Source organism: Xyrauchen texanus, chromosome 16 (assembly GCF_025860055.1).
Source record: "Xyrauchen texanus isolate HMW12.3.18 chromosome 16, RBS_HiC_50CHRs, whole genome shotgun sequence".
Classification (NCBI taxonomy): Eukaryota; Metazoa; Chordata; class Actinopteri; order Cypriniformes; family Catostomidae; genus Xyrauchen; species Xyrauchen texanus.
The window spans coordinates 22771857-22897794 of record NC_068291.1 but is presented as its reverse complement, the minus strand read 5'-3'; the positions used below and the strand labels follow the sequence as shown (position 1 = coordinate 22897794).

The 125938-nt window shown below is 38.8% G+C and overlaps 1 protein-coding gene across 4 annotated transcripts; it reads right to left on the bottom strand.

Annotated features, from left to right (window-relative positions):
- Positions 1-11100: 11100 nt before the first annotated feature.
- esrrga (estrogen-related receptor gamma a) lies at positions 11101-103633 on the bottom strand. Of its 4 annotated transcripts, none has more exons than XM_052146071.1 (8): positions 103361-103633; positions 93296-93424; positions 78745-79160; positions 75451-75567; positions 51435-51545; positions 47633-47815; positions 19734-20003; positions 11101-14855 (listed from the first exon to the last, which is right to left on the bottom strand). In XM_052146071.1, exons 2-8 carry the CDS (start codon positions 93421-93423, stop codon positions 14611-14613), a joined length of 1470 nt encoding a protein of 489 aa, XP_052002031.1. In that variant the 5' UTR covers position 93424; positions 103361-103633; the 3' UTR covers positions 11101-14610. The 4 variants fall into 4 exon arrangements, with proteins under 4 accessions (XP_052002031.1, XP_052002029.1, XP_052002030.1 ...); XM_052146069.1 differs by having other exon boundaries at positions 103365-103633; XM_052146070.1 differs by having other exon boundaries at positions 47633-47794; positions 103365-103633.
- Positions 103634-125938: the final 22305 nt, after the last annotated feature.

The window sequence follows — 125938 nt, the reverse complement described above, 5'->3', positions numbered from 1 at the left end:
CTAAGAAATGTGCAGCTCCGCCTCAACCCGGGCCCAGCTCTCAGCCCCTGCGTCAAGCTCCCCGCAGGAAGCGCACGCCCCCCGTCTCGTGGACCCCTTCGATGGCCAGGATTATCAGTACAAGGTCCTCCCCTTCGAAATGTCCCTGTCCCCTCGCTTCTTTACGAAGGTCGCAGAGGCAGCCCTTGCTCCGCTTCGGGAAGCAGGCATCCGCATACTCAACTACCTCGAGATGCTCATTATGGCCCACTCCCGAGAGTTACTATGCACCCACAGGGACCAGGTGCTCAGGCACCTCAGCCATTTAGGGCTTCAGGTCAACTGGGAAAAGAGCATCTCAGAGCATCTCTTTTCTCGGCGTGGAGTAAGACTCATTTTCAATGTCTCCAAACAGAGGCTTTCCCACTGTGTAGTGGATGCCATTACATTGGCCTATCACACCCAGGCCATGCCCACCCCCCCTTGCGGGTCCGAGCACACTCAACAAGAAGTGTTCTGTCCTCATGGGCACTGGCCAGGGGCACCTCCCTAGCAGACCTATGTAGAGTAGTGTGTTGGGCAACACCCAATACCTTTGCCAGATTTTACAATCTCAGGGTTGAGTCGGTTTCGTCCAGTGTTTTCTCAGGTCCGAGCCGGTAGAACTCGGTAAGACCTAGTGCCCTTTCCCTCTGCTGAGGTCAAATCGTGCGCTCTTATCCCAGGAGATCCCACTAACTAGGCTCCCTGGATGACTCCTCCTTAGCCCTCTGGTCCACGAATTCAGCGGAGGAATTCGCCAACCACACCCAATGCGGGTACTCAATCTACCCTGTACTGGAATAGGTGCTCCACCTGTCCCCCTGTGTGTATCTTCCGCGGTACGGTCCCCTTGCGAGCGGACCTGCGTCGCCCTTGGGCAGTTCCCAATGGCCCCTGGTCGCCGTGTGTAGCAACTCCTCCCTGCCAATGAGGTAGGATCTACCACTGCTCCATTCTCCACATGTGACCTAAAAGCCCATGTGACGTATTTCATCACTCTATACCTCCCCCAGTCTGGGCAGGTGTGGTCTCCGCAGGGTCTTTCCTCCTGAAAGAATAGGAAAACTGGGAAAGATCGCCTTCCCCGATGCGTATGATAGCGTTAAGATGGCCCCAGCCACTTTGACTCTATGCGAGAAACATAGAGGGAGAAAAGGCGTGACTGGCACAGCCCATGCTTGGCACGTCGCCTTGTTCCCCCCTGTCTGGGGTAAAGAACCAGAAGGCTTTGACGATTTTATGGGGTATTGGGGAATGGTACGTGCAGCCTGACACAGCCGGTCGCTTTGGCATGTAAAATACCTGCCCTCTCCTGTGTCAGCAGTACACGTACACGGTTCAGTGCATGGCGTGATTTAAATTGGACCCCTAGTGTCGCTTCTTCAACACAACGTCGAAGTGAGCGACAGACGGGAACGTCTAGATTATGGAGGGAACGAGACGTTATGTCCTCCCGGCCACGTCGCTGCACCGAGCCACTGTTGCGGCTGAACCTCATTTTCGGCTCCTCAGAAAAATCCTGAATGAAACAGATGCATTTCCCTCCCTTTATACCCTATGTCTGGGGGCGGGACATGTAAATTCTGTCTCCCAATTTCTCATTGGCCTTTTCTCATAGATCAGAGATGCAAAAGGCACTCAAGAGAGACCCCTAGTGTTGCTTCTTCGACACAACGTCTTGTTCCCTCCATCAGGGAACAGAGGTTACATCCGTAACCTAGACGTTTTATTTTGTTTTGCAATTTGCATTTTTTGTTTTGTTTTGTATTTAGCTTTGTTTTGTGTTTCAGACACTTAATTTTAATGGTTTTTAATGGCAACGCTTTGGTCCTGTGAGAAGTGGGGGGAGCAGAAATTGCGGGAGATGTGCACTTGACTGCAGTATAGTGCTTGGAATCCCTGTTACTGTCAGAGAAAAAGATGGACATAGAGGGTGTTTGCCAGTGCATCATCTCTCAGATTGCTCCTCTCCTGTGTAGCGACATGGCTGTATATTGAGTTGTCAGATGTGACACTCCAGACACCCCATGCTGGCTCGGAGTAGGAACTGAAGATCACTGTGAAGTCAAGTCACAATGGGCTCTGGAGTGTTCTTTTGCCACACGCACACACACACACACACACACACACACACACACACACACACACACACACACACAGTCACTCAGCTCACTGCGCTACAGGGGGGTGAGATTTCAGCAGAGTCAAACACCACCTCTGGTTGAAAACACAGACTGAATTACAGGAAAATAAAGTCCATAGGAGAAAATACAGAACAAAATAAGGAATCAACCAGGATACAATTCTGTATTCATAAATACAAATAATGACCAAAGAAAGCAGCACTGAAGCATCTCCAGTAACTGAAACCTGAAAAGCTGCTGCCTGAAGGCTTAAAGCGATAGTTTACCCAAAAAATTTAATTCAGTCATTATTTACTTACCCTCATGTTGTTCCAAACTTGTATGACTTTCTTTTTTCCCTGAAACCCAAAAGGAGGTTTTAGGCAGAAATTCTCAGTCACCATTCACTTTCATTGTTTTCATTTCCATACAATGAAAGTGAATGGTGACTGAGAAAATTAACATAGGATCGGAACAACACGAGGATCAGTAAATAATTATTTTTCCTTTTGTGTGAACTGATTATTTAAAATAAAATTGTAAATATAAAATGTATTTAAAGATAAAAAATCCATACATTTTACTGTTTCTAATGCCACCAAGTCCTTATAGCATTAGTTATTTATTGGGCTTGCTGTTTTATGAAGGCCTTCACTAAAGAGTTCTCAAGTGCTACTAATTCAAACCCAGATGACACCCCAACTATTTATAAAAGTGCACTAACCGAATTAATGGTTCATCGAATGTAGAGTAAAATATTTAAGTGCAAATAAACGTGCAAGTGTGACCCGCTAATGCTCTCAATGAGCCCAATGCCGTCTGATCCATTTTACCCTGTATATTAAGGAGATGGTGAACTTGCCTTTTACAGGGACGACAATTAATTGCTTTTGAGTGATCTACCAGTTACATTTAGTGTTAAGTAGTTCTAAAATTGAAAAAGGCTTTTCTGCTGGAGATGAGTCATAATCTGCCTCAGTTGAACGGTTGAGGCATGTGGTGCGTGATGAAAGGAGTAAAAGAAGCATTTAGAAGAGAACTATCCCACTTTGCTCAATAGTACTGAGTACTGATATAATCAGATTAATTACTAATGAGATACAATATTGTGCAACATACTTATATTGTAATGCCTAATAATGTCTTATAACAAGAATAAATTATTATATATATATATATATATATATATATATATATATACCTTATATAAAATAAATTTTTTTATTAATAATTACACTAGTGTTGCATATTTGTCTGTGTCTGTTATGCTAACCTGTACATTTGTTAGAAGCAACTAAATATTTGCCTTTTGTCATATACTATCCATCAGTTTACATTTAGGTCATTCTGAATTTGTGTAATACCCATAGACATCCAATGTGCATAATATGGATCTTAGTCAGGGTGAATGCCGTTAAATAATTTGACACAAATGAAAATGAGACTGAGTGATAGTAGTACAGTATGTTGAATGGATTCTATTGTTGTGTACCTTGGTGTCAATTTTTCAGCTGACAAAATATTGAAAGCAACTCTGGAATACATTGGATTTGAAAACTAGATGTGACCTGAAACAAGTGATGTTCAGCTCTACGGCAGTATAATACATTAGGATTGAACAAATCTCCCTCACAGTCTCGTTTTCATTTGCATCAAATTTAATATGGCGTTTACCCTAACAAAGTCCCGTATATTTTAATGATGTATTCTTTTATCCAATAATTCACATATCTGAATGCTACAAAATATGTAAATTGGTCAATGTGGTGATGCTCTTTTTTCTGTTAAGTTATTAAAAAATTCGGTAACACTTTCCAAATTTGAAATGACAAACAATTAACAATATATTTTTACAACATTTATTAACCTTTGTTAATCGTAATAAGAATACTATTGTTAACTGTACTGTTCATCTTAGTTCATAGTGCATTACTAATGTTAACAAACACAACTTTCAAAATGTATAACTATGTTGAAATTAACATTAACTAAGATTAATAAATGCTGAAGAAGTATTGTTCACGGTTAGTTCATGTTAACTTATGTTGGTAACAAATGTTACCTGATTTTTTAAGTTTATATATATATATATATATATATATATATATATATATATATATATATATATATATATATATACTGGATTTTTTTCAGTTAATTAAAAGCTGATTTTTTTGGGTAAGAAATAAATTAATGTTGGCATAAAACAAGCAGTGAAACATTTATTTTGCTTTTAAATAATATTTATATTTGAATTTAGTGACCAAAGTCAATTGGTGCAACCAACCTGCAGGTGGCTATTTTGCTGTCATGTGACAAACAACAACAACAAATATAAACAAAGAGGACCCCTTTAAACCATCATTAGTGTGTGTGATGTTTTGAAAAAATTAAAGGGCTAGATAGTTCAGCCAAAAACAAAAAATATCTCATAATTTACTCACCCTTATGCCATCCCAGATTTGTATTACTTTCTTTCATCAGCAGAACACAAAATAAGTTATTTAGACAAATATTTCATCTCTGTAGGTCCATACAATGCAAGTGAATGGTTGCCAGACCTTTATAGCTAAAAAAACTATATGTGGGTAAGAAACAGAGCAATATTTAAGTAATTTTTACATAAAATTTCAACTTTCACTTTCAGATGTTAAAGTGAAGTGGAAATTTAGAGTATGTTTCTCATCCACACCTATTATATTGCTTCTGTAGATATATAATTAACCACTGAAGTCATATGGATTACTTTTATGTTTCCTTAATGTGATTTTTGGAGCTATAAAGGTCTGTCCACCATTCACTTGCGTTGTATGGACCTAAAGAGCTAATATTCTACAAAAAAAAAAAAAAAAAAAAAAATCTTTGTTTGTGTTCCCTTTAAGATATTTTGATGATATTTTATATATTGTTTTAATGAAAAAGTGTATTTTGTAATCCCAAGAAAACTTCTTATTTTTGTCTATATATATATATATATATATATATATATATATATATATATATATATATATACCTTGAAAAAATATACTTTAAAACTCATTAAACAAAGTGTAAAAAAAAAACATTTTAATAATGTTTAATAATGTACACTTTTAAATTAGCAAAGCAAGGTTTTTGATACCTTTTGCTTGATTGTTAAATGTATGAAACCAACATGTGCACAAACATGACATTTCTACAAACTTAACATGACATCATACATAAAACAGCATTTCTGACACAAGAACAAAGTTGTGATTAACAGCAGACTGCCCATTTGCCAACTTACGGGATGAAGTTATTTATGAAATTAGGTAATACTAAAAATAAAGTCTGAATTCTGTTACTTTGCTGGTAGATTTCTGAGGAGCCTGATATTATTGTTTGCTTAACCGTCTCTTGAACTCTTTCTAAAGTCCCAGGACTCAGAAGAGCAGAGGGTAGGGAGGATAGCAATGCCTTCTGCCTCGGGTAAACAGGGTCTCCAGAGGGTCAAGCCCAGAGTTGCCTTCTTTGCACATTGTCAAGAATGGGATCTACACACTTCCTTCTCTCCTTTGACACACACATATCAGGCCCCGGTGATGTCTCTCGCAGAGACATAACTGGTGTCAGGGGAGCAGGATACCTGTGAAAGGCCATTACCACAGTGTGGCCCAGGCCTTTAGCACACTAAGACCCTGGAGAGTGACCCTGCTCTCACACTGAGAAATAAATTGGGTGGACTCAGTGACAAAAAGCCATCAGGGTCCAACTGCACACATTAGCACTTTACAGATGACGCCAAGCACACACTTGTGCCACCACTCGAACTTTGTTTCCATGGCACATCTGGGACACCACAAAACATCCAGTACCGGTCAAGAGACACAGTATTTTGGTGTATGAGAAGACCAGGAAGTAGACCTCCAATCAGTTGCAAATAGCCCTATACAAGAATACAGAACAAAATAATGTTTTTTTTGCCTTTCTAAAAAAAATGCTTAGTGAAACGGTTGCTCATTGACTTCAGGAGGTCAGACTAAACATATGACCTGTTTTAGTTTATCTAACATGTCTAATCATTTTCACAACCACAGCATGAGATTTGTGCGTTTTTGCATCTATTAGTGCTCCTTTTCCATAGTTTTTCTATGTATACAAGTGCTAGATGGACGTCTTTGACAGTTGCATCCGTCTCACAGTACTCGTGCAGGAGTGCTACGTTTTTTAGATGCTTTGCTTTGTAAAACCTAAAGTTGTCTTTACTGGAAATATAAAGTTGTCAATTAAGTATTACCTAAAATGTCATGTTTTGGGCATATAACTCAAATATTTAAGTTCATTTAACTAATTTGTCTTAAAAGTCCATAGACTTGATAGTTTAATTGTTAATAACTCAAACTTTTGAGCACAAAATCAAGGGTATGGGGAATTCCCATAATGCTATGCCCTTGAATTATTTAATTATGTTTCTTTGGTCAAAGGGAAGTTACGGGGGCATTTAAATAGTTGTAATTAATAAGTTATAGAGGCTTAAACTCTGTTGTAGCGTTATTTATATTGTTTTGTTGCAAACATGTTGTTTCGAGTGATGTCACCATTAGGGTGATCAGTGTCCCATTTGGTCAAGTTGGACCCTGTTGACTCTAATTCTCTTTGTGCATGTGCAGGTACTGTATATATGCATTTCTTTGGAGAATACGTTTATTTAATGACTGACCCAGTTACAATCTTTATTTGAGCTATTGTTTGATCTACAATTGAATCAATTAAATTAAAATGATTAACAACAGAAATAACAATATTTAAATAATAAAACAATCTGAGTTAAGTCTACGTCAATCTACTTAACATTAAATAGTTAAGATCATTCTGTTTAAACATCAAGATAATTGAACTTAATTACCTAAGTTTTGGAGGCACCATTACACAATCAAATGAGTCAACTTATTATAGTTTTCATTGTGTTACATAAAAAAAGCACAAGAGTATGTTTGGTCTTAACGGCCCTAAGTGTTTTTCTTTTAGCACAAGAGCGCATTTGGTCTGAACAGCCACTAAGTGTACCCCATTCATGAAAAGTGCAAAATATTCTGCTTTCAGCTCTTTACAAAACCTGCAGATGAGCAAAATATGATGAGTTCAGTTAGAGGGAGAGCAATATGAGGCCTTCGCCATCCTGATAGACTACTATATGACTTCACCTTTTAATATCAGTTCATATGGGTACCAGAAACCATTAAACAGATGTGAGAAGGACAGAGGTCATTTCAAACAGACTTATCAAGATCAGCAGTATAACTAATATGTCTAGAATAGATCAATTAATCTAAAATGAACTTAACTTTGAACTAAAGCTTTATGGGGAACATCAAAATTCCCAATTGGACTATAAGACACTTTCCCGCTCGGATTCCAAATTGCACCGATGGGATTATCCATAAACTGACATAATGGAGAAATACAAATAGTCCGGCTTGTTCTGGCATATACCTTAGTAGCTTTCTGGGACTCCTCTGAGGGTTCAACCTCAGTGAAAACCCACTTATAGCAGCTCCACATTGCAGCCGTATAAGACGAGAGAGTTGAAAGAGTTAAAAGAGCCATTACAAATGCCATGGAGCACTTTTAGCGTCTCGCAAGGTTAATGATAACGGTACTTGGCAGCTGAAATGCTCAAGTAGCTTTTATTGTATCATAATAATGAATCAATGGCGTAAAGATAAAATAAAATAAATGAACTCCGAAGTCGATGAGTAAAATGTATGTGCCGCAGCACAAATAATAAAAAAAAAGTCGAGGAAAAAATCCTCCGGCAACGGGACCCTATTTAAGTAATATCTTATGATGTCATCTTCTTGAAAAATATTTGCCTGCAGGTCACTGCTCTCTGTTTTAAAGCCTTAAACGTTTTTGCTACAGAACATTAAATGTCTCCCCACATTATATGATACATATTAGCACCAGATGATTTTACACACAATGATATCCTGCTTTTTCTTTTTTTACTCTTTATACAGGACACAACAAGAATAGCAAATGTTATTTTGTCTGCTTTGTCAAAATTATGATTGGTTGTCAAAGGTTTGTTTGCTATTTGGCTATCCTAAGTGCATTCCCCTTGCTGGTGCATCTTCTTCTTATAATTTGGCCCTCTGCATTTTATAGGAGAGACAGAGTGGATGTGGGCAAAGGATGAGGCAGTGCTGATGTTAGGAACATTGTCTTACATCAATGTGTCTGCTCTAAAGCCTCAGGGCATAGCGGCTGATTACCCTCTGAGTGGACATGCCTCAAACGCTGCATCAAGTTGTCAAGAACTTTCTTCTCATCCACCATTTTTCTTCTCCTTTCCGACGCAATAATATTGTAACCACGACAGAATGAAGAGTGGCTGCGTGAACATGCCAGCGCAGGGGGAAAAAATGACAGACTGCTCTTGAGAGAGAGAGAGAGAGAGAGAGAGAGAGAGAGAGAGAGAGAGAGAGAGAGAGAGAGAGTAGTCAAGTAGCCAGGCAGATTGCTACTTAGTATTGCTTGGATACCAGCATCCTACTCATTAAGCGTACAGTTGCAATGTTATGTTTTCTCCACAAGTAGTTATGAATTACAGTATTTATGGTAACAGTTTACAATAAGGTTGCAGGTAATGCATCAGGTATCATGAACCAACAATGAACAATATTTTTTGCAGCATTTATTAATCTTGTTTAATGCTGTTAATTTATGTTAATTTATAAATATTATATCTTTCATTGTGAGTTCATAACGCATTAACCTTGTGCAACCTTGTGCACACATGCGTGGATGTTGTATTTTGGCTTCGCTATAGGCAACGCATGGTTTAAATTCATTTAAACTGACTGATCTCAGTTTAGGAGACTGTGGGGTTAAACCTTTGATGCGTCATGAGTCATGTGACAAAACAACATGGCACCGACCACATCAGAGTTTGTCTTTGGGAGTAACAGCAACATAACTACATCTGGTAAGAATCCTAATTGAGTTTTTACATTGAAACCTGTATGAGTCAAAATATTAGAGACTCTAGTTTCATCCGATATGCCAATTTATTTTTACATTTGAGTGAATTATCGCAAATACCACACTGTGAAACACAATGTACACTAATGTGTACTTTATTGCATTTTCCCTCCAGCATTACCACATTGAGAATCAATAGCTTCACCCAAAAACTGACATTGTTTTTATATGGAGTTAGGATGAAAAAAGGTGCATTTCAAACTGCTCTGAGACCAGTGCAGACAGACAGCACATGAGTCATCCAATAGCTCTCTATGCAGCTAAGTGCATTCAATCCAGACTTCCTCACAAAATTTTAGTTTCTGGCTACATTTGATGTTTGGACCACTCAACCTGTTTGGCAGACATGGGACAATGGTAATCAGTAAAAAGATTCAGAATTTATAATGTATAGTTTTATTTTTAAATGCTTGGCAATGATTGGATGATGCTGTCCATTTCTTTGAATCATCTTTTAATTATGCTAATATCTGATGTAATGTCTGTAATGTCTCAAAAACATGACTAACCAACACTCCTGGAAGCATAAGAAACAATTTGACATTAAAGATCATACTTTCTATATATTGGTATTATTGAAAATGTCACAACTTAGTCCCACTGTTCACATATGTTGATGTCAATTTATTGGAAAACCATTTTCTTAAAAATGTTTTTTTTGTTTTTGTTTTGCATGTTTATTAGGTGCTACTATTTACAAATCAAAAAAGGAAATGGAAAATGCACACAGCAGTCACACTCTGGTCTCAAGAGGTTAACTATGATGACATATGCAACTTTTTATAAAAAAGTTAGTATATTTAGACATTTACTTTAATAATGAATATTAATAATTGCTGTAAAAATACTGTTCATTGTTAGTTCATGTTAACTATTGTAAGTTAACGTACATATATGAAATTAATATATGCCTTCTTTTTCATGATAAAATGCAGAATATACATTATACTTACTGATTAAATTAAATTGCCATTGAAATTTTAATTATGTACCTATTAGAATCAAAAACAATTTTTTATTTCCATCTAATAATGTCAACAAGTAGTACAACCCAGTAAGGAGGGCGATGCCTGGCTTATATTAATGAACAAGTATGGGACCTAAGATACAATTTACATTAAAGTTTCCATTGCTAAAGGTTTATAAAGAGGTTCATTAATGACTAATAATTAATTTACAAATGCATTATAAATAATTGATGTGCATTTGTAAAATTAACAAAAAGGGTAACTGTCATGCAAAAATGACCATATAGTGAGCCATTTAACCTGTCATGTAATAAATACTTACTAAAACTTAACATTAGGAACCTATGGAAATGTATACCTTAATGTAAAGTGGACATATAAAAAGTTGCCAAAACTATATCTCACTATAATAATTACATTTTGCTGCATTGCAGCATAAATCATGAATTAGGGCATTTTATGTTTGTGATATAATTTAATTATGAATAACTGTATTTATTAAGCATTTATAACATGTTAGTTAAATTGCTCACTATTTCCAGGTATTGCAGGTATTGAAAGTTAGTATTTGTATTCATGTTGTTATAAATTACTTATAAATGCTGCATTTCAATTATTTATAATGCATTTGTAAATGACTTATTAGTCAATAATGAACCTTTTTATTAACCTGTTAAAAAAGGGTACATCGTGTTCCTGGATTTGTAATTCCAACCACTCACCAAATAATTAATTTAGACTGGAACTAAGTTAGGCTAACAGGCTACTGTTTCAAAATCAAACAAATAAAAATTATTTGCATGTATTTTGAATAAAACACTGTAAGTGAAACTAATCTAATTAATTTCAAAGGTTTACCATAAGGACAGACTGAGTTGCATGCAGTCTATGCAACACTACAGCAAAATATGCCAAAATCATTAGGCATTAAGACTGAAAACAGGTTCTCACACATGAAAACACAACCCGAGTCAAAACTGGAAGCATGTTTAATATTGCTCTACTATTATCCTGAAAGGCATAATTGGAGTTACACATCTGAACTGATCGTAGTTACAGAATCATAGGTCTCTCTTTTTGCATTGAACAATATATACAATGTAAAATAAATACATTTACACAAATTGACATATTGTTTGGAGCACACAGCAATGATGCACATCACAAAAATATACAGTTAATAGTTTTACCGATGTGGAGCACATCTAAAAACTACAGACATGATTCTCACTACAGGTTGTTTCAGCAACTCCTCGGTTGAAATATATCATATTGATCATAAAAGCTTTTTCAAATGTTCTTTTATTCTTTCCCCTTCCTTTTTCTGGATCTCGTCCTTTCCCTCAGTGGTCTATGTTTCTGTGTTTGACTGCCAGGAAGCCTAAATACATTTGGCAGACTTGTCGATGCATGAATTAATACAAGCAACACCTATAACCTCTTTAACATTGAAAAATAGCAGTTGTTTGTACATTTGATCATCCTTAATCCTATTATGCTATAATTTGCACAACAGTCCAATAGTTACAGCATTTTGATCTAATGAAATCACAATGTACAACAGATGTGTGTTTTACCATCATGTTGCTTGAAATAAGAAAATATCTCTCAAAAGCAATGTTGTATTCGGTACCGTACGGCTAAATTACACTTGGAGTTCTATGCTGAATAGATGAGGAAGGTGTTGAAAGACATAATAAAATTGTCTTTGAATAGTTTGACAGGTCTCCATACAATTTTCTTCAAAATGACATGATACATTTCATAAAAGTATTGTTTTGTTCATCATTATGTGCACTGAAAGCATTGCCAACTTGGAATAACTTAAAAAAAAAAAAAAAATGCATACCTTAAAATAGTGTCTGAATCTAGACCAGGACCACTTGCTATCATTTCCGTGTAACCTTACAAAACTGAAAAGAATTATAAAGCCCATCTGAAGTTGCAGATGAGAGTTTTGTTTCATATACTTGATTTTCATAGTGAGCAGTATTAAAGACAACACTAAAAGAACATGAACGAAAACAAAATCACATAGAAGAAAACAGCACCTCTTTTTCTTGTTCACATGAAAAATTGAAAGTACCAACATCTTATCAAGAGCAAGATCACCCCAACCCAACGTTTTCAACCATCTGATGAGTTGCCATGAGCGATAAGATCTAGAGTCACATTACACTACCCTTTCCAAAGTACAATCTATTTAGAGTTTTGAATAGCTAATGATAGATACAGTGTATTTATAGATCAAGACTGAGGAAAAGCAACTAAAACCCTCATCCCCGTTTCCCTTTAAAAAGTATCTGTCCTTATTTTTTCATCATTTTTATTAAGCACACAGTCAAAGGGATAGCTTTAAAAACTGATCTTACACCAAAACAAACAAAAAACGCATCTTCCCTGTGCAACCAAAAGAGTCAAGATATATATACCAATGGAGTTCAGCATGGAAGGCCTTCTGTACAGCATTTAGTTAAAAAAAGGAAAATAGAGAAAGATTAGAAAAAAAGGGTGAAAAATAATTATTTTGAAATATCCGTAACCTATGATATACAGGTGTTAGTCTATAAGATCAGAGTTACACAGATGATCTCTTGTACATGGTGTACCTCATTTAAATATCTGTATTCACTTATATATCAGCATAGATTATATCGATCGTGATCAGTTAATCTAACAGTAACTAGAAAGAGTCTTTTATTTGAGAACCCATTGCACCTGTCTCTTGAGGATTCATACGTCCAGTATTATCTCGAATTGTACTGTCCCGAAAAAAAAGAAAAGAGAGAAAAAGAAGAGAAAGCATACTGAACAGTGGGAACTGTGATCACTACGGGAAGTACACTACATTTTTGCGTGTGACAGAAGAAAGCGGGGGGAAAAACTGCTTCAGATAAAACACAGCAGACATGAAACACCAAGAAGCTGCACTACATTTTTTTTTTTACCTTTTTGATCTGTTCCAATAAAATGTCTTAGGTTAGATTTATAATCTGTTAATTTACAATATACAATGCTTAAGAATATTCAGAAAATACCCCATACTAATACTGACATATTTCTGATGAAGGCTGTGGATTGCTTGCTTTGATAGTTAGCCTCTCTGTTTAAAATGGCATTTTGAGGAAGATTACATCACGTTATGATATCTCTGACACTATTCTTGTAAAAAATTAGGACCGCCATGAAACTAAACCTACAATGTTTTTCCGTCAACTCGTGGTGATGTGTTCGCTAAGTGCTATTTTGCTTAACAGTTCAAATACTGCTTCAGTATGAAATAATGTCAATAGAATTTAGAGGATGAAGTTAATATATACAGTATGCATATATAATTTGCTTGAGATAATGGTTATGGTCCTTCTGGCCATTGCATGTATGTAATCTATCATCTTATGACAAGCACAGACAGAAAAGCGAAAGTTAAGTGTGGCACTAAACAAAAGAGAATTGCATACATTTACACCTTCACTTTTTAAACATCTATTGCTTAGAGAAGATACCAGGTTTTCGTATTCATGATTCGTATTTTGCGAAACATGGTGGTCGGTAGAAAAACATAACGATCAATTATTAACATTAATTAAGGAAACATCATGTTTGATGACCACATTATATATTTACATCCTTCAGTACAGTACAAATACACTGAAATAAAGCATAATAAAATAAAACGAATAAATAAATTAGTTTGTTCTTTCACCACTGCAGTTCGTCTTTGCTTTGTATTGCATGAAAGACTAAAGCTTAGGCTATTCCCTGAAAAGATAAAAATGAAACCATTAAAAGAGGCTAGAAGTGTTTGGAAGACTTGAAAGAAAACAACAAGGGAGTGAGACACACATGAGCAATCCACATGGCTAAGTAATGGTGAGGAGCAGCTTTTTCAAAGACATAAAAATCTCTGTTTGGCTATCACATGGTTGAACTGCTCCGATGACTTGTAATGTAATACTGCACATAGTCACAATGATGAGGATTTCATGGTAAAGAGGGATAATTCCTAGATTCCTTCAGCAACATGGGAGCTGAACAGTACAGTTCGGGGAAAGTTTAGCTTGCTGGTGTCCACTGGGTGGACCTTTTTCCTTTGGCAGGGCTGGTCTTTCTCGGCTCCAGAGAATTTCTCTTTTGAAAATCAACAAAATGTCTCAATAGCACAAAAAATGTCAGCATCAGATTTTCCAGAAGAACAAGTCAAAAGCTGGTTTAAAGTCCCACTGCTAAATAATGAAAGCAGTAATTTTTTTGTTTTCATTTCACATTTTTCTCAATAATCACAATTTAAATCATTCTTATATTTACGTATCATTGTCAGTAATTAGAAGTACCTTTATGGTTATGTTTTTAGTTATTATTTGATCAAGTTTATAGACAAAGGTTTCACAAACAGTGGCAGAGAATTAGTCAGTGTCTGCTCGGATGAAGGGGTGGAGTCTGTGACGTACCCCTCCAGCTCCTTCAGTATAGCATGGGGCCAGCAAGGGACGGAGTTAGACCTTGGCCTCCAGCAGCTCCAGAAACAGTTTGTGCATGGGCACTTTGCCATCCTGTTTGATGCTGTAGAAGTGCTGCACCGCCTTGGTGGAAGTTTGCCGAAGCAGGGGTAGGGTCATAAGCAACTTGCCGGCCCGGCGCTGGTCCTCTGGGTGCTGGCCTGCCTCGAAGTCCTGCAGGGCCTCGTGCAACACATCCTGGAGTTTCTGTACAGCTTCCATATCCTCTATATGCATGGAATCTGGAAAAAAGATTTGGAGCAGAATGTTGAGTAACTTCAAATAACTTCCATATCTCCATTATTCTAGGGCCTCTAAATAAATAAATGCATGTGATGTGATGTGAAAATATTCACACTATATCAGTAGTGGTCCTAGTTAACTTGGTGCCATTGGTGAGTTTTGTTTTTTTTTTAAGTCAAAGGGGCTGGACCTGGGTAGCTCAGCGTGCTGAGTGACTCCAGTCAGGCATCAAATTGCCAAAAAACATATAAGGGGCTATTCAGACCATAGACTAAGGCTACATCCAGATTAATCTGTATACATTTGAAAATAGCATTTTTGTTTTCGAAATGCTCTCCATCCACACTGCCATTTTCAAGTGCTTTCCAAAAGTTCCTCATCTACATTGAAACATATGAAAAAGCTTAAATCCCCTTACTGCGCATGCGACAAATCGTTATTCCATGTACGGTCTGAAACCTAATTGTCCTCGTGTTACGTTGCCAGACAGCAATTCCGAGTAAATTTCTCGTTGAATTTAAAGGAATGCAATGTGAAGGTTATACAAAGTAATAGTTATTTTTAATTGAGTTGCCAGAATAAATGCATTAACACATGTGATTAATTAAAAGATTTTAACGCATTCATTTTTCTTAATAAACACATTTACTGTTAATACCGCATATTCACACTTGTGTGAAGGGCGGAACCTTTGTAATGCGTCCACCCAGAGTCATTCCACTGACGCACTTGCCACAATCAGGCACAGCGCCAAAGCCCTTCTACCAAGATGAGCCTTCAAGCTTAGCATAAAATAGCATAACGTGGCAGTTCCAAATTTTCGCTGTCAAAAACACCATCTCAATCTGGATGGAAGGCCAAAATGTAGAGAAAAAGATGCGTTTTCAAACAAAAATGTATTAGTTTGGACATGGCCTTACATGCAAGAATGTTAAAAAAGCTACATAAAAACAAAAATGAAATGTTACAAAAAGCTAGTATTGTGTTAAAAAAGGGCAACAAACTTAACAGAATGTGGGCGTTTTTAAACGTTAAAGTGCTTTTAACTTGACACGACATCTTAAAAACACATCACTTTTGCTGAAAAAACAGCAAGATGCCACACAATTTTCAAAAATAGCCATCTAGTTCAGATGTCCATCTGCACAGATGACACAGTAATGCGTTTCATGTGAACAGAACTTACATATATTAGTCTATTGGCAATTTTTTAATAAACCAAGAAAATTATAACCAATAAAAACCAAGAAACAATAAGCATGCAAATTGGAAATATCAAAGACGAATATCTATCTATCTATCTATCTATCTATCTATCTATCTATCTATCTATCTATCTATCTATCTATCTATCTATCTATCTATCTATCTATCTATCTATCTATCTATCTATCTATCCATCCATCCATCCATCCATCCATCCATCCATCCATCCATCCATCCATCCATCCATCCATCTATCTATCTAAAGTTTTACTTTAAATCAACTCTGCTTAAAAGACTTTTCTTTTCCCATTTTTTTTCTTCCCAACAGAAACCTTAGGAGAAAGTCTTGGCAAAAGAAATAGGATTAAAGAATGTGACTCATCCTTTTTTTGCCAACCCTAAGCTCATTCTCCAGTGATTAAAGGCACACTTGAGAGTTAAACACAGAGGCTTTTTTTTGCCACATGTTTACAAGCCACTCTATGGGACTGACGAATGGCACAGACGACAGAAACAGTGTTTGGAGGAGAGCTGATACGGCACTCGTCTGAGAAAGAGAAACAGAGGATCTAGTCAGGCAACAATACCTCAGCCTGACTGGCATTGTCTGCCAGAAATGTCAAACAGGCTGCATTTGCATTTCCACTCGTTAGTACAGCAATCACACCCATTCACCGAAACAGACATGCCTCTGAGAACCCAATTAGTCTCAGACAGTTACTGTTTTTTTTTGTTGCTAAAAAATGCTCCAAAAATAAAAAAGGGTAGCTCATCCATCAATGAAAATTCAGTAATCATTTACTCACAGCCATGTTGTTTCAAACATGTATGACATACTTTCCAATGGGGAACACAAAAGGAGATACAGTAATTAGGCAGAATGACAGCCTCAGTCACCATTCACTTTCAGTGCTTCTTTAATCCATTCAATGAAAGTGAATTGGGACTACAGCTAACACTCTTTTGTGTTCCACAAATAAAGGCATATGGATTTAGAATAACATGAGGGTGAGTAAATGATGACAGAATTTGTATACTTAGATGGTACTATACAGAGCTGGCATAGTTTTATTTAATCACGATGCTAAAGAAAGTGCTTTGTCTGACTTGTTCTTTATAGACTGACTCGACCGACAGTATTGACTCTACTGAAGTGTGTCAATCCAATCCTGTTCCCCTAGGATAAAATGTCCAAATGCACTCTGGCTTTTGTCAAAGATGTCACAATGAATGCATTGCCTCGAATCAATTGATACATACAAGATAAATAATAATAGTGGGGTCAAGTATTGATAAAAGCGAAATGCTGAGAGAGAATTCCTCTAGTGAGATTCCTTTGTTAGTAGAGAGTCTGTCCTTTGGGTTGGCTTGTAGGGTGAATATCCTGCCTATTTCTGGCTAGTTCAATATTCCAGCCCTTCAGTATCTGGAGGCCACTCTTCCCCAATCTAGAATTCAGACAGTGAGGTCTCGTCCATCAGTCATATGGGCTTTGGCCATTTGAAAAGTGACCTGTGATCCGACAGAAATCCCTGGCAGTAAAGTGCTTACCTGCACCTTTTCACACAAGCGGTCACGTCGGTAGCTCTATCAATCTCACCATCACCGCTGGAGGCATTGAAACACTTGGCATTCACAGAAATGTGAACTCAGTATTTGTGCTTCACAAGTGAAGCATTTTCACTATAATATCTATCCAAAATACAATCTCAAATTACAATTTGCTTTGATTTCTCAGATTGACACTTGACATGTAACAGTAAATGGTTGTATTCAATCTACAATGAAGATAAAAGAGGTAATAGGCCACTGAAATATTTGCTTTTTTGTTTTGGTTGTTTCTTTTGCTTGTTTGTGTGTCAGTTTTACTCGAAATGCCCTTTAAAAAGGAGACGTGCACATCATTTAGACCAATCCTTGTAAAGGTTTCAAATAAATAGGACATTTTCCTCACTTTGACAAAAATGTTTCTCTGACACAGATTGCTTAAGCAATACTGTGACCATTAAAAGACTGTAAAACATATGGCTCTCAGCAGAAATGCCCAGCATATCAGGGCTGCAGGAAATGGTGGAGTGTATCATTTTTTAGCAGCTGTCTAAAGCACTCTCCTCTCCACCAAAAAAAGAGGTGAAAAAATGGCTCACCTTTAAAATCAGACATGATGCATGTCCCTCTTGAGAAAAGAAAGCCACAGAAAATAAATTTGCGATAAACACAGATAATGACACGAGAGAGAGAGAGAGAGAGAGAGAGAGAAATAGAGAAAAAAGCAAAAGACTCATTGTAACGGAAGGCTGTCGTGTGCTTCAGTAAAAATGCATCTGAATACATCTACATATCGACCATCTGTATGTGAAAACCCCACCCTATTGCTCTCTGCAAACGTGCACATCAACAAACAGAGATGAACTGCTAATCACCGAATCAATTAAAAAAGAATTTGTCAAAAGAGTCACGCACTTTCGCTCTCTCAGGGGTACACTTTAGGCAGAAGGGCCACCGATGTCTGCGGGCCAGGCCAAACTAGCAAGCCGTCATCCGCAAGCAAGCAAAAGCAATCTGCTTTTTCATTTTTCAGCATGGCCAGGCCCAGCCGGAGATTGATCGTCACATATGGCCCCAGAAAACAAACTGTCAATACCTTGAGCGCTGGAGAATTTGAACAAATAGCCGCCCTCCCATTCAAGCTGCTCATTGCGTCCTATTTAACAGATTTTATTGACAGTTTCCTTCTTGTAATTAAAGGGAAAACTACTGGCCGGCAACCAAGATAAAGTTCAAAGATGGGGTCAACACAAAGGGAGCCTGAGGGCCATGGCGTGACTGTCGATGCTGGACAACATCAGAGCCTGTTATTGACATGCAGGTGCATAGTGATGGGCTCCTTGCTTAAGAGGCATCTGAGGAGAGACTTACGCTAATTTGGAGAGGGGCAGCAGCCTTGCTTTTGAAGGATTTCAAAAGGGGTGGGGAGGGGTGGGAACACTGTATTTTGTGTGTTGTTGTTGTGTGTATGCATAGAAGAGGAGAAAACATGAGAGAAACAGTGAAAAGTATCTGAATAATTCTACCTTTTTACTTGTGTATTTACTCACAGAAGTAAATTAAATCAAATAATTCAAAGAAAATTATTTCTATGCCGACACATTTTTAACAGTCCATCCTCTTTAAGCAAACACGACATATAAACAAACATTGATTTAAATGCACTGATGACAGGAAATTCAAGAGGCCTCAAGTGCACTTCAAACTAAAACATAGCTTATTTCATTTACACTTGAATTGATGTGTGTGTGCGTGTGTGTGTGGGGGTGGGGGGTCTCTTTATTAGAGATAGAGTGAAGTACTGTAAAATTTCATAAGAGAGGTGTGTTTTTCTATGTAAACATGCACTATTTTTTCAGTGTCTCATGCAGGAGTGCCCGTTTTTTTAGATCACATGCCAAGTTCTTCAACTGTAACAATAGCATCTTGAGAAACCTGTGTTCTGTTCTATTCGTTGCACTGCGTCTAGCTTTTTTTAGTGCAAGAATATGTTCGTTCTAAACCCACATGAGCATCATAGCTCCAATGTGTTGAGATCATGTGTGCTAACTGCTGCAACACAGATCTTCTTTGTTTAAGAACCAAAAAGGGCATGAAACAATGTCAATTACATTGTGTTTTACCTGAGTTAGCCAGAGCAATAGCTTTAAGAGTGACAAACTCCTCCTTCTCCAGTTTCATACTCTTGTATTTCTTCACCAGCTGCAGAATGGCATTGTTCAGGTCGAGCAGGCCAGCCAGCTTGGACTGGTCCTCATCCATGATGTAGTCCTCAGCGTACACCAACTTGTCCTCAAAAGACAGTGAGCGATAGACTACACGCAAGATCAGAATCTCCATCCAAGCGCTCTGAAGAAGACTCATCTGGTCAGCCAGTGACAGCGTGGAAAACCCTGAGAAAAGTGAGAGAAAGAGCTTTGTTTAATGCAAACCGAACAATGATGATTTTCCACCCTCAAATCAACATTCAATGGCAGTACATGATATAAGAGCTCTTTTCAGTTCATTGTCAGAGGTTTCTGGTTTGTGTTAGTGGAAAGCATTGACATTCTGGAGGAAAACTCCAGTGGGAGCGAGTAGAGGCACCTAGCACGAGCCTTGGCTCTCATCTCCTGCTGCGCAGCAGGCCAGGGGGCATCCTGAGGGAGGGCACTCCTTATCTCACCCAACATGCAGTATGGATCAATTCTTCCCATCACACCAACTGAAAGACTAATTGCTTGCCTCAAACCCCTTCTTCTCCTGCCTTCCCCCAGCCTGCACGCTCACTTTTTCTTGCCTTTTTTTAAAAGTAAAGGAAAGCGTGAATTTCGTATTCATGAGTGGTGTTTGAAACTTCCTATTAGGTGGATGCCTTTTTTGTCTTATAACACAAGGAGTATTTACCCAAAAATGAAAATTCTGTCATTGCTTACGCTTATATTGTTACAATCTCTACACTGTTATTTTTAAGTGGAACACTAAAGTAGAAGAAGACGGCAAAATTATTAATAATAATGACTTAATTTGGGACTGTTCCACAAATTAAGCTATCATTTAACTTCAGAAGACTTGGAAAATAGAGCACAAATCATATGGACTGTTTTTGTTTTATTTTATTTCTATATTTTTTGACAACCATGGTCATTATGATCACTGTATGGCAAGAATTACATAACAATTCTACAATAGTTACAACTTTTGTTTTTCACAACAAAAAACACAAAAAAAAACATAAAAGTTTAAATAATGATCCAATTTTTTTTAGGCGTCTTAGTGACTTCCTAAGCCAATGTCCTACAAATATTTTTTTCTGTCTAAAAATAAATACATAAAATAAAAATAAATAAAATAATAATAATTTAAAAAATACAAATTAGAGAGAATATTTTTTTTTAGAGAGCAATTATAATTTTTTTGGACAGGAAGAAAAAGGTGAAAGGCTCAGGAAGGCATTAAAACACTTTTTTTTCAACAAAAATTATTCACCCTAGGTCAGGGCTTCCGTACTTCAGCCCTTTTGTTTTGGAGAAAATTGCAAACAGCCGTTTTGGAAAAGGTGCCACCTATATGTCGATGGTGGTACTATACAATACATCCTTAGATTTGAGTAAAACAATATAATTCATAATTAGAAAACTTACAAATTACATCTGTCTCAAACAAATACAGAATCATTGTTTTTATTCAAAAACATTAAACATTTTCATCTAAAATAAAATCCTTTGAAGAGATTGGTGAACTGCTTTAAAGGCCGTCTGTCAGCTCTAAAGGTGAGGGACAGGCACAACAGCACCTGTTGGCACTGGACGCCCAACTGACTGTGCCTCTCGTCTCATCTTACTGCTCTTCCAAGAACAGATGAGGCATCTCTCTTTGTGACAGCAAGGGGGCTAATCTGGGTGGCAGGGGAACGCCAGCAAGGAGAGGCTTACCAACATCTGTTGTGGAGAGATGCCTTCAGAGGAAGTGAGCAATATTTTGCTTATTTTTTTCTTTTCTTTTTAAAATATCTTTCTGTGAGCTGAACACTACTGGCAAGGAGCTCATTAGGTAAAGGTTTCAGGCTATTGTTTATACCAACCGCTAATATATTATCTGAAACTGTTAACATCTCTGATCTCATTAGAGGCTGACTGAGAGCTAGTGAGCAGTTGGTGCCTCCCCTGGCCTGCTGGTGCCAGTGTGCTGAATGCCAGTTGGCAGGGCCATTTTCTACTACTTAATAAAATCATCATAAGGGATTAAGCCAAGAATTTCTTAAGGGGGTCTAATGCAAGACTGCCACATTCTTACAAAGAGAATTGCCTCAATGAAAGGTGGCATGGGCTAAAAATACAATCCTACATTGTCTCTCCATGGAGGTACTTGTAATCCTTTAATATTGCTGAAAGTTTGGAAAAAATCCATCAGCATTCTCTGGAAACAAGCAAACCAGATCACTTTAAATTTTAACGTGTTACAATACACAATATTAAATAATATTTCACAACAGTTAGTTCTGGTCCACTAATCTGATTGGACAAGCAGTGTCTCAAGAGTGCTGGTATTTAATACAGTGTTAGTTTGGAACTGCTTTCATTAGCAGAGCAAAAATAGAACAAATACCTGGCAATATTGTATGTAAAATGCAATTTACTCAATTTTAACTGCCGATTTTCAGTACAACAGCACTCACGCTGGTGTGATATTGCTTGAAATGGAAATTCTCTCATAATTTAATCATCCTCATGCCATCCCAGATGTGTACGACTATCTTTTTTATAGTCAAACAAAGATTTTTAGTAGAATATTTCAGCTCTGTAGGTCCATACAATGCAAGTGAATGTTGGTAAGACCTTTAAAGGTCCAAAAAGCATATAAAGGCAGCATAAAATAATCCATATTACCACTGACGTGCGGTCTGGGTAGGCAAACTAGGCACTGCCTACCCTGCCAAAATTCTAAAATAAAATGTTTATTAAATAATAAACTTGTATTTGTATTTTTATTCTTGTGATTTATATATGCAATATGTGTGTTATTCCAATTGTTTAGACGTTATGATGACAAATGTAGCAGTTACGCATAATCAACTAAAAACAAATGGTAGAATAAGCAGTGCTTTTACGGTCCATTCATTGCAGACGACAAGCGGAAAACCCATGTTGCGCATGCACGCTCGATCCTGTATTCTTTAACATGTACGGCAAAAAGCACAAATCTGCTGTGCCTTTTGACGTAAATATGTTATGCCCGTAATCATCTCCGTTACGTATCAGACATGGACCAATTAAAATCGAGATATTCCTGTACATTTGCGTAGCTAACGTCATCACACCACAGCTAGCGTACATGCCTAATCCCCGCCAAATTCAAAATCAAAATGACAGCACCGGCCGTAATCACGGAATTAAGAAATTTTTCCAAGCTCGATTTTAATTCCAAATATGAGTTAATTGCAAGAGGGAGGTCTACGCCAGCCTTAGATTGACTAGTACAGCAAAAGGGCCCAAAAATTATCCGATCATTTCAAACTGATTAGTATGTAAGAAAAGATTGGCTATGTGGCTGTGCTAACAATCAGCGGCTGTACTGCTATCCCTGCCTGCTTCTTTCAACCAGTCAGACTGTTTGGACTTCAGCGGGATATTGTGATTTGAACAACCTGCCCGCAGCTTTAACCAAGCATGAAAAGTCGTCAGCTCACATCCAGTGTCAAATTACACTGAAAACCTTTGGAAAATCTCGGATCGACCTTGCACTTGACGAGCAAAGGAAGCTGAACATAACCTACCACAATGAAAAGGTAAAGGAAAACCGAGAGGTTTTGAAGGATCTGATAAATGCGTAACATTCACTGTTTACGCACTTGTGTGTGTGCGTGAGAGAGAGAGAGAGTACACGATATACATCCTGATTTGTACATTTCTTGATATGCCGCGCTTGTGCGTAACGTTCACTGTTATTACGTATTATTATCTTAAACAATAAATCAGGTAATCTGGCTTTCATAACTCAGTGCCTAGCCTCTTTAAGACATCACCGCACGTCACTGCATATTACTCCAGTGGTTAAATCCATACCTTAAGAAGTGATATTATAGGTGTGGTTGAGAAACAGATCAATATTAAAATCCTTGTTTACCATAAATTATCCTCCCTGCCTATTAAGTGGCAATAGGCATGAAGAATTCCAATTGTTAAAAACAAAAGGAAGAATGTGGTATTGAAAGTGAAAGTGAAAGTTGAGATTTATAGTACAAAAGGACTTAAATATTGAAGTCATATGGGGATTACTTTTATGCTGCCTTTATATGCATTTTGGAGCTTCAAAGTTCTGTCCATCCTTCACTTGCATTGTGTGGACCTACAGAGCTGAGATATTTGTTTCTGCAAATCTTAATTTCTGTTCATCAGAAGAAAGTCAAAAACATCTGGGATGGCATGAGTAAATGATGAGAGAATTAGCATTTTTGTACTAATTGGTTGCAGTTTTAAAAGGATTATCGGTTATTATCAGTCATTATCTGTTGAGTTTATCATAAAAGTAAATGGAATATAGAAGTCAAAGTAATGATTGGAGGCTGCAAACTCAAATTGGATATTTTCATGATATCCCAGACAGGCTGCCAGTCTTTGGTTGGAACAATTTTCATCAGCAGCGAAAAAATAGACACAATACTTATATTGTATCTAAAATGTAAGTTACTCAATATTGACTGCTGATATTCAGTACAACAGCACACAGTATGATTGGGGACTGAACAATTGATTTGGATATCAAGACAAACACTGATGTGGAGAGAAAGAGATACAGGCACAGGGACAAAGAGAACAAGAGCATGAAGGAAAACAGAGAGTCAAAATAAAGGCAGGGGGTGGGTGGGGGAGAGCCGGTCAGGGAGGGGAGTTGTGGAGTGGAGCGGACTGGAGTGGCAGATGGACAGAGCCATCGCCTTGAGCTCCCCCTGTGCCACTCCCAGCCCTCCCTCCCAGTCACTGCTGTTAGTAAATAATTAGATTTACACATTCCCCAATCTCTACACATCTCTCCGCAGAATAATTAAAAGCCGGATGATTAGTTTATTGAGTGGAAAGAAGAACTTTTCCCCCCCTCTTTATTGAAGTCCATCAATGATTTTATCAGGGGCTCGTGCTTTTACGGTTGTCATGCCAGTGCAGGCATCCAATTTTTCTTATCTCCCTGATTAATACAAATGCTGTTTCAGGACGCATTAATTAACAGATACAAATCTACGTTCTCATGGCCGGATCGATAGAGAGAAGAAAAGAGCCATCAATGTGAATTTACTGCTGATGATGGAAAAGGTTCTCTATTGACATTTACGCGAGGGCAAACTTTAAAGATGCATTTCCCCCCCTTCTTTTCATCTGTTATTTCATTTCACAAAAGAGCTTGGTGGCGACTGTGATCACAGTTCACTTTTGGGAGCTTTTCTGCGTGAGCGAGGATCCAAAGAGTCAATTTAAAGCCTGCCACAGTTATTTCAGCTGTGTTATTTGTGTACAGCCCATTTTCCCTAAAGGAATTCCTGTAACAAAAGGAAGTTTGATGACAAAGTGGAGGAATGACACAGGATAGCAGTTTGAATTTCCCCCCAAAAGAATGGATTTTATAAAAAAGTGTGCATTAAGGTTTTTATGTAAATGTGTATTTATTCCAGAGTTAATGTAAGTCCATATTTTTATTTAATTTTGTATTTTGTAGCTTTAATTGTCATAAACCGTTTTATTTCATTTAAACCCAGTTTACTCTAGTTCATATTAAGTTTCAATATTAGTTTTAGTTTTCATTCTTTACACAGCACTTCAAATGATGATATACATGACAATTTGTCAGAAAATACAGCTTTTTGACAGAATACACAGAAAGTCTAAATTCAGGCTTATAATTTGTTTGGGCATTGGCATTTTAGTGCACACTGCTGGTTTATTTATTTATTTATTTTATTAAATACATTTAGTTTTTTTAATTTTTAGTTACCTAAAATATTTGATATTTTTATCTTCATAATAGTTTTCGTAAATAGCAATAACCTTGGTTTATTATTGCACATATTTATCAGCTTCTCCTTCATATATTTTTGTAAAGAAAAAAAAAAATCTTGTAACTTTGGATAACAGACTTTTATTTGGCAGACACAAAGCAGACTGCCCCATCCACATGACACACAGGCATATCTGATTCACCATTCAATCTCCTGTAACATTCTCTCAATTTAACTCTCCTAGCCCAAAGACTGGCTTCAGAGCTCATTTCTCTCTCTCTCTCTCTCTCTCTCTCTCTCTCTCTCTCTCTCTCACTTTGGCACAAAGGGGGCTTTTGCCACTAGCACAATCTTTTCTTTTCTCAATCTCTCTCTTTTTCTCTCAGTAAACTGATGCACTATGTGGTAGAAGGGGAGGAAAGGCTAAGTAAATGGATCTGTGAAGGTTACACCAGTAGAAGGTATCTGATGGCTGAGGCCTTGTGAAACCTGCAGTGGCTTTTCAGAAGAAATAAGCATTGGAGCAGCGCATAGCACAGGCTGACAGAAAGGGGCTGCGATGCAGCCATGCGAAATTAACCCCTACTGTGCAGGACTGCTCACCACCAGGCCTCACAGCAACCACCGGCCGTTCATCTGCCAAATCTTTTCTGACTGCACGTTTACACCGCTGAGAGGGCTCATCAGCACACACACACACACACACACACACACACACACACACACACACACACACACACACACACACACACACACACACACACACACTCAGTTTTCCTCTTCCCTAGGGCAGACTTCACCTCAGAAGCATTACTTAGCATCATCTGAACACACTACTCCATCTCACTTTCTGCAACACCCCTGCTTATTTTCTCGTGGTTGCAGGGTAAATGAGCACGCCTGAGCAATGAGAATCATCACTATTCTGCATACGGACCATGCTGGATGTTTATTTTAAAGGACCCTGGCTCCCTCCTGAGCTCCTGCGTGAATCTACACACTATTCACTTTCACACTTTGTCAAGACGATGATGACACAGTGACTAATCTACTTGTAAAAATAGTGAGGGGGAAACATAGTAATATTGGTAGTCCAAGTTGTCATATCGCCTTAAGAGAACAGAATCTAATAATACATGTTGAATCCTTAAAAAAACAACTTTGCATCTTATCTTTGCAACACTATTACTCTGAGCATATACACATGATGGCATAGTTTACTCTCCCTCATGTCATGCAAAACCCATATGACTTTCTTAGTTATGGGGAACACAAAAGGAAAAAAAGGAATATCTGTCTTTTCAATACAACTGCAGTCGATAGAGCCCAGTGTGACTGCTGTGTGCATTTTCCATTTCTCTTTTTGATTTGTAACTAGTAACACCTACTGTAATAAACATGCACAATATTTATATACAGTACATATATATTTTTTTTCTACAGAAAATAGTTTTCAAAAAAAATGGATGGCAACAGATGTGGACAGTGGGACTAAGGTGTGAAATATTTAAATAATACAAAGCTATTGAATGTCAGATTTTTTTTTTTTTCTTCAGGAACTCGTTGATTCTCAATGTGATAATGCAGAGTAAATATATGATTTCTAAGGAAACAATGCACAAAAGTACACATTAGTGTACATTCTGTTTAGCGATAAATTGTGTTTCGCGATAAATTGCTCAAATTTAAAAAATGTCAATCGGATGATACTAGAGACTAATCTTTTGACTCAAACAGGTTTCAATTTAAAAACTTAATTAGATTTCTTACCAGATGTAGTTTTGTTGCTGTTTCTTCCAAAGACAAACTCAGCTGTGATCGGAGCCATGTTATTTTGTCACATGACTCCGTATGTCGAAAGTTTAACCCTTTACTGACAGCCCAGAGAGATCAGTTTGTTTAAATTAATTTAAATTATGTGTTGCGTATAATGAAGCCAAAATACAATGTCCACGCAAGTGTGCGTGGGGTCGCACGAGGTTAAAGCTTATAAAGGATCCAAAAGTATAATTAAAAAATGTAATGCGACTTGTGCATCAGAGAGATGTTGAATAGATTTGTGTTTTGTTTTTCTGGATGAACTCATATTCTCCCACAACTACCAAGAACACGTTCAGCATGTTCGGCAGGTCCTAGTGCAGTTGCTGAAGCATAAACTCTTTGTGAAGCTGGAGAAGAGTGAATTTCATGTTCCGGCAGTATCATTCCTCGGCTTCTGTGTGTCCAAGGGCAGTCTCCAGATGGATCCTGGCAAGATTCGGACAGTCTTGTATTGACCCTGTCCAACTTCAGTGAAGCAGGTACAGTGCTTTCTAGGCTTCTAAAATTTTTATAGGATATTCATTAGAAACTTCAGTTCTGTTGCAGAGCCTCTCTCCGCACTCACTAAGAAGTCAACCAGACAGTTTGCGTGGACCAGCAGAGCTAACCAGGCCTTCAATAAATTGAAGCGACTCTTCACATCTGCCCCTATCCTTACTCTCCCTGATCCAGAGATGCCCTTTGTATTGGAGGTGGATGCCTAAGATGTGGGGATAGGAGCTGTCCTGTCACAGAGGAGTAAGAGTGATAATAAGCTTCACCCATGTGCATTCTTCTCTCGTCGGCTTACCCCAACTCAGAGGAATTATGATATTGGGAACTGGGAGCTAAAATGGCATTAGAAGAGTGGAGGCATTGGCTTGAGTGGGCCAAATACCCTTTCCTCATATGGACAGACCACAGGAACCTTACTTATATCCAGGAGGCAGAGAGGTTGAATTCTCAACAAGCCCGTTGGTCATTTAATTTCACTCTTTCCTATTGCCCAGGTTCCAAGAATCTCAAGCCAGATGCACTCTCAAGACAGTTTGAGCCACCACAGGGGGAGTCCTGTCCAGAACTCATTCTCCCCACTTCCAGGGTGGTGGCCCCCATCCAGTGGGATATTGAGATGGCTGTCAAGAGGGCCCAACTGCAGCAGCCAGGACCAGGTAATGGCCCTCTTTGTCCCTAACTGTCTGAGTTCTGAGGTTTTACAGTGGGCTCATGCTTCCCTCCTTTCTGGACACTCGGGAACTACTAGAACTTGCAAGCTTGTCCATAGGAAGTTCTGGTAGCCTAAACTCCAGAGGGATGTCCAGGCCTTCGTCGCTGCTTGCTCCATTTGTGCTCAGAACAAGGAACATAGGACCAATCCCTCAAGGCCTGCTGTACCCACTACCTATTCCGAGACGCCCTTGGTCCCACATTTCCTTGGACTTCATCACAGGCTTACCACAGTCTCAAGGAAATATGGTAATTCTAGAGATGGTGGACAGATTTTCTTAGACTTGTCGTCTCTTACCTTTGCCAAAGATCCCCACAGCAAACCAGACAGCAGAAATGTTAATGAGGCACGTGTTCAGGATCCACGGGTTCCCACAGGTATGGTTTCCGACCGGGGCCCACAGTTCACGTCACGGTTCTGGAAAGCGTTTGGTCAGCTCATTGGCTCTTCCATCAGCCTGTCTTCCAGCTTCCACACCCAGTCCAATGGCCAGATAGAGAGAGTAAACCAAGACATTGAAAGGACACTAAGATGCCTGGTCGCTGACAATCACTCAAACTGGAGCTCTTGATTAATCTGGGCTGAGTTTGCACATAACACCCTTTACCATTCTTCCCTAGGCATGTCTCCTTTTGAATGTCAGCATGGTTTCCCACCCCCCTCTATTTCCCGGACAGGAGCCAGAGGTTGAAGTCCCTGCTGCTACACAGCTGGTCCGCCAGTGCCGATGTTCCTGGCAAAGAGCATGTGTTGCGTCATTGAGAGCCACCCGACAACAACAGAGGCAGGCTGACCGACACTGGAGGGTGGGACCCACACTTCACCCAGGGCAAAGAGTATGGCTGTCAACCTGAGACCTTCCTCTGCGGGTGGAATCCCAAAAGCTGGCCCCACGATACATTGGCCCATTCCCAGTCCTCCGAAAAATTAACCCAGTTTCCTATCGACTCCATCTGCCCAGATCCATGAAGGTTCATCCCACTTTTCATGTTTCACGGTTAAAACCTGTTGGTTGCTCCACTCTGTCTCCAGTTAGTAAGCCTGCCACAGTACCTCGTATCATTGATGGCCAGCCAGCAGACTGCTTGATTCTCACGGGGTCCGTGGGAAGACTCCATATCTGGTGGACTGGGAGGGCTATGGCCTGGAGGAGACTGGGAGGGCTATGGCCCGGAGGAGCGGACCTGGGTTCCTTCTCGTGACATCCTTGATCCTACTCTCATCTCAGAGTTTCACAGAGCCCGGGGGAACTGACAGGAGAACGTCAGGAGCCGTTCCTAGGGGAGGGGCTCCTGTAAAGGATCTCCTCTTTGGGTTGCTGTTCCCCTCCAGACCAGCAGGGGGTGCCTTCCTTGAGCCTTCTATGACATGTTCTCTCCACTCCTGCAGATGGCACCAACGACCCTAACCCTGTTCAACTCCCTGCTCGTTAACCCTCATTCCCTTCACCTGTGTCTAGGCCTTTATAAGTTTGTTTGTTCCCTGCCTTTGTGTTCAGTCTTGAGCCTATACACTCTGTGCCTCCAGTGACAAGTTCTCTAGCTAAGTGTTTTTCTTATTATACCCTTTTTGACCCTTGTGTCTATTTTTGTTTCTCTGTTTTATGGGAGTTAGCTCAGTGGTAAAACACCTACCACTTGAGCACTGCAGACCCAGGTTCAATCCCTGCCTACGGCAGCCTCATTACAGTAACATTAAAAATTTACCTAAAATTTGTAAATTATGACAGAATTTTTGTTTTTGGGTGAACTATTCATGTAAGTCACAAAACATGCCAAAATCAATTTAATGAATGTTGACATGAAAACAAATGTTTCTTTGTCTAATTTTGGCTGATTTGTCATTACTGTAAGCTTACAGATAAGCCTGTGGTGAAGCTAATGATGCCAAAGGCCATGGGGTGAGACAGAACAACCACCATGCCAGTCCCTGTCTCTCTTTTTACTGTCCTAGTGAGGCACTGAAATGCTCTTCCCTCACCAACTAAACTAACTCACTTCAAAGATCCTCTACTAAACAACGCCCACCTAAATAAACTACAAATATTAGCTAACAGAAGTCTTGCACAAATCAAAAACAATATTAAAAGGCAAACAAGTGTGTTCTGTGTGTGTAAACAGTGTGGTCTTTTGTCTCCCTTCCCCCCTCAATGAGGAGGGGGAGACACAGGGGAAGTGATGACAGGAGCTTCATACACACAAACTGCCGCAGCGCTCCGCTTTGCTTTTATCACTGGCCGCCTTTCATCTCCACAAAACAACACCAGTTAGAGAGAGAGAGAAAGAGAGAGAGAGAAAATCACACTTTTTAGGAGGGAAAACACATTAACACCGCCATAGCTGTCCACATCCATTTAGCGGCTGAGCAAATATTCACCTGTCTGTGTGAGGCGTGCTGCCGTACAGTTCTTCCCGTGATCACACGAACACCGCTACGGTGTTAAACAGCTGCTGGCTTCTGCTCTACCATTCAAGTTAAACAGAATTTAGTGCTTTTCCCAAGGTCTTTTCTCTGGGGGAAAATGGAATGGTATTTTCGTCACTTAATGTTTTGTTTCAGTGAGGAATTTTGTGAGGAATTCAAAGATCTGAGATCCAACCAAGACTGTTGCTGAGGAAAGGTGGAGCAATGGGGTCATAAGGTTTCAATTGTATCATCAGACTATGGAAAGTTAACATGAAATTAACATTTACACAATTTACTTTCTTTTTTTTATTTGTTATATTTATCCCCTTTTCTCTCCAATTTGGAATGCCCAATTCCCACTACTTAGTAGGTCCTCGTGGTGGTGCGGTTACTCAAGTCTCAGTTGCTTCCGCTTCTGAGACCGTCAATCCGCATCATATCACGTGGCTCGTTGTGCATGACACCGCAGAGACTTGCAGTATGTGGAGGTTCATGCTACTCTCTGTGATCCATTGATAGTGAGAACCACTAATCATGACCATGAGGAGGTTACCCCATGTGACTCTACCCCGGGCCAAAATGGTTGCTTAGGAGACCTGGCTGGAGTCACTCAGCACACCCTGGATTCAAACTCGTGACTCCAAGGGTGGTAGTCAGTGTCAATACTCGCTGAGATACCCAGGCCCTCCACAATTTACTTTCTTAATAAATATTCCTAGTCCTAGTTATTCCAAATAAGAAAAATATCTTGCAATCTTTCATCAAAATGAATGAACTTGCTCGACCTCTGAAATGATTTTCCTTTTTGACTGACATCACCAATACATCTAATTTGTCAACACCTGCCCTTAAATTGCCTAACTCCATTCTGGTATGTAACACACACTTTTCAAAAACCAATAATTTCACCATGAATAAAATAAAGTTCCGCCCTACACTGAAATATAGCAGATCATGGAAGCAAAAAAATCGCTTGTGAATGGTGTTTTATTTTGAATAAAAACCTTTAATGTCATCATCAAAAAAAAACTAAAAAAGGACAGTAGCACAATACCACATAAATAAACACAAAAGGTAAATTAATTTGAGCCTTGAACTTGTAAATCATTAAATTGAACTTGTTTTCAAATGATTAAGACATTATTTTGCTCATGCGAATACTGAACATTTGTTGTTCCCTTGAAGGATTTGCTCAACACAAAAGCATTTAGATGCTGCATAGGCAAGTTAGCACTGCTTCTTGATTCTAATGCACCTAATTAGCAATCGGCAGACTCTTAATTGCATACATTAAGGGCGATTGGTGGAGGAGATTAATTCTAAATATACCCAGGCAGCTGGTTAAGATAGCATGGATTACTGTTCGGTCTGTACTTTTCCAGTTAATTGCGTATAAAAATGAGGCAGCAACAAGCACATGTGCCCTGGTGGCGGGTGCGGAGAAGGCCGGAAGCTCCCAGGACTGTAATAAAGCAGCTATAGCAGAGGCTCCACAGATGGAGTGACATTAACCACAGAGCCGAAAAGCCATTTCCAACAATGAAATATCAATATTTACATTTTAATTACACCTTTTCCCTATGTCTCCCAAGAGTCTCTTATGGTTGGCTCTTTGGTTGTGAAGTGCTATGAATGTGGAGGTGACGGTTAAGGGTTTCGGGTGGAGCTGGTCAGAGCGCACGATGATATTAATCTCAGATGTCTTTCTGACTTTTGTTGTTGTGAGATTGATGTGGATTTTAAAGGTGAAGTGTGTAATTTCTGTGCCACTTGCATCACCAAATGGAATTGCAAATATAATGACTATTTTCAAACAGGTTTCTTGAACACTGGTTGGTTGGGCAAATAAATTTATTTATATTAAATAAATTTGCCCACCCCAAACTCAAGCCTTGTCTCTGCATATTAAACTGGGATAAGAGAAACTAAAAAGAGCAAATTAGAGTTATACATGCACTAAAGAAAATTGTTTATTCCAGGGTTTTTGCAGAAGGCGCCATTCTGAAACATCATGTAATCGAGCACGCCGATTTCCTTATGCTGTTTAATGTATTAAGATTAAGCAGTTTAACATATCAGGGATTATCCCAGAGAATGAGGCTTAATGTGGCCATGTAAATGGACAAGGCGTTCTGATGGGTGTTTGCGCATGTGTGTGAACACACCAAAAATCAAACGTGATAGGATGGAGCCCAACAAGTTAACACTGTGGACATTTCTCAGAGTACAATTGGAAAAGCACATACACTATTATCTAAACCCAGTTATACACACCAATGTAAATATTGACTGTCCCTCAACATTCCAGTATACGCTCTTTTACATAAGAGGGAAACCCCAATATTGCAGCGCAATGTTACTGCAGGTCACGATGGAAAGTAAAAAAAAACAATACAGCAACAAATTCTGGCATATATGTAAATAAAGCAAAGCAACAGAGAATAAAATAGCAAAGTATTGCTCGAATGTCACTTTTGTTATTTACACAAGCGTTGCGGTGAAATTACACTGCCGTTCAAATGTTTGGGTTCACTTGTTTCTCATGATCTTAAAAAACATTTTGATTTGAAGGCATATGCTTAAATGTTTGAAATTAGGTTTGTAGACAAAAATATAATTGTGACAACATATTAATTTATTTCATTACAAAACAAACATTTTATTTAAAACCATTTTGTTTTTAAATTGATGACTTGGAATAATAAAGAAAAGGAGCTAATAAGTGCCCAGTAATGATGATAACTCCTTCAATACTGTTTAAAAAGCATCCCAGGGTGATACCTCAAAAAGCTGGTTGAGAAAATGTCAAGAGTATGTTTCTGCAAATTCTATGCAAAGGGTGGCTACTTTGAAGATGCTAAAATATAACATAGTTTTGATTTATGTTTAAAAAAATTTAGTCACAATACAATTGCTATCATTCCATTTTTGTTCTTTTATAGTTTTGATGACTTTACTATTATCCTTAAATGTGAAATATAATAATTATGAAGAATGAGTAAGTGGCCCTAAACTTTTTACCGGTAGTATACGTTGCTGTGGAGAAAGCTGCTTACTAACCGATCTACATATATACAGGAGTAAAGAGTATGCAGCTTATACAGAGCATGTAAACTGGAACGCTGCTTGTTGGCAATATGCCGCATTCTCACAATAAACCACTTTCTGGTGTCATGTAAATGTAGTCAGTATTAATCTGGCAAAACACAAAATAAACACATCTTTCCATGCTCACTCCGTTGGCTTGATGCAAATGAAGCCCGATTATGTCAATTTCCTGTTTCTCAGGGGGTTTGGTTTCACCCCATCCATGTACTTTCTGTATTTTTTGTGCCAATGTTTGTAAGAACAACAACAGTTTTGTCCTATTCCTATTAGGATGTATTAGTGTAGTTTACACAGAGCTCTAGAGCTCTCCCCCATGCTCCTGTGTCAGTCGGACGCCTTTGATGTGCACCTCCCCCACGGGGACAACATGACTAGCCTAAACGCACACTCCACAGCTCCTACTGGCAGGGATTCCCACATGTCACCACAGGAGCTTCTGTTCCATCAGACAAACATACATGTTTTAAAAAACCCATGAAACCACTTGATAAATGCAGTTTTCGTGCCTGTGTTGACATATTTTCAATTGAAACAGTAAGTTGGTGCGGAACATATTGAAAGGGTCATCTTAAAAAAAAAAAAAAAAAAACAATAGCCGTCAGTTTATGCCATAGCATGAACCATGAATTTCTACTTGCTATTGGATGCGATTATAGCGCATTTTACTGGACAAAAATGTGGATACACCCTTGAGTGCACGATCAGTGTCATCAACATTTCTATGCAACATCAAATATGGCCTCAAAGCTAACAGACATGACCAAAAACTCCAATTTCTATTTCACTTTACAAATGTGTGTGCAAGATGCCAGGATCATCAGGAGCGTGAGAGTGTGTGTGTTTGTGTTTAAGTATGATTGGGCAGGTTGTGAGGGGTGCAGCACAAATACTTATACGGATTCATTTGTTTTGCCATGCTGATCGATGAAGGCCTTTATGAGGTTTTATTGACAAACCCTACCTCATCTGGACGTCAAGAGAAAAAATCTTTCATGAAACATTTTTCTCCAAAACATGCCCTAACTCAGAACATCTGCAATGAATTTACCACAGCATATTATTTATATGCTTATCATTTGAGATTAAATACAAAAATCTCCTAGATCTTCCTGGTAGAGGCCTGACTGCATCGATTAATTTCATACTTAGGGATTAGTGCCTCTTTCAAACATGATCCAGTCAGACAAACAAAACCGAAGGAATGCCCTGCATTTCCTAAGCACAGCCAGCATCCAGCATTAATGGCACACACAGACAGACAGGGAGCCTTGCGCTTAAAGCATGCCTTAATGCTTCCAAGACAAGACATTACCCCATTCCACGGCAATGAGCACCTTTTAATTTCAACAAAAGCCACGGCTGGAAATCTTAATTAATTGTTCCATACTGCTTCAGGGTCATTATGCAATGTAATAAAGGCCGTGTAATTATGAAATTTTACAGCCATTACTGAGGCTGATAGCTCGTATTTCATCATCAGGCGGGCCGATGGCTTTCCGGGCGCACAGCTTCAAGTGATGGACTGCACACAGATCTATCAGGCCCAAACAATACGCTGGCCAGGCTGGCGTAATAGCTACCCACAGATGAAGCAACAGATAAAGATAAACTATAAATCCGTAGCAGAAACCCAAATGCTTTTTAGCGGCCAGCATGAGTGAGCATTGAAGGCTTTGATTACACAATTGGAAATAAGCAGTGAAGCATGTGTGAAGGAAGTAGTTGGGCTGTGGGAATTAGTTTGTCTGCTTAAATGTGCATGGTGAACGGTGAGTCAGTGAGGAAGAATGGCTGATTTAATTCGTTTTTATTGAGGGGGAACTTTCCATTAATTTCTACTGTTTTTTTGTTTTTTTTACTCAGCTAATGATACTTTCTATCCTGTAACCCTAAACCTAACACTAACAAGACTGATCTCAAAGTGAAATTGTAAACAGTATGTTGACTTTTCCGAAGCTAAAATAAGTCTGTGCTTTCTGATATTCAAAACACTGCCCCCAGTGGCCAAAGCGCTGTTAGGCATATGGGCACGTGTGAGCACCATTTTCTGGGTGTAATCTTCACGGAGGGGCGCCAAATGTGAGTTGTTTTCGGCTGTACATGCTGTAGTACAGTGAAAAGGAATGCACATTTTTTAACTGTACTTCCCAACCCAAACGTTACCATCAATAGAGTAAAAATTGTATGTTACATGAAAAGCTGCAACCTCCAAATCTTGCTTGTCACTGATTATGCAAATTTGATTACCTACGATTACACGGGATCTGAACCTTGGTCTCCCACACTGTTGACACAACGCAATTCCAGTAGCGCCACAGGGGAAGAAAACATATTTCCACAAAATTAATGAAATATGAAGGGTCACATGTGGGGACTTCTGGAACGACACGATTATTGTTTTTACCCATCATTTTTAACAATATTTTACCGTTATGGTAAATATATTCTCTTATTAAACATAATATAAATGTAAATGTTAATTACACAACAAAATCATACTTTTCCAAGACATGTATTGTCTTGTTAAATATATTATAATTTTTTACTGTATGTGTTAACCAATTTGCTTTTTTATAGTACCATTTTAATTAAATTTTTCTAAAAATGTATGTTTTTGTCATAATTTCAGGTTTTTTATCCTTGAGGGGACATTTGGTCCTCACAATATAGACAAAAGCTTTACCCATACACACACACACACACACACACAGACACACAGGAATTAAAATATAGCGAGGGACACAAGAGTACCTACACCATGACGTATAGCTATTTCAGAACAGAGAGAATAATATAACATAGTAATGCATGAAAGCATTGATCATGATAAACACGAGAACTTATTTTAGGAGGGCCACATTTTATGTATAAAATGTGCAGGGGAAAAGAATTAGGCGAAAAGGAATATGCTGATGCCAGTTTTGCGAGACACAATGGCTTCTCAGGCTTAGAAGTACAGAAGAGGATCTTAGGGGGGAAACTCTCTATACCTGAGGTACTGCAACAAAAGAGCCAAAGAGGGAAATTCAGAAAGGGGGGAAAGTACACTTTGGACACACTTATGGAAGCAGACATTTAAATTTGAATTTATATTCAAATACGAAAAATGATGGGGGGTGGCACATTTAGATGTTGAGAATGTCCATATGGACATTACTGTTAGGGAAGTGAGTTAATAAATACTATATTTGAACTAGACTTTTTACTTGGCTTTTGTCCTTTATTATAGGACAGGGAAGAACTGACAGGAAAGTGGAGGGGGAGAAAGAGAGCAATTGAGATCGGGATATGAAGTGTGTCAGGCCGGACTTGAAGTGTGTTATTGAGTTATTATTCTGTTTACCAGTTCTCATAAAATTATGAAACATCATGAAATATCAACTTGATATTTCAATGTTAAGTATATATTTTCGAGGCATCTTCCATGAAACACAATGGGAGATGTAAGGGAGAATGACAGCCTCAGTCACTATTGACTTTCATTGCATCTTTTTTCCATACAATGAAAGTGAATGGTGACTCAGGCTTTCACTCTCCAAAAAATCTCCTTTTTTGTTCCACGGAAGAAAGTTCATTGGATTTGGAACAACATGAGGGTGAGTAAATGTTGACAGAAATTTCATTTTTGGATGAACTATTTTCTTGATTTTAAGTGCATCCAGGATGAGCTGCCTGTTTAACTCACTGCCTCATTCACTGCCTTACTTATATGCACACCGCTGTACACACACAGATATACACAAACCACAGTAAGGTTATAATTCCTCAAAGACAGACGACAGCTCAAATCCAATCCCATTTTCCTGCCTGCTTACACTCTGATGGAGATAATGCCCCCTGAACTGATATTTTGGGGTGGGGTTTCAGGGGCGGGCCGTTACAAGCCTGTCTGTGAACTTTGCATAAACCTCTAGAAAAAACAAAAAACATTGTAATATGATGACAGGCCTGTTCTACCTCCTAGTAAATTTGCTGTTGGAAATGAGAGTTGGGGAAGGGGGATTGAAATAGAGTTTGGTTTGTATAATTACGTCCATCTATCTTTATATTCCACCAGCATATCACAAATTGAAAATACTAAAAATTGACTGTTCATTGTGATGGTTAATGATTGGCGGAGACACAGCGATGATTTATTGGTTACTTACTGATATGACACATTTGCATCTTATTAGATGGAGATTACGTGGAGGCCCTTTCAGATTGCAGGACGCGGCCCTCCACAAACTGCCTGATGGATTGATTTGATTTGCAAATGTAATCAAACTAATAAGAGGGAAAAATGAGCACTAATGCCTTGTTTTTTCAACGGGCAATCACACAGGGCTGCCCCCCACTGGCTGCGGGACAGACAGAGGGCCTGATGGGTTGGTAAGAATGCAGCACTGGTGAAAGGGGCAGAAGGTTACTATCACACATAGTCAGCTCTTTTTCAGCCCTTATAAAGAAAATGTGTTCTTTATGAAGACAGACACATAAAAGGGACAGATCAACAGACACAATGCAAAGTTTTGTCATGTGAAAACAAATGCTAGTGTCTACTGCTGAAGTGCAAAGCATGATGCAAATGTGTCTTCTGTCAGTTGCATTTGCAATAGGCAAAGGCAGATGTGTTTTCATGTGTGGTGTAGGTTAGGGAATGTGAATTGTATCAGATGGACAGTCACTCCATACTCTGTGGTGTATAGTGTTCTAAAAACATCTATATTAATTTCAAGGAGGGAATACATTTGTAACTATGGTGAGTAATGTTCACATGAAGTCCTTCCATCCTTCCTGAATTCTAACAATATAACATTAAGGGGAAAACAAAGCTTAATATACACTACACAGCTATATAATGTATGTATATATATATATATATATATATATATATATGTATATATATATATATATATATATATATATATATACATAAATACATTATTAAATATATGATTATCTGGTAGCTACTCAAATCTCACACACATATGATGATATGAAATTAAAAATCAAGTGAAACTACTTATATCTAAAACTTAATATTGTTATCTATGATAAATCATTATCTAGTCCAGATGTTGTTACAATATTTTATTGAGTTATTTTAAAGGAATATTCCGGGTTCAATACAAGTTAAGCTCAATTGACAGCATTTGTGGCATAATATTGATTAAACCACAATTATCGAAATTATCAAACTGCTAATTAAGAAGCCACAACTTAATCCTGGAGAACTTGCTAATTATAGACCGATTTCAAATCTCCCGTTTATGTCAAAAATACTAGAAAAGGTAGTATCCTCCCAAATATGTTCATTTCTACAGAGAAATAGTATATATGAAGAATTTCAATCAGGATTTAGGCCTCATCACAGTACAGAGACTGCACTTATCAGAGTTACAAATGACTTGCTCTTATCATCTGATCGCGGCTGCATTTCTCTTCTAGTGCTTTTAGATCTTAGTGCTGCATTCGACACGATAGATCACGACATTCTCTTGAATAGGCTAGAGAATTATGTTGGAATTTGTGGAGTGGCATTAGCATGGTTTAGGTCATATTTAGCAGACTGCTACCACTTTGTCTATGTAAATGAGCCATTAAAATATGGTAATGCAATGATGATTAATCGACTTTATAGACATTACAGTTTTATCGTCTGTTAATGCTGATATTCTGTAAAGCTGCTTTGAAACGATGTGTGTTGTGAAAGGCGCATACAAATAAAATTGACTTGACTTGACTTGATTACCACAAACATTTATTTTGACTTGCCTTTTCTTAAAAAAAAAAGCAAAAATCTGGGCTACAGTGAGGCGCTTAGAATGGAAGTGAATGGGGCCAATTCGTAAACAGTAAAATATTCACTGTTTCAAATGTATAGCCACAAGACATTAACGTTATGTGTTTTAACACGATTTTAATGTGATAAAATTGATTACTAACCTTTTCTGTGTAAAAATATAGACAATTTTACAACTTTGTTGTCATGACGAAGCTATGACAACAAATCCTTAAACCCTAAAATTACTGATATTTTTTTTTTATTTTAAACAACATTACATCTCAAAAAATGAAGAATTAATGTAAGTGCTTTTATAAAAATACAAGCTTCACATTTCTGCCTTTAAACCTTCTAAAAGGCACATTGTAACTTCGATTTTTGCGACGGACGACAACGACTGCGACGGCGACGGATGAGTTTAATTACTTTTTTTGGGTCATCAACATTATGCCATAAAGGCTGTCGATTGAGCTTAACTTGTGTTGACCCCAGAATATTCCTTTGCTGCTACAATTTATTATTACAACATTTCGGTCATGCAACCTTCGTCAGGTATTTAATGATCGAAAATGATTGTAATAAATTGTATATTATTTACATGTTGCTTTGGCAAGAAAGCATTTGATATAGTACTAACTGCTAATATAAGGTGTACTAACTGTGCAGGATATTGCAGCAATACTGGACCTGGATCACATTAAGAGGGCTTTGTTTTCCTTGTTGAAGCTTGGTTAGTTAGGTCTTAACCTATTAAAGTACGGTACCTTAGCAATGGGTTTATCAGTAATTTTTACATAGTCTTTACACTACTTTGAATTAATTCTAATGTGAATGGGTGACCCAGTGACATTCTTGCAACAGAACATGTCTGTGTAATTATGCATGTATGCATTTGAGAAAGTGTCTTTCATTCTTAAGGTAATTAATCTGTTTAAATAATGTAGGTTAAGTAGCTGAGAGAGAGAGAGAGAGAGAGAGAGAGAGAGAGAGAGAGAGAGAGAGAGAGCACATGCACACACTGACACATTTTCTCCTATCTTTGCTCTGTCTGTATAGCTGTTCTGTGAGTGTCAGACTTAATTTAGTGTGTCTCACTTTGCTGAATGTATCAGGAGTGAAACCCCTGCTAAAAGTGAAATTTTGATTTGCTAAAAGGAGCTTAGGGCATCTATTAATCAATATTTGCAGTGTGTCAGGCAGAAGGCGGTGACAGACAAGGCCGCATTTAGAGATTGGTTGGAGTGCGGATATTGGTGGGGGGGTGTCATGAATGGGTTTTCTCCTCTCATCCGGGCGAGAGAAGAGGAGGAGGGGGGTCCCAAAAACACATCTGGGAAAAGCACTGGCAGGCACACCAGCATGAGTGAGGAGGAATATGGGGCTTCACTCCAGTTTACACATAATTATGTTTACATATGATTAGCTCTTCCTCCAGTGGGTCACGGAGCTAATGAGACAAAACTAGAAGCACATTCAGTCAAAATTATACTGGGGTGAGAATGAGGGAGGGAAAAAACTCAGAGAAAGAGAATGGAAATGTAGGACAAAATGTGGGATAATTTTTCTCACAGACTGCATGCTTCATATGTAAAAAAACAAAAAAAGAAACTGGGTACTTCAGTACTCGTAAGTGACAGTAATCATGAAAAAATGATTTTTCAAATTTTACACTGATCGAAATTCAATAACAATTTTTCACCTACATGTCAACAAGAGGGCTCATTTTATTTGTTGTGATCATTGTGATCATCACATCAATGATGTGAATCATTTTCAAAACATTGTTGCTCGATTCACTAGCAACACTATATACAAGAGTATGTGAGGGTACATCAACAGTGCTTAACATTTTGGAAGACTGAGAGAGGTAGACAGTGCAACTGAATGGAACAGTATGCAGAGGTCTTATGGTGTGTTTTTAAAATGTTTTGTTTTTTCTGGTTTTCAAAAGAAAAAAATTTCTTAAAAATGTGATTCTCATGGCATAGGATGATAAAAAAAACAGTGAGATTTGGTGAAACAGTCAAAGACATCAATCTGACGCACACACTAACTGAGTACTTTATTAGGAACACCTGTACACCTACATATTCATGCGATTATCTAATCTGTAAATCGTGTGGCAGTAGTGCAATTCATAAAATCATGCAGATACGGGTCAGGAGCTTCAAATTGTGATCTCAGCAATTTTGACCTTGACATGATTGATGGTGCCAGACAGGCTGGTTTGAGTATTTCTGTGTCTGCTGATCTGGGATTTTCACGCACAACAGTCTCTAGAGTTTACTAAGGACGGTGCCAAAAACAAAAAACATCCAGTGAACAGCAGTTCTGCAGACAGAAATACCTTGTTGATGAGAGAGGTCAACATAGAATGGGCAGACTGATTCGAGCTGACAGAGAGGCTACATTAACTCAAATAACCACCATGCACAATTGTAGTGAGCAGAATAGCATCTCATGAATGTACAGCACATTGAGCCTTGAGGCGGATGGGCTACAACAGCAGAGGACCATATCGGGCTCATAAAGTGCTCAGTGAGTGTATGTCAATAAACCGACAACTAAAAAAAAAATCACAAAATACCTTCAAACCCCTCTTGATTGTTTGGTTGATCTATCTGTCGATTGCTCGAGCAGACAGAATGACCAAAATGCCCTTGTAACAATTAAAGGAACATAACCCATGAGAGAGTTCATGATGGCATCACAGGTTAAAGTGCAAACTTTGTGTGAAATGTACATTATTCAGTGTTTTACAACAGCAAGAGTGATCGTAAGACCTTTATCTCAAGTTTGTTTTTCCATTCTGAAGATTAAGGGTTGGGAGAAGGCTCATGGAGAAAGAAAAACTATGCTATAGATAAATCCCTCGCTCAGCTCCTGATTAAGACATCTCCCTGGCCGCCCAATGCCTGAGACTGAGAGAGAATTAGATTAATAAAACATAAAAAAATCTAAAACCACACAAAGAGTCTACATGGCAGCAGCCTTGGGGCAGTAGTGAGTATACTTTGGCCTGGAAACTTTAATTGCTATTGTTCGTATCCAGAACAGGCCACTAAGCCCACATACACAGGTCAGCCAATAATGATAACACCTCAATCACGTCTGCAGATTGCACTGAGTAAGCACCTCCTGTTTTTTGCCTTAACAAGGTTTCTGGGCGAATATGCTAATCCCACACGCAGCTCAACGGCGAGCCTGTCCGGCGAGCACGTAATCGTCTTATTATGCCCTGAGAAACCTCGCAGCAATATTTGAGTAGGAGTCTCGCTTCTATGACTAGGTTCCTCTTGCTCCTTCTCTTGAACCTATTATGAATGCACTGGCCCTGACAATTGAGGCAATGAGAGAGAGGGTAGGCAGAGAGAGAGAGGGACAGGAAGATGTAGAAAGAGCAAGAGAGAGAAAAAGATGGAGGAGGTGGGGGCGGAGGAGGCAGAGGAATGAAGTGGAGTGTGGCAGTACCTCGGTATCTACATAAAAGAGATTAGAGCCGACAGGGTTCCATTTTACAGCTCAATCATATTGTGTTAGCACACGCTTATTCGCGTGCCAGTGAAAATTGAAAGGGAAATAAAGAAAGAGAGAAAGTCCCTGAGATAGGACCAAGAATGGGAGATGCCCAAGCAATTTCAGGCAGCATAAAGGGCCCCTAATAGTGAGGGCCGTGTCATGCTAAAAAGCCACCGGCAGTCCATACACTGGCCATTCTTGGAGCCCGCTCGTCAAGTCAAGTGCGACTGCCCGCCATTGTGCACCACGGAGTTACGATAAGGAATGTCACAACTGCATGACAATACGTTTTCATTTATTTTTATTTCTCTTGGCTAGCATGAATGGGCTCTAATTCTATTTACAGATAAAAGTAATTTTGAATGGGCTTTTTTTCTATCTTTTCTACTTCCACAAACGTAGAAAACATTTGCGCTTTCCTCTCCCCTCATGCAGTGACACGCAGCTTAAATGCAAACATAAAATTACAGACTGAATGCTTTAATCTCGCAAATGAGATTCCTCACCCTTATCCACATTATGTCGTTTGAAGTCGATTCCGCCTTTTCTGCCCTCATATTTGGTTAATATCACATTTCCAAATCATCCCATAATGCCTGGCTTAGAGGAAGCCTGTGAATGGGCAATGCTGGGTTTTGTTTGAACACCATTTTTCGCCGTGTGTTTGTAAACCCCCAGGATGGCATATCAAATGTTTTCACGGCCTACATGAGCATGTAAATGATCAGAGGAGAGAGAAGGGCGAAGTCTCCGCACATTAAAAAAGCAATCAGAAAGGAGCTCCCATTTCTGCGTTTCTGGCGGAGGGAGCTGTGGTCGAGGCGTCTTTAACTCCATTCTGCAAAACACAGACTGCTTCATTATCCGGCAGCTCTCCGCAGCGGCAGCTCCAGTAATACTGAGTGATGTTTAAATTAGTTTACAATTTGCCTGCTCTTCGCCTAGGACAGATCGTAAGCGAAGGCGCTCAGAAATGTCAGCGGCGCTCCTAACCACCGTAACAAATTGTTGCCCGTACGCTGCACACCTAATGACTTCAAATTAGCTTCTGTGCGAGAGGCTGACAGTTTGTTACGTCTGTTAGCAACATAGCTGCCGTATCATGAGCCATAAATTGGCTTGGGCTCTCGGGGAGATTGGAGGCCTTCATCAATTTGATTAAAAAAATTACTGTACCACAGAGACAAACTGGTCTAAAAAGAGAAAAATGCCAAAACACACACACACACACACACACACACACACACACACACACACACACACACACACACACACACACACACACACACACACACACACACACACACACACACACACACACACACACACACACACACACACACACACTTTGGTTTAAATGGAAGGGTTGTGGCTGAGTGGTTAGGGGAGGTTAAAAGGGGGCCGTTTACAGAGCTTGACCGTTGTGTGTGTGTTTGTCTGATTGTGTTCGCTTAAGGTTAAGATTGGTATTCTGTTGAAAAAATATGATTTTGAGAAAAAAACTGTTTGTGTGGGTGAAAAATAGGGCGAAAGAGGATGAAAGGAGTAACATGTAAGATGGCAACTTTGACCGAGGGTCACAAATCCTTTCTTTATACTTTGTCTTGCTATAAGATCACAAAATTTTCATCAGGATGCAGTGGCAATCGGAGGAGGAGATGCACAAGGAGGAGGAGATGAGAGCCGCAGGAATACCTGCTCCGGAGATGAGGGGGCTTCATCCTCTTCAAACACACACAGAATTGCCTGCTGAGGTCTAATCAAACAATCATCTCTCTTCTGCTGAGCAATCGCTCCCATTCTGATGCAGGCACACAGAATGTGAACTCTAGCGCCAAACACACACTGCCGATTGAGAGACCTCTCTGTTTGCTTTCTGAACAGATGGAGTCTATGAAATTAATAAACACATGTGGACATTGCGCAGACTCGCACAAAACAAAACAAAAAAAGCTATGAATGTGCTAATGGGCAAACATATAGCAGCAAAAGTTCATATAAACACTGAGACTAATGCATATACTTACAAGACTGAAAAGGAAAGATATAAAGAAACTATATTAATCCCCATATTTTCATAAACTGTAGTATATGGTGTACTGTTCTGTGATACTTCTATACTTTTTAAATGTGGCACTGCTTTTTTTTTTGGAGGGGGATATCGTTTTTTTTTTTTTGCATTATTATACATTATTGTTAAAATAAATTGAATTAATATTATTTATAATATATATATATATATATATATATATATATATATATATATATATATATATATATATATATAATATCTATGTATTGATATAATATGTATATGATATGTATATAAAGTGTATTTATATAAATTAAACATTCACTACTCCTCATATTCCTCATATTGTCATTTTGGTGGTTTAAACTTGTTATTCCCATACTGATTTACTAATTTTACACATATGTAAATGTGGTTAGAAGACATATCAGTGGCAGAACACATTTTATTTAGTGGATGGTTTGTATGTCTTGGATTTGAATCCAAGAGTAATTTATATTCATGAGTAAAATGATAACTTATTCAGTAATATTCACCAGGAAAGCACTGCCTGATTGGCCAGAGAAACTATAACCCAACCCCTAAATCTAACCCTAACAAATCAGGAAGAGCTGACTTCCATTGCCATCTTACGTTTTGGAAATCCACCACCTGCTGTATTTCCTATAGTGGCGTTTTGTAAATCACGTGAAAAGTGACAAGTTGACTTTAGGATGACAGTGTCAACAACATTAGTTATAGTTAACTAGTCAACTAGTCTATGCAACGCTTATACGATCCTATACTTAATTAAGCTCTAAATACATTTATAAATGTGCTACATCCCAGAAGTTCCAGCAGAGTGGCTTCCTGCACATGGGGAGAATCAAGTTAAATTCACAGGACAAGCCTGGGTCAGTCTGGCATGGAGCAGCAGAAATAACATCCCAATCTCCTTGCATCTCGTGCCTGGGAGGAGATTGGCACTCTGATGAGCTTTAAGCCCATTTCATGGCTTGTGCAGCTCTATTGCTCTGTGTCAGCCTTAGCACATTCATATCTACGGTGCATGGGGAATAAACCATAATGCACTTCCTGTGCAATAACAAAGGTTTAACTATGTTCGGTTTAAGGGGTTTTCCACGTGGTATGTATGAACACACAGTAAGGATCTGGTTGTGTGGGTACAGTATGTTTTCCTTGCAATCTGCTCTCTAATTTGAGAGTTTTCTTACATTCTTTCTCTCTCTCCACAGTCAGTCACCTGCGAGAAGCTCTTTTCAAATATTGAGGACTGAAGTGGGTGCCACTGTCTTTGACCAGGGCCATCTCAGCTTTAATGCAAAAGAAGGGCTTTAAGTAGATTACTGGAAACTCCTCATTTTGTCTTGTGGAGAAGGGCAATAAGCAGCAGTCTTAATCATGGTCAGTCAAGCCATTATCTTTCATGGCTAATGTCAGAAATCCTTTCAATGAAGTTGCTGCTGGTGGGCCAAGGCAGCAGGAGAAAATGCCTGCCCTCCTCTCCTGCAGATATCACGGAATACTGAGAGAGGTATTAAGCTAAAATTAAACAAATTGATCCCTGTCCTCTTTCACACAGGGAGGAAAAATGCTGAGCTAAGGAACATGTCAGTAGTGGCCAGGGTGATGGCAAATGCCCTTGATTGACAGGGCGCAGGTTTGTTTAGAGTTCAGGATAGTGTTTTGCACTTGCTGAAAACAGCAATTACTCCAACAGATACAAACATGGTCTACTGTTAAATATTTGCACATACAGTGGGGTCCAAAATCTGAGACCTCATTGAAAAAAAAATGGGATTCAAAAATGTCATTTTACCTGGGAGATAAACAGAAGTTTAGGGATCTTGATAAAATGTAAAACAAAGCAAGGCATTTGTATGCTGGTAAAATAAATTATATAATATATATATATATATTATAATCTTTTTTATTATAATTTTTTTTAAATTTTTTTTTAATTAAATTAGAAAAATGTGAAATTTTACACTGTATTACTGAGTAGCTTGTTTGTAAATACAATGCACATGTATCATTTAATTGTACATTTGTGAAATTTTCATGTCTAATATAATGTGTTCTTTAGATATTTTATATCCAAATCCTCCTACATCTAAATGCCAGACCATCAATCCATGGCTCATGTTGAGAGTTTGTCTGTATGCATGCGAGTAGTCTGTATATCTGTCCTACCTGGGATATGCTTGGCCCAGCCAATGTTGACCACCAGTTCCCTGTCGGCCAGGTCGCATAGCGTGGTCAGGGCTTTGATGTCGCTGTCGGGCACGGTGGGGTCAGGCATGGCATAGATCTTCTCTGGCTCAGCCACCAGCAAGTGCGACACAATCTTGTTATCTGCAAGGCAGCCAAAGGGGACTGTATTTGAACACCGAGGGGAGAACAAAGAGACAGATTGGGATTATACCAGCAAGGCCATATAGTGTTTGGTTCAGTTGCAAAGAAAGCAATCAGATAACATGTACAATATTGTCAGAATTGTTCTGTATGGGTGGACAAAGTGATGTTGGTTTCCAAATGAATGCTTGGTTTCATGTCAAAATCTTGTTTGGTTTCTTGTGCATAGTCTGGTAGAAAGTGATTCTCAACCTGTTTTGCTGCATGACTTTTACATTAGACATCAAGTGCCGATCAAACAAAGTACGAAAATTATTTATTATATAAAATAAAAATAAATGTCACTTTTTAAACATTGTTATTTATTAATATTACAGTTTTTACCAATAAGAGCATGTCATGAAACCTGTTCATGTTAAATACTGTAGAGTTTGTGATAAAAAAAAAAAAAGAGAGAAAGACATTTTCTCCCCCATTAAAAAGTTGGTTAAAAGTTAATAATACTATTTATTTTGCTTTATGCCCTGCGATGGACTGGCGACCTGTCCAGGGTGTCCCCCGCCTTTCGCCCAATGTTAGCTGGGATAGGCTCCAGCCCCCCGCGACCCTGTACACAGGATAAGCGGTTGACGATGGATGGATGGATGGATGGATTTTGCTATACCAGCTATACATTTTATATGGTTATTTTCATTCAGCATTGTTTTCTCCTTTCGTCTGCAATCCTATCAGAGCAGACTATTTGTTTTTGGGTTGCAACCCACCAAATGAGAAACACTGTTCTACAGAATCAGATTCTTCATCTGAATCTAATTCTGAATCATGCCGTAAATTGTGGGTACGAAGGTTAGTGTTGGGGGTTGTTTTGTCACTCTAATGAGAGAAAAGAAACACATTTCAGATCGGATTGCATCTGCGAGGGAGATTGGAATAGGTAATTAGTGACACTCTTTCTGTTAAATGAAATTAATTTGCTGTTTAATCATCTATGTCAGTGCAATATGATAAGCAGTCAGAACCCAAATACACCAATGGAATTTCTATGTGTGTATGTGTGTTTGCACAGCCCAAATGAATCACTTTGGACCCAGGCCATATGTGTTTGAGGTATGAGGACACACAAAAAAAATGATCACTAAATTAAAAAGCATTAACTTCTGAGGTGTGTGTGTGTATATGTGCGTTGGAGGAGGGTAGGCAATGGATCAATCAGCCCAGCGCCTCTACTCCAGGGAGTGGGGGAGACTGTAAGTGCTATCTCTAGGTAAATCTTATTTAATGTTTCCCTAATTAGAATCAATGCAACCCAGTTTCCAAACCCCATGCCTTTGCTATGTGCAAATAATCAATCAGGTAGGCTAGGACCATGGCTACTCCTCTCTGTTTGTGGAAATAGAAAGAAGAGAAAGAAAAGATAAAGAAAGCTTGAAGATAGACTGACAGAAGCCTCTTTTAATGGGAGACTGCATTCAAACATCCAAATCACCTAAAAATAACCTAAACGTTGAAACACTGGGTGTCCTCTGAATTAGCTGCTGATAAAATGACATCGGAGGTGTGTCATTTAAAAATGAATTTCTTGTCAGAATTAACTAAGCCTCATGTTTTCTATAGTACTTCACATGCTCATTACATATTCTTACCCCCCCATACAATGAAAATGAATGGAGACTGAGGCTGTCATTATGTTTAATATATCCTTTAGTGTTCAGAAGATAAAAAAAGTCATATAGGTTTGGAACAACATAAATGTGAGTGAATGATGACAAACGACAAGGGTGAACTATCCCTTTAAATAAGAGGCTTCAAGCTTTGAACCAAGATGTCATTGTGCATGTCCAGTGGAACCATTGCTACTGTCTCCAGCACGCTGGCACTACCGAAGCAAAGTCACTAACTCAGGCAAGAGTACAAAAGCGAGAAAAAAAAATCAACGTAATGAAACTGGATAGAAGCTGGACAGAGAGAAAAAGCTTTCAAATAAGTTGCTCTGGGTGGATGGAAATAAGCCTGAACCTGGAAGAGGGATCAGCAGGATTAGGAAGAAGGTTATTCAGAGCGCCGCATTCCTAAAATGATTTCTACCACTGTAATAATTAAGATTATTCCCACTGCTATCATGCATAAAAGCATATTGTATTCCAGGAGAATATGCTACCATTAAGTAAAAAGGCTTTAGGGACAAATCTGTTAAGCGCTGCCGTGCTGTCTGTTTGCAGAGCAGTCTGACAGCGCGGAAGCTCCGGTATTGTGGGTTTGATGTCTTTGCCAGATTGGATTTAATCCGGATTAGACCTCTCTCTCTCTCTCTCTCTCTCTCTCTCTCTCTCTCTCCCACTACACACACACACACACATACACACATACATCTCTGTCGATTGGCTCTGTAATATACTACATCTCAGTCTTTCTTGTTTTGCATCCAATTTCCTTGTTAAAGGCAAATCAGAAGGCAGACCACTGTAAGGTGACATTGAGATATTAGTAAAATATTTATAAAAATGTCTTACGGTTTTTATACAGATGTTTAGGGTGCGCCAAAAAGGAAACTTTATTTAGCACAAATCAGAAATGATATTGTGGTTAAAAAGAATACAGGCTACATTTATGGACCGCAATATTGTTTCCACACAAATGCTCTTCATGCAGTGATCTGACCAAGGAGCTCAGTCTGAGGCATCTCCTCCATTCACTTACATTCAAACTGTTTCAAACAGCTCTCCTTGTTGGCCACTCCAAGATGGCACCGCAGCAGATGTATCCAAACCAGCCAAATGATGCATTTTTATATAAATATCTTTGCTCTTCTGTTATAACCAACACTACACTTCCATATATTTTCTTATTTCACGCGTCAGTTCTCGCATGAATTTGCCAAGGCCCTTACGTCACGTGAGAGCCTCGACACCCGTGAATTTTTAGGAAACTAAGTTTTAAATATCAATCTATTCTTTGCACACACCTAGCATTTCACTACAGAAGATATTAATTAATCCACTGGAGTCCTATGGATTACTTTTATGATGGCCATATGTGCTTTTTTGAGATTCAGAAATATGGCTCCCATTCACATTTTATAGACCTACAGAGCTGAGCTCAGTGTTCTGCTGAAAAAAAAAGTCATACACATCTGGGATGGCATGGGGGTAAGAAAATTAGAGATTTTACATATTTGGGTGAACTATTCCTTTACAGTAAGATTGTATTTTTAAGCATTTTTTTGTGTATTTGTGTTGGGCGCATGTCACTGCAACCTGGGAAATAACAAAACATATTTCCTTGGAGCAAAGAGAAACATATGAGATGATTTAATCCCAATATGCAAAACATTCATACTCATACAGAGTATTGTCATCTTGTTTTGGAGTAAAAATATCTATTCATCCTTAAAATAAATTGCAATTGCCTCATAAGCACGTATTTCACTTTTTTTTTCTGAAATCAAGCAAGAAAAATTCTATAAGTGTCACAAGACAAAGTACACTTACAGTAAAGAGTCTTGGTATCATACACCGTTTTGCTTATCAGTTAAACTTATCATGTTTTATGGATTTTTATACTGGAAAATAAGACAAAGATACTCATTAAGTATATAATCTTTGCAGTGTGCAAAAAAAGTGCAGTTCATATGCGGGCTTACATGGTTTTTTGGGCGGCAAAGCCAGCTGAGGGTTCAAGTAGGGACTGTTCTCTGCATCTATCCGGCGTTTATACTTCTGTCTGCCACCACGGACACGGTCCAGTCGAACCCCTGATGCAAAAAGATGAAACAAGGAAAAGAAAACATTTACTTTTCACATAAACAGAAGAAGTCATAACCTGCAAGCAGAGCTCGGCCACTTTAAAAGCACAGACAGAGGAGTGGGCTGCCGTGAGCCCTCAGCCCGTCATAAATTGCACGGCAGCTGTCAGTGGCCATTTCAGGGATGTGGACAGGAGATGACCAGCTGCTGACAGACAGGGGCATGCTAGCTCTCACCATGTGACATCAGGACACGCACCTGCCCATCTCCTGCTCACTGCGTGTGTGTGATTGCCGAATGTATGCGTGACTCTTTAGAGCAGTCAACTCACAACAAAATAACACGTAAACAGCAGATAGACACATCCTCAAAAGTGTTGGTTAACACTAAAGCCTCAATGTGTCTCAAGAGTGTATGGGAGCTCAAGCATTCCAGTCAAGCACATCATTGTTTCTTTAAAGTCAATGTGAATCCCTGTCCGCTACTTATTTTATTTCCGAGTGTATTTCTGACTGAAACAATATATTCAAAGTGAAAAAAATGTGGGTCAGGACATGATTGGAAAGTGGGTGTTACATACTAAAATTGAGCTGGACCAGAATGTGAATTTGCTAAAATTATGATTAAATTGCTATTTGGCTATTTAGCGACATAAATAGAAAAGACAAGTTGTTTTAGAGACAAAGCAAGTTTTTATTACAAATACTTGGAATAACATAAACCAATGAATTGTTCATAATAAGACCAAACACATGCATTCATGTATTCATAGCTTACGTTGATATTTTCAATGCACAAAGAGCACCAATAAAGTGTGATGGGTGGGTAATTTATTGAGGTGCGGCGGTTGTGAAAATATTCTGAATCCATCCATCCCAACCCCCGATTCTGATGAGTGCAGAGCCTTAAAGACCTGTCCCTGCTTTTAATTAATTGACGTACAAAAGAGCCTTAATTTAATTATGCAAAGCTCTCCAGGGGATGGGCGGTTTCCGTGGAAACCATTTAAAGGTGGCCTAGGACCCGTTTCATGTTGCATACGGGAGAGGAGCAGAATGGACATGCAGTCCCATTGGGACACCCCTCGTTTTACAATTAAAACACTGGAATTCTCGTTTATCTGAATGGTGCTCGATTTGCACCTCCGTTGGGCTTTCAGGGCCTGACATTTTTTGAATAATTTAACAATGAGATGCACCTTTCTCATTCTCAGGATCACTCACAGAGATTTTAAAGCGCTTGGTTCAGGGTTTTACCTATTCTGCTTACATTGCATCTCGACTGTTAGAGTGTAACTAAATAGCAGGGCTGTAACCACCATAGATATTTAAGGGGATAAATTCCTGACAATATTCAGGTCAATGTTCGATCAACATTGGTTTTTCAATGGCAGTTTGTAATTTTTTTTTACATCTAGTCCTCCAATGTTATATCAGGGTCAATAATGTACATTTATATTAAGGGTAGAGCTGTCAAAGTTAATGTGATTGGTAGGGTGCGAATGTTGTCCATTCTTTGCGCAGTACTTCAGAGTGATGTCATCTTGAAGCATGTTAGGTTTGAAAAACCATCAGTCAAAAACCGGGAATTAATTTTTTGTTAATTTTTCTTCAACATTTACGCATTTACCATTAATACAGTATAAAGCAGCATAAACACTGGTTGGAAATTCCACTTTTGCACACACCACAAACATATACAGCAGTGATTCAGCATCAGTGATAAAGTGATGGTGAAAGGAGCTCTTGACATTATTTGTTGAACAAAACAAGCCTAGATAGAACTTGCATTTTAATGAACACAGAAGCACCTCAAGTTTTAACTATTACCAAAAATTAGAATGAGACATATTTGTCTGCAATTGCATTTCATGTGAAGTTCAAAGTGTTGCTAGATGCTGGCACTGATGCCCTGGTGCAAATTATGAATGCAGCTTCACAATTGCTTTAACAAAGCGGATAGCCACAGTCTGCCTGCTGATTAATATTGTGGATGATGAGAGTTTAAGAGATGTAATCCTCACTGCAATGATTATGCAACAAATGTGGGGACTAGTTCTTTCAATAAGTCTAACTCCTACTTACACTGGGAAAGGTTTAATGTTACTCGAATTAGTTCTATTTTAGTGCATTTATATCTTTTATATATATATATATATATATATATATATATATATATATATATATATATATATATATTTTAACAATGAAATATGCCATTTACTTGTGATTAAAAATTGTAATCAACAGACTATATGTTCATCTGAATAATTAGAATAATTAACTAAGCCTAGATTTTAAGAAATCCTTTAGATGTTATCAATAAAAAACAGAGGAATTTATTACAGACTTTTTTGCCATCAAATTTAGAATTTTGGTGGAATTTCTGTCACTTGTGGCATTTTTGCCCCTAAGCCCTGGTTAATTCCTCACCCTAGGTTACGTCCATGCTAAAAGTGACCATAGCCAAATTAAAATATCTGTCTGTAGATCAATATTATGCTGTAATTGCCCAACACACAGGCTTATTTTGGAACAGAGTGATAATGGGTATTAATTTAACTTTGCCCTGGCTAGTTGTTGACTATGTGGCATTGTACTGCAGGACAAAATAAGATTAGTGACCCTGTTTGCTCATAGTTCCACGAAGGAACACACACCCCTCAAGTACACACATCCCACAGGCTTCATTTTACATGAGAAGAGACAAAGGTCTTAAAACAATGTCACATTGCTGGCATAGTCTGCTCGATGCCAGCACCCCAAATATGCAACAGCACAAGACACTCACATGTTGACAGCCTCTCAACTTAACAAGGCCCCATTGAAAACCAGTTCCTGCCTCCCAGCCTGGGTGCCTGAACAGCAGGGTTTATTGGGCTAATTCACTGCAACACTGCTGCCACAGACATGCTTGTAATAGCATCACCTGCAGCAGCATCTTGTATCTCTTACATGCAACAAACTGCATTTGCCATGCAGGTTAATACAAGTCAGATATATGGCTCTTTTATTGGATTAATCAGATTTCTCTCACTGAATACAAGGCATGGAGTGCAGATAACACCACATTCCCAGTTTACAGACAATTATATTCTTTGAATTTCTTTTTATTTCATTCCATTTTAATTCTAATTCCTTACATTCAAATGTCGGTTCTGCATCCTATGTGCTTCTGTACCTTAATTCAAAATGAACTCAAATTCTAATTAAATTCAAATTTAAAAAGCATTCTCTAATCAATTCAAAATGGTGCAAAACTCTAATTTACACACACAAATGCACAAAGGTAATGTCCAAGCTCCTCATCAAGGCACTAAATATCGAAGAGCTCATGATGCATATTCGTAGGCCCACAACGTTCTAAAAATAGTTCAAGGAATTAATGCAGCACCAACCCTGATAGATGCCCTCTATGCTGGGTGTATTGCTAAAGGAGGATCGATCAAGGATTTACACATTCCAAAACAAACAACACTGGAATCAGTTACCCTTTGTTACTGATTTGCAGCAAGCTTTGTGTATTCTCTTATATGGTTATGATTAAGATGTGGCTTTGCGATGCCGACCCAGGGGTGATCACTACCCTCCACATTCAGCAAGTGTGGCTTCACATCATCATACATACAGGGTCATAATAGCAATCTGACTGCTGATAGACCTTCTATAGCCACATGACTGTAAAGCAAGCAGGCGCCTAGCTGCACATGGTGCGCCACTGGTTCAGGTTTCACACAGGCGCAGATACAAAGAGCTGCCGATTGTTTGTTTGACGGCGTATCTATGGGCCAGTGTGGAGTGATCTTGATGAATAACATTGCTTCACAGGATGCACACCGCAAAAACCTCTCTGATATTACAGTCTTAACATAGACCAAATCCTTTATACTATCCAGTGTTTGTGGATTTCTTTATAAAGGTAATGGGGAATTAGGAGGAACTTGTCTCTGAACTTAATAATGGAAGAATATAATGCTTGAAAATTATGGAAAAATGTATTTGATTCTATGTGGCAGACGCGTGTAATTACATTTTATGCTAGTTTCCTCTTTTTTAATTGTTTTATAAAAAAAAATCTGACAGCAGTATTGTTATTGCTAAAAGATCACAAATAATATGATTTGCATGGCTTGAAATGTAGCTTTTGATTAGTTTCATACATAATCACTAAGTGGACATGAAATGCTTTTACAGCCCTTCATGCCATGCCAAATGCAACACATTTCATGCAAGCAGACAAAAACAAGAGAAATCGAGAGACCAAAAGATTCATTGCACACTGTTGTAAATCTCCAGTAGATTACAAGATTTTACTGTTTTAATTAAAATTAAAAATGGACTCGTTTTGGTGGGATTTCCCCCCCTTGTTTTAAATTAGCCAAGCATCATCTCCACACCATCCCCCACATTTTTATTAGAACCCACAGATGACCGCAAACTTCTTACAAGGCTTGTTTTGAATTTCATAGGTGACGTGGAATCCTGCAAGGCGTCTGCAGAAATTTACAGGGAAGTGTGAGAGAAACAATCAGCCTAGCAGCAATGTGTGCCACTTTAAAAAGGACTAATTAATCAGATGTGGCCAGAGAAATCTGACGTCAGGGGAACCACTCTCTCAGCTGACACAAGAGTTAATGCAAATATGGAAAGATAGGAAAAAAGTGTGATGGAAAGGCAGACACCAATGTTACGCATGTATAAAATTAGATAAAAACAAAAGCTGTTTCAAAAACATACCTACTACCTGCATACAACTAAAATAATCATAAAAAATAATCATAATTTTTTTTTTTTTTTTTTTGTCTTGGTGTTCAGTAAAAATATCTAAACATAGAAAAATCTGAATAGAATTTCCTTCTCTGTTAAGGTTACATATGATGCTAGGTATATTAGGCAGCATAATTAAGATTTAGAACAGCCTTAGCTTCTGTTGCACAAATGGCAATCCATGATGCCTTTCATTTCTGCCTTCGTAGGCAGCTCACTTGGTTTGGAACAGAGCAAATGTCTCAAACTGACATCATTATATTACACCTATTCTTGTCTAGTAGTCAACAGCATGCGTGCAGACTGTTTAAAGATGCAAGGAGACTCTGTTGTTTTGGCAAAGACTGAAGAGCATTGGAGATAAATATGGCAGCCAAATTTCCTGCAGCTGACACATATAAACACTATTGCATGTCCACTCAACAAAGGCTTAACTGTTCACAGGAATGCCAGGCTTGTGCTGTTAGTTCTGTCTCTTTTTACAGGTGTCATGCATCAAAACAGTATAGCTTACTCTCTGCAATATATATATATATATATATATATATATATATATATATATATATACATGGCAAACGTGAGGAGGAAAGAATGCTGTTTTGATTTATTTACTACAACATTGTAATGTGGTATATAAATACATTCATTTACTGATATAGCGCCTTCAATTTGGTTACTTATCATGGCACTGCACTTAACTGTCTGTCTGTCTGTCTATCTATCTATCTATCTATCTATCTATCTATCTATCTATCTATCTATCTATCTATCTATCTATCTATCTATCTATCTATCTATCTATCTAGGACCAAACATGGGAAGTCTCCTACCAAAATATGCTATGCTGTCAAGCTCCATTTATTGTTCACCTAAAGTCTTTTCTTTCAGAAAGTAGACCTTCTAGGAACAAGGCAATAAAAACATCACAATAGGAGAACTATAACTCAACATTTTTCCCATGTTCTTGCAGGATAATTTCAACAAAATCCAAGAGGACCCAAACTGTTTTTGCCAAACCACCATCGAGCTCCCTTTTTCTGCCAAAGCAAATATCCTCCAGTCTATTCCATTAATGCCGTGAGCTTTTAAGTGAAACAAACTGTGACCTACAGCAGAGGGCAAAACAAAGCATGTCCTGAGTGCTGAGGATGCCCCATTCTGAGAAAAAGAGCAAAGCCCAATCGCCAGAGTTTACACACAGGATGCAAATGGGCCTCGGACAAATGAACATGGGCAAGCAACAGGACTGCTGGTTTCCAGATCCCCTGAGATCTGCAGGAATGAATTATTAAATATTCACTGAGGAAGAGGGGGGAGAGAAAAAGAGTGCAGGCAAAGCAGAGAGGGGGTAAACACACACACTGTCATCTGAATCTCCCTCCTAATCCAATGAGAATTTATTTTCTTTGCCGCTGTAAATGTTGGTCACTAAGCTGTGGGACAATTGCACTCTGTGGTGCCATTCATGCATAAAATGTGAATTTCTATTTGATTTTCTGATGTTTAAGCCTGTTAAATTCCCCCCAACTCCCTCGTGCACAATCACCTCCTCTAGAGTTTCTCCATAACATAATTACAGCTAGGAGCAAATATTGACAGCTTTTGTCTTGCGCTTTGAAATGTTCACATTTTCAAACAAAAAAACAAACAAACTCAGAATTATGTTCTGCATTTTTGATTGGGCGGCTACTGAAACTAAATATTGGAGGTGGCACTTTGAATTCCGGAATATTGGAAGCGGACGCTTTGAATTTTTTAATGTGTTGTGAAAGGTTTTTCACTTATGCTCGGCCTTGATGAGGATTTGCATCCTGTGAAAATGTGCTGACCACCGGCAAGTAAACAGACGTGACCATCTTGATAAACAAGCCAGGTTTAGTGTGTGTCGTTGTGTGTTCGGATAAAGGGTGTTAGCAGTTTTTTTCGATTAGATAGCAGACACGAATCAACGACACATTCTATATAGACTGTCAGGAATCACATGAAGGAAATGAATCAAATGAATGCATGTTTTCTCGCAAGCTGCTAAAGGTTTGTCAAAGGGTTTGATTGTAGGTGAGAGAGGTTACATTTGTATGACTGGAGCACTTGAGGTGCTTGTAAAAATGCCTCTCACCACTTTCATCTTGTTTGATTACTGGAAAAATAGCTTGAATAGCTAAATAATATTCTCATTTACACAGGCCAAATGCATTGATTTTAAATACAAAAACAGGTTAATCTGCCTTTTCGTATTATTAATTCTATTTTGAAAGTACATATTGAATTAATGCAGTCAAAAGTGAGCTTTATTACTTAAAATGCAAAATACTTCTTGTTTTATGGGTTCTTTCATCATTATTTTAGTAACCAATCCCTATATTAACTAAATTTAAATCTGCAATTAAAATACAGTTTTAGTCTCAATATTCCTAAGAACAGTATACACTATGTTTACAATATAACTAAAGGACTCCAGGTTGTATCTATTAATGTATATGCATAATGCACATGGAGTGTAGCAACCTTGATAGTACTAAATCATTTACATACAATATAAAAAGTGAGGTTGGAGATATAGATATACACATGAATATAATCCTATGAACTGCTTTCTAATGTGGTACAGTATATCACTTTCTCGCTCTTTCTCATTTTAGGCCGATAAGTCTCTCCTTCATACCGCCCACCCCTCCACACTCACATCTCACTTTATTAAGAGCTTTCCAAACAAGCTCATATATTTTCCAGAAAATTAACTCACTTCTTGTCCTGATTAATTATTTTAATCTAAATGAATCAAAATAAAAATTGAAAATTATATTTCCAAAGCCCACAAAACAAGAAAAAAAAAATACCATTCCCACTTAACAAATGAGCCTTCAAATATTAAAAGAGTAGCCGTAGTGGGTGATCCTAATGAAATTTGTCCAGTGCTTTGTTGCCTTTCCATTCACAGGCTGTTTTGGAGCCGGAAAAATAGAGAGATGCATAGAGAAAATAAAGAGATAGAGAGGGGGTGCCCAGCTCATTGTCTGCTCCTAAGCTAGGGAGAATTACCGAGCTATCTACATTCTTTAATTATTGTGTCATGCCCTGTCCATTTGCAATACTTCATTTAAAGAGAAAGAGCGAGAGAGGAGGATGGATTCTGGTTCTGAGACCAGGTCTATTGGAATGAAACTGCAGGTAAGGTGGAATAAAATCACCACAGTCTTGAGACTGCAGTGGGTTGAAGCTAGTGAGTGGGCATTGACTGATGTGGACACATTTTGTACAATATTTCGGCACAAAAAGTCGTGGCTGGCTGCGTCTCTTTCAGAGCTTTGTTGTGAACCTGCCAAATGCTCGGCTGACTTAATAGACAAAGTGATGAACGGCGATCATTTTGGGGCAGGACAATATTGCTGACTGTCAATATTGGGATTACTTTGATTGGATCACCATTGGATTTCTCACTTCAAATGATCGTACACATGTTGGAGAGGGAGGGATCGGTGTCTGGAGCAAATTGACATATCTGTGCTTGATTTGTGAGAGGAAAAACAAAACTTATATATATAATCCAAGTAATCCAAGAGTGGAACGGTGGTGTCACTTGTGTAAAGCTGTTATTGGTGATCGAATCATGGGTGTTCAGAGCAGGGCAGCATTTTATTATTATTCCCCATCTTTCATCCAGGATCCCCAGTATAAAGAACACTGAAAGTTTAGGGGGGTGGTGAGCGCTGATGAAATGTCATCCAAATGATTGAAATATTGAAGTTCATAATTGGAAACACACTGCTATCTTCTGGCCCTCTTCCTCATCTTTCTCTCTCTCTCTCTCTCTCTCTCTCTCTCTCTCTCTCTATCTATCCCTCTCTCTCTCACACACACACACACACACACACACACACACACACACACACACACACACTCACTCAGAGTAGAAGAGCAGAGGCATGTGCAGCTGGGCACGGCAGTGGTTTTTATGGTAATTGAGGCAGTTATATAAGGTGGATGTGGACAGCACCTTTCTTCTGCCGAGACTTAAAGAGAAATAAGCGTGTGTTATCTTCCTGCCGGCAGAGCCGCCCTAATGTTGATTCAATAATACAAGACGGCTCTTATCAGGGCTCGGGGTGACTGATTGGCAGGCCGATATGTTTAGACAATGTGCTGTGTTCAAACTGAATTTACCCAGGCCTCCAGTCCACCCAGGAGCAAGCAGAGCAGAGCGAATTAACACCACACAATAGAGTAAGACTCTTTCAACATCTCTACATGCCCCCCTTGGCCCATGTCTTTTTCTAGACTGGGATAGAAAAAAAAAAAAAATCCCACAACGCCTACAACCCTTTAGAAAGATCACGATATTGGTCTTATAATAATAATAATAATAATAATAATAATAATAATAATAATAAATATTATAGCTAGTATTATTATATAATTAAAATAAAATAATACATTATTATTATAAAAAAAAATACTAAAATTCATAAATAAAAAAAAATAATACAAATAATAACAATAATGACATATTATAGCTACTATTATTAAATCATTAATACAACATTTTAATAAATAAAAAGAATACATATAACATGTACTATTATTCTTATTTTCATTACATATCATTATTAATTGGCTATTAGCCTTCAGCTCATCTAGTTGAGCATTGGACTAACAAAGCCAAGGTTATGGGTTCAATTACCACAGAACACACAAACTGATACAATTGCATACCTTGCATGCACTGTGAAGGCGACTTGGGACAAAAGCCTCTGTTAAATGCATAAATATAAATGTATTTCATACATTAGCAGATGATTGATTATTTAAGACAATTGTATCATTGCAAAATTGAGGAACATAATTGTGTTTACATTTGAGGGCCCTGTTTAATCCTAACAGACATCCATTTGTGGGCAAAAGAATGAGCAGAATGAGATGTTACTAACACATGGGTGTGTAGGATTGAGATATTGGCCAGGGGAGGGTGGCCAGCATTGTGGGATCAAAAGAAGGCTTCATCTGGCCTGATGGTGGAGTAAATGAGAACAGATCATCGCTGCGGTCTGTGGGTAGGTAGCTGTCGGCTGTCGTCCGTCTCCCAGCCATTAAATTGCTGGCAAGATGGAGGGCCTACCTTTTCTGTAGCCACACTTACAGATCAAACAGTGACAAATTATATGTAACGGCAGTTGTAAAGCAAGGCTACAGTCTGTCAAAGTACAATATAATTTGTGATCTGCTGTGACAACTGCATTCTATATGCCTGATGTCTCAACACAGCTTTCTTGGATCCACTTACAAATTCTCGGACAGTTTCTCTGATGCTCTCTTTTTCACATTCTTTTAAACATTTTAGGGATACTTCCATTTTTGGTCAGAATAATTGGTGATAATTATCTTTTGTTGTGGTCAATAACTTTTATGGTGGATGATATTACAAATTTGCACTATTTTCTTTGTTTTAAGAAACTGATAAAACTAAACCCTCAGTTTAGAATTTTGCATTCTGCAAATGCCATTATCATAAAAACATGACGTGTTCAAAAGTATTAACTCTTAGTTTAATACTTTTGAAACCTTATCAGGGCCAATAATAATAACACATATATCAACAAGGTTACCAATATATTTGGAATCACTAATACATTCTTTATGTTTTAATAAAATTCCACCAATCATGTACAATCATTCACAAGCTCCTTGTGAATGCATTTCTATGTGTTACTGTGTGATTTGTGTGTGATTATATACAGTATAGTTATGTCACTCCTTAACTACCATTATTTGTAATCTGTTTCTGATGCTAAATTCCCACAAAGCTAACATTACAGCAAAGTCTCTGTGTTTCCAAAGCCATTTTAACATTTCAATTTCAGAGTCTCTCCCTTTCTCTGGAGCCCACTTAATGAAAGCTCTGATTCTTACCAATATGTCAATGTGAACTACATGTTCAAGTGTTGCAATTTAGACCGCACAGGAGACCATATTGACAACATGCTGTAAAAGGCTTGTGCCAAATCCTCAAAGTCTTTTGGGCGAATTCAACTCAGTTCTAAAGGCAGTTTTTCACGGTAACTGTCTCCACTGTAGGTTTTTGTGTGAGGTAGGCTTGGTTATTACCTGAGGAAAATCAGTGCTGGGGAAAAAACTACTTAGTGAGCTGTATGTCTGCATTAACAAGGCCTCTCTCTGCCTGAACAATTCCTCGCCTCTAAATGATCTAATTAAAGTCTCATCAGTCGTGTGTCTTGGGCCGAGCCCTCTGCTGCTGCATTCAGACACTTTCACACGCAATGCTATTCCCTGCTGTGCTAGCACTCCCCTCGGTCTCACTGATCGCATGGAGGGCTTCTGATAGATCATCATAAGAGACAGTGGGTGTCTTGTGAGGGTGGGGGACATGTAGGCGGTTATACGTCGAGTAGGGGTAAATGATGGTGGAAGTGGTTGACAAAATTAACCCTTAGGTGTTGAACAGTAAAATACATGAAAATTAAAAGGTCTTCTAGTCTGTAATGCTAAGTGACTAACTACCTAAACCACAAACTGCTCAGGTACACATTGCTATGACATAAACTGCCTTTCCACCATCAGGCCTTTTACAGAGCACATTGAGGAACAGTTTCAGTAGCATCTCAACTTGAGCACGGTTTGGCGCGATATGATTACAAAACATTCTCTGCCCAGATTTCTCGGCACGGTTAGCTAGCCATGCTTAAACGTGCTCTATCATGCTGGTGGAATGGCATTAGTACATGGCGACTCATGATTGTCAATTTGCCAACGCCAAGGTAACTTATTTGCTTCTAGGTAGCTGGCAAAGTTTGCTGTGGTGGAGTTAATACAATTTTATAAAAATAGTAAAAAAAAAAATATTTGGTGTATCTTCATAATTTTATGATGATACACTCGCTCCAATGTTTACCAATCATGCTGTCACAAAACGACTATACAATGGGCTCCAAATTTCTGGTTTCACATTGAGAATCCTGGATTCAAAATGTAATTTAAAATAAAAAGAGCATTTTAGGATTTTTTAATTTGTATGACATAAAATCAATCAGAAAGGTTTATGATGAAATAAGCAACATTTATTACATCGACTATATTAACTCTATTATATATATATATATATATATATATATATATATATATATATATATATATATATATATAACTATTTTGTACCCAACCTACCATATACTCAACTTTCCAGACAGTGGGCTGAAACTAAAACTTGAAAATTGATTTAAAACTAAAAAATGCACCTTTCCCCTCCAAAAATGTGTAAACATTTATGAGCCTTTAACATGACCGGGAGAGACAAATTTTTGCAGCAGGTCATAGTCTATCAGGAACTGTAAGATTGATATGGTATGTGTCACTGCTGTAAGGCAGAGGGGGTGATGGTGGCCATCTCTGTCTAATGGGGGGTGATTGCATTAGTGGAGAGTTGTGGTGATAGAGCTGGAGCACAGAATGGTGCTGGGGGCTGGACCACACTGGTTAATATGGGGCAGTTGGGAAAACTGATGGTGTTGTAGGAAGGAGGGATGGGCTACAGAAGGCCTGCAGGTTGCTCTAGGTTTGTCAGTGGGAGATGAGTGGGTAATTGCTGCTTCACCGTGCCCAGTGTGTTCATTCAACCCTTTAAATGACAGAACCAGCATCTGATTCTTTTCCCTTTTTTGTGGTTGAACTACATACATTTCATGGTTTGCCATTGGGCAAATATGGGCACTAAAATTAATAGTGTATGTTCACTTTATCAAACACTTTGGCAAGACATTTAGGTGCAGTAAACAGGAACTTTAAGTATTGTGTGGGTTTACAGCTGAGTGACAGGGTTATGACCCACTGAAATACACTCCTCTAAAGAAACTTCATCTGTCAGTCATATCAGTCCTTTACCAGCACTGTACTTGGACAGCCTGGGTTACAAAGGGAGGATAATACTCCCTGTTTGTGTGTTTATATGCGCATGTTTGTAAGTGTGTGTGGGGCAGAGAGCAGCGAGGGATGTGCTTTTCCTTGTTCTAACATGTATGTAGTGTACATACCTTTACCGCACTAAGATCTTGAGAATAGAAATGAACTTTTAGGAGAACTGGCATAATAATAGTTTAGTATCTGATTTAATTGATATTACAAGCTGCTGGTTCGATCCTTTATAATCAATATACTGTAATTCACTTTGGATGAAAATCATCTGCTAAATGACAAATAACAAGCACACAGAAAACAGTATCTACTAAAAATGGTTTGCAACATTAAAAAGTGTAAAACAACAATGGGCAGATCTGTGGGGATATCTTTGATAGATTAATACACAGCATCAAACTAAACAGGTCATTTCTACACTATTTTTGGATGAGAAATTAGCAGATGCATAGTGATGCACCTTCTTGTAGCAAACCTCTGAATAGAAATACATTAATAATACCTTGTTTCAAAGCCTGTGACCTATTTTATTGCAAACTATACAATTGCTTTTGTACATGCTGACACTCTTGCTAATTAGATGCAGCATTATGTTGTTGTGTGCTTAAGATATGTCAGTAAATATGTCATTATTTTGTTAAGGGTTCACATTAGAAGAATTGTGTTGATGGATGAATTGTGCTGATGTGAGTTATGAGTGCAGGTAGCTTAAAATGAAAGACTTATGAATATGTCAGCAGTGTTCATTTTTACACAGTTTTCTGTTTTAGTCAGTTTTAGATTTTTGTCAAACATGTATATTAAAATCAGTCAATATATCATCATGTAATATAAAAAACATTTTGTCAGTTTTATCAACAACAATAATAGCATCTTTTATTTGAGGATAATGTGCAAAATAATAGGAACTGTAACAGACCAAACTTTAATAAAAAAAGTTTTTTTTTTATTTATAAACATTTTCTTAATTTAAACATGAATCAAACATATAAAATATATGGTAAAACATACTGTACAACTGTCCTTTTTTTGAAAACCTGCGCTCCTAAAATTAGAAGTTTAGAAGTTAGCCTTCTGTATTCTGAATTCTTCAAGCTTTAGAGACTCTTATTCATTTTTGGTGTTTAGCCAGTTTAGGATATTGCATTGCGTAGTGTGTTTTTTACTGAAACAGCGTATGCACAATGCTGCAAAATTACGCAGTGCAAATTCTGCATATTAGGACTAGCATGTAACTTTCACCTGTTCGTTAACTTTATTTTCTGTGCAGATGTAAGCAGGGGTGGGGTTATGATTTTCGAGGTTCCGAACAACTGCCCAACAGGTGGCTCCTGGGACAGGAAATATGGCTCAAAAAATTACATCTCGATATTTTTAAAGCTGTTGATGATATTCGAAAAACATATCTTGATAATTATTTATTTGCTCAGAAATGAAGAGATTTAAATAATTAATTTTTCCATCCTAACAGCTATTGTAGATTATAAAGTAGATTACAGTTTTTGATTGAAAGAATGGTATTTAATGTTTAATATAATAAATAAGATTTGTACACTTCAATACAAAAATACAGTAATCAAAAGGCAATTTTTACCTACATATATTTTACCAAACATTTAAGTGAATGAACAGGGTGTGTAAAAACTACTACTTCACTCACTTATATTTTGGAACCTAGCTGAATTTTAATGATTATTTTCCAGTCAAGTTTATTATTATAATTTGATGTTGAATTAGTATTACTAGTTTGAGGGCTTGTTTTAAACAATGTAAGTATATTTGTGTAGTATTGACTTCACCTTAACCTGGAGCTTTAATTTTGACAGAACAAAATTGACAGAACTGTGTCAGTATGCATTTCAAAGTTTAAATGTTCCTCATTACAAATCTAGTAAAACGCTCACATTTCTGTGATACTGAATTGTTTTTTAGATTGCATAATAACTTTAAGCAGCTTCAAATGTTTGGAATTTCATGAATGGGTGAACCTGCAGCACTTTACCTATACAATGCATGTGAAACGCTCTGCAACCGCTGAGAACAGCATATTCGCAAGTGAACACAGAACAGCGCGTCAACCTTTCAGTGTGTTGCAGTTCAACAAGGGTCCCCCGATGTCTGAGGCCCTGTAAGCTGTAATACTACATATGCATATGTTGTGTACATAGTAATCTATCTCATGTGTAAATAGGTTGTGTTTGAGTGAGTTAATAAACCCATTTTAAAGCGATTCATTTTGCTGGTGTTCAGTGCATTCAACTCATGCACCTCAAGCGTGAAAATCCCCCAAATACTGAATTATTCTATATATAAAATCTTCTTCTGTAAACATATGTTTCTCTAGATATTTCATTTCTATATGTTGCACTGTTAATATCTTGCAGTGTTATTTTTTTCTCATCATATTTTTGTCAACAGTATGTTTTAATGAATCATTTTTACTATCATCACAATATGTCTTTTTTTTGTCTTGTATTCCATATAGTTGATGAAAAAAATCTAAAGTTTTCGTCTGTAATTTCATTGACGAGATTAACACTGTATGCCATTGTGTAAGTATTTGCTTGAGCTGAGGTGGATTAGAAAAATCCATATGCTCCTAAAGTCTGCACTGCCTTTAATGGAGGTTTTGGAGTAATAACTATGTACTCAGGATGGTGAAAACTGTTGTGTACTGTATGAGTAAAGAGTCTGCTGAGTGTACTGTAGAAATGCAAGACTTCCTCTCCTTCAGTGTGCCAGCTCCTGTCATTCATAGATTGCTATTATCTACTCTCTCAAAGCTAACGATTCGACATTGCACCAAATTTAGCCTTTCAAGCCCCCCTCAGGGTTCATTCCAGACCGCTCTGCTGCTCAAACCTCTCTCTTTTCTGCCTCTTCTCTTTCCTCCTGCTCAATCACACCAGTCCACACAGATTGACAAAGTGTGATGATACAGACATCACATGCCTGGAGTGTTTGTGTGTGTGTGTGTGTGTGTGTGTGTGTGTGTGTGTGTGTGTGTGTGTGTGTGTATGGAAGGTGTTGGTTCCCAATAAGTGAAGATAATCAGGAGAGAGAGGCTGATGCTTTCTGCCTTGTGAGGGCAAGCGGCTGTGATATGGTTGTAGTGACGCTACTGACCTGCTTCCTGACATAAAGAAATAAGGACATCCTTTGTGCACCAGCTGTGTGGGCATCAGGCCCCTGCCAAATTCCAGACCCTGCCCTACAACCAAATCAGCCTGGCCGGCTGGAAAGGCACAGTCTGTGGGCTCAGCATGCAAAAAAATCTGTCGTCTCCCAGCAGTGGCGCAGAACCGGACAAGCCAAGAAGCCCAATCTGACTGGTGCCATCATGCACAAGTGAATCCCAGTAAGGAAATTGGTCACAAATTACCAAAACAAAGCAGTCAGGGAAAACCAGCGCAGGCAAATCATGGCCTGTGGCCACGGCCCACTGCACCGCACAGAGTGCCGATTGAGCCACATCATTTAAAATGGCACGTTACTGTTGCATTGTTATGACAGCCAGGCAGCTGCTTAAGTGTGCTGCTTTGGTGTGGTTGCAAGAGCCCATATTTAGCCATTAAAATGTCAGAAGGTGTTCTGCACGGGCATCCCAATGGAGGATTCTCTGGGATTGCAGGGGCAGGAAGAAAGCGCTTGTGATGATATAAACACTATATCTGATCTACTCAATCATGGGCTCAGTCGTAGGTCTCTGCTTCAGTAGCGTCTTCCAGGCCCGTGGAAGTACACGTTCACAGCAGCACGCATGAATTTACTGGTCACCACAGGGAGCAGACTATCCCCTCTGATACTACACAACACCACTGTTTACCAGACTGACACCACTGGTGTTCATATGGTGATATGGCCACAAGTATTTTAGTTTGCCTAGAGTGAAGAAAGGAAAATTATGTGTATGTTTGCATGTATGTGTACATCTAATTATGTGTATATCTGCCATCAGTGTGCCAAGCAACTGCCTTCTGGGAGAAATCGTAGTCTATTAAAATGTCAGTAAAGTCTCCCTGGTGCTCTGAATGGAGAACGAAAGACTGCAGCGCTCCAGCTGTCCCCCTGCCCACAAGTGGTTACAGTGGACTGGGAAATTCGAAAGAATGGAGGATGGGAGCAGTCCTACAAAGTCAGCAGCGTGCAAAATCTTCCCCACCTGGCTCAGGTCCAAACACACAGCACTCATTCCGCTTCCAATTCAGCGCAGGGACTTCCACCAATCCTCTCTGGGTTGCTCAAATGCCTAAAGATGTCATTTAGTTTAGAATAGTGAGCACCAGGCAGCAGGGGTAGGGAAGGATTGACAGGGAGGGAAGAGAAGTGGCAAGGGAGAACCAAGGCAAGCCGGGGAAGTACGGAAGAGGGATTTGCACTCCTGTGCCTTCTGCTGCCACTGAAGAGGCAGCGGAGAAGGCACAAAGATGACCTTTCTGTCTCCACATGAAAAAAACAAGAAACCTCTCAGCAATTAAGAGGAGTTAATGCCTTAATTATGTGTGTCGTTTTAGGCAGTGCCAGAGGGGGATCTCCTAAATAGCAACAGAGGGTTGGGGGAGGGAAGTGGAGGGCGAGATGGGGAAGAGGGAAAGGTAACTAACCCAGCTGTTTTATTCCCATACCCAACCTTGAAGGTTTTGGGGGGCGGGGGGTTGGGCTATGGTCAGTGGTTTGGGTTTTTCTGCTGGTGTGGTAGACAGTTTATTGTTGGGCTTCTCCCAAATGATCCAAGAAGGGTTATTTCAGGTGAAACAACCTTATCTTGCACATGCTCTAAAGACCAGAAGCGTGCATTGAGTATGGAAGGAAGGTGTGTGCTGTGATACACATCACTAGCGCTATCAAGCAGGGGCTGCCAGTCAGTTATGACACTATAATGAACCTGTCATGATATTCAAATGGCTCCATTCTAAAGAGTATGACTGTCTCCTGTGTACTCTTTGGTACCACATTTATCCTTCAAGATAAGGATGCAAAAGTATTCATCTGAGAGGCATTACATAGTTATCAGAGCTATCAGCTATCAAAGTTAGCCACATATCTAGTGAGGTTTTACTCTTGGTGGCTTGCAAGAAGATGGGCAATAGATTGTTATTTAATAAGGACCTCAAACTAAAGGTGTGGAGCACAATCTTATGAAGGAAAACAAACCAGCTGTGAGAAAGAGTTGCCATGTTGACATTTAACAGCACAGACAGAGGCACTATCTAGGAACAAAGTAGGCCAAACTACACAGAGGGAGAGACTGCATAATGATATCACCCCCTAGAGATCACTCTTTAAGATGGTGGCTCTCTATTTTGGGGAGGTAAGAGTGGGGAAATGTGGTGTATGGAGGGTGGTCTCAGACGGGTCCTCTCCTAAGGCTCTAAATGAATGGCAGTGTTGCATAATCCAGCGAGCCTCGTCCGCTGACAGCACAATGATTTATGCCCCCCGACAGACGAGGAGAAGGGCGAGTGAGCGAGAGGCAACCAAGAAAGAAAAGGAGTGTGTGAGAATGACTGAGAAGAAAGGAGAAAGAGAGAAAAAAGGGAGAGATATGCTAGATATTAAAGAAAGATATAGGAAAGGAAAGGAAAGTCATAAACAGAGAAAAAAGGGTAAAATGAAGGAATGGTGCAGAAAGCCTACTAAAATGAAGACAGGAGGATGGAGGTGAGACAGATGCACTCGGCGGGGCTCCTGTCAAGCCAAGCAGTTCTCTCTTAGCCTAATTTTTTCATTTTCTTAATTCAGAAAGCTCCAAGTCATCACTAACAGTATAAAATGTACAGTAATCAAACAAATACTTGTAAAATCTATTTAAACTGAGATTAATGCCAAATTAAGACATATAATCAAAAGCATCACCAAACAGATTTTAAAAATATATATTATTTTCAAACAGGTTTGCTTGACACTCCCCCCATCTGACAATGGACAAGAAAAATATTGTCCTGCCCCCCAACTCATGCCATTGGTTGAGCTAAACTTGCTGTACTGGAATACTAAGACAAACAGAGAAATGTATAGTTATTTGTAGTTGTCTCAGTATATAAAGATATGATAGTAGAAAGTGTTTTAACATAAACAAACAAACAAACAAACACTTCATTTTTAAAACGTTGAGAATACTTCAAATGATAAGATGATTTTGGGTTGGGCATGTAGTAGCGTATCTGACCTCTGTGATTATTGGTTGTTGCATGTTCTATGTCAGCAATAACAATATTTTGGCCAGCATGCCTTATGTCACTATACAATGTGCTGCACAGGACCAGAGAGGGAATTTTAAGAGGGATTTGATGTGATGAGGCAGGCTTTTGAGTTTCAAATTGATCTCTTGCTCTGACTAAAAGCAGAAGACTCTATATGAGTATGTATGTCAGTGTGTATGTGTGTGTGACAAAGAGAGAGATGCTTTAGCCTACTCATAGCTACAGGCAGGTCTGGCTTTTTTGCTTCCATGGCTGCTCGTCTCCCCAGAGAGATGCATTGGGGAGAGCCACAGCTCTCAGAATCCAAACTCCAGCCTTCGTTAGGACAGGCACTTTCTATAACACAGCACAATAATTGGGCAAGCTCTAATTGCATTCTGCAGGAATTAGGTGTTACATATTCGAAAGGTGCACCCAATCACTGCCAACCTGCGTCGATCTTATTTTCATCTCTCTAGCTTGCTTTCTCAAAGTAGATGGAAATGTAAACATTTCTCACCAGATGCACAAACATGGGGGTCATTTAGTTTTTATGAACTGCATTAATAACATTCCATATTGTTTATATTATAAATTGGTCTATATAATTAATTGTCACACATTTATACTAATAAAGCACATTTAACTTATTGATGACCGTATTGAAGCTGTCAAGAGTCATGGCCTAGAAGTTAGTGCATGTGATCTGACTGAAGGTGTGCTAACCTACACAAGCCCAACAGGACCTGATCAAATTGTTAATACGTTGAACTATAGTGCTCGTGTAGGCGACACAAGTTTACATTTGATTTGTATAATTTCCACACACTTTCCCACCCTATCATTACCTGTTCTCTGTTTCTCTGTTGCGTATATAATAAAAGTGACAAAAAGTATTCAAAAAAAAGATTACAAAAAGGAAATTGATACGAAAATAAATAAATAAATTGTAGAAAGCATACAAGAGCAACATTCCTACACTGTGGAGTCTCCAAATGTGCATTGCTGAATAAAAACAGAAGTATCACTCCAACAGAGAGAAAAAAGAGGTATGAGGTTTATTAAGTAGCTCTCTCTGTGGAGGGGGTCATCCATCTGTGTGTATGTGGACATGAGGAATGAGTTGCTGGGAATCTAGCAGACACACACACATGTCCACACCTCCTTTAGCTTTAGCGCAGAGAACCTTTGAATGTGCAGGTTTCTGTGAGTGTGTCTCTGTTCATATGTGTAACTCCTGAAAATAGAATAGGGTACTGTACACAGTATAAATGCTTTTCCTTTGAATATGTGTGTGAGTGGGGCTGTATGCACCCCAACGCATGCATCAGCTCACCTGTGAGAGTTATTCTGAGTGTGTGAACTGCATTTCTCTAAGTGTTGTGTAATAAGCACTCTCCTGTCCTGATGTAAGGCTCTCGTTCCCCTCACGCTGCGTACCACTTGGTGCTTTAGCTCAAGCATGTTAGCGCTGATTCCGACTGCAGTCTCAGGCCAGCGCTCTGTCAGGCTCTGTTTCTGTCTTTCTGACTGTCTGTGGATATAATTTTACAGTTGGGTAGCTGGAGGTAGCGACGCGGCAGGCGGCTGGCCCCCAGGGTCAGACAGAGACGTAGCTGGAGGCAGCAATTTCCTTGCAGCTACAGTGTGTGCGTATGGTGAGCATGGTGAGCACCTGCACACAGCTCTTAGTTCAACAGTGAGTGCACGTTTTTACGGAAATCAGTGTTGAGAGGCTTTCCTTGTGCATATGTATATGTGTGAGTGTGTGCAGCGATTGGGGTGTGTGTGTGTGTGTGGGGGAGGTTTGGGCACAAAAATCCCCATAAAATATGATAAAAGTCAGCCATTACGACTCATGCACTATTTTCCAAGTCTTATAAAGCCTTACGATGGCTTTTTGTGAAAAACAGACAACACTTTAAGCTGTTATTCACTGAAAATCTTGACATAACTCTCCTTGGCATATTTATGAGACAATTAGCTATGATTGAATCATTTATTTGAATCTGATCTTTTAAATGAATCAGTTGATCGAGTTCACAAAATCGATCTGAATTATTTTTTCATAACTCAGTTCAGGCCACGTCTACAATAATTCATTTTCACTTGAAAATGCATTGAATTTCTACGTTTACTTCTCTCATCCACACTAAAACATTTCCTCCACCGAAAATGCCGACTTTCGAAAACGTGCCCTATTACCGCATATTTTGAAAAATGATAATGATCTTTTAAATTAATCAGTTGATCAAGTTCAAAAAATTAATCAGAATGACTTATTCCTGATTCGGACTGATCTATTTTTTATGTTCAAATCACTGACTATACACTTCTCCATTTCTGTTGTGAAAATGCATTGATTTGCTAAATTTAGTTCTCTCGTTCACACTAGAACGACATTTCCCCCCCACTGAAAATGGAGACTTTCGCTAACGCTCTCTATTACCAGATACCTTGGAAAATTATGAAAGTATAGAATAGGAAATTGAAAACACTTTTTAAACAAGTGGACGAGGCCTAAATGCTCCAGTTGCAGCAGTTCTCAAAAGTGAATTCTTTGTAATTGCATATTAAAACTGACCAGTATATTCTTCAAAATTTCCTTTTGTGTTCCACTGAAAAAAGAAAGTAATGTGTATGGAACAACATGAGGGTGAGTAAATGTTTCAGCATTTTCATTTTTAGGTTAACTATTCCTTTAAGGTTCAGGTGAGAGCTACGCTGTGATACAGTTGGACAGATATCAAGTTGGGTGGTTCGGCTAGCCCTACAGGGGTTTGGCACTGTCAGTGGAGGGATTTCATCACTTCGGATCCAAAGTATCCAGAACTGCAGGAGTGTATTGTGGATATGTGTGTGTGAAGGATCCTTTCTTTATCTGGATTACTTATCCCATTCCCACCGCCATCTATCCCAGGGGTGACAGGGCTAATTTCAGACAGATCTTCCCCTTAAGCATGCTCCTGGCTATGAGTAACAATCCAACCCCTCCTCCCAAAACCCTCCACCCACCTCCAGTCCAACCAGTGCCTCAGCATGGACACTGACATGTTGGCTTAGCCCGTACCTCACCAAGTTTAGCCAGCCACAATTAACATCGGCTGACAACTACCAAGTACACTCACACATATATATGTCAGATTTGGATATAATCCAATCACAGATGAGTGAGTTTTGCACTATAAAACTGTAAACAACAAACCTGAAAAAATGTGCTAGCATAATATTAAAATGTAGCTTCTAAAGTGACTTAAAACCAACAAACAAAATAAACAATGTTAGCATAACACTTTACCCACAGAAATCCATGAGGGACTTCTGTTGTACAACAAAACCGATTCAAATATTCGAAATGAATAGCCATATGGTTGAATTGTGTTTGTATGTGGGCTTTTTGTGTGTGTGTTTGTGTGTGTGTGTGTGTGTGTGTGTGTGTAAAGCAAATATTTTTTGGAAAAATAAGAAAATTGATGCATCAATTTTCCAAATGACCCTTATTCATATGTAGAGGGGGACCTCTGTATTAAATTCAAGCACTTTACAACAAATGGTTGTGCCACTGGGTGCCATTTTGATATATGTTTGTATGGGTGGCTAGCAGCAAGAACAAAAGGCAGCTATTTGTCTGGATGCTCATGGGAGAAGATGCCATATCAAACATGCAACTACATCCCTCAGACCTTTCTGAAAACAGGCCTCTACTTATCAATTACCTACCTGTCAGCAACACCGGCCGCATAGGCAAATGTCCCTGCACAGCGCAACAATAGCATTGAATGAGATTGCTCTGTGTGTGTTTTGTGTGTGAGAAAAAGATTGAGAACATGAAAATTAGAAATTTCACATGTAAAGCTATACAACATCCCTGCTGAAATGTACCAGCTTAAACCAAACAAGCTGGTTTAATGATTTTAGAGGGATTGTGGCTGGAAGACCATTTTGGCCAGGCTGGGAGACCAGCTTGACCATCTAAAACCAGCTAAGACCACCAAACTAGTTTAGGCTGATGTCAGCTTTTTTCCCACCAGGGATGGAAAATAACATGCATGCAAGTGTGTGTGAGAATGCACACTATCAAAATGAACAAACACACACTCGATGCAAACAAATGTGGACCTGTGGGGCACTTGTGCCTGCTGTTGCTCCACAGCTGAGTTGTTTTGGTATAATTTGAGCTGACCACTCAGGTCTGCAGAAGTTAAGAGCGCTGCAGGCTTTGTGTGTGTGTGTATGTGTGTGCGCGAGTGTATGTCTGGTCTTTTGTCTTTGTGGATAAAGTGCAGTCTACCTGATCATAACTTCAAGGGGGAGGCGTTTGTGTCCATACACACACAGACCCCACTGTAGGTTTGCCTGTGGCTCTACATTTAGCCTATGAGTACTGTCACTGTCACCTGCACACCTGCCTGTCTCCAGAGGTCCTGTACTGTAAGTGACAGAAACAGAGCCTACTTCTCATTCTCTCTCTCATCTCCCTTCGCTTGACTCTCACCCACTTATAAAGGCAATTCTCTCAGAGTCAGACAAAACACTGCCTGTCTTGCTGTGTGTGTGTGTGTGCGCTACACTGTGTTCATGCTACTGAAGATATCAGAAAGGCCTTTTTTTCAGTGTGAAGGTTAAAGGCTAGTTCAGGCAGCTCCTCTGTAAACTTTTAACATCAAAGCCGGGGAAAGCCCAGAGTGCCAGAGCACTGTGTTACCACAGGAGAGCGGTTAGAAAATAACTGCTTGTCCATTTGGCAGACCTCTGAGAACATGCCTCACAGGCCAGCTCTCTAAATAAAAACCAGTCTTGTTAGTTAGAACTGGGCCTGGAGGCCGGGACAAAAGATGGTGTTTGGCTGACCGTGAGTGGCCCACGGGGCAAGGGGCCAACTGGCCCTTCAGTTTCAACCTTGACTCTATTCTACTATTTCTAGATCTTCTTTTTTATTATAAACTTGATTATTTCCTGTGAGTTGTGAATGGAGTGGGGAAAAAGAAAAACAATTTCTATATGTCTTTTTTTCTATGCTTTCTTTGTGATTCAAAGTCTCTCACCTTCTCGCATCATGCCAACGGTCAGACACTTCATGAAGCGGCAGGCTTGGCAAGACTTCCTTCTGCGTTTGGTGATCTCACATTCATTGGTAGCGGGGCAGCTGTACTCAATGTTTCCTGTGGCGAGGCATGTAGAAAGAAGGAACAGAGAGTGTTTAATGACTGCTAACCAAAACCTTACTCCACCACAAAATAAAACAAGATCCAAATATGATAGACACAGCATTATGGATACTAGTCACATTAAAATAATATATATATATTGTGATATATTATTATAATTATAGTGATATCACAGTATAATATCACTATTGAAATAAAATACAATAATTATTAATTAATTTTGATTAAATAATAATAAATTAATTAGGAAGTAAAACGTTAACTTTAAATTTTAAAACTTTTATTAATAGACAAATCTAAACCTAATGCCAGTTAATAATTTTCTGTTTTCAAATAGTTTGGAAGTAATTTTGAGTCAACCGGTTAAAGGAATATGGAAGTGAATGGGGCCAATTTTTGAAGGATTTAAAGGAATACATTTGAAACTTAAAATTTTATAAAAAGCACTTATATTATTTCTTCTGTTAAACCAGAATTATTTGAGATTTAAAGTTGTTTAAGAAAAGGAGGGGCAAGTAAAATTTATTTTTTTCTGGTTATAAATATTATGCAACAAATGTTGTCAATTGAGGTTAACTTGTATAGAACCTGGAATATTTCTTTAAGTTCAAATCTTTGGAAATCCAAATATTGAGCACAAAACTCAAGCTCAAATAGTCAGAGACTGCAATACTGCAATTGCATCCCATCATATTTGCATATGTGTGTGTGACTGAGAGTGCAAGAGGTGAGGCAGGAAATTGCCACTGGTCCTCCACAGAGGTCATGTGTCATGGAGCTGTGAGAAGCTGGAGAGGCAGACGGGCAGGCCAAACTTTACCAAGCCTATACAAAGACCTGCAGGCCGCAATTCACCTCTAATTGAACTCCAAATCTCCTGGTTCCCACTGCGGTATGCCAATCCGCGAAACAAACACACATACAGAGGTATGAGTCTGTTATTGCAAGCAAAAAACCTGTGAGATAGTGTTTATTGAGCATTATCAAACTGACAGTTCTGGCCCTGATTGATTGATACAGTGTTCCAGCCATAATATACACAATATAGTAACAGATCTGATGCGAATCACCTGTTCACCTCTGTATGTACTGTGTGCGTCACTACGTTGCACCCGCAGAGAACGCATTCTTGTATTAATTACATATCAGAGACTATATCTTCAAGTGGAAGGATGGTACTTAAATATTTACAATTTCAATACAATCTTTACTGGCTGCATTAAGCAATTATATACCAGAGGATTGGAAGGGATTATGGAAGTGCTTAAACTCTCAGTCTACATTAAGGTTCTATTTGTCTGTATTAACAAATGCAATAAATATCATGGACTAATAATGAACTATTTTTCTGCAGCCTTTATTAATCTTGGTTAATTTCGATTTATAAAAATACAATTGTTAATTGCTAGTTCATGTTCGTTCATAATGCATTAACTAATGTTGATACATAAAAATGTTAATGTTTTAAGTTTATTGTTACATGTATAAATGAAAATGAACCAAGATTAATAAGCACTAAAAAAGGATTGTTCATTATTAGTTCATGTTAGTTCACACAGACACTTCTTAAAGAGACTCGCACACACGCACTCATACAATTAACATAGGTCCCGTCTGGGACCTCCACACTGATGAAATATTTCAGAGTTAATCAGACTTTGTAAACACTGATTTGTATTGACTTCTCTTCTGTGAACTGATGTTTCCTCATTAAAAAGCAGATTAGCCGCAAGAGCAGGGGGGCTAAATGCTCAAGACTGCTAATTCAACAGGAAACAGTATTTAAAGTATGCATGTCCATTAAACTGAGCTCCAATATTCATTAGTCAGGTAATCTCCACAAGCCATTAGGGTCTTTGGATTGGGAGGACACTGTGTGTGTGGAATGGAGATGTGTGTGGAGATGCTAGGTGATTCTCGTGAGGCCTTAGGGGGTTGAGTGGTCTTACCCAACTGGGAATGCTTAGAGGGGGAAAAATCCTTGGCAATCTAATATAGGTGATTTCCAGCCAGTAGCTGAATGCCAATGGCTTGAGCACTGTGTCCAGGTTGACAACACAGTGAAAAGGAGACTATGTATGTGTGTGTGTGCTCACTGACAGGATAGAGTGACGTGATTTGAGTTTGGTGGCAGTCGATTAGTGCAATGTCCATTGTCTATCACTCAATCACCCGCAGAGAGGTTTCAAACAAGATATAAAATGTTCCAGGCACCTTTTTGTGCAGCCTGTCTTCATACTAATGCTGGACTTCCATCATTCATCAGTTCCAGTCAAATGCCAATGGAGCTCATTACCAGAGCATGGCTTCAACATGACCTTGTGCTGACCTCATGCTACAGGTTTTCTTGTGTTTACGCAGTAGGGAATGAGTGTTTTGGGCTGGGGCTGGCACTCTGTGGATATTTTCTTGGTGGTTGTCTCCTATATTTCACTACTGCATAGCTACGAGTGGTTCAATTGGGAGGTGATAGATGCAGGTTGTCAGGTGGCATTGGAGGAGTGCCATCAGAATGCCAGCTGCCAGTGATTTGACTGGCCACGGCACCCGTGCACCGGGAACCACCGTCCTGACTCCCCTGCACTCTTCTCCTTCCCTCAACAACTAGCCAGCCTGAAAGTCAATAATCGTCCAGCTGGATGGGATGTTTTCAGAAATTACCAAGAGTTTTATTGGGAAATGGGATGAAACATACCAATATGTCAAACTTCCAACCTTTAGAGGCCTTGGATTCTGTTCATGCCAAGCATAATGTCTGACCCATTTGTTTGTGTAGTATTCTTAGTATTTCATTGCCACTTCTAGGAACAAGTGGATACATTATACCCTCTTTCTCTTATAGTATATTCAATTATTACTAATCTTCCCAGATTTCCATTTGAAATAACCAATAAAGCAGGTTAATCTGAAAATCTAAAGTAATAAGATAGGAAGGAAATGTATATCTATTTGCAGAAAATACCAGACTAATAAACCAGAGTTTTAGCACCCATGGGCTTTACTTGTCAACTGAATGGAAAGCTGCTTAGGCGGTGTAAAGCCAGTGGATGTTGGATGTATGGAATTGCTTTGCGCTTATTCTAGGTATTGCACTTTGCACTAAGACCCTCTGTCCTCTTGGCCTAGCACCTGACCTGCAACTGAACCTAGTGAGGTAGGGTAAAAGCCAACCTTGAATGGTCCTCTTGAAAAAGGCCTTGCAGGCCTCGCAGGAGGCAACGCCGTAGTGGTAGCCAGAGGCGATGTCCCCGCACACCAGACACAGGCGTTTGGGCATGGAGTTGAGCATGTACTCGCATTTGATCTGTGAGTCCTCTGTGATGGTGCTGGAGCAGTCCTCATAGCGTTTGGCTCCAGCACCGTTGGGGCCCAGAGCACCAGTGGGGCCGTACAGAGTGGGCGAGTCTAGACCGTTCTGATGGCCGTTCATGGTGGAGCTGTAGCTACCGCTGGCGTCTGAAGATCCGCCGGGGCTGTGGTGGTTTACGCTGTCCGTCAGTGAGGCTGGGCTGGAAGGTTCCGTCTTGATGTAGGAGGGGCAACTCGACTCAATGTGGCGGTCCTTGTTGGACATTCTGCAGAGCAGCCTGCAAGGACAAAAACAATATAGAAGTGTACGTCAGTATCAGGGTGATTCTGTAAAAACTTCTCAACTTCTTTGCATTTAGATAAGTCATAAGTCTTTTTTGGGCCATTAAGAGGTTTTACATTATGACATTTTAATGTCAGTTATGCACATTACACCAATTCTGCAAAAAAAGTGTATTATGAAATTCTCATTACCGCAATATATATATATATATATATATATATATATATATATATATATATATATATATATATATATATAAATAAAAATAAAAAACTATATATATATATATATATATATATATATATATATATATATATATATATATATGTATATATATAGTGTTATAATACTAATTATATAAAAATAATATAAATTATAATGTATTTATATAAACTACTGGTCAAACATTTTGAAACACTTGACTGAAATGTTTCTCATAATCTTAAAAATCTTTTGATCTGAAGGCATATGCTTAAATGTTGGAAATTAGTTTTGTAGACAAAAAAAATATTGTGCCACCATATTAATTTAAATCATAAAAAAAAAAAAAAGTTTATGAAATTGATGAATAAGTGCCCAATGTAGATGGGAACTCCTTCAATACTGTTTTAAAAGCATTACAGGATGATACCTCAAGAAGCTGGTTGAGAAAATGTCAAGAGTACATGTCTGCAAATTCTAGGCAAAGGGTGACTACTTTGAAGATGTTAAAATATAACACAGTTTTGATTTATTTTAGTCACAATAAGTGACCCCAAACTTTTGAATGGCAGCGTATTTGCAAGAAAAACAACATTTTAAATAAGTTATACACAAAAAAGTGAGCAATGCAACAATACAAAAATATTAGGTTGTCATTACTGATATACCAATAGACTGATTTTAAATGTTTCTGATTTTTCAATTGTCATTGCATCCTTGCACACAATCGATAAAAAATACATTGTAAATATTTAATTGACACTTTTGATGATCAGTAAATTGTGAAAGCTGAAATTGTCATCTCGATAATTTTTTGGATTAATTGTGCAACCCTATCACCTGCCTTAAACTTCACAAATTATTATCTTAAAGAGTGTGCAAACCAAGAAAATTATTGCCTGATGTAAGTGAGATCCCTACAGAAAAGACAAGCATGGAAGACTGATTTCCCCAACCAGGGTTTTTGGTCCAGCAGCTTGACTAGCAACTTTTACTATACTGGTCTTTTCAGCAGGGCCAAACTTGTGCCACCAAAATAAAACCAGAGAGAGAGAGAGAGAGAGAGAGAGAGAGAGAGAGAGAGAGAGAGAGAGAGAGATGCTAGGGTTCAGAAACACTTCACCCCAGCCCACTGATATAGCCCCTCATTCTGCACATGGGTCCACCCCAGCCTTAGCCTGGGAGAACAGAAGATTCAGTGGCTAAAAAAAGCCCCTAATTGTGAATTCAGAATTCCAGTTTTTAGCATGTTAATGACTTCTCTGAGGGGAAACATAAGGGGAAAGGCATATAAGAGCCAGTGTGCCACAGTCCCCTGGGTCTCACTAAAGTGTCTGAGTGGTTGTATATCTACACGGCTGTAAGAGCGAGAGCTAACACTGCTACTCTAGTGTAGCGTGCAGCATGCCAATTGAACTCGAAGGAAATGTGGTATAACCAACTCAGCCATGTCATAATAGTTACAGATCTTGTCATAATGTTTTCAGACATTTTGATTTATTTATTTTAATTGTTTTTGTAGAACACTATAAGGACTCAGCTCTGCTACTAAGTACAATTGAGATTCGTGATTATACGACTGGGCAAATCTAGTGTCATTATGTACAAGGAGTTACCCAAATATTAATTACCGGGGGGACCAAATACAAAAGTTTAAGATCAGTCAGTAGAACACAAATTGATCAGCTAATATTCTCAATATTGGGGGGATGTCCCCCTCAGTGTTTATAGTATTATTATGTGAGATATCAAGAATTAAACCAAAGCACAAGAATTCAAAAATGTCCTGAAATGACTACTATCAAACCTTGTCATTTCTCTGCAGCACCAAAATTGACTGTCTCCGCAAAAAAGTGCTTTAGGCTTTTTTGTGAGATTGTGAATCAAGAGGTGGGATCCGGTGATCAAATGCACCATGACAGACGAGCATCTGCAGGGTGGAAGGGAGAGGGACAATGTGGAGAGCCCAGCACCATCACTCACTTTCCCGTCAATATCAACTTGTTCTACATGACTCTAATCAGTACGGAGGCACAAACCAGTTCCATCATCCTCGCCCATGGCCAGTCAACATACACACACACACTCGCACACATCGAGGGACAAAAAATCTGAAATAAAATCATATAGACAGACACAAGCATCCAGTATCAATCCAGTAACACAAACAGACACCCACACAGTAAAAAACAGAGACTCTTCAAAGGCTAAACAAAAGAGCAGGCCAACCAACCCAACCCACATCGCTCAATACCGCCAACCCATTTATCGTCCAGCCTCTTCCATCATCCCTACCCCCATACATTCACATGCAGCACTGAGAGAGGGGCCTATTAATGAGTGCTGTAATTAATAGATATCTCTTCTCTGTCTTTCAGGAGGCTTCAAGGCCTGAAAGAGTGGATTAACCGTTTCCCCTCTCAACAATCCAGAAGACCCTGAGCAGGGTCCTGCAGGGTGTAGTGGGGTGGAGGGCGGCACTTCACTTGAGCTGTGTCAATTAGCTGTGGTTGAATATATACATGTAGCACAATGTAATTGTTAAGGGACTGTTTGTTTCTCTAAAATCCTCAAAGGTTTTGGGGGTTGTGATTTTGGTAACCCTCCACATGCACCCACACACACTGTGAGTGTGAGCTCAAATGCACTCTTTATTTTTCTTGACTGTATTAGCATTAAGGTGTGCTGTAAGTGAGATGACTGCAGAAGAACAAAGTCATATTATAGACAAAGAAAAACCACTGAGGATTTATACAGACAACACATCAGGACCATTTTAAAATGGAGATAAGGGGGGCCAAATAAAATGGGCATTCCAGAGGACCACACAAAGGTCTTTTAATTAAGGAAGCCCACTTCTAAATGAGGGCTCTAAAATCCGGTCAGCTTGTAAAAGATGACTCCTTCTGAGGCCCATAAAGAAAGATAGTGTGTGAGTGAGCGAGTGAGTGAGCGAGTGGGTGAGTGAGTGAGTGAGTGAGTGAGTGAAAAACTGATAGATTTTTTAAAGAACCAGACCACCATATCATTCAAAAGAGGTTTTAGGTGACTAAAGAAAAATGTGTAAAAAAAATTGACATTTTAACCTTTCACAACAGACTCTAAGAAATGAAACATGGTTGACATAATTAATTATTTTATTACTATAAACCACTTTGAACTAAATTTAATTATTGAAATATGTTTTGGGATTTGTCTAATCAAATACTGGTAAATGTAAAAAAAAAATGTAAACAAAAAATACAATAGTAACAAATAAAAAGATGAAGTTATTTAGGGCCCTATGATTTCCACTTTGTGTAAAGAATCAAGTCATAAAAACAAACATTATTCCAAAACTAAATTAAAAAAAATATTCAATGTAGTAGTAGTGGTAATATTAACGATAATAGTAATATATCAATAATAATAACATTATATTTAAGCAATATCTCAAGTTTCAGCTTTATTTTCATTAATATCCACATTATGATCCTACAATGTGCAAAATGAATAGATAGAATGCAATGGTATGTTGAAAAGTAATTATTATGTTTTCATTTGATTTCATTTTGATTACCTTTGTCTCAGCCACAATGTGCTGAGACAAAGCACCTGTTTCCTTGTAAAGTTCCTATTACACTTTTACCAATGCATCACCGACACTCTAACAGACAGGTGTCCTGGAGGCAACAAAGGTTTTCTTGAACATTCCAGTAATGTCAAGTATGCATACTGTGTATTTATAAACAGTGTAAAGCTGTTTAAAAGCAATGAAAACACAAGCACCAAAGACTGTTTACACTCGCAACATATTCTCTCATCATATTTAGGGTAACAGACAAACTGGTTTTTGTGTGGCAGCTGAAAAAGCCACCTCCAACACTGAATGACAGAGAGAGCACAAAGTCAAAAAGGTGGGTAACAAAAGAGGAATGGGCCAGCATTGTAAGGGCCCCTCATGCTTTACAGCAGCACTCTTAAGACTCTCAACAGGAGACACCCTGCTCTATAACTTTGACTGAAAGTTATTAGCGTTCTCTTTCTCTCCCTCTCTTTCTCCTGCTCTTTGAAATTCTATGACTCTATTAATCCAAACCTGCAATATTCACAACTATCTATAAATTCAATTGTCAGACGGTGGATTTTTATTCTAGGCGGCACTTGAATCCAAAATTAGAGGCAGTAAAATTCGCATTAGGTCTAAGAGAAATGGAATTGTAAAGGCTATATTTTAGAAGAAAAGAAAGCCCTTTCCGACAGAGAGAAGACTATTTGAGAGGTAATGATTTTATCTGTTTTTAACATTGCCTGGTGCCGAGCTTCAGTCCCGCAGTGTGCCATTAACAAAAGGAGTTCTTATTCTGAAAAGCAGTGGAATTTAGTTTAAGCTTATGAATGGAAATAATAATCGTTGAGTGAAAGGGTATAAAAAAGGCAGGCGATAGTCCGCCGAGAGACAAGATAAAATAATACAGCAGAAGACAGAATCGGTTGTTCTTTATTGTTAGGAACATTACTGTTATTCTACATTATAAATAGTTCTTGAGGACATACATTTCTAGTAAATTATTCCAAACGCTTTTATCATATTAAGGTTCTAGTTTTAGTGTGTAATGTCTTTGAAACAATGTAATAGGAAATGTGATGGCTTTTTTAAACTGGGAAATGTCTAGATGATGTCTGCAATATCTGTGGTTAACACATAAGCCTATCTGGTGTCACTGCGGATCAGCAATAAAGAAGATTAGGAAAATCAGATTGTGTAATAAAATCTTAATTTAATTTCACAATAAATAAAAACATGTCAAACTATCATATTCGTCAGTTAGAAATATATCAACTCTATTCATATCTGAGAATCATAATGTTTTAGAAATTATTAAAACCTCAAAGAAAAGTCCAAGAGAGAGTAATACAAAACATCTTGCATGTGTAGTGTATTTGTGATCTTATCCAAACATCACATCTATAATCCTTGCGTTTGCTCACTTTTTGTTGAAAGTTAAAATTCAGAGAGGCTCTCTGACCAAAGAGATGATTGTTTTTGCTTTGTTTTCATCTGGCAGTCTACTCTCTCTTATTTTATGTGCTGAGGCAAGGCATCACAAATCAGCAGGAAAACAATTTTGGAAAACACAGCCACTTGGCAATGACAAGGTGTCATTAGGCTGTTTGATCCAGTGCTCTGACAAATATAGAGACAATCATATAATCATTGCATTAAGGTGCAGCCACTGAGAGTTTCCATGGTCGCTCGCTCGCTCACTCTCTCTTTGCCGGAAGGAGAAAGTCTATCTAAACACGGATAGCTGGAGGCTGCATAGTTAGCTAAGTGCTGGAATAGAGTTGCCCATGAGAGCTACTTGCTGTTTAGAGTTACTGGCTATTTAGATATAGTGGTGGGTGTATGGGAAAATCTTTTAGAAAGGAAATTTTAACTTAATAGTGTATCATATATTTAATTCCTATACAATGGTCCCGGAAAAGTAATTGGACACTTCAGTCACAAATATATAACCAAGTGATATCTGTAAACAGATGACGCTAGCTTTATTCAGAACTACTTCACTTTTCTTAGCTATTTTTGCAACACATTTTAACCCACTCGTCCCAAGGTCATTTAAGTTGATATGAAGTCGATTCCCGTCAAGTTTACACTATCAGAATAACAATGGACATGTTACACTAGCATTTGACACCCAAAAAGTGTCTAAATTCTTCTGACTTCATTTTGAAGAGTATGTCCATTGTTTGATCATTTTAAACAAACATTGTATGTAAAGTTTTGTTTAAATAGTGTGTTTGCACAATCTTTCATTAAAATAAATGCCACTTGGTTTGAAACATTGTTATCCAATGCAACGCCATTCAAACATTCTTTTTCAATTATGGCTTAAATGACCATACTTTTGTGACGACTCTAAATAGTCTTTAAGCAATGCTTTGAATGACATTGACAGGAATAGTTTAAAACAGGGGTGTCGAAAGTCTGGCCCGCGGGCCATCTGCGGCCCTCCGACTGCACCGATGCGGCCCGTGAGAGACTTTAGAAATAGATCAGAATTAGGCCCACTATGGAGAAATTATATGAATATAATAGTGCATTCTGTGTCGTCACCAGCTTCATCCATTGGCAGAGTTCAACAAGAGTTTGGAAAAGTCCTTATTTACAAGGATGAAGCGCCTCACAGAAAGAATGACGCATTTATTAAATGACTGACATCAGGATAGATACTTTAATCATGTACTTGTTCTTTTAAAAATGTTCTGATACCCAGTAGCAGTTCTAGCTTTTATGGCACCCTGCTCAGCTAGCATGTACACATCTACAAAATAAAATGAAGCGTAATAATTTTAATCAAATTTAAATCGTATTTGTAACGCAAGTAACAACAGCACAGAAGTTAGAATTCTATAGCTATAAAAAGTAATACCTTGAACAATAATGAGTAATCCCTTGCATCACTTCATGAAGTGATAAAATTTAATCTGTTTCTGATTATTGTGATGGGTCACACTCATCAGTAGCAGATCTATATGCTCTTTGCAGTGCCACTAAATGGACATTAAAAAGATAAAAATGTGAATAAATGAGTATAATATTTTGAATAAGACTTCCATTATATGAGTTCTTTGTGAGTGAAATACCCTATCCTTTATTTACATGTAGGAACTACACAAGCATACCATATAGCACAAATTATGATTAAAACTTGCAAAATATTAAGTGTACACTAAAGATTATGCATAGTGGCAATCTAGTAGCTTCTAGGCATTCTTTCTTATTTTTAAAGTGATGCAGCTACATTTGGCCCCTTACCGAAAACGTTTGGACACCTCTGGTTTAAAATATACATTAAGCACTTTAATATGCATATGCCTATAACATATGCCTACTAATTTTACTAAGAGTTTTATAAGAGTTAAAAGCACATTATAGCAAAAGAATGCTTTAGGCATTTATTCGATTTTTATATTATGTTATGAAATACGTACAGAACTGCTCTTCTGTCTACATATGAGGGGATAATGATTTCACTTGTTCCAGTATAAGAAATCCAGACATGTGAAACAGGTTGCCTTTTCCGGCTGTATGGGCAGATCAATTGTTATAACATTACTGGGTTGGAAGGTAGTAATTCACTTCATTGTCAATGGACGCCTGCAAAATAACACCTCTGATTACATGCAATCAATGTGATAATGGCAAAAACACATTTGTACAATGGAGCAAGATGCCGTAAAAATGCCAGTGGCGGGAGAGAGGAGATGAGGAGCTAACGTTTGGCTGTGTAATAAATACAACAGAAGGGCCAGCGGTCTCTAGCAAAGCACAAAATACACTATTCTGAAAGCAGAGAGATAAGGATGTATATTTATCAAGATTTGCATATAGTATATTTTTGGTTTAAAAGAATCTTTTAACTCTCTGTGAAAATATATATAGGAGAAAAGGACTAACATAAATCTTTAAAGAAATTGCTTGGTTGTCTTTTTCTTTATAATTTCATTTAAAAACAAAAAGTGTTGTTCTCTCTAGTTCACATCAGTGTACACTGACATCAGTACAGGGTTAAGAAGTCCAAATCTGATAAGAGTCATGTTTGTGTGCATATGTGTGTGCATGTGTGTGTGTGTGTGTGTGTGTGTGTGTGTGTGTGTGTGTGTCTGGTACACTCGTAGATGAAAATCTTGATGATTTAGGTCATTTTCCTGTGCTGGCAGATAAGTGTTCTGCTTTATCAGGTAAGATGGCCCTCTCAATACTACACAGAACACACATACAGTATATACATGTACATACTCTCACATGCATATAAATAAAAATAGAACAAATCTTAAGATTGTTATTTGTAATCTGCAAAAACTGTCGCAATGTTCCACTCAAAATCAGTAAAGCAGTACAAGAGGTCAAACCAGGTGTGTAAAGTTTCATGTGATTATTATTTTGGAAGTCTGTCAAATTGATTTGTGTTATCGCAGGTAGGAGCAAGTGACTTCTTCTTTGGCAGAGACAGGGCTCTAAAGAACAAGGCTGAGCAAATAAGCTTTGGCATTTTTCAATAAGCAATATGACTAAAATCACCGCTTTACTGCTGTCTGAGCGCAACTCCTATCTATTCAGCCGCAACAGGACACAAGAGCAGATAAGAGAGGATGAGCCGCAGTCTCAATGAAATTAAATTGCACATAAATATAATAAAAATTAAAGTAAAAAAAAGGAGATTAAAACACATTCTATTAAGCCGATGGTTAAAGAGGATTTTATTCCAGGAAATATGACAAGGGCGTAAAAGAGGTGCAGAGAATGAAAAAAGAGAGGGAATGAGAGAGAGAGAGAGAGAGAGACAGAGAGAGAGAGAGAGAGAGATGGTGGTTGTTTTTTGGTGCGTGAACCGGTGAAAGCCATGTCTTTAACCAGATCAGATTCTTGAAATTGGCTGTCAAGGCGGGATTGTCCTGAGTTATAGCTGTCTATCACCCCCACTTGCATAGAGATGCGCCAAGCTGCTGTCGCCTTCCCCTGTCGCAAAGCATCTTAAATTTTCAACACCACCATCTGTTACAAAATCTAATTCACATTCTGCCCATAATCGGGTTTACTTCTGTAATACCCATTCTGCCACTCTCCCACAGCACGGGCCCCAGCCCAGCCTGAAAGACAGACCATGTCTGCCCCTCACTCTCTTATTTGCTTTCATTAGGGTGGAAGAGGAGACGTAAAGAGTCCAACCATTTTTCAGCATATTTTTGACATGGTAGGAATCATTGCTCTTTCTTTACTGATACAACTACTACAGCTATACTGTCCCCCCTGTATTTTAACAGTATTTTGTTTATCAATTTATATTTAAACAATTAAATATACTTCAAACATTTGCATAACATTTTTTATTTAAACTAAAATATTAGAAAATCTAAATGCCTATGATAAATTAAGATTTTGTTCCACTTATTAGAAAACTAGAATGAAATTCCATAAATGGAAGATCATCTATTTAAATAAAATTGTTTCCAACAGGTAGCCTCTGCCCATCACATTTGGCCCAAAGACTCCTGGAAGATTTAATGTTTAAAGTTTTTAATAATCCTCCCAGTTATAACACACAATTCAATCCCATCTTCCCTTATGCACACAAAAGCCCTTCATTTCCCATCAGCGTTTAAGGCAATCTAGTTTATAACACAACCTGCTAAATTTACAGTAACAAGCTGTTCCCTTGACAAATTAATAATTTTCCGAGTATTTGATCATATAAATAAAACAGTGCCTCTGGAGGCAGAGGAGCTAAATCAGTTGATTCCGTTTATCTGGGAAATGGTTTGCATCTGGGTAACAGCTCTGTAGCAGATGGAGAGGTTTTCCCTCGACCCCAGGACCAGGCTTCTGTCTCGCTCACTCTGCTTTGAGATGGGAGTTATCAGTGGAAAATGTGCATGTATGTGTGTGAGAAGGTGTTGAAGGTGCATGTTTGCCTTTTTCAGAAAAGGGATTTATTTGTGATCAGAGTGGGAAGAGTGCAAAAGGTTCTACTGGTTCCCAGAGATCTGATGCCCTTATACAGAAGCTTTCTTGTCAGTGTATAAGCGTTATTGCTATATGTTTAAATTAGGGACACAATTACCCTAGCTTTTCAAAATATTTGAACATGCTGGCAGAACTGATTCAACTATAAACAGCATGTGTGTTTGTGTATAGAATATTTCAATGTATGTTTGCATGTGTTACAGTACTGGTTTGATGACCAGCGCCATCCCGGTATAAGTGCATGAATGTGTGTGCTTGCAGGCGTGCATGTGTGTGTATCTATTCGTGACTGACCTCAAATCTTCCAACACAGCTGCTAGAGGAACATCCTGCTCTGCTCGGGGTCTGTTTGAATATGTGTTTGACATGTCTGTCCCTGGCTCTAGTTTGAGCTTGGTGTCGATATTGCAAGGGATGTCCCGATAAATGTTATTTGAGAATGAGTACTGATACTTCCTTTTCATTACTCGTTGATACAATACCTGATTTTTTTATTTTTATTCCATCTCAGATGTTTATTACATTTTAAATAAATGTTAAATGTAATATATATATATATATTAGGGCTGTCAATCGATTACAATTTTTAATCGAATTAATTACACGGTGTCCCGATTAATTAATCGTGATTACTTGCATATACAAATATTTGCTGAGAAAGCCCCTCATATAACAATAATTTAATAAATAAAGATTATACATATTTATATCAATATATAATTATACATAGTTATCTTTAAATATTAAAAATTATATATATATATATATATATATATATATATATATATATATATATATATATATATATATATATATATATATATATCTCGGTGTGTCACATCATAAACATAAAATGTTTAGGTCACTGTTTCAAGTTAAATATAGTTTAATACTCAATCTTTAAACACATCTTGAGATACCTTAGTTCGCATTTGTGCTCCTTCGAGTGTTTTGAACGCAATAATGTAATGCATGTTTGCGTTGTTCTTCCTACTGAAGTGTTTTCTTCACTTTATAAACTGTATGTTGCTCATACAGCTGAAATTTCACTTACTGCCCTCTGGAGTAAACAGGTGGTACTACAAGTTTGCATTTCCCAGGAATCTTCCTTATTATGGTGCGATTAATTGTGTAAATTTTTTTAACACGTTATTTTTTGTCAAATTAATCGCACTGAAATAACGCGTTAAATCGACATCCCAAATATATATATATATATATATATATATATATATATATATATATATATATATATATATATATTATTATTATTATTTTATTTTTATCAAATGAAGTGCTTTTATACAGAAACTCACAGCATAATCCATAATACAACATTGGAGTTGGTTTTGGTAAAATAAAGTGCTGCAAAACAAAGCATCACATATATGATATTGCTTAAATATTATACAATTACTATTAATTTATAATAACTATTATTATTATCATTAGTAGTAGTAGTAGTAGTAGTACAGTAAATATTACATAACTATACAGTAGTGATACACTTCTGTCATAATTTTTTTCAATTTTAATTGAGCTTTTATTTTGGCAGAGCCAAGTGTTTCTGTGTTGTTTTAATGGCAGATTTTTACTTCTGGAAAAGCAGGTCACTACGTGACCCAATGTGATTATTAAACCGCAAAAGGCTGCTATTTAATTTATAAATACATAGTCTGTATGTGCCTTGTGCTAAAAAAATTAATTGGGTCTCTGCTCACTACAAACAAGGCACACAATGCTCGTGATGGTGTTTTCCATGTATGAGCTAAGGAGCTGTAAATGGGATGAACAGCCAGCGTCAGCACAACGGCGACTCCACCCATTCGCAAGTACACACATCTGAAGTGTGCAGCACATGCAAACTATATATATTTATCTCATTAAATCACAGGGTGATTTTAATTTTTGCACTGAGTGTTTAAGGAATGAAATTCATATGTCAGATTGTATAATTTTTTGGTATCTGAGTCTAAGTCTTAAGTCTAAGTACTTGAGCGCACTATCGGACACGATTCCGATACCAGTACCATTATTGGGACATACGTAGATGTTGCGTTTAGCCTTACACAGAGCAATATTTAATATGTGTATTACGTTCTTAGAATGTCATCAAAATAATTCCATTGTCCATTATCAAAATTAATGCCACTGATTTAGTTTCTCATGCAAATTGTTTTGATTGTAATGAGTTAGTATTAGCCTTTATTGGTGTTAGGTGAAAATGGGCTGCTGAAGACTCCAGGGTTCCATTGAACTTCCATTACTTTTTCAAGACTATTTCAGTCATTGGTGATTATAAGAATTTTTGAAAAAACATTTTGATTCAGACCAATTTGCCATTGAGTCATACAAACCAATTTAAAAATTGATTCTTCTGATTCATTAATAGGAAACCAATTCAAAAGAACGATTCATTCACAAATCGAGCAATATCTAGCTTGATAACATATTTTAAACAGACAATACTCACTATGGAAATGTCCATTAAGTACGACTTTTCCACTTGTCTAGAAAACAACATCACAACCAGATATCTCCAATTTTTCCATTAGCATTGGAACTCTGGAACTAAAAGAATTTATGCCATTGACACACTTCTGTCCCTTACCAACACAGCAAATCGTATCTAAAAACTGTTTACACACCCAATGGAGTTCAAACTGTGCTACGACCAATGTGGATGTTCATGGTAAGAGCCATGTCCTCCAGCTCCCAGCATGCTTTGTTTCAGGCCCATGATACTACAGTTCCCAGCAGTCCCTGTACATCAAGAGCCACAAGCTACACCAGTAACATGATCCTGATTGACTCAAAGCATAAAAGACTTCTTGCATGCGAATGGAGCCTAATTGGTATGACCCAGACTAACCTGTCCCAAATACAATCGATGTAATACTTTTGAGGCCCCTCGTCAAAGCACAGTCACCCATTTTAAAAGGTTTCGCTTAAATATCTAAAATATCCTATTGAAATGTTAGTGTGTGTAAATGCGTGTCTATGAAGGTGGGAGCTGGATACACACACACAGCTTAACTCTTTAAAAGTGGATGACGCTGTTCAACAAGAGGAAGCTGAGCGGATATCTAAAGTGCCCAAGATGAGATATGGATGAAATAATGCCTCTATGTATTATTAAAAGCACAAACAAATACATTTCAATCTATGGGCATACTCTCTAGAGTACATTTAGAGATAATTCACTTTCTTCACATTTTTTAAGTCACTACTTTTCCATATTTGCATACGCTGTCACATATTCCAAAGAGGGCCAATACTGTACAAGTGTCTCTGAAAATTAATTTATATATCAAAAGAACATAAAAAAGTTAAGATAAATCATAGAAGTGAAGACAATTTTCACTTTGACCCTTCCATAACCTCTAAAGTAATAACCATAAATGACCTGAAATTACTACAGTCAAACAAAGACATTTTACAGAAGACGGCCTGAGAGAGAAAGATAGAGAGAGAGAGAGAGAGAGAGAGAGAGAGAGAGAGAAAGAGGTGTCCTGGTGAGGACTCTTAACTGGTCACATCTGGCTGTATTTTATACGCAAATCAGCCCCCACTAAATCTAGATAAAACTCACTGACTCGTGATCGGAGCAATGATCTTCATACATCTAAATTTATATGCTAATCGGAATCCTTGAAGCATTTAACACATTCCTCTGCATCTGGAGGGGGCAAGTACCGTCAACCTCGGCAACCTATACCCATAAACTCATCATAAACTTTTCCTATCCTATCTAAATCTACATCTACATTTCATTCAAGCTTATCTATCTATCTATCTATCTATCTATCTATCTATCTATCTATCTATCTATCTATCTATCTATCTATCTATCTATCTAAAAATTCATCTATCTATCTATCTATCTATCTATCTATCTATCTATCTATCTATCTATCTATCTATCTATCTATCTATCTATCTATCTATCTATCTATCTATCTATCTATCGTATATGAAAACAGACATAAAAATGACAAAGGAACAAATATAAAAGCACACATATACGTATGTCTAACAAACACATAGTTGAGTGATGCAGCACAAATGGATATGGCCTGATTGCATTGTATTATACTTAGACACAGCTACAGGGAAAACTCTCCGATTCAGGTACACAGAGCATAATGGCTACAATGTGCGAAACACACACCCACACGCACGCACGCACACAAACACACAGACACAGACACACACACACACACCGCACAAACAGGTGATGTCCAAAGACAAAACACACCAGTGAAGCAAGTATGAATGGTGGGTAGAAAAAGAAGAAAAAAATTAAATGTAATTAAATAACAAATAAAAAAAATACAAAATACAAAACATATTAAAAACAAAACAATCACCAGAATTGATTTTGGCTTTTGATGACACTGTTGGGGTCCTTTTCTTACCTTTGGTTATATAGAGCATGTGCATCACGCATGTGACTGGCCTCGACGTCGTATTGCTGTTGTGTTCTCCAAGAGCCGCATTTGGCGTACTTATCTTCACTATTAACTTGGGCCTTTGATAAATTCATTCTACAACAAAGGGGAGAGCAAGAACAGGAATAAAAACGAGGGTCAGAGAGATTGACTGAGGAATTCTGATAAAGAACCAATGAGCCATTAGCTGCTGAAAGACAGTGACGCAGCCCTGCACACCGTGAGAGAAACTATTACCTTTTTTCCCTAACTAGAACTCTTTAATGCATTGGTTTTAACTGTGCTTCTCTGTAAAGTATAGGTAGTGGTTAAACCTAGGTTCTTTTGTAATTGAAATCTGGCTTGACACTTTTAATGCGTAGAGTCATCATTCTAGCGGCCGCAGTTTTAACAAGTCTGAGGTGTCGTGAGATAAAAGGGGAAAACAGGGAGATCAACGCATGCCCGTGGCCCCTACACATTAGGGCGGGAGAGCCTGTGGCTTTACAGGACCCTCAGAATCAGAGAGGTAAGACCAGGGTTAGAAATGATCATATAAAAACAAATGTGCGGGAAACGGTTTGACGTCACACATGCACAGGAAAAGGGATTGTGGAGTTTATTTGCTAAATGTCTTAGTGATTCAAGGGCAGAAATATATATATATATATATATATATATATATATATATACTATATATATATATATATATATATATATATTTTATCTTGGTTTTAATATATATGGTTATTTCACACATTCTCTCACAGATGCATATAATACTTATGACATCTCAAAGAAAATAACAGTCTCATGACAACTCATAATAATTTGTACGAGATGGCAAAATCGTGACATATTGTACAACTTGGCTCATACAAAAAAGGAACTTTAATTTACTGACATTTCCTTTTAAAAATGAAACGTCAGTAAACAAATTTGGTTGTGTATTTCATATGCAATACTTCCATCGTACACAAAATTATTTTCCTATAAAAAATCATGTTAAGATGAAGGGTTTGGGTAAGGGGTTTATGATTATGTTTAGGTTAGAGAAAATGGCAATAGCAGCATGTTGCTTTGTATATTTTTCTCTATGGGAGTAAAAGTCATATGTTTTTGTGTGAGCCAACTTTCTTACAGTTTCGCCATCTTTACTAATTATTACGACTTGTCATGAGATTGGGCAGCAAGAAAACAAAAAGTAAGAATTCAACAGCGCTCCGATGTTTCAAGAGACTGTCTGTTGTAGACTTACTGTATGTAAATCAAATGGTAATAACCCTCAGCTTTGTGTTAGTACAGCAAAATTTTTACACAAACTTATGGAAATTAATTGAGGCCACTAAAAAGTAGGCTTAGAAAAACTCCTGGGTTCTTCAACATTTGCTTAAGGTTTCAGGCTAAAACAACAGCCTCTCAATCAAAGATGATCACATCCGTTGGCTTTGAAGATTTGAGGGTATAGATTTCATAAATATAAAATAAAAATATAGGTAAAGCACAGGAGAGCAAAGCCTGTCTGTGGAGGAAGTGAAGTGGTACAAGCCACAGGCAGTGTGGGTGAGGATGTGAGTCTACTGTCTCTAATTAACAGAGGAGGCTCCCTAATTTTCCTTCTCTGTTCCAACTCAGCAAACACGTTCAATGTCATTAGAGCCGCACAACCCCCAACCGTCCCCACACTCGGACTGATGAAACTAATCACTCAACTAATGCTGTGCTTTGGCAGCTGTCTGATAGAACGCAGCCATGAAGATATGTCTGTCTTCCTGCCTTTCTCTTTCTCGCCCTCTCTTGTTCCTCATCCTCTTTCTGTCTATCTATCTAACTATTTTATATATGTCTGTCTTTAGCAGGAGATTTTTTAATTTTTTAAAGCATCTCTTGCTTTACATCAGCTTTGTTTTCTGTTTCTTTCTCTAAAACTCCTACACAATGTTTTTTTACATTTTATGTCTGTTCAATATTTAGAAGCTTTGCTTTAAATGCCAATATTTTTGTCTCAGTTTTTTCCATTTTTCAGAATTAGAGGCCACCTAACTTCCATAATTTCCACTTAAATTCCATTTAGAGTGCAAAAGCACACAATATAATGGCTATGATGTCTACAGCAATGTGCACAAACATAAGGCTGCAATTCATTATTTCTGAAATCATTAGTTTGCTGCAAATCAGTGTCAGCAATTCTTTTAATTGTCAAATCACTTTGTTGCAATCATTGCTAATTTTCGAGTTAATTCAGACTGAAAAACTCGAGTGCTGCATTCTAGAGTGTGTGTTTACCTCCAAACAGTGGGCAGAGCTGTGTGTGTGTATGCATTGAGCCTGGTTAGCCAGTCGGGGCTTAGTGGAAAAAAGCAACACACACACACGTACTGTTTTAGTTTTAGTTCTGGGCGAGTGAGCAGCAGAATCAATAAGCCACAACATCACACATGCCACACGGCCTGATACACTCCTGTTCCTCTCAACTCTCTTTAATGTGACTTTACACACAAACACACTATGACACTCCCAATGCCAGCGGCATTAAATATCTGTCATTAACTAGTAGGACAGTTTTCAAAGCATCTCAGATTTGCACATAACAAATGTAGATAATAATTACATCAAAAGCCAATAACTCTCTGACCTTTGTGACACAATATTTACATTTAAAAATGAATAAGAGAATAAAGATAGCATGTAGTATAGAAGATAAACAATACTGTATAACATATATTTTTACACATATTTAAGTACAGTATATACACATTAATTTTAAGTACATAAAATCTCTCTAGAGGAATCATAGATCATTTTAAAGATTTAAATCAAAGAATAAAAAAACAGATCACATAAAACATGCAAAATAATCATGCACAAATACATATACAAACACGAACAGATTTATCTCAGTCATACATTGGATGCTTCTAGATAAAATAAATAGATCTAGTTAATCTAGAATGCATAAGTGGAGTTGATATGTCAGAAAAGCATTTGTGACAGACCTATGTAAATAACATGGTAATCCTGGCCTGTGAGTATGTACAGTAAAATAGTTTATTCAAATATAGGGAAATTAATTAGGGCAGGATTTTGCAGGATTGTTAGGCACAGTCAATATGTGTATGCAATTTAATTCTTCAAAATGTTTACATCAAATTGTATTAAATAGACTCAATTAGATATTTTTAGAGTCAGAGTAATAAACAATTAGTAATAAAAATAAAAGTAAATAATCTATTACAGCTAGCCTGATCATTTCTTCACAAAAACAATCAAAATATTTGGGAACAAATGATTATTATGCTAATACTTAACTGCAAGGTCTTTGTTTAAAATTTACATGGATAAGATATTTCAAAACAGTGAGAGAAATTATTATTATTTTAATATAATTATAATGTAATAATAATGTAATAATAATGTAATAATAATATGGATAATTACAATTTTAATTATTATTAAAAAACATTAATAACTATGAATTAAAATGTCAGTAAAATTGAAAACAATAGTAACAGTGAAAATTAAGTGTCACTTCAGATCAGTGGGAGAAACAGGCGGTTCTAGAGGAGAGAATGAATCCATTTCCCTCTACTGTCGAAATGCCTAAGTACTGCATCCATGCAGACAAGGATTAAAATGCAGGACAATGAGCTGAATTAAGCCAAGTGTGTGTTTGTATGTGTCGCTGTGTTGCGGCCATGCTCTACGACTCACTCATGTGTTGCTATTCCAACTGAGATTAGTGGGGGCCTGATTTATAAGACAGGTGCCATTCTTTCTTATGCAGGAACGGCCGCCCCATGCACAGTAAATGCCATGCCTATGTCTCGCTGTCTCTCTCACTCTCTTCTGACAGCTCACACAGGCTGGTTACTCATACCCTGCTAATTACCCTGTACAGAACATTCCTGCAATCAGCTCACACACAACCACCAAAACCACACATACATATGCACATTTACACATAAGCACATGAACACAAAACTTACAAATAGATGCATAAAATTTGAACATAACTCTTGTTTTGCTAATGAAAGGAAACCTTCCAATAAAATCATGGAACCGACACTGGTGGCGGCTTCAGTTCATGTCATCAAGGTTGCTTGTTATTGTATGTAGCGGCATGTTATTTAACCTTTGGGGGTTGAGGGCTGAAGATCGGGACAGGTGGAATTAAATGCGGGCCTCACAAGCAGGGGCAGCACAGGCAGCGTGGCGGGCCACGCGGCAGATGGACTGTCAGCTTTAATATGACGAAGCGTGTGCGAAACGCTGCAGCCTGGAAGCATGTGGCTCTCTACGGGAATGCAGCCGTTCGGCGGCGCAACAAAGAATGGGGGTGGACGGGAGGAGACGAGAATGGAACTAAGGTGCAAATATACCGGACTGACCTGTAAACACACACACAGTCACACAAACTAGCACACACTTTCAGATCTTGTTATGTCCCACCAAATACGCCACCTCACTGCCACAACACAGATGTTCTTTGATATCCATGCATGTGATGCAACGGCACACCTACAACCATGGCTGAGTTCAAATCTTGCCATAGGCTCTAGTCAGGTACATCCGTGCTCTGTCTGGAAAAATTACAACACATAAGCAGATTTGTTCAAAAGCCTCCGATCAGGCTGGCTTTGATAATCTACAGCAGGATGGAAATATTATTCATTTGAATGAACTGTAAGTCAAGATATTCCGCTTTCTAAATGAAAAGGAAACCTTTAGTTTACCTGATTTTTTTTTTTTTTATTCTTACGTCGTGTTAAGCAAACAAAAGATCTAATGAAAATAGAGGCTCTAACGAAAATGACTTTATGAATTTCTAATGGAGCTAGAATCACTGCACATTTCAGCACAGATCACATCATTGTGGAGAAACTGGAGAAAAAACTGACCTAAAGGTGTGTAAATAGATAAGAATTTATGTTTGTGACCCAAGAGTGGTTCAAAGGTGCTTTAAAAATGACTCAGCGCTATGAACACAAATAACAACAAAAATTATTTGTAATATCTCAACATCATAATTATTATCTGCCAATCACCTTTCCTAAAAATCCAGAATTAAATCATGCCTTAAAATAAATCTGTGTTATATAAAACAAATTAGCGGAATACAGCAATAAAATTAGTGGATTGTCAAAACAGTGATGAAGTCTGGAGATCCAAAAGAACATCCCAGAACTGTATTCAGAAATCTTCTACTCTACAGCTGACAGCAAGTTTAAGGAGTTGGGCTTTACATGGAAGCATCATACTGATCTACTCTCACACACACACACACACACACACACACACAAACACACACTCGCAAACGTACATACACACACAATATATTACAGGAGAAAGCGAGAAGTATTTCACTGTCACCCGTCACCAGCCTGCCGATTAATTTATCTTTCTCTGCAACAAGACCACCCCAATATTACTATTTTATTGAAGACCAATGAAGCTAAAAGAGATTAAAAAATTAGGCCATATCCACACCATTAGAGCTTTATACTTTCTGGAGAAACTTTAAATCTGGGAATTGAGGGAGGGCAGCAAAGATTCACTAATGTAATGTACTTTTACCAATACAGTATATACATGTGTAGATGATGCCTAACATGTCCATCTTTTGTAATAAACATCAATATATTTAAGTTAAAATCTATGAGAATACTTAAGGTAAATGGTATATCTCAGTTCCTTTAACTGGTCACCATTTCAAGTTTTTCGTCATATCATCTTTTTGTCCTAACTAGTTCATTTTAAATGGTACAGTGTGACAAATTAATTTCCACAAGTATAAATATTCAATTTAGTCTCTTTAATTAATATGTGGTCATTAAAGCTGCATGCATAATAATTAGAAAATAATTAGAACATGCTTTTTAAAATAGTGCTAGATATAGTATAGCATCACACACATGCACTTATTTGCAAATATTCTTAATACGAACACTTACGCTAAGCATATGCATATGTATATTTTAGAGAATACATTTTTAGAGTATGTTTGTTTGCACATGTTCATTGCACTCCTAAAAACTGTAACCCCAGCTTATGTTCTAATTATTAGTTACTTTAATTTGATAAGCCATTATTCACACTTTCTCCAAATTTACTTTTATATTTTTAAACCCACTAAACCACCATATAAAAGAACACCTTCATTTCTTCATTAGATGTTTTTGCACAGTAACCCAACCTCTGTTGAGAAATGACTAAATGCATGAACAGGAAGGGAAAATGGAAAGAGAAAAACCATATCCGTATGCATAGAGACAAACTGTGAGTCTGCTGGGAGCCGGTGGAAAACGCAGTGGCTAAAAGCACTATTTTTACACCCTTATCTAGCCCTCGAGGACCCGCCTGCTTCTGGAGTGACCACACTCCCTATTGACCTGCTGTAACTGTATCCTACAAGCTCTGAGCCGCCCTGCACCTGCTCTGCCTCTCTACGGCATGCTGCATGCCAGATCACCCGCAGAATAAAAAGAAGAGCAAAGGGGAAACGAGGGAGGTCTAGAGCTGAGGAGGAGAATTTAATTCCCACTTCTTTTTTGAAATTCTCGGTTAGCCCAATACAATGGTGGTGGGTCATCTTTTGACGCATGTGACTGAGACTAAGCTGGCATGGGCCCTCTTAAAACCCTTATTCAACTTTTCCTATAAATTGCCGCTCTGCCTTAAAAAAAAGTCCTGATGGATTGGTGCGTAAATCACACAAATTGACAATTGCATCATCAGGCACTGGCAGCTACCATGCTTACAGCTGTGTGTGTGTGTTTTCATGTGCACAGCACCTGCATGCAACCGTTCTGTGCAGTTTCACAGGTGTGTGTGTGTGTGTGTGTGTGTGTGTCCGACGGGCCACTTATTGCACTTTTCAACAAAGGGGCAAAAATATAGCTTCCCTTTTTCCTTACAACCCTCATTCTGGCCGCTCTATTCTTCTGAATGGCAGGCGGCTGGAGGGGCCAGTGAGTGTGGTGGGGGGGGTGGGGGTCTCTCTCTTTTAACTGGAGTTAATTACCCTTGGAATGCCTCAGACCCCTTCAAATAAGGGGAAGTGGCAAAGCTCTGTCTCCAATAAGCAGGACAGCGTAAAGACAAAGAGTGTCCAGACAGTAATCGACAAGGGGCCATGGAGAGAGAAAGACATGTAGGACGAGCCACGACACCTTTCACACAGGGGAATGAGACAGAGCCAAATCAAAGCTGAACGGCAACAAAGGCCTACACACACACACACACACACACACACACACACACACGGAACACACACGGAACACATGGCAGAATAAATAAATCTGTGCTGTGCATATTGACATCATTTGACAGATGAATTAAGTAAATGATTTTATAAGGAGATTAAATGGAATTTAATTTACACAATCTCTTTTATTCCTGCTTATCCCAGCCTCTGGAGTTTCACTCGCCTCTCAGACGAGAGAGAGTGAACGGGTGGGAAGAGAACGCAAAATCAAGTTTTCTTCAAGGGCCACAGGGGGTTTCGGTGTTTTAAAATCATCCGCAAAGTGACAAAAGGTGGTACTTGCATGAGTGAGCGCTCAGACACCTCTGTGCCATTCTACATAGAGCGCTTCAGACTATTGCAGTGTCCAGCAGTGATTTTACACACATGACTCCCGCGGTTCTACTGGACATTCACACTCCATTGCCTTTAAAAAGCTGACTGCATGCTTGTGGTTAAATTAAAAATGTCAGACATTAAGCTTTTCTTTAATATTCTTCCTTTCCTTTTTGCTTCATAAATATTTTTTATACATGCATTCTAGAAATGTACTAAAGCATTTATGTAAAACAAATTAATGCGAAATTGTTTTAAAAAGCATGCATACTAAATCAACATTATTTCATGACAATCTTTTGCGAAGCTTCTTCCACATTACCTCAAGTGAAAATGAAAATCTTTAAAGGCGAGTTTGTCCTCATTCATTTGTTTAACAAAATATAAAACACGCCAAACCATCGTGGTTCCAGATGTACAGCACATACTGTTTATGAAAACACTGTTATTTTAAATCTACATTAAAAGGTAAAAACTAATTTGAAAATAATTTTAAAATTCATTTCATCTTTATTTTAAAAGAAATGTTAAATAATTATACATTTAACAATTAATAAAGATTTACACATATTCAAAAACCTAAACAAATAAAATAAAAAGAAAATCATAACACTCAATAAAAAAAAAATAAATCACATTTCTAAACAGTGCATTGCAAAATCTATGAAGCTTCCCATCATAAAAAAACCACAAAAAAACCCCACTTAAAACACATTCAAGCACACTCCATAATAACTCCAAACCGTGGATGTAAATATTAAAACAAGCATGCAGATGTGAATGTACGTGCTGGTGAGAGTCTGTAATTATGATAATAGCTAAAGCAGCACTTGTTGTTATTGCCATCATTATTACTAATTAGAATCTCACTAGTCAATTTGTGTTAAAATAAAGATTAAACAGCGAGAGTCAAATGGGTAAAAAAGCCTGTAAAGAAGCAACACTCTTATCTCCGAATTCCATTTCATGAGTCTAAATAATCCAGTCAATCTAATGATCATTTTCAGGGTGTGCTGCCAACACATCAACACCACTGCAGTCTCCTCAATCCATCCAGCGCTCTGCTCCACATATAATATTTAAATCACAAACTATCAAATGCAAATTAATTTAAATGATCTCAATCACTTTGGCAACTTCCCGAAATCTATTTGTGTATGTTGTTCATGTGATTTTATCATTTGTGTGCAGAAGCTTTTAGAAACAGAAGTTGAGGGATTTTGCACAACAGGGGCTGATGGTTAAGGAGACCGGGCTGGTTACTTGTTTGTGATCTTTCAAATCTTTCACTCTCTTTTTATTTCTCTTTTTTACCACTGGATACTCAGTTTTGCTCTTACATTCTTATAAGTATTTGTATGCTGCACAGGGTAGAGGTTAACAGTTTTGGTCGTTTCTTTAATAAAACTTGTAACAACATACAGTACACTTGTTCTGCTGCACAACATTTATATCACTATATTGTCAAATTTACAAAGCAGAGAAAGACATAACACATTGCTTTACAAAGATAACAAGAACTAACAGTACTTTTAAATAATTACTGCACAAGAAATTATGTAAATTCAAAGATTCAAAGATTTTAAATAGTTATTTTGATCAACAGACTATATGATTCTAAGAAGCCTTTTGAGTATACATGCAATATTGATTGTATTCCTTACTTTATATACTGCATGTTTCATTTGACATGATTTTATATTTACATGACACACAAACTAAATATAATAACTGACATTTAAAACCGAGAGCAAGTCTATATAAATCTGTCAGTGCAATGTCTTCAGCCTTCTTTGATGTCTAAATCAGTATATTAGGGTTTACATTGTGCTGACAGAAGTGAGCGGGACAGAGATAAATATTAAGCTAAGGAGCCATTCTCTGCCTGGCTCTGGATGTCCGCTCACCTAGCGTTTGTGCCTCACACACTCAATCCCTTTCTCTCTCTCCGTGCCGGCACACCATCTTTAATACATTTAGTGTGCCACATGCTGTGCGACCGGTCTGCGATTCAAGCTCTCCTGCCACCTAAAACCATTTTCTCTCCTCTGTCCCTCTCTCCTTCTTCCTATCATCCTCCCCTCCTCCCTCGGCACTCTCTCTTTCATGTCCCTTTCAGCCGGACACTCTCCTAATGATTTATACAAAACACCCTGTACTGTCAAGCGGCTTGTTTGAACACAGATTGCTGTAATTCTGTCAGTGGCTAAGCCTTCAGTTAGGACAGCACCTACCATACCGGCATAACACAAACACACACATGCGCAGCTCCCGATGCTACCTGACATCAGAACAACCTTGACATGCAAGTGGCCAGCTCCACAAATAAGAACCATATGGTGACCACATGCACATATAAACACAAATACACACAAACACACTACCAGCACAGGAACTAATAACAAAAACAATCTAGCTGGATACACACACAGTAAAAACTAAGAGCAGAAGAAGAAAAAGAGATATAAATGTACCTACTGTTGTTCAGAGTGTATGGAGAAACACTCGGGGAGTGAAAGTTCTACCGAATCCATGTGCACTCTGCAATCATCATTTGTGCAAACCTCCTCTATAAATTTAAGTTTTTTTCTCTCTATCTATCTATCTCTCTCTCTCTCCCTCTCTCTCTCTCTCTCTCTCTCTCTCTCTTTCTCTTACTCTGTACCTCCTCCTCCTGTCTCTCCTTGCCGTGACTGAGCAGTGCAATTAACAGGACCGTTCTCCTGGTGACAGCCTATAGGCACAGCCAGTTGGGACCAAAAGCTCTTGCACTCTTCTAATCAAGGACTTAAAGCCACAATTGCTGCTCATTAATATGAAGCAGGGCTTTGCATATGCAGTCCCCCCCCCCCGGCCCTTGCAGATGCCAGATTGGTGGCTTTCCAGCCAATTGGAGTGAGACAGGGCAGTGTCTGTGCCCACAGAGAGACAGGGCAGTGAGAGAGGGGAGGGGAGAGACAAAGAGTGAGCAAGGGAGAAAGAGAGAGAGAGAGAGAGAGAGAGAGGGAGAGAAAGGGAGGGGGAGTGGTGTAATGAGAGGGAAAGTGGGGGTGAGAGAAGGTTTAAAGAAGCAGCCCGCGTCTCTCCCTCAGCAATGCTTATCAGCTCACACTGTAAGTGCACAGATAAAACTGCTCACTTTGTTGATACAAAACATTGTGAATGAAGCTGTGTGCCGTTCATTTTGTGTTTGCTTGCACTCTTGTTTCCCCCTGCCACCTGCACAGGCAACATAGTCCGTTACAAACCTAACAGATCAAATAAAGGCAGCATAAATAATCAAGTTGGAAATGAAATATTGTTTTGTGTGAATAGTGTTAATTGGCTTATATATGTGTCTGTGCATACAGTAGGTATGGAAATGTGGCTGTGTACAACAGCAATTACAAAGAGGGGAACTTGCACCTAAAAATGTACTTCATGTGGCAACATGTAAATTAACTGGTATGTTTTCAGTCCAAACTATTATTTAACATCACTAAAGCAACCTGAAAACATTAGGTTACACCATCAAAACCAATTTTATAGGTTACATAAGCAAGAAGTTGGTCTTTAAGGTAAAAATGGCAGGTGTACACACAATTTACAGTGTAGTTCTCGGTGGCAGATGTTGTTGTACACTTTCAGTAAGTAGACATAGTGGAAATGCTGATGTATTCAAGCCAAAAAGGCAACACAAAGCTAAAAAGAAGAAGCCATCCAGCTCAACATCACAACACCAGCCCATCACAGCAAATGTGGAACTGAGGGAGTGTCCACAGTGGACATATGCACGCTACCGTGACAACATCGCTGACAGATGCAGCGAGAAAAGGCTGGAAAAAGATCAAAGGCACCCCTTTGTTCTTGAATGATTGAGGCACATTTGTGGGGCAACCAGACCCGCTCCATCTATCCTAGTGTGCGCAGTTCGCAAGTATGTGTGTATGCTTACGCGCGTGTCACCAGCGCAACTGCATTTCCAGCAGCAGCAGGGAAGATATTGCTGGCATCTCAGTACACCGCAATTCCCCACTGATAAGAAAATTCACGAGCTGCACAGTCCCACAAACCATTGTGCCTGCCCCTCCACGCCACCACTGAAATTACATCTGACCGTCTTTCATATTCTGAACTTGCAAGGATTTTTGAGGCTGAGGTCTCTTTAAAATATTTTCTTTGGGACTGACAGTCTGTTATACTAAACGAAACGTATTCACTGGACCTAACAAGTAATGAGTTTTCTAAACAACCTTGGAAAACATGTTTTTTTATTAAACATTTTTATTAGCTGCTTCAATGTACTTAATCAAACCAGACATGTTTATGTTTGCATTTTTCAATGATTCAAATTAACAAAGTAAAATTGAACTTAAAAGGAATTATAAATAAATATATACAAAACTTCAGTACTATCAATGTTGCTTTATTACTTTAAAAGCATCTAAAAACATCTGTTTAAAATAACATTAATAATAAAACATGATGTCTTTTGATGTATGATTTTATCAACAATAAATAGCACCTTCTAACAATATGACAGCAGACTTGCAAAATAGTAAAACTGAAAATCAAACTAATTATAAATAAATACATCTAAAACATTTGTATTGTGATCATCGTCTTGTCACTTAAAACAATATTTTTGACATCCACATATAATAATATTTGTATGGGATGATATTAAGGCTCTCTATTTTCAGGTACAGTTAGCAGGCGCAATGTGTAGAGTAAGATATCAGATGAGAGATGCACATCAACAATAAAAGTGCGCAGATCAATGCAATGCACACATCACCGAAAGCTAATAGCTTTCAGAGAAATAAGATCTACTTCCAAACTGCACAAAGAAAGAAAAAGCTTGATAGAGCACATATAGATACAATTGAGTGAAATTCAGCCATTTCTCTTTGAATAACAGATGGGTAGATAAATAAAGGAAATATGTTTGAATGATCAGAATCCATTCACTTTGTTTCTGGAGAAGTGAGCACCGTTCAAGACTGCTCGAAGATTGTTTTTATGGGAATATGTTGCCATTGCTGAAGGACGCACTGGGTCTGACAAAAAGAGTTTTGAAATAACACACTACTGTTTTTCTACTGGCCTAAGACACACGTATTTCGAGTTACATTTCCTTAATTTATTCATCTGTCTGCTTTTAAACAATGTACACTTTCTGCAATCTTTGCATTACAAAAACAAGGCAAATGTTTAAAAAAATACTGAACAAGCAGATTCAAAGCAGCACATGGAAAAGATCGGCAGCTGACTGCCATTTGAAAATGCATTTTAATTGCAGACGAACAGAAATGAAGAGGATGAGGCGAACGGGGAGAGCCGTGCTGTTTTGCTGTTTTCGTGCATACCTGTGCTCACGGAGGTCCCTTGAGACCAACAAGTATTTCTCATATTAAGATCCACGTAGATCAAATGCTGAGTGCGAGAGCTAACAGACAGCACTTACTGTATCTGCTCATACAAGTAGAACTAATAAGCTAAGACAGAAATTGATGAGACTGTATAATTCTATCATCATTTACTCAGCCTCATGTTGTTCCAAACCTGTTTGACTTTCTCCAGTGATACACAAAAGGATATGTTAGACAGAATGTTAGCCACAGTCACCATTCACTTTCATTGCATCTTTTTTGTTTTCCTTCATAAAAATGAAAGTAAATGACTGATGTCAACATTCTGCCTAACATCTCCTTTTGAGTCTGGAACAGCATGAGGCCAAGTAAATGATGACAGAATTTTCAATTCGGGTGAACTATCGCTTTGAGGGAATAGACACACCTCTGAATCAAATTGTTGTCTCAAATCAACAGACTAGTAACAAAGTTTCAGAGATTTCGTTTTTGCAAGGACAACACCTTTTTTCATTTTTTTTTTCAAAGCAGGAGAGTGTTGTTCTGTCCAAATGTATTGATTAAATTACAGTGGCTTGTTCTATTTGACAGACACCCACTGTGACCACGTGGGACCCAAGGCCTCTTCAAATCATCAAAGGGATAGTTCAGCCAAAAAAAAAATACAAATATGTCATGTTGTTCCGAACACCTTTCTTATTTCTTTGGAACACAAGAAAACACATTTTAAAGAATGTTGATGCTTATTTGTTTAAGGGTGACTGAGGTTATTATTCCCTAACATTCTGTATAAAATTTATTTTTGCATTTCATGAAAAGTCACAGAGGTTTAGAACATTAGGAGGGTAAGTACATAACGACAGATTAGTTTTATTTTTGGGTGAACTATCCCTTTAATCTCAAACAATTCAAGTATATCAACTATGTAATAATAACATAAGTTTTTTTTTCAAAACATGTCACATCAAGTTCCAAAACTTGAGTGAGATTTAAGATGATATTTATTTGATGAATATAAAACAGAAAAGTAATGTCTCTCTTTGGCGTAGGCCCCGTCTGGCAGTCCGAAGAAGTTACTCGGAACCGTCATATCCTGCTGGAGATAGGAGGCAGGGGCGAGGAGCCTACCCCCATGCAGGACAGGACTCAACTGGTGGTGGTGGGGTGGTGGAGGTTGCCGTGTTAGCACACTGAAACAGCAATGTGATTGATTGTGAGCAGACTTATAAAGCAACGGCTTACATGTGATTGGCTGGGAATTATCCAGCTAATGGTGCGATGATATACAGCTGCTAGTCTTCCCGCTAGAACTAAGCTGCGCTTACATTTACAATGTAGCAGTGCAATATTGTTGCTCTTGGCAGTTTAATGTTATTCAGAAAAACAGCACAGAGGAAGAATCGAGCCTGGCTTCTCTTCTGCATGCTGTCATTAACAGCCTTTAATCCCTGCTGCCCCGCTGAATACATTTGAACTTATGTATGCACGACTAGTCTGTGCTGATTGCAGCGGCTGTCAAGACATGCCAATAGCTGCCCATCTTTTTCATTAGCAGTTTTTGCACAGCGTTTGTCCTCCATTGCTCTAAGGGTGCACGTTTGACAACGAGTACTGTCTCACTTCTAAACAGAATCTCCTTCTCCCACAAGAGACCGACATGCATTCAGTTCATAAACTGCCAGATTAAAAGACGAGCAATGAGATTAAAAGAGATGTAAAAACAAAACACATTAGGAGCTAGCATGAATGGATATGCAGTCTCAAAATGAGTCTGAAAAGATGCCTTTTTAGTTTTTTCCAGTATGTAAGTGTTTGTGTGTGCATGTATGCAGGTGTGAGGGTCCGTAGAGGGTGTGAGTTTTTTTATTTGTATGTGTGAAATGTTAAAGACAGGGATGACCCTTTTGGTCACTGGCTGTTGACATGTGGCTAAGAATTATCAGGGCTAGCGAGGCAGAGCATCAATCACAGCAGTCAATAGGGGAGGGCAAGTTCACTTAGGTCACATGTCAGCCGGCCAGTCACCGAGCATACAGTCATTGTGCTCACCACTGGAGTTGTTTAAAATCAACTTGTCAAAAATTGGGCTATAATAAATTCAAGAGGCAGCATGCTTATTTGTAGCCACTCAGGTCAGCACGGGGTGGCTCAGCGAGAAAGCTCATGGGCTGAGGGGAGATATTGCTTACAAGGAAAACAAACAAAGAAAAGCTGGACAAATCTGATGCTGTTGTTTCCTAACTCACAGTAGTTTTATAAATCAATTTGATCTGTTATTTAATGTTATCTGTTATTTATTCTGTCAAATATATTGTAAAAGCATTTGGACACTTTAGGGACACTTAAAAAAATATGAATAGCATTGGATAAGAAAACTATATATTAAACCAAGTGGTATGTACTGTATTTATATTAATCTATATACAGTACTGTGTAAACATCTTAGGCACATTAGATTTTCACAAAAATATATGTCTTAAGATAGATATTTATATCTTCAGTTTTAGTGTGCCAGTTAGAAATAAACATGTTAGACTCACAAGCATTCCTTTTGTAAATACAAAAGAAGAGAATAGAAGAACAGGGAGCCCTGCAACAGATGGCATGGCCCCCACAGAGCCCCTCACTAAAAATCGAGTCAAAATTGAGGATAACTGTGGTGAATTATTGGCACATTCTTTCTGCCAACAACCAAGAAACACTGTGTCCATGTGCACCCTTAGAGAATTGGTGCTGTTTTGAAGGCAAAGTTGTTCACACCAAATATTGATTTAGCTTTTTTATGTTTATTGGGATTTTTTATTTTATTTTATTTGACTCTATACTGTATATACTTCTTTTCCTGTCAAGTTTCTTCTTAGAAAAGAAAAGAATATGTAACAAGAATGTATTATTAACATATTTTTAAACAAAGCATTCCACAGTATAAAGATAGAAATGCACTAAAACAGCACCAATTCAAGTAACATTAAAAGCTCCTTAAGTCTAAGCGGGAGGTCACCTATTTGAAATATCTAGTCCCTGTAGTATGCATTTTCAATGCAATGGGCATAAACCCTCTTAAACCATCCTCCTCCAGAATATTAATAGTGGCTACTTACCTTGCTTCAGCAATTGTGAAGCCGCATTTACATGATTTGCCACTTTGAACTTCACATGAATAGTGCTTACAAAGAATGTCTTGTTTTTCTTTAAGCACTGGTACTGTACACACGATGAAACTTTATCCTAATTGTGTGGCACACAACACCAGGTAAAGCTAACTTGTCTGGGTTTGTTTTGTACAAAATAATTATCCTTAAGAGGTCCATTCTCCATCACATGTTCATTGCCAAAGAAATATGTAGTGTAGGACACAGCGCAAAGGTTCTGCTCTATTTCAATCAATGTTCAGCACTCATATATATATATATATATATATATATATATATATATATATATATATATATATATATATATATATATATATATATATATGTGTACATTTTAGTTTTAATTTGTCAATCATACTGTACACTACTGGCCAATGTACAAGCAAAACGTTTCACAAAAGAATAATAATACATATATAATGATATATATATATATGGACACTTTCTGGATATGAATATGGAAAATGCCCTTATTTGTCCATAGAATTGTCCATAAAACGGCACCTGTGGTTAATCTGCTAGGACTTGAGGGGAACTGACTTCTTGCATCCACTAAAACTTAACATGGAAACAGTTTATTTAAAGTCACTGCAAAAAACTGTTTTGTTTGTGGTCTTGCATCATATGATGCCTCTTGGCTTTATATTGTTTTCTATCAAAATCAATGAAATACATACATTTTAGGTGTGGCTTAAGTGTCCAAATACATTTGGGTAAAGAATAAAGATAATATACATTCAAATAATAATATTTTAATTCAAGCAAAACTGACTTACACATACAGCACACATACACTTGTAAAGATACATGTAGACATTCCTACAAATGTGCTGCTATCAAGTAAAGCTTTTAAAAAAATAAAATAAAAAACACTACAAAATGAACAAATCATTCTTCTATTATCTGTTCTGCTTCCTCAAAGCTCAAACTCAGACTTCCAAATCCCTTGCAAGACAGAGTAGACTGAAAGAGTGTCTGTGTCATGTGAGAGTGCTGCAGTGTTCTTGTATTGCTTCTTGACGGGACACAAAGGCAGGTTGGCAGCTGTGTGCAAGGAGAGCCTCCAGTCTGCAGTTCAGCAGTGGTCAACAGAGGGAGCTACTGGCTGTGCAGTGGTCAGTGTGTGTGAGAGTTTGTGCAGTCTGGCTGAGCTGCTCATGAAGACGAGTGGAGAGCTCATCTAAATGTGTGTTTGTCCTCTGTTGTTTTACCCCAGTGCTGTCAGTGAGTGGATATATTTATGCCTGCCATTGTGGTCTGAGTTGCTTAGTCATACATAAAGTACATGAGGAAATATTTTAGAATGCAAACACAAGAAGGGAAAAGAATGATTAGGATACATCTATAGAAAAAAATATAGTGTGTGTGTGTGCATATGTGTGTGCATGTGTCAAATGTTCCTATGGTTTGGTTGATCATTTGCATTAGCAAATTAGTTGGCAAAGTTATGTACTGTATATGTTGGCTTGAGCAAAAAGTACATTTACTACTGAGACAAACCAATCAACCAACACAATTTCAAAATAATTAAATACAGGAATTAATCTGTAGTTAATCTGAGTTCCTGTATTTAGGCAAAGTCCAGCCAGAAAATATAATTATATAATAGTTTACTTACCCTCATGTCATTCTAAACCATATGACCTTCTTTTTTATGTGAAACACAAAAGGTAAACATGTTAATGACTATCCCGGTATGTCTTTTATGATGTGCATCATTTACATTTTTGGGTGAACTATGCCTTAAAGAAAGAAAAGCACTTGCCAACAAATTTGATTAATGCATTCTATATTTATTTATAGAATACAATACAAAATGCAGAGTTATATCAATAACCTGTAATTACCAAATTGTTCAGCTCTACTCCAAAATTATGTAATTTATTCAACCTCATGTCATTCCAAACCTCTTTTTCTATTAATACAAATTTGATGTGAGACCGGGTTGTCAAAACACAGTTATACCGGTTAATTTCAGGGCCCAACAGGGGCTAGAGTACCACATTCAGAACACTTGGATAGGTGAGTAAAACTGCTCTATGAAACCACTGTAATGAAAGGAAAAGATCCACAAGGTTACTATGTTAGCGAATGAGTGAATTGCTAAGTAATCTAATGGTCTATCAGCAGGTACAATTGTCACATGAAGAAAAGTGCCAATTTCAAAGCCCCCCTGCCTGGCAGGGTGATAACAGGCTAGCGGGGGCTCCAGAGACAGCGGCGAGCCTCGTGTGCGGCATTTGGTAACCTCTCTTTGATACGACCACTGCTGTTTCCTGTTTCTCCCCTCCTCTGTCTCGTGCTGAATATCTTTAACAGACTACTTGCAGGACGGCATGAATGAACAGCTCATATCTTCGAGAGAAAACTACTACTGCATTAAATGCTTGGCAATGAATTGGGTACATTATATATTATCTAGATTATATTTTATTACTTTTTCTTAATTTTTCTAAATTGTATACACAATATACCATACAAACTAAAATTAGTATGCAACCTTATCATTTAAATAGGATTATCGAAATGTTCTGTATGTAACTAGGGATTTCAAAAGCACAGGTCCTTTTAATTTAGTATTAAGTCGATATTAAAATAGAAAAATAATAATAATAATAATGATACAACAATGGTAAGACAACTCAATACGTACTCAAGATTCAATTCATTATCCGTGCACTGTATTTTTAACTTTACGTGCATGCTTTGGGAAGAATGATTCATGTTAACATGGTCGGTGATGTGAATTTAAACAGGATGATATAATCTAAATATATTGTCAAAATATCTGATCTGTAGGCCTTGCAGTGTAAATGCAGCCTACCAACAGACCAGCAACAGTGTATTTTGTTGTTAATGTAACTGCCAAAAAAAAGAGAGAGAAAAAACACTTTTCATTTATTTGTTTATTTGTATTACTTTAATTAATTTTATTATAATGCAGTATATTGAATTTGAAGCAATTTTTACGTTTTTTATAATATTTATATACATATTTCACTTTTTAAAATAAAAGGGAGTATGCTCAATAGCATATTCGTTTTTTGCAGTGGTATCAGAATTTGCAATTAGAACATTTACGTTTCACAGGACTTGGTCTCAACTACTTAAATTTTGCATTTGAGACAACCCTATAGGGAACACTTACAGTATTTCTAAAAACTAAACTGGATAGCACTTTGTCACGCACGCATGGATACCCAGAACACACAGAGTAAATGACCACCCCTGATATGTGATACATACCTTTTAGGCGCATGTATTTGCAGATCACAGTGTGTGAAAAATATCGAGACCTGTCTAATCCATATATAAGGTTGCAATTAAGACTTCATGGCTTAGATGGCTACGGCAAACCACACCCCCACCCTCCATCATTCTACAGTTCTACTGGGATTTACTTTCCATCATACCTTGAGCAGATATAGAGAAACACATGAAGCCATTCCTGCACATATTTAATTTTTCAATCAGGTGAGATAAGCTTAAGTAAACATGAGCACAACATACTGCTGTCCCAGAGGGTTATATGTGTAAAATTTAACCCTCGTAGACCACATTGGGTTCCTGCCTCTGACTATATTGAGTTAAGTGGCTTTTAGTCTGTGTGTAAGCTTTGAGGGCATCTATATATATGCTTGTGTAGTCCTAAACATTCACAAAATTCCCTTTTAGCAGGTTTACACATTCTGACCCCCTGATGGAGGGAATGAGATTTTGTGTTGAAGAAGCGACACTAGGGGTCTCTCTTGAGTGCCGAATATGCCTCTGATCTATGAAAAAAGGCCAATGGGAATTAGGCAGACAGTATTTGCATACCCTGCCCCGGACATACGGGTATAAAAGCAGGCAAATACATCGAGTTCATTCAGGAATTTTCTGAGGAGCCGGAATGGTCTGGCGACTACAGTGGCTCAGCGATGTGGCCGGGAGGACACAACGTCTCGTTCCCTCCATCCGTAACCTAGACGTTCCCCGTCTGTCGCTCACTTCAACGTTGTGTCGAAGAAGCGACATTAGGGGTCCAATTCAAATCACGCCATGCGTGTTTCTCGCATAGAGCAAAGCGGCTGGTGCCTTTACATGCATCGTGGGAAGGGGGTCTTACCCAGTTTCCTATTCTTTCAGGGGGAAAAGACCCTGCGGAGACCACACCTGCCCAGCAACATGGAGGTAAGTGGTGAGATACATCACATGGGCCCCTCAGGTAGCATGTGGAAAAAATGGCGTGGTGGTAGATCCAGCCTCAAGGAGGGGGGAGTTGCTACAGCACGGTGACCGGAGGGCAGCTGGCACTGCCTAAGGGAGATGCAGGTCCACTCGCAAGGGGACCATACCATGGAAAATACACACAGGAGGAGTCCACGCAGGAGTCCGGACCAGTGGAGCACCTATACCAGTACGGGTAGATTAAGTACCCGTAGTGGATTGGGTCAACAAATTCCTCCGCTGAATTGCGGACCCATAGGGCTAGGAAGGAATCATCCAGGGATCCGAATATATTGAATCTCCTGGGAGAGAAAGCGCACAATTTTACCTCGACCGAGGGAAAGGGTTCTAGGTGCAAGCGATTGTCAGCGTGTTACCGAGCGGACCTGAGAAGACACGGGACTCCAGTCTGAAGCCAGTGCTGAAGCGGTCTCATATGCATCAACCCCTGCGGCGCGACCGCTGCGGAGGATGCCATATGCCCCAGGAGCCTCTGGAAAAGTTTTAGAGGGACCATTGCGCCTGGCCTGAAAGTGGCAAGGCAGTCCAGCACTGACTGCTCACGCTCGTTGGTGAGACGTGCTAACATCGAGACTAAGTCTAACTCCATGCCGAGAAAAGAGATACTCTGAACTGGGTGAGTTTGCTTTTTTCTTGGTTGACCTGAAGCCCCAAGCGGCTGAGGTGCCTGAGCACCTGGTCTCTGTGAGTGCATAGTATCTCTCGGGAGTGGGCCAGTATGAGCCAGTCGTCGATGTAATTGAGTATGCGGATGCCGGCTTCTCGGAGCGGGGCAAGAGCTGCCTCTGCGACTTTCATGAAGACGTGAAGGGACAGAGACATGCCGAAGGGGAGGACTTTATACTGATACGCCTGTCCGTCAAACGCAAACCGTAAGAAAGGTTGTGTCGAGGCAGTATTGAGACATGAAAATACGCATCCTTCAGGTCTACCGCTGCGAACCAATCTAGATGCCGGAATCAAGTTAGGATCAGTTTTTGCGTGAGCATTTTGAACGGGAGTTTGTACAAGGCCCGGTTGAAAACTCGCAAGTCCAAGATCGGTCGTAAGCCGCCGCCTTTCTTGGGTACGATGAAGTAAGTGCTGTAGAAACCCTTCTTCATCTCGGTTGGAGGGACAGGCTCTATCGTGTCTTTGAGTAGAAGAGTAGCAATTTCCGCGTGCAGGGATTTGGCATGTTCGCGTGTACGGCGGAGAAGCGGACACCCATGAAGGGGGGCGGGGGCCTGGCAAACTGAATTGCATAAACGAGTCGAATGGTCCGGGCCAGCCAGCGTGACGGGTTGGGAAGTGAGAGCCACGCATCCAAGCTCCGTGCTAGGGGCACCAAGGGGACGATTATTTTTGACGTACCCGCAGGTAGTATGGCATCGGGAGGTGCGGACGCGTCCCGAGGCTCTAGTGTTGAGAAAAGACTCAAAGCACTTACCTTGCTCCGCACTCCCAGCAGGGGGCGGGTTCGTGATTGAGGAGGAGGTCCTGTAGCGGAGCAGTTTGCCATTTCCTCGCCGCAGGAGGACGCCCTTGGCGAGCAGACGGGGCATGGCCCACAGCAGCAGGCTTGCAGCGGGGCAGGATATGTGAAATAGCCTCCGTCTGTTTCCTCACCGCAGATAACTGCTGGTTGAAGTCCTCGACGGTGTCGCCGAAGAGCCAAACTGGGAGACAGGGGCGTTGAGGAATCGCACTTTGTCGGCCTCATGCATCTCGACCAAGCTCAGCCATGGATGACGTTCCTGGACCACGAGAGTGGCCATCGCCTGCCCGAGTGACTGCGCTGTGACCTTCGTGACTCTAAGGGTGAGGTCGGTCGCTGAGCACAGTTCCTGCAACACATCGGGATCAAGGCAACCCCCGAGCAGATCTTTAAGTGCCTTGGCCTGGTGGACTTGCAGGAGGGCCATGGCATGCAGGGCAGAAGCGGTGTGTCCGGCGGCGCTGTAGGCTTTGGCCGTCAGTGACGATGTTGTCCTACAGGCCTTGGAGGGGAGTACAGGGCGACCCCGCCAGGTGGTAGGGTTTTCGGGGCATAGGTGAAGCGCAACAGCCCTATCCACCTGAGGAATCGCCAAGTACCCGTGGGCCGCTCCGCCGTCGGGGGTAGCGAGAGCGGATGAGCGAATGGCTTTGTGACGTGTGGAGAGCAGTGCCCTCCGTGCAGACGTCAGCTCATCATGCACCTCCAGGAAAATGGGACCGGGACGGCTGTGAGTGCCGCGGAGCCCCCAGGAACCAGTCATCCAAGAGGAAATAACTATTTTATAACTCTTTTAGTTTCTTGCACTATTGAAGCGCCCAGGGAAAACTGCACTGCCGTGCAGAGGACTAAGCCGATGTAATGCGCCGTTGAATCCAACAGGCAAGTGTCAGAGGAAAACAGGAAAAGGTGTGTAACTCGCAGCTGACTGCAACAGGACCATCGGCTCCGAAGAAGATTTCTGAATGAACTCGAGGTATTTTCCCACTTTTATACCCGTGTGTCCAGGGCGGGGTATGCAAATACTGTCTGCCTAATTCCCATTGGCCTTTTTTCATAGATCAGAGGCATATTCGGCGCTCAAGAGAGGCACCTAGTGTCACTTCTTCGACACAACGCCGAAGTGAGCGACAGACGGGGAAATGGCTATTTTTAAAAATGAGGGAGTCCTTCGATTTATCCTGCCAAAACTCCCTTTTCAATAGGAAATGCATCAACACAGGAAAGACATGACCATACTACACACGTGAAGTATTTTCACATGGTCTTTAACAATCCTGATTTGTACCAAAAAAATATAATAAAAAATATCGAAATGTTCAGTGACACTTTATATGTTAAGTTAGGCCTTAATAATGATTTTTATTTTTTTATTTTATTATAAAATAAAATACTGATGGTTGGAGGAACTTATTAAATATTCCTATTGAAAATGTCCCTGCTTTGCCCGGCTGTGGCCTTGGCCTCTAAGGCCCTGCTCTGAATGGAGAGCTGCCATCACAAAACATGGCCTGCTTAACCACCATACCACTTTCATCGTGTACTGCTCATGCCAGATATCCTCTTACCAAAGGTTTTTTAGCACCACACTGCAGGCTGGGCATTTTACTGTCACTTGCCATGCAGTGTTTATGCTTTAAAGAAGAAAATGTCAATAATAAATAAACTATGATAGGACATATATTGGTCATAAATGTTTTACTGGCCATGAAAGTGTAGCAGGATTTAATTAATAACATTCAGATTAGGCAAAAATATTTTTTTTGCTGCTTTCTCCTTTGCATATTTGTAGCAAACATCACAGATCATTGTGCAACTCATAACATCACATCATTTGTCTCCTGTCACAAAAATGTACCTCATATTTCTATTTTGATAGTCTAAGAATGTGTGAATATGAAGTTCTGGAGTTACAACAATAAAGTAAATAATGTTTGGCTTTCAAGTTAAACGTTCGATTGAACTTTCCAGTGGTTTGTGATTATTGGACTAGGATAAAAAAATACAATAACAATCATTTTAAATCACACAAAGTAACTAAATGAACAATTTAGACCATGTCAATTTCGATTTGTGAATTAATTGATAAGAACAGACACAAAAGAAAGATTCACACAGAAAACCGATATTACTATGGGTAGAAAGCATGTTTTACTCTAACAAGAGCAATTATCTCTTAGAATTATCTTAAGACAAAGTGTAACTAGTAAAATGTACAGTAGGCTCTATCCACTATAAATATTTCCAGGTCCAATTTTAAAATTCCCTGATATTTCCAGGTTATCCATGACAGTGTGAAACCTATCAATGAACTAATTATTGTTGTACTATCGTGCACTAAAGAAACTCTTTAAAAGCAAATGTTCTGTTCAAACACTTGTTACGTAACTATCACGTCAAAGATAATATTCGATTACACTTGAAACACTCTAAATTCTTTTCCTGTTATTTCCAAGCATGTGACTTCCCAAATTTCCATCCCTGCCTTCTCCTGTCAGTGCAGGCTCAGCTCAAGACAGTGGCCCCCACCCCATGTCCTCTTGGCCCTTCAGAGCCCGTGTAGAGCCTACACTTCTGCTTGCAGCTTTTCCTCAAAGCTTGCGTCTTTAGAAAGGATCTTCCTCTCTGTTACCACACAGATCTGCCCTTTGGAGAAGAGTTGTTGGCCTTTGTGCGTTGGCCCGCAAGGCGTCCATCTCCATTAGGGGTAGGTCACTGGGATTCACACAGAGCAAGGGCAAGTAGAGATAGGTGTGGATACACTGACTAGGGATTAACAGGTAATTATGCGCAAGATTAACGGCACAAAATATGCTTACATTTACAGCACATTACTGTTGTTGCGTTGGAAATTTTTTACTAGGTTTAGAATTATCAGTGAACGAAATGCAGTTGCATTAATAATTTTTTATATGTGCTGACAAATGTACTTTTGATTAACAAACTGTCATTCATTGTCTCAGTCTTAACCATTTCACTCTGTTTTTAGCTAAGGAGATTTTTGCTTGAAAATTATATTCTGACCAGCTAATTAGCAACTCAACAAAATATTGTTTTAATCCTTAACCCTTTTGCACATATAACCAAACCCATGTGATAACACTAGGCTGGGTTCAGACTCGTACGACCAAACCGGTGTGATCTGCATTCAAACTGCTGTCCACCAGCAAAAGAGGGATATTCTTTTCAACATCACAATATCTTTATTTTTATGTTACAAACATTCAAACAACCACTAAATAAACTTTTAAAGCTGTTACCATCGTAACGCACTGTTTTGATGCATCGATGTGGCCATGTTTTCTGACTTCAAACAAAGAATATACAAACTAGTCAGTCCACTTGAGCCTTTTCCCATCCATCACTCATTCTAACCACTTCCGGTGCAGGGAAAGAGGAAGAGCTACACTTTTAGAACCTTCTATGCTTCTATCATGAATCCCATGATGCATTACAGTGTATACAATATGGCGGCACACGTAACCGGCAAGCTCATTCGTGATCGCATTTTCTCTATCATAATCAATCATTATAAACATTTAATACACACTTTATTAGTTTGATAATATATAATCAGAACTTCAGTGCACCTGCTGTGATATAATCTGTTCTTCAGTGCATCTACTGTGAAGTGTAAGTTTTTTTTTTTTTTTTACAGCGCACATTAGGTTAAATGCATTAGCTTTTTATTAAACATTACATACAAGGTATTACATACCTTTTTTTTTTTTTACCAGGCACTTATGTCTATTACATATTCACAAACTGATCTACAAAATACCCAGATAGTGTAAAATTTTCAAACCATTTTTAAGACAAATAGAAAATAATAGAATAGAATATATGACTAAGGTTAGGCATGAAACTCTTTTGAAGTTCTTTAAACTTGTAATCCACTAATCAGCTCCATCACATGTGATAATTCAAGCCAATCGGCTCACATGGTGTAAACTTATAGGTTCTTTGATGTATAACTGCATAGCCAATCAACTTGAGTACTGTCCTTTTGCCTACATTTATATTTGCTCAGTTTGCAAGAATGTCGGTTTCACTGCAGCATGCTGTGAGAGTTTTCTCTCAAAATGCTATTTGCTCAGGTGGTTACTGGGGACCTACATCTTGCACGGTAAGGTCTGCTTTTGGCCAAGACACATTGAAGTGCATTCTTTATCAAGTTAAGTCATAGCCAAATCAGGCACTGGCACACATTGCTATCTTAGGTCATTAGTTTAAATGAATTCACACATAGGCTAAGACACCAGTTAAATAGGCCCTGGGCTTTCCATGTCCAGGTACACATTATTAGTCAGGTCACCACCCATTTAGTTTAGTAGCGTTAAGCAATTCAGCTAAGTAGGCCAAGGCACACCTAGCTAGCATACACTCTGTGCACATGGCTCTTTGGAGCAGAAGTACATAAGTCTTGAGGGTAGATTTGCTTGTTTGTGGGGTTGTGTTTTCTGTTATGTGTTTGTGCAGCTTTCCTACTTTGTTGGGGGGATTTTATTTATATCTAATTGTGCAGCAGCATGTCCACATGCTTAATTCAGTACGTCTGTGTGTGTTCTAGCAGTAGCAAGTCTCCGTACTTGCTCTGCAGCAGCAGCGTAGCAGACCTATTCCACCAAGACCAATACCCTATCAATATGTAATACCCACATTAACATGCTAAATTGTTCAGAGAGTTGTCATGATTGAAATTAGTAAGTTTAGGCATGAAACTCTGAATGGCACAGGCTGATAGGTTCATTCAACTTGTTATCTGTTAGCCGATCAGCTTGCTCAGGTGATATGCAAGCCAATCTGCTCACATGGTGTAAGCTGATAGTCCTTTCATGTGTAATAGGGTAGCCAATCTTCTTGCGTACTCTCTCTATGCCTAACATTTAAATTTGCTCAGTTTGCAAGAAAACCGCTTTCAATGAAGTGCACAGTGAGAGTTTTCTTGGAAATCCTCAACTTCCCCAGTTCCACTTGTCTAGATCTGCTACATGGGGATTGCATTTATGTACAATTGTGCAGCAATGTGCCATACATAGCCTACTGGATGCAGCATGTCCTGTGTTTTTCTGTACTGTACCTTGGGTCAACAAAGAATTTATTCATTTTTGGTTGTTATTATTAACATGCTAGCCACTAAACAAGTTTCTCTCATTGGTTCATGAATGTGCAACAGGCATCATGGTTTTCACAGAAAAACCTTAAAATGAAGGTTGTTTCACACCAAAACCTATTGTCTGCCTATAGAAGACTTGAAATATGACGCAGGAGTTGCATGGACACAACGGTTCACTATACAACAAGCATTATGATGATCATCCTGTCCGTCACCAGAGCTTGAAGTGAACAGGTCAGAACTGTCTTCTATCCCCTTTTCAACCAGACAAAAACTGTAATGCTATAATATTCTGCATATTTTATCATATTATTCTGGCCAAGAACTATTCATTCAGATATGAAATGTCTGACTGATATTTTTAATTAATCCCACTTCACCTTACTTACATCATGTTTTGGGGTGTTCATCATAAGTAGTTTGTCAAACATGCAGGTTATCTACAATAATTACAGCTATCTGCCTCAAACAATGTTTTTAAATATCTTTAAAGGTGCTATGCCTCAAACCTTGTAAACGTTGGCAGATTCTTAAACTTAATTATGTTTTGGAGTTAACAAAATGATATAGGCCTATCAGTTTTTGAATTTGCTGAAATTTGCTTCTTGATATAGCTTATAATTATTTCCTTTCATAATGTAATGCATTCATTCTTAATTCATCTAGCCTAGTATGTCTCTTAAGAGAATAATGCAAATAATAATAAAAAAAACTAAATTTGAGATCATAACATTTGTTAGGTAAATTAAGTTACTTTTTTAAAGCAATTATTAATTAAATAATCAATTACCTTTGGCAGTCCCAATATATGGCTATATTGAGTAGACAAAACTGTAATCTATGCATATTCTTTATCACTCCAGTCAAAAAAGTCTGGACACACCACTGACTTTCATAAAACAACAAAACAATTCTGTATTAACTTTCTGAACAGATAACAATCAAGCCTGAAAGATAATTATGAAAATAAGCAAAATAACTTAAGGAAATCAGTCCCACTTTATATAAGTTGTCTTTAATGACTACGTTCTAACAGTAACACACTTACAATGCAATGTACTTATGGTGAAACTACATGCTGTTCTGCAAAATTTTCACGAGATCCACATTTGCTGCAACTGAGTTTGAGGTGCGGGTAGGGTAAGGGGTAGGATTAGGGTTAGGGTTTATGGTAAGGATTGGGGTAGGGTTAGTTTTAAGGTTTAGGGTAAGATTAGCAGTGTAACATCAGATGTAATTAAATGCAGTCACTTTAAATGTAAGTACAATGCAACAACACATATGTACATAATAAGTACATTGTATCAACTGTGTTGTAGTAAAAGAACATAGTAGATAAAAACACATAATATAAAGTGGGCCCAGGAAATAGAAAATGACAGAAAAAATGCAAACACACTCTCTCCCTTTCTTTTTTTGTATGCAAGTAGTAATTGACTTCTCAGAGAGAACTAGTGGGCGGATTCAATCCAGACTGTAGCCACATCTTCATACTGCTTCACTAGAACCTGGCTGCATGGGAGAGAATTCATAATGAGGGCCCCTAACACCCTGCGGGAGCCTAATCTCTCTCACGCACACTCTCCTCCAGTCTCACTTCGTATTACCATGCCAGGGTCCTGTTTTTACACCATCCCGCATTAAACACTGACAAAAGAATTTGGTTGACTGTGTGTGTGTGTGCAGATGTGTGTTCTTTCTCTTGAGTGTTGAGACCCCCCCCCCACACACACACACAAACATTAAACCATTGGCTCTTTTAGTGGGATTCTATAGTGTGCACGCACTTTGTCAAAAACACAAAAAGATATATAAATAAATCAAACACCTGGAGAGTAAGGCAGTACAAAGGTTGAAAACAGAGAGATGATTGAGGCTAGACAAAGGGTAAGAGAGAACTGCATGAGGGATTTCGTGGGATTGTATTTGTTAAGTTTTTTCTTCTTCAAAGCATTGCTCATTTTAATAAAGGAGATCCCCCAGTCTCTCCAAGTACTGCAGATAAAAGAAGTCGTTTAGTGGCTAAAAAGACCATCAATGTGAAGATCCACACTTGTTTCTTATTCTCTCTCCAGTCCTCGGAGGAAGTATCATTGAGCCTGTTACACCACAATAGCACAGAGGGAAAAAATATTTTACGATGGAATCCGAGATGTGCTGTTCCCCATCTGATGCTCACTTCGATGTTGTGTCGAAGAAGCGACACTAGGGGTCTCTCTTGAGAGCCTTTCGCATCTCTGATCTATGAGAAAAGGCCAGTGAGAAATTGGCAGACAGAATTTGCATGTCCCGCCCCCGGACATATGTGTATAAAGGGAGGGAAATGCGTCTGTTTCGTTCAGAAATTTTATTCGGCTGCGCAAGTACGCATTTCCCCCAGTGAGTCTGCTTGCACAGGTGCTGTGCAAGGTCAGGGAGGATGGGGAAGAAGTCACTCTAGTGGCTCCCTATTGGCCCACTCGGACTTGGTTCTCGGATCTCGTACTCGGAGTACGCTCTGGCATCCGCACCCAGACCTCTGGAATCTCCACATCTGGCCCCTGGACAGGATATGGAAGATCTAGCTGATCTACCATCTGCTGTCATAGACACGATCATCCAAGCCAGAGCTCCCTCTACCAGGCAACTTTATGCCCTGAAGTGGAGCTTGTTCGCAAATTGGTGTTCTTCCCGGGCTGAAGACCCACAGAGGTGCACAGTTAAGTCAGTGCTTTCATTCCTGCAGGAGAGGTTGGAGGGGAGGCTGTCTCCCTCCACCTTGATGGTGTATGTAGCTGCTATCACGGCCCACCACGACACAGTAGACGGCAAGTCTTTGGGTAAGCACAACTTAATTACCAGGTTCCTAAGAGGCGCCCGGAGGTTAAATCCCTCCCGGCCAAACCTGTTCCCCTCCTGGGATCTCTCAGTGGTCCTCTCTGGCCTTCAGAGACCCCCCTTCGATCCGCTAGAATCAGTCGGACTCAGGGCCCTCTCCCTGAAGACGGCCCTCCTGATCGCACTCGCCTCCATCAAAAGGCTTGGGGACCTACAAGCATTCTCTGTCAGCAACATCTGCCTGGAGTTCGGTCCAGCAGACACTCATGTGATCCTAAGACCATGACCGGGCTATGTGCCCAAGGTTCATACCACTCCCTTCAGGGACCAGGTAGTGAATCTGCAAGTGCTGCCCCAGTAGGAGGCAGGCCCAGCCCCTTTGTTGCTGTCTCTGGTACATGCTTTGCGTATCTATTTGGACTGCACACAGAGCTTTAGCCGTTCTGAGCAGCTCTTTGTCTGCTTTGGTGGACAGCGGAAAGGGAACGCTGTCTCCAAACAGAGGCTTTCCCACTGGGTAGTGGACTCCATTACATTGGCCTATCACACCCAGACCGTGCCCCCCACTTGCGGGTCCGTGCACACTCAACAAGAAGTGTTGCATCCTCATGGGCACTGGCCAGGGGCACCTCCCTAGCAGACATATGCAGAGCAGCGGTTTGGGCAAAACCCAATACCTTTGCGAGGTTTTACAATCTCAGGGTTGAGTCGGTTTCGTCCCGTGTTTTCTCAGGTCCGAGCCGGCAGAACTCGGTACATGCTGACAAACTGACTGGGTGGACTGCTTGCACCTAGCGCCCTTCCCTCTGCTGAGGTAAAACCGTGCCCTCTTATCCCAGGAGATCCCACTAACTCGGCTCCCTGGATGACTCCTCCCGTACTGGATCTACCCTGTACTGGAATAGGTGCTCCATAGTACGGGCTCCTACGTGGACTTATCCCCCTGTGTGTATTTTCCACGGTAAGGTCCCCTTGCGAGCGGTCTGATAGCGTTAAGATGGCCCTGCTCTCATGCTTAGCACGTCGCCTTGTTCCCCCCTGTCAGGTGTAAAGATCCAGAAGGCTTTGACAACTTTATAGGCCATTGGGGAAGGGTACGTGCAGTCTGACACAGGTGGTCGCTTTGGCATGTAAATTACCTGCCCGCTCCTATGTCAACAGTACACATACATGGCTCAGTGCATGGCATGATTTAAATTGGACCCCTAGTGTTGCTTCTTCGACACAACGTCGAAGTGAGCGACAGACGGGGAACGTCTAGGTTATGGATGTAACCTAGACGTTGTGTCCTCCCGGCCAAATTGCTGTTGCGGCCGAACCTCTTTGTCGGCTCCTCAGAAAAATCCTGAATGAATCAGACACATTTCCCTCCCTTTATATTTGTATGCCCTGGGGCGGGAGATGCAAATTCTGTCTGCCAATTTTTCATTGGCCTTTTCTCATAGATCAGAGATGCGAACGGCTCTCAAGTGAGACCCCTATTGTCGCTTCTTCGACACAACGTCTCGTTCCCTCCATCAGGGGAGGTTACATCTGTAACCTCGACATTTCTTTGCTCAGATATTTACTATATAATCTGAGAGGCCTATACAGATATCACAATACAAATTATTACATTATACACAAGCTGTTGGGAATGGTCTATGATTTATATAGGTTTACTGATATTTTACTGATTAGGGCCGAAACATTCTACACAAGTATGTGATTCTAGACACATAAACTCAATTTCATGCTTGGTTGATTCTAAAACAGGTCAGAATTAATTTCATAAAGCACAAAACCTACTTTACGCAAGTATGTGATTAGGGTTGCCAACTTCCAAACAGCTAAATACGGGACATTCCAGCTCTAAATACGTAAAAAAGAAATCTGCTGCACTCCTGCGCAAGACAGTTAAAGAGTTCCACCTAAAGCTTGTTTACATAAAAAACTATTGAAAAACAGTGCGTACTGATGCAGAAACCTCAGTGATTTGGGATGGTGAGATGTGGTCTCCGCAAGTGACTGGGATGGCTAAATCGGTGGCTTTTAAGTTCACCTCCGGTCCGAGCTCTTCCCACTCCACCAAAGTCATGGTGACCGCCTCTCTCAAATGGGGAGAAACCTGTGGAGGCTTGCAGGACCTCTCATACTGATATAATAAATAATAGAGGTTCGAGCATCTTCGTGCACAAACTTACAAATCATATTCTTTAGGGTCTGATTAAAAACCAACAAAAAGTGATGTCCACTTGCCATCCACTCTAATGGCCCGACGAGGTCCATGGCAATACAAGAGGACCTCAATCAATGGAAGGGGACGCAATGGCACTTTTGTAGTGGCCACCGGATTCACCAACTGACACTCGCACACCACTTCCGAACATCCCCATGAATGCCCAGCCAATAAAAATGGGCCATCAGACAGTTTAGTGTTTTATCCTGCCTTAAGTGACCCGCCATCGGATTATAATGAGCTGTCTGGAATAGCATTTCCTGACAGGTTTTAGGGATTCAAATTAGGGTGTATCCTCTTTTGTCTGGGTGTCCCGTGTCACTCAATACAACCAATCCTTAATAATAAAAAAAATACGGGTAAGAGAGCGCAATTTCTGGCTGGTAAGAGACCATCAATCACATTCACTTGGGCAAAGGGGATTCGTGTCTGCTCCAGAGGGAAAACCCCTGCAGAGAATCCTCAGCCTCCCTTGCATCATCCTGATGTGGAGCTGATATAGATGGCCCTGGCACTGCCTCTCCAGAGAGTGAATCGCACACCACACACCAATTATACTTTGTTAAAGGACACATCCACACAAATTTACCTTAAAAAAGTTGTAAATTACAGCAAATTCTTACCCAAAATTTGTGGATGTGAGAGACGGGGACTAACCGCAGCCTCGAACACTATACTTTTGTCCCCAAAA

What these genes read in the sequence shown, in the direction of transcription:
- esrrga (XM_052146069.1), bottom strand. Translation starts at nt 103,420, where the DNA reads ATGGATTCGGTAGAACTTTCACTCCCCGAGTGTTTCTCCATACACTCT. An exon ending in CATGCTCTATATAACCAAAG is followed by an intron (nt 79,161 to 93,295) that starts GTAAGAAAAGGA and finishes TTGTCCTTGCAG; the next exon opens with GCTGCTCTGCAGAATGTCCA. An exon ending in TATTGCTCTGGCTAACTCAG is followed by an intron (nt 14,856 to 19,733) that starts GTAAAACACAAT and finishes TCTTTTTTCCAG; the next exon opens with ATTCCATGCATATAGAGGAT.